The sequence below is a fragment of the Ischnura elegans genome, chromosome 1 (genome assembly GCF_921293095.1).
Source record: "Ischnura elegans chromosome 1, ioIscEleg1.1, whole genome shotgun sequence".
NCBI lineage: Eukaryota > Metazoa > Arthropoda > Insecta > Odonata > Coenagrionidae > Ischnura > Ischnura elegans.
In genome coordinates, this window is record NC_060246.1 from 71,136,695 (window position 1) to 71,280,873 (window position 144,179).

The following is a 144,179-nucleotide window of genomic DNA, read 5'->3' on the forward strand; positions in this document are numbered from 1 at the left end:
CCAGATTTGGCTCTCTTTCATCTCAACATGGAAATTTCATCTGGCCCTGCCAAAAAATGAGGAGCTTTAATTTAAGAGAAAATATTCTTAGAATTCCGAGAAGCGAGATAAGTCAAAATAGCCCTTGGGAACGGAATTAAGTCTTCGATATTAATTATATCTATACTTAAACTAAATTAGGTTCCCATGCTGTATGCGTTTGCTAGCACTCTCATTCCCTATTTTTCATTCATGATAAATTTTTTAAGGTACACCAATCGTGCACAGCTCTCATGATAACGGAAGAGTAAAATTTTGAATGCTCATGTATCGTGCTTTTCCTCTGTGCTATTAAGTGGCATGCCATCGCTGTATTTGTACTGTTCTTTTTTATTGTTTTGAAAGGAAATTTTCCGCATGATTTACCTGGGTAGGTATGCATGAAGTATTTTAATAAGCATTCCAGCTCAGCCCTACTTAACTTCCCTCTTATTTATCTTCATCGCCTCCAAAACAGTTCATTTTTCTATGGGGGGCTTCATCTCTATGGGGGCTTCGTTCAAAGCAATTCAAACTTGTCTTTTATATCGGGGGAAATAACGCGAAACAACGACGATTACACACAACCATGCCCTAAGACAACCAACGTACCCAGGCGGGACTCGAGCCATCGGTTTTGCAGGCGAGAACTTAACCCCGCCGCCACCTAGGACGGCAAATCTTCAATGGCAGTATGGCCTATTCCTTTTCATTATATCAATGAGCTCCGTTTCATTCCTCCCTCGTCCCCGTTTACAATACTCTTCTCTCTATCATGTTTTTAGCAACCCTTGCCTACTAAGTCCTTACTCCATACACACCCTCTCTCTATTACTTATCTCCTTTTATCTTTTGTTCTCCTCACCCACCCATAATATACATAATCATACCTTTAATCTCTGTAGCGATGTTTTGTCTTTAGTACTAGTTTTCTCTGCCTCTCTCGTATAAAGCATGAAGAGCTTGAAAATCCATTTGTAGGCGATGCTTTCAGTACAACCCTAATCTCTGTGGGGGGCTTCGTTCAAAGCAACTCAATCATAGTCCTCCATCAGTCGCATGGCACGCTATAGGATTCACCCCTGGTGGCGTCTTTCATTCTGAGAAAGCTTATTTCGACCCCAGGTATCTCTACGCCCTTGATTAAGTCCCAAGCCAAACATTCCCTCGCTTAGCCTCATCCTAACGCAGTCATCTCAATTTCTTTTGTATTCCAAAAAATCATTTTTTAAGCCACGGTGGGCTTTTGAGCACATTTGGCACGTCCTTCGAAAGTACCTGCAGTCGTGAAATCGTTCACCTACCCTTTCCGTACCTCATTAGCATTTAGTAGACTCGTTTGATGATTCGACTTATCGAGACCACCATTCACAAATTAAGCTACCGAAGAAGGGTATGAATTCCAATCACTTAACTCTAAACAGTGGAATCCTGATACCTCCTCAAGTGCAACGAAGAAATTGCGAATCTGGACGCCTCGAGAAAGGCCTCCAGCATTGTGCTCCATTCATGTATCTACATGTGAAATCTCGCATTTCCTACATTTTATCTCAGCTCATAAATTACGGATGAGGTGGCAACTTGCAAGATTAATTACTTGGATTCCAGACAACAGATTTTTCACCTCAAAATTACCTCACTATTCATTCAATTGAATTTTGCAAGCGTTTCGAAGGAGACGATAAAGACCGGACGAGAAAGACTTATTTATAGCGTTATCTTAAGTGAATCCATCAAATAATTTTATTCGTAGAAAGCCGATTCCGGAAAATCCTTGTTCTAGCCGGCTCGGCATGTGGTATAAGTCTATTTGTAATTCTTATTATTCGAAAACGGCACGATTGGTCTTTTGCATATGAGTTATTTAAACTTAACCAAACACACATGAACAGCCATGCACTGTATAGGAGCGACCTACCCAGGCGGGATTCGAACCCGCGACCTCTTGTGTGGTAGGCTATGAATTCACCTCGCAGCAACCGGGGCCGGTAGGGTTTAGAGGGTTAAGGGGAACGAGGGTCGGTGAGAGCGGGGAAAAAGTGCATACTTTTCTTCGGGGAGCGTGGTTTTTTGTCTGGGGCGTCGAGGCACGCGAGCTGCGGTCCTTCCGTGTCCGGGGTTGACTTTAAATGGTGCGTGCAGAGGGGGCGTCGTCTACTCCCAGGGTCGGGGAGGCGGGGGAAGGGTTGGCGGTGGTGCGGGTGGCTGGCTGTTGCCCTCGGTATCGACGTTTCTACCCCGCTTTCCGTTCACTCCTTCTCCCTGCCCCACCACCACGCCCCCAGCCTCCCATCGCCCCCGCGTACGCGTGCCTCCGCCCCCCACAGGCGCCTGTTCCCGTTCCCCACTTTGTACTCACTCTTTCCTATCCTCCTCGTCTCTGCTTTTCTCCCTCTTCTGTTTTTCACTCCAACGATCATTGCGCCTCGTCCACTTCTACGTAAGGATCGGGTTGGTTTGGTGGCTAGTATTTGCTTCCCATGCCCAAGGACTGTGTTCAGACTTGGGTGGCGATGGAGTTATTTATGGAAGGTCTGAAGTCTGAATACCTGAATGTGAAACACTGCTACAGAGACTTTTCTGCAACTCATTTATCGGCTTACTGAGTTACTGACCAACGCTAAACAGTTAATTTTTTTGGTTGGGACAAGAAAAAAGCTCGATTTAGAGAATGGAACAAAAAACAAACTCGTATCATGGTTACAAAATTTATTTTGAAATACGCAAATGTTCCTTTTTTTCATCATTTTTGTCGGGCAGCAGGAAATCCTAGTGCTGGAGCTGTTTCATTCGCCCACGATTTTGGGCGAGTTTAATCTTTTGCTCACTCATTAAAATAATCTAGCTTGGGCGCTTCGTGGTCGCCGGGTGGCCTCCGCTCTGGAAAGCGAGGAAATTTCATTGTGTCTGGAAAGTCACGGAGGTTCAGAGCAAATTAAAAATACATCGGGGATAATGATATTTTCTTTAAAAGTGAAAATATGAGCTTCTCCTTGCCCTATTATATACACAGGCTTAAAACATATTTTTTTCAGTATTCAATACAAGTAATGCTCGACTTACGTAAAAAATTTTATTTTGATAAATTTTGCTTAGTTTTCCCCAGGTTTAGTCCTTCACAAGGTTAGGAATAATTTACCATTATTAGATGAACGTTTCTTCGAAATAAATTTCATCAAACAGAATGAAAAATTGAAAGAAAATTAGAATGTCTGGAGAAGTTAGAATTAAAAAAATAACCTCACTGTCGAACAATTGCAAGGGTTCAAGTGGAGGAGAATCCTGTTTTAGTGCTCTGATCCTCTGGGAAAAATAATTTTTTTAATATCAATGCACTATGATATTACTATTATCATATACTATTATCCTATTACCATGATTATTTCATCATTACCAAATCGACCCTTTTTACTTGTCTTACTCAAAGCATCTTATCCGAGAATATTTCATTTCAACTCTTATTTACTAGATTCATAAGAACCTTCCCTCCATTCCTACGTTGCCTTGAATGAGTGTGGCTCAAAGCAGGGCTGGGCAGTATTTCTAATACAAGTATTTCAAAATACGTATTTGAAAATTTAATATAATTTTTGTATTTGATCAAATACACGAACTGAATGTATCATGTATTTCAAATACAGATTTTTTGTATATTCCCATTCTGAAATACAAAATACATTTGTAAAATACTTTCTAAGTAGCACTGATAACAATTTGGTAACATGGTTCTTCAGAGATTGCTTTTTTTCGTTAGAATCGTTTTCTTCGTGTTTACAACTATCCATAACGGGCCAATGCAGGTTGTACTTTTTTAAGATACCTTAGTTTCCATACAAATGTACGTTTTATTTTAAAAGGTAGTTAAAATACTACTTTGTAGTTTGTTTTTCAAATACCCAAGTCAACGGTATTTTGTATTTAAAAAACATTTGGAGCTGTATTTTGTATTTCAAAAACTCCTAGGCCTGTATTTTGCATAGTATAGTACGCCTGTACTCGAACACGAGCTCTTGTGCTGGCCTATATGTAGATTATTATAGATATATAGATTACTTATAGTGGGTGAGTGTTGGTCTTCGGACCAAACGGATTCAAGTTCAAAGTCGGCCTCAGTAAGTTAAGGCTCTTGATATTTAACTCGAATGTTGGACAAAAGATTTTTTTTTAAGATGAAGGTTATCACTTTCCAAATTATATCGGAATCGGGAGTAGGTAGATGAGCCATAAAATTGAACCCGAAGGGCCATCGCCTTCATTTTTAATCTGCCCATAAAACATTAATTGTTGTCAAATGATGGTCTTAAAGTTTTATTACTCAATACTTGAGGTTAAAATATTCAGCCGCATGCAAACTCCTAATAAATCAACGAGAATCCACTCGATTCTTCGAGCAGCAGCCCATGCATTTTGCGTATACCGGCGACCCTTACTCAGCGTATTTCCTTTAAATCTCCTTAGCAATCAAAGCAGTTAAACCAATATCCAGATTGCTAAAAGCTCCCTAATAAATTGAATAACCCTCGTAAAAATATTCTGTAATAACGAATGAAAATTAAATTGCACTCTCATGTCTTAACCCACGCATTTCTTATATTTTTCCACACAGAAGATCGCAGAAGCGAAAAGATTATGTTCAATACGGAGTGTTGCTTTTTTCTAATATTGTAATCGTAATATATGTCCCTTTCTCTCTGGCATCTGGTAGTAATAATGAAAAGTGTCATATTTTCACTTCGACAGCTTTAGTACTAATTCTAATGCCTGTCTCAGGACCGTTAAATATTAGTTTTGAAGCTCTAACTCAGTGAACATGGAGCATTCAAAATATTTGTTGTGAGCGATGCCAATAAAGAACCCCCAGGATATTTACTTGAGCACCTCCGTTCTATCTGACAAATTACCAGTGTAGCCGTGTGGCTTCAGAGAAAGATAAAACATTTATAAAGCCAACCTCGTGTAAATTGGCTCTCACTCAAACATTTCTTAAAAACTCTGCATAAACCCCAAGAAAATCTTTTAACTCTTCGCAAGAAATGGAATTATAATCCTCATTTGTTATTTATTCGAAATTTTATAGCCATTCAGCCTCTCTTCACACAGTTTCACTTTACTCGTGGCTGAATTTCAGTCGGAAACTATTTTTTCCTATTCACCTTATCAACTTCTCACTACTGTGTATTTCCTGATATTTTCATTTCCTTCCGGCATTACGCAACATATCGCGAGTGCGTGTTGATAAAAACCATGAATTCTTAAATTAGCCATTTTCCCGGAATTCTTATTTTTCGCGCTGGCTATTCATTGCATAATATTTTTTGTATTCACCCAGGATGTGCCTACAGATGAAAATAAAATTATTTTACAAGGGTAATAATTTTTCAGCTTGGACATCTACTATCACAATTAAAATCACAATGTATTTTGAAAACAGCTTTTGAAGCATTAACTTTTGAAAATGCAATGCATGCAACCAAAACGAAAACCTGTGTTTGGATTACAATCATCTGATACAAAAATGGGAGCTCCTGCGCTCTGTTCTTAATTCAAATCAATTTTTACTTACCAGTTGAAAACGAGCAACTAATTACTACTATGAAGGTAGCGAAACATGTCAAAAAGTGTAGCCTACGAGTATTTCGAGTGATGAATGTAAATTTCAAAAATTAAAAGTTCCAAGCCTTTTTAATTTTTGCAAACATAGTTGAAAATATAATTACCAGTATTAAAGGTCATAATGGTTTTTCCAAATAAATGTATATTAGGTTTTATTCTTTCGATATATATCTGTGCATTAACCCGCAGAGGCAGATCATAACATGTTTTTATAACCAGTTTTTTATCCATGAATTTCAGCCCGTTCTATCCTCTGATGATTGTCGGGGTGGAATATTATGAACATTCATGCACTGGGTGGCGAAAAACCCACCCTAATGGGACTAGAATTCAATCCTATTCACACATGCTAACAAAAATAATTGTAGAGAGGTCGCAAAGCTTCTAGAAACTTTTAAGTGTATCAAATAGAATAATCTATTCATACTACCCCTGATTTTGTATCCAAGAATTGCAACTATTACATTGAGGCAATTTTATAGTGAATCTGAATTAACAGGCCATGTATAAAAATGCAGACTTTGACGAATAATTATGAAACTATTTGAATACAGAAGACCAAATCGTAACCCTCTTCCATTCCTGGTATAATTATGCCCTAATAAGTTATGGACAAATTATTTGAGAATATCGTATGTTACTGTTCCGCACCTTTTTATCTAGCTGCATTTTACCTTTCGGTGGCTTCTCCATGCATCCTGTCTCCTATTCACTCTTCCCACATTGCTTTTTCCTCTCCATTCCAGTCAGGTGACGTAATAATCAAGCTCAGCCAATCATTTCTTTCCTCTCGGATTCAAAATCCTATCCATTCTAATATCGTGCGGATTTTGATAACGCCTTGCTGGACGGCAATGGAAAGGATAAAGATTCGATCATATACATTAACAACTCCCTCTCTACCATCGGTTTTTACATCAATCCGTGCCATTGAGTCTCTCTGTTTATATTTTCACCTGAGGAGCCTATTCATGGCATAGTTTTGAGCTGCATATTTTGGGTAGCCCATGCGCAGCACTAATTAGGGGTGTAACACTAGTGATCAAAAGCAAGACCTTCCTGACTCGTGAAAAAATGTTAATGTTTGGACCAATAGTTTTCCATAGCAACATTTCTACTGTTCATATGATCGAAGGCCTAGAAGAGCGTTAAATCGTTAGCGGAACGCATCAATCCTGCATATCTTTTTTTCCTCACATATTAAAGCTCACGTTATCATCCTATGTTTTTAGGATATTTAGTGCATGTGCTCGGAGGATTTGTGACTCATATATGGACATTTTATTTCAGAGAACATACTTAAGGAAAATTTTCATACTCCTTACAGGTCAATCTTGGCAAAGGTCTACTCTAGACTGAACATTGAAAAAATGAGGATGTTAACCAAGGTTTAAAATGGTTTATTGGGAGTTGAGCGTCCCCTGAACTCGTATGCAAGATGGCCTCTTACGGTAATGTCCCGTGCGTGATAGGGCCCGGCTCCTGCTTCCGTTGTGAGTGGGCTCCGCTCGTAATTGACACAACGGCCATCTGCTCAACCATTATTCCTTCAAGTACTTCATAACGCTCTCGCACGTGACCAACCTCAGAAGTTTCCCCATAGCACATTCGGTATGCGAAATGGTCCCTTTCCTCCATGTGACCGCCTCCGCCACAATGATGCACCTTCTGAGCAGTAGATGTCAACTGTTGAAAGAAACGTTCTATCATTCATTCATTATCCTTATCGTTTCCTCGGCTCCTCCCTTATGTAATTATTACACTTCATGCTTTCTCAGAGGATGTTTGCCACGATTTATATATGTAAATGATCATAACTGTCTCGTCTCATCGCATATTTGTAGGGAAGAGACGTTACAGCCATATCAATTCATCATCTCTTGTCGCGTCTAATTTCATTTTTAAAATTGAGAAATGTTACACCCTGAGTTTTAATAATTCTAGCTCAGTCAATATGTCTAAATTACGATTCCGATTAGGTACCACAACATAATTTGATACAGGGTTAGCTTTTCAGTACATTTTTATTGATTCAACAAATCAAAATTATAGTCGCTCTTGAATTACTCTTTGAGGTGGGATGGAATTGATGCTAACCATAAGATACCATTAATGCGTGTCAGATTAGAAGCATTGTCATTCTATTGAAAAATTCTTCACTGATATTACCCAATTTATTGTCAACTTTATTATCTCTGTAATCCACCAACTAACCAAATCTAACCAAAAAGAAATGGACGTCTCTTCTTTATAACAGTTAACGAAAAACATCAATATTTTTCCTTCGATGATTCTTTATTTTGACCTTGCTCATTTTAAATAGCTTACGAAAATTTGAACTGAAAATTCCGATTGATAAGGAAGTCTTTTCCGTTTCTCCTGTTCTGAAAAAATTATGAAAATGTAGTTTTACAATATTCCATGATGGCAGTGGAGTAATAAAACTACGCAAAACAAATTAATTACTACCAACACTGCTATATCCACCAAATAGTATCATATAATTCAGCAAATACGTATATTTCACCGTTCCTTTTCGCTGTCATGTATATGCCGAAAAGAAAAGAAACACGGTTTAATTTTTTTGTCATTTAAATTTGCTTGTCCGGCTACTTACGGCGTAAGATTGTCGATGAATTTAAAATCACGCAAACAATTATTTACAGTACGATCATTTTGATTTGTATATATTTCTTCAGAATCCTCTACGACGGCTTTGATTCTTCGCCTCCCGATTCGTCTAAGAATTAGTAGAACGAAAATAGGGAATCGACTTATTTCTCCTTTCTACATATTCTCACCACTTATTGCACTTTCCATCCCTCTCTCCATCACTGTAGGAAATCGTTCATACTAGAGAAAGAGGACGAGAAAAAGGCTGAAGGCGCTCATGATGTGAGTCTGGAGAAGAATGGAGAAGACAAAATGACCCGAGAGGAAGAAGAGTAGGTAGCGAATTGCTAGTCATGATGGGCGAGGAGAGGAAACCTAAGATCCGAAAGGGAGTAGATAAAAGGTTTAGATAGATCGAGTACTGAGATGGATGCTGTAACCTGCGTTAGCGGGTAAATTGCTATAGATAAGCTGGTGAGGGGGTGTAAGAGAGTAGGATTTGTAGGGAGAATGAAAGGGAAAAGGCCTTATTGTGAATTGAAAAAGGAATTCCAACTTCGCAAGGAAGATAGGCCACGGCAATTCTTACTCCATGTAAACCTACCTTAACCGGCACAGTGCTTCAACGATTGAATGTATGGTATGTACTTGTACATTGTACGCCCTAAAGAAAAGAAAAATGATTTTCCGTTCAATCTACAACAGATCACGATTCTGTTTTGTCGCCCGTGAAATAAAAAATCACGGAAGAATAAATTTCACGAAATTACCATTTTGAACCGTCTTCATTTCTTCAGAATCGTCTTTGAAGCCTTGGATTGTCGATTCCTCTAAAGTCGAGGTTCGGAATGGACCCATCCCTACTCCCCACGTATTCTCACCGCTTATTTCGCTTTCCATCCCCGCCCTTGTAATCGCACTTCGCTCTCATCTCCAGCCACACTCGACCCGCTTTCTTCTCCTCCTTTCCCTTTCCACCTTTCTCTTTCCCACTTCCCCTCCACCCTCCCCCACCCACCTCCATCGCGAGCTTTCGATCCCCCTCCCCTCCCACGGGTGTGGGCTCCCGTCGTCGGGTCAATGACCCATTGCTCCTTCTCCACTTCGGTGCATGCGACCTCGGCCCACTTGTACATACATATGTACCCCCATGCACCCAACAACTTCACCCATCCCCTCCCCTTGGGTAGGCTATTTTGAATAATATTTCGCCCAATTCTGTTTGTTAATATGAACATTTGTGTTACCACCATAGACGAAAGCGTGCGTGATATTTCCAGCAGTTGCGTTTATTTCTTTATTCTTTTCGGATTATGGAGATCCGAGTTCGAATCCCGGACAAAACAAATTTCGATTCCTCCGTGCAATATTTACACGCTGCGTACACTTGCCGGTGGCTCCGGAAATATATGTAACAGGCTAGTCCGCGGTTATTCCCTTGAATGATTGATTGTTTTAATTTTTTAAAGATATATTTCTTTACGGTTTATATTTGCATCTCCAGTTCCTTCGTCTCGGTTATTAAACTTAATACTTTCGTGGATGATGTCTCTCACGATTTACGCCTATCTTAATGAATGCAATTACGTTAGAATATATTCTCGCTCGCTCTACACAGTGCAAGAAATGAAGACTATCAGCGGAGGGGGTATCTGAAAAACTGGAAACGCGTTGCAGGAAATGACATTGAGGAATAGGGTTGATGGATGGGATGAAATGGAATCGACTTAATAGCGAATTAAAAGGGGAAATAAAATGTGAGACAGACAACAGACGTGCAAAACACCTTAGGGTGCATGCATTTATTAAAAGGATGCATTTATTAAATTATAAATGCATTTATTAAAAGGATGTAACTATGGGAAAAAATACATGATTAGAAAAAATATATTATCTCTTTGAATGAAAGACATTACTATTCTTGGTATCTTTAACGTATGTATTCATTCAAGATATAAAATATAAGGGTATAGAGTGGGAAGAGGGCAGGTTTTATGGGGATGATGAGGAGAGAGAATGTCCAGTCTGAGAGTGATGCCCTTCCAGTTTGAAGGGAAGACCATATTGGCCATCCGATATCCATTAAGACTATGATGAGCATTTGATTTTCAATAATAATAATTATTATTATTAAATTATAGCTTTGAACGTAGGTTTTCGCAGCGAGAGGCATCGTTACTAACGGCTTCCGGGTGCAGATGCGTGTTGCGCTTAGCACGACAAAGCGCAACACGCAGCTGCACCCGGAAGCCGTTAGTAACGATATTAAATTATAACTAATTAAACTTAATAATTCCATCTCCTGGTGAAGATTCAAACTATGCGCCTGCCCTTATTATACATCTACATCTACATAATACCCTGCGAGCCACATCTAGGGTGTTTGGCAGGGGGTGAAAAATCACCAACATGCAGCATGCAAGAGGACCGCCACATGCACACCACACGGTCATAGAAATATTACGCACACTAGAAATATATACATGCTTATTCATTAAAAAATTGCTAATGGTTAGTAATTCCTAGAGCAAATACATGCAAGGTTAGAACTATGAAAAAACATGCAATGAGTGATCCTAGCGAGCGATGCCATTAATCCCATCAATTGAGACAACGTTGCTATCCTTAATAGTACGAGGGAAGAATGACATTTTAAATCTCTCTGTTTTGCAGTCTATTTCTTTTATTTTATTCTCATGATCACGTCTACTATAGTACGATGGTTGACACATAAATGACATAACATATTCGATACCTCAAATTTGATACCTCCATCGCAAAAACGCTCTACAATCGCCCAGCGAATCATATCTGCTTATCTAGTATAAAAATCGGAGCTCCTGCACTGCTAATTCAAATCAATTTTTATTTACCTAGTCGGAAACGAGCAACTAATAAATATTATTAAGTTTACAAAACATGTCAAAAAGTGTAGCCTACGAGTATTTCGATTCATAAATACAAGTTTCAAAGATTAACACGTAGTTCCAAGCCATTTCAATTCTTGCAAACATAGTTGGAGAATTGGAGGTGAGCGGTTATGCTCCGGCTGCTGCCAGCTGAGTGGATTCGTATTGTTGGGCTACTACTAAAAAATACTAGTAGATGAGCGGATATGATTCGTTGAGCGATTGTTGAGCGTTTATGCAGTGGAGGTATTCTTACGTATAATATTAATTATGACTAATTATTAGTCCCTATTCCACTCTCGGTGTGGCTGGAGCAAACTGTGAAATGCATACAGTATTGTTTGTTCAGGTAAGGGAGGCTGAACACTAGGGCGGATCGCAAAAATCGATTTTTTTCAAATCCATCTGGCCCAATGAAAAAAAGTTGTGGGACCGATCAAAAATAAGGCCTGAAAAATTTGAGACCTGTACGTGAACCCCTGACCCTCGCTCAAATGCAATTTAGGGGGGGAGGGTCAAAATTCGAAAAATACAATATTTTATGGTCATTCCCTATAGAGTTTGCCGAGTTACTGCCCTTTAAGGGCAAACATTTCGTGCATTTTGACGTATCTGCCACCGTTTAGCCACAAAATGCCTAATTTGAGTCCGCGTCCGCGAAGAAAATATTCCAACGCCCACGCAGCGTCGCGGATACCAGTGCCGCAGGCCGATCCCTTCCCCTCCACGCTCGCTTCTCCCCCTCCCACGCCTCTAATACAGCAAAATTCATCCCGCGCATGCTGCTAGGAGGTCGTTTATCTTTGATAATATAAATAAGAATATGGTAGAAGGTAAAAAGCGATGCGTAGTGAGACGACTTGTCCCTTATTTGGCGCCTCGTCGGCGTTAAACAAATCGATGTTACCAACTTTTAGACATGTGATGAAATAATTTTAGACCTGCGCACGCAGGAAAGGAGACTACGGTCTATGAAGAAGCCTCTCGAGTGGCTATGAAGGTGTGCGAACTACGGTGACGCGCTTCTCTTCCATTATGAATGTGACTAAATGGATTTAGCGGTACCACAGGAAGTACTAAAACTTACGGAAAATCGTAATAGGCCAAAAGTGGGTTTTATTGAAGTATAAGACTCAAACAATTTTAAAGGAACATTTTAAATTATGCGATATTTTTGCGTGTAAGTGCATGGAGGAGCATAAGGTTCCCCCAATGAGAAGTATTTTGAGAGACAATCTGACGAAAAGAAAGATGATGGCTGCTGGATTGAACCCTAAAGAAACTCGGCAACTGAGGAAAAAAGGGAATCAAAGGAGAGTGTTGAGTCGACATCGTCAATTCTTGTTCGGGAAAATAGTATCAAAAATTTTCTTCATCAATTCATCCGAAGAAAATTAAACTGGCGAGAAATTAGCCGATTTGTATCTCTACTTTCCTCATGAAATAAACATTAAGGACAATAACCTCAAATGGGAACTTCTTCGGGGAAAATGCGTCTGCCAACTGAGATAGAGGTATATGCAAGAACCAAGCAACAGCAATGCTCGTTCCCGCAACTTTAGCTAACGCAAAAGTCATAACTTCGTAAGATACATCAAAGCCAGTGTACCAGAATTACTTACGTATACAGAAAAAGATGCTAATTCCTGTAAATAAGAAAAGAGGGGCGTCATCAAAGCGTTCCATTTAATTGGAATGAAAGACTATACTCTTGTCTGATGAAAAAAGGCAAGATGACTTATCAATACAAGTTTAGAGGGGAATGTGTGGTGTTAGTTGAAGAAACAGGGTCCCACTTTTGGAGGTTTGCCTCCCCGTCGGAGGATTAGCAAAAGTTATAAAATTTGCGATTATCGATTCCTTTCCGAGTGAAAATCAGATACACAGAATTAAAAAGGATTTGATTATGATGGTACCAAGCGAATACCGCCCAAAAAGGAGGCATCATCCCTTTGCTATAAGCATAATTCCAACATCCCTTGCAGTGCGGGTAAACTCTTCTCGGGATTCCCACCGGGTTAATTTTTCCATAATGGCCAACATTTCAAGCTCCGACTGGGGGCTCATCCTAAGGGATAAATTTTGTTGAACCCCGAAAAGAGTTTACCCACATCATTCGCCGGGAAAGCATCAAATCGTATTTCATCACTTACAGTGGTCTTATTGCTAATTGCACTATGTTGACTTGGATTTGCGACATGAACGTTGGGAGGGTAATCTAGGGACCGAATTTGCGTTTCTGCAAGGATGCGTTTGGCGACCAATCCGAAATTTTTTTAATTGCTGGATTTTAATATCGACATAAAGGCTGATGATATATTGGAGAGAGACTCCGGTTCCTTCAGCTATATCTAAGCTTAGCGCTGTGGAATTTAAAAATCTATTGATGAAAGTTCAAATTTAAATTTCAATATTCCTTTTATTATACATACGGACGAGAGATTCGCGAAATAATTTACCAAAACTTTGTTGACAGCAGCAAAAGACGAGGAATGACACTAACATAAGAAATACAGACTGGAAAGCAGGTAATTGAGTAATTCCTTCGTGATTGTTCCTCACTGGACGATGCTGATACATCAAATATTAGTAAGACTAACGAAGAAAGACGCACTTGGTCTGAATTTTGTTGCATCTGGGGCGTTCGAGAGGAGCGGGGAGGGTACGCCGGCGGCCTTCACCCATATTCATCAATTTAGTCACAGCTGTCGGACAATACCGGAATAGAAATGCATAACCTAAGTTCCCAAACCTTCATAGCCACTCGAGAGGCGTCTTCAAGACCGTAGTCTCCTTTCCTGCGTGCGCAGGTCTAAAATTATTTCATCACATGTCTAAAAGTTGGTAACATCGATTTGTTTAACGCCGACGAGGCGCCAAATAAGGGACAAGTCGTCTCACTACGCATCGCTTTTTACCTTCTACCATATTCTTATTTATATTATCAAAGATAAACGACCTCCTAGCAGCATGCGCGGGATGAATTTTGCTGTATTAGAGGCGTGGGAGGGGGAGAAGCGAGCGTGGAGGGGAAGGGATCGGCCTGCGGCACTGGTATCCGCGACGCTGCGTGGGCGTTGGAATATTTTCTTCGCGGACGCGGACTCAAATTAGGCATTTTGTGGCTAAACGGTGGCAGATACGTCAAAATGCACGAAATGTTTGCCCTTAAAGGGCAGTAACTCGGCAAACTCTGTAGGGAATGACCATAAAATATTGTATTTTTCGAATTTTGACCCTCCCCCCCTAAATTGCATTTGAGCGAGGGTCAGGGGTTCACGTACAGGTCTCAAATTTTTCAGGCCTTATTTTTGATCGGTCCCACAACTTTTTTTCATTGGGCCAGATGGATTTGAAAAAAATCGATTTTTGCGATCCGCCCTACTGAACACGCCTGGATTTCCGTTCGTGTTCCTCTCTTGGAATTGATTTTGGATCCACCTGCCGAATATTTTCTCCTTCCCCGTGAGTTACATGCGACAATATGTCGCCCGCGGGAGACGCTTCAGTGGGAAATTCTGTGGAAAAATTATCTCGTTCAATCGCCTGAAGCTCACATTTAAAGAACATTTAAACCACGGTACGTGTTACTCTTACTTTATTCATTGTAAAGACATGAAAAACCACTCGTCATATCTAATAGCTCATCAAATTCATGATAATACGATATTTTTCACTTCCAAAATTGTTTCGCAACAATTTACGGCGTAGTGTCTCTAAATAAGAGCGATACCCCATTAATACTTAACTATTAAAAATGATAATGTATCATTCTTATTGCTAAAACTCTCATTCCATATCGCCCTCGGATGATTGCGCATGTGTTCATACAATTGACTGCTATACAGTATACATTTTGAAATAAGCATTTTTGTGTTTGTAAGCAAACAACCATCAGTTTGTGTAATTTCAAGCTTTTATGAAATGGGTTTAATAGCCTAAATATATGAAATCCGCTGGGGAATTTTCACACTAGTGAAATATACAAGTAATACTTGTGGGTAACAAAAGTGAATTTTTTACGATTCTCGTTTGCCATATTCTCAATTTCTACATCGCGTCTAGTCTAGATTTACGCACACACACGCAGCAAGGCAAGTAGATAGCTAGATCTGCTATCTACTTGCCTTTGCTGCGTGTGTGTCGCATTGGTGAAAACGTAGGTTCTCCGCTGGCCATTGTCTCTGACGAGGTTGCAACCATGCCATTTTTAGGACTTGGCGGGAGAGACAAAAATAAAAAGAGGGAGCAATCCTAAAAAAAACACTGGCAGTTGGAAAAAAATGACGAGCGGAGAAATTGCCCGCATGCATTTGCATGCGTGAGTGAGGCACATTTGAAGCGAGACTGGCCCTAGGCGCGGACGCTTCCCAGAGTTCCCGGAAATTTTCATTCGAGAGACTCACGGACCCGCGAGTCCTCTGAAAACGGATGAAATGGGGCCCTCCCGAAGTCTGAGAACGGAAATATCGACTCAGAACTTAAATTCAAATGAACTTTAGGTTGTTAGAGCGAGATATTTTCGTAGTCAAAATGAAAATGATATTTGGGTTTTATTTTCATATTTCACCAGCGAGAGTATGCATGAAGTTAATTCAAAAATTAATATAACTTCCCTATTTTCATTGTTTTAATTCCTTATTCCAGCAGTAATTACAAATATTTTCAATATACTATATATTTTTATACCTAATTTGGCTCGTATTTAGTGCTACCAATGGTGATAATGCATGATTTTATTTCACGCTCGCGAAATATTTTGCCTTTGCATGTAGTGGGTAGCGTGTCCTTAAAATTGAACGATAAATTGCCGAAATAATGTGAGCACAGGGGCGGATCCAGGATTTCTTTCTGGGAGGGGCACAAGTAAGGCCGTATCCATGATTTTGTTCAGGGGGGGGCACAAGGATACCTCGTTATACAAAACGAACGAAATGATAATGGGACCGTATTAAAAATCTAGCATATTTTTAAGGGTCTGGGGGGGGCACGTGCCCCCGTGCCCCCCCCCCCTGGATCCGCCTATGTGTGAGTACATAAAGCATTAACACAGTAGGCGTCTACCAAGGTATCAACGAAATCCAATGTGAGATACGAAACATAGCGACGAATCTCAAATGAAGTTCATCAAGGGGAAAACCATAATCGCACATTTTGTCGATATGACTGGCAAAAGCCAATTCTTCTTCCTGCAAAAAAACTTAAGGGTGGCCAGGGGAACTTGAAAATGCATTCTTCAACTTATTTTGAATAGTGCCTCGGGGTATTTTGAAATGATCGGTACCTTGCCTTTGCATCATTTCACCGAATCTGATGGTTTCTAAACACCTTGGAAGGTGTTCGCTACTGTAGTCAGCATATTATCGGCTCCCAGGAAGACGTTTGTTGTTGTGGGGCATCCTGAAAAAGCTAAAAACAAACACGTGAAATAGAAATATACCCACTATACCCTTTTCTAGCTATTAACAGAAACCTATGAACTAAAGTTATTGGGTTAGTAAGAGTACGACCAAATTTGGCCAAAAAGCATCTGGGCCAAAGTAGGTCGCTCAACCACGAGAACTATACTGCCTCAACCTTTTCTACCCTTCAATTGTAATTCATTGTGATTTTAAACAAATCCGGTATATTTTTGAATACGTAACAATAAATAACCACCTTTCATGCATTTCTTCGTGTTTATCTCATGTCTTCAAAAAGCGTACAATATCACTTCTCCAGAGAAGTTTTGGCAAGAGAGAAACTCGAGTTGGTTATCGCTACATCTTGTAGCACTTCCTTCCGCCCACCCGAATCCCACGCTGATTAATTTTCTTCCTCGCTCGGTTGGTCCTAAGTTCAACTCAATACATCCTAATTTAAGATCTCGTCTTTTGGAGGGGTATGGGAAGGCCAGGCTTTGAGCGATTGAGTGGCCTCAACTCCTTCAGGCTATTAAAGAGGAGATCCCAGCCGTGCGAAGCTCAGTCGTCACCGTGTGGTTTCCACCCTTGAATGAGTAACGATTGACGAAAAGCCACGATCCTGCCAGCGGTAGGCCCTGCCTTGCTCCGAATGGAAACTTCACCAATCCAAGTATCGAACGTCTCATCAACGATTTTACAGGCGTATGGAACCAATGAAATTCAATCCCAATGGTTTAAGTGTTACTTGAATGCCCATATTCCGTGAATTGCGTGCATTAAGATAAATATGCATTCCATTAAACTCTCCAAGTTTGGATTAAATTTGGAAGCAAAATTAATAATTTCAGGTGGCTTTCCACTCTTTTTCGAATGAGAGGAAAGAAAATAATATTTCATACGCTTCCTCAGTTCAACACCTCACTCTCTACTCAAACGATTTAGGTGAATTTTCTATGCACTCGTGTTAAAATCATAAAGAACCAAACATCATTTCCAAAACATTTCTGAGTCAATCTATGAACTTACATTTAAGACATATTTTGACTTTCTCTTCCTCTCCAACGATTCCTAATGAAGGAAACTTAGGAATGTGTTTTTCCATTAAGAATGGCTCTAAAAATTTACTTCCTAATGACCTTCAACCTCTATGTTTGTAATTTTTGGGGTTTCGTCCCGATTCATATTAGAGAACGATGTTACATCACGGAGAATGAGAGAATCCACACTAATCTATTCATTTGGTCAGAGTCTTAATGTGACATTTTTGTAAGTTTTTAATAAGGTAATGAAGGAAAGGGTCTAGATCCATTACAAGTTGTAATCAAGTATATGAAGCGAGGGATTATTTCAAATGAATTGAATAAATATAGATAAGAGCAATGCCTTATGGGCAATATCGACCAAATTTGTAAAAACTAAAACCTATAGCCTGGTGGCATATTTTTCGTACTAGATTTACTAAAATATTTCTTTAAATTCATTTCTCCCACAGCTTTTCTTGAAATCACAGAATACCTATCACAAAGTAATTACTTTTAGAATGCTGCTGTAAAAACTATTTTTTGTTTCTTTATTACTGTATTAATTTTAAGTACTCTTTTTTCATGACTGCTTTCCGTGTTGGATAAGGCACGATGAATTGGAGTAAACATTTTCAATGACTTTCATGATTAAGGCCGTAACTATAGATTATTTTCAATCTTCAACGTAAAAGTTCCAGATCATCTCGAAGTTTCCCTTATGGCATGTAAGGACAGACATTCTTTATACGTCACTAAAACATATCGTATTCCATGTGTCTGAAAAATGAGAACTATATGTGCTAAAATCTAACCAAATCGTTCTGATTACGTATACATGTTACCGGATAGTTTTCGAAAATCTTATGCATAAAATTATCACGATTCATTTCCCTGGGGACTTAAATGGCTATGTTAATTTAATGCTGGTTATTGTTATACGTGAATTTTGAATGAATTCCGAAGACAGATGAATCTAATCTTCGTGTCCAATTGAGTCCACACCGGCGCCAGAGTTCATACTCAACATGGATTAGAGAGACCCGATTATTTCCTCTTTAACAGGTTTCGATGTTCCTTCTTTTATTCCGGCAACGCTTACTTTCGCTTCAATTACGCGAACTTATCCCGGGGTGAATAACATTTGCCCTTCCCCCACTGCTGCTCACTTTTTTCCCAATTAAAATTTCACATTTGTCATATTTGAAAACCTGCATGAATAAAGTGTAGTAGAAATTATCGCGACATATTTTATCCAAGCCACGAATGCAATATTTTTGAGAACCCTGGTATTTTGGATACAGCGGTTTATGTTCTGAGCTGCATTCATCATGCCTTCCAACGGAATTCCCGTTTTTTTACCAGCTATCGTAATAAAGCTTTTGCTCAGAAGTTCGAAACGATCTTTTTAAATTATGATGCATTAATTACTGAAAAACTGCGCTCTCATACACAGTCATTCATAATGAAAACAGAGGAGATATTGCACCTTTAATGGCATTCCACGATGCATTCACTTCACGAGAAAATTGATTCGCCCTCGTCTGGTAATGTGGAACGCTGGAGAATGACTGAAAACTTATGTTAGATCTATGATAAAAATCCATGATATAAACTACAAATGGTTATTTCCACACTTAAAGACAAAACTCAAATACCGACCATGGTTTCGACATTCTGTGTCATTTTCGTGTTGAAATTGAAAAGAAATCTTGAAAATGTCGAAATCATGATCGGTAGTTGAGTTTTGTCTTTAAGAGTGGAAATTGCCATTTGCACTTTTTATCACGGATATATCGAACTTCCACCAAGTCAAGCCTGAAACGATTTTATACGAAAACTTAGATCTCCTCCAAGCTACTTCATCTTTAGCTGGAGCCCTATGACGTACGCATACCCTTTCGTGAATTGATGGAATATCCCTGCCTCCTCATAACCTCCCGTCGACAGGATGTTTACGAAAGCGGACATTTCCGATTTAGATGTTTACAAACAAGAATCCCAAAAGACGAACTCTGAGGGAAACTAAAAGGGAAGTGGAACTATACCGAGCAAACAGATGATGGTTCACTCCGTTGCGTTGGCGGGTTTTTGGTCCACAGGTGCACATTCAACTAGTTATTTATGGACCCGATGATCGATAATGTGGATTGATCGTGGAAAAATACGACTAATCAGCCTTAAAGGACTTAATTAAAACGCGTCAGGTGCAAAATTCTCCCTTCAATTTTTTTATCGATCTCTATATCTCTACCTTCGTGACTGACATATCTCTGCCCTTTGATCAAATCCGTTTAAAAAGTGGAAAGCCTCTTCCTCCGCCTAACTACTAATTTATCTCATGTGACCTGCCGAACATTGGTACCTGTATCTGAAAACTTGCTCCATTCACCTGTTTTGCGTCTTTTTCTCCTCAGTCAGCCTCCTTTCCTCGAGTTTTCTCCGAAGAAAACTGGTTTAAAATGTATTTTTTTCATAAAAAAATATCGCTATGTTAACTATCGTGCATACCACATAATTAGACCTTACCACATTTCATGTAAGGTAGTTGCCTATTTCCCCTATTATGTTTAATAATTGATAGTTCAGACTAGATAAACCTACAATTAGCTCTAGTTTTAAAACCTGCATTTCAGTTGCGTTAAAATAGTAGAAATATGCTATTGATTAAAAAAATATCAGAAATATATCAAAAGTATTTGCATATTTCATGTTTCTCAAAACTTCAAAAATGCGACAATTTTTCTTTTCTAGTGGAGCTGCAGAGTACATAAATTAGTTTTAGTCGGTTTTAATAACATGCGGCGTATCACCCTTAGAGGTGCGGCGTCTCAGCCGCAACATACGGCATAGACGCCGCGAAGTAATAATGTTTTACAAAAATAATTCTTACAGCTAAGAGAATAATGATATAAGTATAAATTTTTGTGTGTACGTCAGAAACAAGACTAGTCACCACATTTACCACTCAGTTTAACCGAAAAAGTAAAGTAGGACAAAATATAGCTATTTTAGAAAACGTATGCGGTATCTCTCCCTAATTGACCCTACAAGGTTCTGCCCTGTAAAGAGAGAAGGAGAAAATATGTACAGTAACACTAGGTTCTGGTGGTCTTTTTCCGCATTTACGCGGATGAACCTCAGAAGGCACTGTCGCCTTTGCCCGGCATTCAGTCTCCCTCACCAAACTCCTCCGGGTCCACGGATTCCTTCTCGGTTGGGTCATCTCCAAATGCAGTGCTCCCTCCCGCAAATTAAGCGGAGCTCCTTCTTCAAAGAATTTTTTAGAAGAGCGGCCCATTTAATTGAAAAAATTGTGTCCGGGAAGTGCAGACGTAGGTTGTGACCATCTGAGAGCACTCAGACAGCCAAGAAACTCCACGGATGAGAATAGAAGAGTGACTTCGTTGATCATATTCTCCCACTCACGGAATTTGTGCCCTGTAAATGTGCATTTTTCCTTCCTTCAGCATTGGATTTGATCTTTCGCTAATTTCACGTTGTGACCTCGCCACAAGTCACTTAATATTGGTTGACAATGGTACTTCGTGTTGTATCCCGTTTCGACCGTTTTACACGAGGATTTGCAATACATGCTGTGGTGAATGCATTTTTGCGCGCAGCACTACGTGCCCCGTATGAAAATAGAGATTATTTTTCCTGCTGATTAACATACATTTGTGAATTATTTATCGAAATTTTTAATTTTTACGATACTACTACCGCAAATGCGCCTTAGCATTTAAGGCCTTCAACACCCTTTTATGATAAATACTGAATTGATTAAGATGCATCAAAGTCTTTAAAGATCTCCACCCAGTCAATTACTCTAACATCTGAGGCCGAAAAGAATTCTAGAAACTTTTCAAAGGATATTCCGAATAATATAGTAACTACAAAAACTTATTTAGTATAGAATAGATAACTTACAATAATTTTAAGCTTCATAAGGCATCTGTATTGGAAGTCTAATTTAATTTCTTTGTATCGATGCTGTTTACTTAAAATTAATGAGAATGAATTATGAAGCATTTGCATATTTATGCAGAGTTAATTTATGTAAAGATTCAAAGCTCATTGATTCCCCTTGTCTCAGAGCGTCACGTGGGTCACAGCGGGTGAAAAGTTAAAAAATGTGACCCTTGTTAACTTCTTTATGGCATCAGATCAAATACAAGTGCGTGCACAATAAGAGGCATCTTATCCCTTGATCCTGCATTGGTTCTTTTTCTTCTTGTTGAATCCTGAAGTCGTCGGGCGATTGGCTTTATAGTTTTAAACCTCATTGTCCTGCTCATCTTCACCGATAAGAGGACTAGGTTAAACGAAATAAGCCCAGTCCCTGAAATGGTTTCAAATAGGCACTAAACCCAGAAATAGAAGGTACTTCACACTTTCCAGCTGTGAAAAGAACATAAAGTACGGTAGAAGATGACTTCATCGCATGGAACAATCGCATCTATTGAAGCCAGATGTATGGCTTTCCTAATCATGCAGGCAGTATTCGGCTGGAGGCTCTTAGACATAGATAGTTCATTTCATTTTATTCTCCGATATCTATTACATTTTTTCCGCATCTATGCAGATTTATTTAAATTAATTATGAAAATTATGCAGTTGATGCTTATACTTGCAGTATTGAGTCTCCTTCAATATATACTAGCTGACCCGGCGAACTTCGTACCGCCTAACAATCAATGAACTTACAGTTTACTTACATCATTTATAAATCAAGAGCGGCTGTATCGTTTTTGATCATGTCTAATTTATTATAATAAAATAAGGATACAAATTCAATAAAACTACGTAAATGAGTACCAAAATTGCTTGTCAGAAAGACATTTTCTTTATTGAATCTACATAGGGTGAATCGGAGCACGTTTACGCGGATTTTTTTCAACAAATTTTCTTACGTTTTAGCTTAAGAAATTTTGGGCATTGTGGTTTAATAAAGCAGTTCATGAAATAAAAATTATACGCATTCAGTTGTTGGCTATTTGCGTTATTAGCTGTAAAAAAATGTTTTTAGGTCCAAGTCTGTTGCATACACTTGGCCCATTCAGGGGGCAGGTTGACACGACCCCAGACCGACGCTTGACTGATGCTCAAAATCGTGCAAGAAAAGCCCCTATGAAGCAGCATTCGCATTAAATGACCTAAGGCGCGCCAGTTTTAGTATCTCTGTTTGGAAAAAATGCACTGCGTAAACGTACTGCATGCGTAAACGCACCACGGTGAGCCCTACACATTCGGGTTTAATGTCTTGCGTCAAGCACCTTCTGAGAAACAACAGTTTTTGTTTTGTTATCAGGCGCAATATGAAGCGGATGAAGCTAAATAAATATAGCGAAGCAAAGCAGTGACGCAGCGAGGGGAGGTTTTGGGGGATAACCCCCCCCCCCCCCCCAAGAGCTTAGAGAATTTTTTTATGAAAGATTTTGTTATTAATATTTGGGGGACGGATGACTAACAAACAAAACATATTTAACTATTCACACAGCCGCAAAACCCACTATTTTGAACCATTTATCTTAAAAAATGTCTGGGGGAAGTGCCCCCACACTTCCCGCTTACCTTCGCGAGTTTTCTATACCCTACAGACCCGTGGTATTAGCTGCGCCCAAAACCCCCTATCCTAGCTACGCACTTGAAGCGAAGGAAGAAATAGAGAGGATGGTTTATCGACTCGTGAACATAGCACGCTAAATTGATCATGAGAAAATCATGGGTTTTCATTAGCACATGAGCACAAACAACACAAAAACTGAAAGAAAGACCATGCGAATTTTTAATCGTTATCACGAATGCAACACGAATTGTAAATTGAATACGTTTAATCTCAAAAGGGCATATGAGTTGAGATCATGGAATCTACGGAATGAGGACTTCCTAACCTTTGAATTTGCCTTTGAGTAAAGTTGCGTGTATCACATTCATCACCAATTTTTTTAATGATCAAACACGTTCCGTTGGATAGTTATGTTGGTTTAGGCTTCGAAAGATCATGAGCACAGAAACTACATTTTTCTGTAAATCGTGCCTTGGTAAGCCAGGTACGTCCAAGGACTTAAAATATTCAGATAGATAGTTGGTGATTTCGTCTTCGTTTGTTACACATTTAAAAGATTCGAATCCATGCAGAGTACGAACTATTTGAATTTACCTCGTTTTAGTCATCCACATCTTCGTTCTTGCTCGCTAAATCAACCATCTTTGATTATTTTGGTGATCAATCATATTCTGGAACTCTTTGTTGATGAGCTCACCGTCCGCTCACCTCAGGAACACGGACATTACCGTTTGTCAACAATTGCTTGGAGATTTGTTTACAAACACGGTAGTGAAGTGTCAACTCGAGCTGGGCCACGGCTGGGCTTACAATCAGCTCGAATTAAATTTTTTAAATGTAATTTCAATTTAATTAATATTTTGAATATATTTAGTAATTAAAATGTTATATTGTTACTAAACTCAGTTATTTAAGTGCTAAAAACAAAACAAATTATTTAAATTGTAGTTTTGACCGACTTATCAATTGTTGTGTTACTATAACTCCTAAAAGGAAAGAGATGAATTTTTTTGTGAAATTATCCTTTTTTTAATGGCCTATGTGTTAACCCCGCCTGATACGAATCCAAAGAACCAAATCTCATTGAAATCGGTGCAGCCGTTCTCGAGTTATAAGTGTTCTAACTAACACGATTTTCGACTTTCTTTTATATATATAGATTACTTGTTGCAGAAACTATCGTCCGCAATGGGTTATTATAATAGCAGTCAACTCATTAAGGTAGTTTTGTGTGGAGTGTTTACGTAGGATTCTATTTTCTGCCTGTATCCCTTTCCTTCAAGGACTTCTCTTTACAATTCACAATTATGCGTACTCCCTTTCATTATATCTAAAAATATCTTCCTATTATCTTCCTTTCCTCTTCTCTTCCTTCCTCTCCTTCGATTATCCAACGTTCTTCCCTCTTACATTATTTTCAACATCCTCTCTCCACTCGGTACTCGCTCCATCCAACCCTTCTGTCTCCTCCGTATCTCATCTAGACGCTGCCTCTCCTCACCCACCATGTCCAGCACTTCGTCTTTCCTCCTCCTTCTCACCTTCTCCATTCTTATCCATACCCACATCTCGAAGGCCTTCAGTCTAAGACTCGTCCTCCTTCTTAAGCGTCATAGTTAATTTAAGTTTTTCAGTAACTTTTTTATTTTCACCAACATTCTTCATCGTACCAATCTCCATCTCCATCGTACTCTTACTAAAAGAGATTTTGGATGGAGCGAGTACATAATGAGAAGGATATGAAAAAAACTTTGTCTGAGGGATGAATTTTTTTGCAATGGGAGGTAGAGAATAGGATTTATAGGTAGAATGAAAGGGATTTGGCCTTACTGGGAATTGAAGAAGGAAGCTCAATTTGGTGACTGGGGACAGTAGGGGTGATTCGTAGAATGCCCAATGTCAACCTACCTTTACCGGAAGAGTACATTAAAGAATTGAATTATATATGACGAAGAAGATAATAATCATATAAATGTAGTTTTAAACCTTCGTGCCCAGAAAGATGCTCCAATACGTGAATCTTTGGGATGAAAAGCTGGAAGCTCTACCAGTCTACGACGGTGACCGTGTTCAAACGGAGAAAAATGCTTGCGCCAGAAAAAGAGTTTGGTTTTGCGATCATCATAAGCAGCGGAATGGTGGCAGAGTCACGCCCGTCCACCTTGGATCAGCTCTGACCCCGGCGGCGGCGGGCGGCGTCGAGAACAGTGCAGAGACTGCTGGGGGTGGAGGGGGTGGATAGCTAGAGGGGTCGCTCCCCTTTCTTCCTCGCTGGTCAACTGGTTCTTTCGTGGGGAGGAGGCGGTCGGGGGAGGATCGCATATGCGAGGTCGAAAGGAAGGAGAGGAGATCTCCGCTCCCTTTCTCTCACTCGGTCATTGTCGTCGTGAAAGGGAACCGTGAATTTTTAATGGTCCTTTTCCGGGTCGGAAGGAGCCCCGCGCACACAAGTCCGCGGTGTCGCTTCCCAGCCGCCAGGAATCATGGGGAGGGGTCGGGGAGCGAAGAGGGACGGTCACTCACTTCTTGGGCAGAGCTGGTTCCTCGGACTCCTTTCTTGAGGAAGTTCTTCCCGAACTTCGCGATTCAGAACGAATTCATTTATTAAATAATTCCCACAGATTAAAAATACTGCTTCCCTAGATGACAAACTTCGATATAATGTAATAATTGTAATTTGCCGATTCCCATTATCATAGAATTGACTTAAATAAAAGATACTTTTCATGTTGGTGTGTTGATGATCATGGGCGTACCAAGTGAGGGGCAGGAAGGGGCAGCTGCCCCCTAGAAGCAAAAATTGCAAATGTCTTAAAGAAAAATAATATATTTTTCGAGCAAATAATTTTAAAAACTAATAAAGAGTTGTTACAGTTTCATTAAAATGTTCATTTCATTCACCTTTTCCATGCTTAAATCTTACCGACAACTTGAACAACCATGGCTTGCCCCCCCCCCTAGTTTCGATCCTGGGTACGCCCTTGTTGATGATAGCTATTAAAAACTCACAGCTTCTCCAGCCATCTTAGATAATAATGTGGTCATGTAAATTTGACAATCAAATTTTAACTTCGATGAAGGGCTTCCGTGAGCTTATAACTGAGAAATAAGCCGTGTTAGGAACGCACGTTTAGTTCCTAATAAGCTCGTGTATTTTTAGGCACCATATTCATTTTTCTGTCCGAAAAGCATAGTGTATGATTTTCTTCTGCGCATTGATAATATTTTAGAAATATGCAGAGGCCAATATAAGTTAGTGCAGCGTCCAGTCAGTGGAGCACATTATGACGGCTCACTCACTAACAATAAGTTTTTCAACCAAAAGGTTGGTTTTTATAGCTTAGGGTAGAGCTCACCTCAGACTGAGCCATAGACGTGTGAAATTAACACATTCAGGGTAGGGGAACCATTTACTTTCCCCGGGCCACCTCGCGCGTCGATTTTGATAGGGGAGCGAAGGCTTTCCCAGGATTCAAACCCAGGACCCCTCAGCAACGGTCAAGCGCTCTAACCACGCACGCATGAAAAACTCATCATATTTTGGAGATTTTCCAAAAATAATTTTCATGTTATTTGGGTCTTTCAGATGGCATATATATTCTCATCAGATGGCATTTAATTATAGATAGACACTATTGTTTGATATGGACTGTGATCTGTGGAACAAAGTTCATTCCTTTTGTAATGAATACGAGCAAGTTGACGCATTTAGAGATGATGTTCCTGATTGTTAAGGGTGAATAGTTCGGGATGGGAATCGGCAAATACCACAGATTCTATGATCAATTTCATAATTAAACGTTTAGAGGAAGTTTTATTGGAAATTCTGGCAATTGCTCTCACTGCCCTTTTCTGAATTCTAACGCCGTGACAAGATTTCCCCCAGAATTTTATACTATATCTAATGTTAGAATATATGCATAATAAATTAACAAAATATAGGGGGATACCGACCCCCTATATTTTGTTGATACCGTTTGAATAGGTAATGCGAAAATATGACTGCTTGGACAAAATTTCAATGTGATTTGACCTGGACAGGATTTCTGGCCTAAAGGCCTGTTTACACGATACATTAACACGTACGAGTTAATGTATCGTGTAATGTATACCTGTTTGCATGAATGATTTTTGTGGACCGGAACGGAACATGTACGAATACAAGTTGGGTGGTTACACGGTGCATTTTGGCGTTTATTTTCGCGTTCATACATTTAGACATTAACCCGTACATGTTAATGTACCGTGTAAACATGCCTTAATATACGCGTTATAAATATATATTCTTATTTCGGGTGGAGTCGTGGGTAGGTTAAAATTGGAGCATAGGCGATATTGCCCAACCCTTTCCCGCTCCCTCCTTATACTATTTCCTCCCTTTCCTCTCTGTCACCCAGTCGTCACCCCACCCACATCACACCCCCCTCCCCCTCGTCAGTTCCGCTCTCTTCCTTCCCTTTCGACCGTGAGGCAAGGTCGCACACTCTCCCCGTCTCACTTTTACACTCTCTCTTCATTTCCTCCTCAGATAGAGTCACCGTGTCTCTCTCTGTCACGGTCTCCCGCCGAGTGGACGCCCCTGGTCAGCGGAATGTGTGCGAATGGAAGATAATATTCTACCGCGTCGCGAAAGTTGGCGTCCAAAAGATGCGTGATGTCGAATCTCATTGCAATAGCGAGCGCTGGGGATTTTCTTGTGGAGCATTAGAGTTGGTTCTCATAAATTAATCGTTGTATGCAGGAAAAAGTAGAGTATCTTCAGATAACCAGGATTATTATTCGTCAAGGAAGTGGTGTATCTTGAGATAAACAGGATCCGTCAAGGAAGTGGAATATCATTCCTGCTGTCTTTCTCACTCTAAAAATTTCAAAATAACTGCTCATTTTCGTGATTATATCCGTATTTTTATACTAAATAGATACCTTTTCGTTGTCAGTAATTTTACGTACCTGTTGTTTAATTGTCTAATTAGCCCAATAAATTGTTTCATTTCCATGACAGCCATCAGCAAAATGTATGTATGTGGCGTGTAAGTATTCAATAGATATTCAGCTCTGAATACCATCTGCTGTATGATTTATGATATAAATCATACTTAGAATGTTTACATCCATCTTCAAAGCAAATATTCCGTCAAAATTAAACCAATTGTTCCAATAAAAGACGACCAGTGATGTAGCCAGGAATTTCGTTCGAGGGAGGGGGTCAAAAACAAGGTGGGCCCGCGTGAAAATATTTTTTTTAAACAGGGTTCTAAGTACATAGAGGATTTTAAACTAACTGTAACACATTTTCACAATCGAAAAAATTTCATTTTTCAAAGAAATCTTTTGTAAATTCATGATTTTTCAATATTTTGCTTTCATTCCGATGAAGCAAAGTAATTTTTTTTATATTTCCTCGCTATGCCACCGAATACGTCTACCGCGAGTTTTGACCAGATTTTCTTAAATGCACCCCACCCTACGTACTCTTTATCTCTTGGAAATGCCGTTGCGGTGTCGCGAATCGACGAGAATTTACCGTTTGCCGGATTCAGACCGTGCGCGTCCCCAACCACCGTGCAGGGATTGTTGTTTCTTCTGTATTCACCTTTCCAACTCCTCACCCGTCAGGCATAAAAGGAAAGCGGTAGGCCAGGGCGATATTGTTCATTCAGTCTCACGATATGATTATTATAATGTATCGGTTTAGGAGCAATGTAGATGATTTCTGTGGTGACAATGCGTATCGCTGCTGGTGAAGTATATTGATACCGCACGCGATTCATACTCTTCCCTAGAATTGTGCTGCAATTAAATTACTGAAAAAAGTATACAACTTCGCGTTTTTTTCCTCACCTTCCATCATTCGGATTGAGTTTCTTTTCAATCACTGGGATCCCGTTGTGTCAACTTCCATAAATGCTCGTGTAATAATAAAAACTTGTGATCCATGTCACCGCGTCAAGTTAAGGCGTTCCCCATGTTTTCCATCCGATACTGGTCGTATTTTTAAAAATTCAAATTCCATGCCAAATCCGCGAAAATGAATATACTGGTGAAACAGGGAGATCGGTGAAAACCCGTATTGAGGAGCATTCGAGACTTAAAGAATTTGAGTTTTTTCCGGTGAATGACTTCAATGCATTCTTCTCTGGTTTTCCAACCAGGTTAAGGCCTTCATGTTGTATGTCGAAGTTTCGTTGGGAGACTTTCCCAACATCTTCATGGCTGATGATGATTCGAGATTTGTTCGATTGGGACAGACGGCTAATCCGCGGTAGCCTAAATTTTAGCGCTTGGCAACGTAATCTAGTTCGAAAATACAAAAAAAGTGACGAAAGTCAACATATTTTAACCGAGACTCTTAAGGGAGCCTGCAGAAACCCAGAAGGAAGGCAACAATAATGTTAATAGGGACACCGGCCTCGTAAGCCATAAATGGTAACAAGTGATTCAAAAAACGGTCCACCTCACCAATTCACGTCTCCCCCTCCGTCTCCATTAGAAGATATATTAATTTTGAGCTCCCGAGCTATTTTCCTCGGCAAAGCTACCTGAATCGGTTGGGGAATATGAGGATCGCCCTGACATCGACGCGGGGACATAGCCCAAAAGTTTTTATTACCAGATACTGTGATCCTTACTAATGATATGAGCTCTTCAAAATCAACGATCACATTCGTATTCTCCATACCTACTCACCCATTTTAAATTCATTTTCTCTCACCATTTTGGGGAGGCCTGATTTTGCTTCAGCTGATCGAGTTTGTACGACGATCGTCATCCCATTTTGTCAAGATCAGTGCTGGAGGGAGGTGGCCATGGTCTTTTTCGCCTTTGGACTTCGCGTCCACGGTGTGTCTCTGCTCAATCCATAGAGATGGCAGCGTGGAAGTCCACGGTTGACGGGAGAAAACCTCGTACCTCGTGACCTCATCCCGCGGCCGTCGCTGCGGTCGGCCGAGGTAACAGGTTGCAGGGCGTTTATCCCACGAAGCCGCCGACGGATGGGAAGTCATCTATGCCGATGGAAGAGTTTCCTTCAGGACTCCACTCGTGCTGTGCGCGGCTGGCCGTCAAAGCAGTCTGAAGAACGTGTGAATCGTTTCAAGGCGAGGAGTGAAAGTTTTGGTTGTTCATTCTGGTTTTTTTGATGCTTATGATTTTCTACAGATAAAATAAGGTAGGCGTGCGAAGATCATATAGCAATCATTGCGAAATTGTCTAATTTCTTCGCTAACTTATGATTCATACTTTGTGCTTTTTTTCCTCGACTACCATTTTTCGGATTGAGTTTCGTTTCAGATGATCAGTCACTGGGATCCTGTTGTTAAAGATTTCGCGGATACTCATCATTGCCATGAAAAATGTGATCTATGTCGCCGCGTTTAAGGTGTTCCTCATTGTTTTCCAACCGATAATGGTCGTTTTTGTTTTCAATTTCAATTCCATGCCGTCAAGGGCGCAGCTAGATATTAAGTCTAGGGGGGGGGGGGCGGGGTAGGCGCAACTAATACTGGGGAGTTTGGGGGTGTGGAATACCTTCCAGGGGAAGTGGGAGGTGCGGGGGCCACCCCAGAAAAAGTTTAAGGTAAATGATTCAAAATGGTGAGTTTTACGCCCTTCTGAGGGATATTTTCTTATTTTTTTTGCATTATTCAGTAGTTAATATTAATTCAATTAAGTAAAATGAATTAAACTTAAAAATTTCTCTGAGCTCTGGGGGGGGGGGGAGTTTAATCCCCCAAAATCCCCCCTCGCTGCGCCACTGGGTGATGAAGCCTTCCCACCATGGCTTCACGATGGAAAAGTGATTCTATAAATCTTAGTGCGATAAGTTGGCTAGAATATTTATTCTTTGCTCCATATTCTCTATCCCTGCACCCTGAATCCTCATGATGAACGATTCCAAGGAAACAAATCTTTCCCTTAAATATGTGGCTGCTTTTTGATACGGAATTGGCTGTTAAACGAGGATGAAATGGATAATAAGTTCACCGTAAGGTATATATTTGCGCAATTTCACCAATAAGTCATCTTTTATGCCTGAATATTTAATGAAAAATTATAATAGTTCACGTTCTTGAAAATAATTTGTGAGCTGAATGAAACAAATCATCGAGATAGTATCCATAAAAGCTTCTTTTTCAAGAGTGAACATAAAGCACTCCGCTCATAATATTAGATAGTAAATCACACGATTATTGAGACAATGATTATTCATCTGAAACTCAAAGTACTCAACAGTGAATTTTTACTGGTATCCTCAATTCTCTTCCTCTACACTTCACTCTTCATCGATAAAATACGTTTTTTTTTAATCCTCTCGCAACTATTACTGCCTTGAGATCCCGTTCTTTCCTAGTCCTGATTAAACACGACTCATCACTTTAGAGTAATGTTAAGATTAAAAAGAATCATCACATCCCAAATTACATATCTTCTCCGTCCATAAAGTCTGAAAATGTCTCCGAAGAAATATCCCACTTTCCTGGTATTAAAAATGCGAGAATACCTCCGGCGCTCAATACGTTTCGAGCAGCGGAAAACGGTCGCAAGGGATGAAGACGCGAATCCTTGTGGCTCTCGCGCCGTACTGGATGGAAGAGGATAACGCTCTCAAGCGGGATTGCAGAAAGATTGCAAGCTGAGAGGGTTTATGCAGCTTTATATTCCTCCCCCATTCCAAGGATGCGTGAGTTGTGGGGTTTTCTAGGAGATGACTCAGACCACGGAACGAAACTTTCTCTTACTAAATGAATGTAGCGCAAATTATGTTCAGCAGATTTAAAATATTACATCGCGATTATGCTACCCTATTCAACACATAAAAAGACGTTCCTCGAGACTCGTACTTGACTCTTCATGGAAACCTTGCTTCATCAAGTCTTAAGGCCGTTTTACACGGGGCACGTACTTGCGCAATCTGACGTGTGTGTGACGGCGCAGTCAAAATTGCATCGTGTAAAGCGGTGAATTGCTAGGACACATGCGAGAATGCGTGGACGTGAGATGGCAAAATAGCCCCTGTTCTAATATTGTTCATACATTCGCGCAATTCCACGCCATTTTAGAAATTAAATCAGCTCTAATCTGCGCAATTCCGTGCCCCGTGTAAAACGGCCTTTAGATTTTATCCGCTTATGAAAGCGACGCCGATAACGTAGACATCTCAAGAACTTGGCGAAAAATAGGAAATAGTGAAAATCCGAACCATTGGAATTGCATCACTTTCATATAGATTATTTTTATGATCTGGAGATTCTACATTCTCCTTTAATGATCACTGATTATTTTATTTCTTGAAATCCTGGCACATGGCAACTGGTTTCTTGACTTATAATTCATTATTTAGTTTATCATTTTGCCCCCTACCCTCCATAATCCTTCTCTAATACCCGTCGACTTCTCTCCCCATCTTCATGTCCTCAGCATCCAAACAGGAATTTCGATCCCAGTTGGGCCCTCAGCCTTAGGGAGGGTATCTCAAGATCAGTGATCCATCTCTCGGTTACCACTTTTAAATGCACATTTGGTAAAGAGTAGACCAAAGCCGACACCGGATCCCTTTCCACCCCTTCTTCCATTCAAAATGTTTATTCAAAAATTCAGAATGTTTCGCATTCAGCTTCACAGAAGAAAAAGACTTTAATGGGTATGTCCGTTGATCCACGTGGCATTTGCAAAAACCCTCTGACTGTTGGAGAATTTTTCGTTCAATCCGGACGTTAATGTTATGATCAAGAAAATTATATAATGGTAAATGGGTGAAATATTCTAAGCAATGCGAGGACTGGCTTGTCGAAAACGTTTCCTTGATTTTGTCGGTGGCGTAACTAGGAATTTGTTTTGGGGGGACGGAATGGCCAAAGTGGCGAAGGGGGTAAGGGTGTGGAAGGGGTGAACGGCAGGTTTTTGAAAAATGGCATGCCTGGAGGTACATTTTCACGTAATTTTGACACTAAAGGTTTAACTTTACGCAAATGCAGTACTATATGTCAAAACTAGACAATATCTTTAAATATTTTGTTTAATTTCTCTGAGGCTCTGGGGGGGGGGATCTATCCCCTTATCCCCCAATAGTTACGCCACTGGATTTTGCCATGATTGTCGTTCAAAGCCCATGTATGTTCACAGAATCGCATCACAGAAAGGATTGAAGTTATTATAATTGCAAGTAAAATTGTCATGCAATATGATTTTATGCACGCCATTAAAATTTGAAGTCAATACATAAGGTTGCGGTGCTGAGATTTTTATTTGAAAATTACTCTCTACTTATCAAAGTCCACTTTTCAGCAGATAGAATTTTTAAAAAGTTTGAAATTCATCCAAAGTTATGTATAGCATTAGAAAAGTAAATATATAAAACCAGCAAAGCAAAGAAAAAAATCAAACCTGTGGATTCATCGTAAAAGATTCATAGCTACTTCTCGAAAGGGAAATCGGAATGTTGATAAATTAATAAACGGAAAAATGTTCAGTTTCCGTTGAAATTATTTTTCTTATCATAAATTCTTTGCCTCAAATTCAAATTAATGCAGAGATTCAAGTCTTATTGCCATCTAAATCTATGTGAAACAATTATTCTCCACCGTTGAATATTTGAACTATGTCAGGATCAAAACTGTACGACAGTCACATAAAATCAATACGTTAATTCCCTAATCGAGTGTACTTGTTATCCTTGTCAGCGAGTGATTTCCACGCCATGACAATGCCTCGACGAATATTTTTTGCAGTGGGGTGGAGCTGAGAGGACTTCCTCACGATGGAGTGCTCTTGCAACTCGAGGGGTTGACATCGAATCTGCACTGCGCCGATGGATCGCTCGCTCGCAACTGCAACTCTCACCCGCAGCTTTCCGGCGCGCACGGGTCGCGCGAGGAAATTCAGGTGAGATGGACCCGAGAGACGCGGACCGAAATAGCACTCCACTCCCACCATGAGGTCACGATTTGCGTCCGCGCTTCGGGACGTAACCTAGAGTGCAAGACTGGAACTCACGCCCCGGCGCAAATTGATGGCTTGTTCAAACGCCGCAAGATCATGCTGGCGCAGTGAGCGAGTACAGTCGGTTCAAGGATTCATAATTCTTCCCTAGTATCTATTGCCAGAGAAATTTTCTTGTTTCCTTTCGGGTTAAAGCAACGGTTATGTTACTCAGTCAATGATTCAAACCGAAGCTTGTTTTGGGCAGGTTTGGGTAAAGCTCACCTCAGATTAAGGCACAGGCGTATGCTTCCGAAGGCACAGGCACATGCTTCCGAATACGGGGAGGCATTTGCTTTCTGTGGGCCACCTCGCATTCCGAGGATTATTGTTTTGGGTTTTCCGATGGCTTCGGCTAGGATTTGAACTCGGAACCGATAGGACAGGCGGCTAGCCCAGACCCACCAGGCCAACGTGTTCCCCCCTAGCAGTGTGATGCAAGACACCGCAATTTCGAACAGGCGCGCAACTAGGAATTAAGGCTAGGGGGGGAGGGTTAGGAGAAACTAATACTGGAGGTATGGAATATGGGAGGTGAGAGTGCCCTCCCTTAGAAAATTTTTAAGATAAATAGTACAGAATGGTGAGTTTTACGGCTAACACTACTCTATAAATAAGATTTATCCAATTAAGTAAAATGGATTAAAATTTTAAAATTCTCTGACTTCTGGGGGGGGGGGGGGGTTATCCTTCAAATACCCCCTCGCTGCGCCACTGATTTCGAAGACTAGGTACGTACTATGACCTCTTCAAGGTGAAAGTAAGGAGTCGCTCACCCTGAAGTCGGTGACAGACTTCGTCATAGAAATGTCGCGCGTTGGTACCCTACATCATTGCAACCTGATGGAATATCCGCGAAATCCTCGCATTACCATTTATTTAGTACGCCGGCTTCGTATACCAGGTATAGAGATATTTTCCTCATATGAATTTATTCAACTGATCTCAGCAAGCCACCCCCAGGATGTTTGGGAGGGGTATGTATATGCTGATCTTTCAACGCTTTTCCTATGAAACCAAGTCATTGTTCCTTTTCCTGTTATTCGGAGGCATATTACCAAGATATCCGGATACTGATTTGAGGCATCATACCACGCAAAGGAAATGGATTAACGAAATCAATAAATAAAGACATGTTTTTATGTACTACACTGATGTACGTTTATGTATGGCATTGTGGTTATAAATCGTTTACATAATGGTTGTTTCTTATTTGCGCAGAGAAATATTTTTTCTTCTTATTGTCACCTTGTATTTGTCTTCCAAGCGGGAATTGCGTGAAGTTCCAGTGAAACACAATACGAGTCCTAATCGTAACTGTATAAATTTTTATTGATTCATGAATTCATTCCAACGAGTTCTGAGAGGTTACTGCCGTGCATATGTGTATTTTGTGTTATCTACCCAAAGATTTAATGTGAATGCTTGTTGCAAGATTAATAAAAAGCCTATTTTTAATCAGAATGATCGAACAGCACATGAAATTTTAAAAATCTTAATATTAGATTTTACACAGTAAACATTGCAATAATCCAGATTTTTCAGAAAATATTTGAATGACTTTAAATTTGATGAAGCTGACTAGGAAATTTGAGGGTATTTTTACTCTAAGTAGAGCGCACATACTTTTATATCTATTATGAAAAATAAATATGAATAAATTATGAGAGACAAGGGTATAATGAAAGCATTCGCCACTTTAAAAAGTTTTAAACGATTAGAATAATTACAAATTTTCAACAATATTTGGTTCCAATTATTTTGGCCGTAATGGAATAACTCTTCTTGGTAAACGAAGTGAATATATATAAGATTATGATTTCCTGAGATGTAAGCGGCCAAAGTTAATTGCTGCTTATAAAAAAGTAACAGGGTTTGTATGACGATTATTATTAATGATCAACTCTGAATTTCCCAGTAATTTCGTGTGAAGCTTTTAAATTCAGACATGATTTTACACTTTTCCCGTGAATTACCTCCGATAAGTTAACTTGGCCAAAATTTTTAAATCATGCTATTATAGAGCTTAGAACTGATATTTTTCGGAACTGAAAATTTTCTCCTGCGAATCGGCTATCCAATTTTTCGTTTTTTTTTTCGCTGGAAAATATTTCCAAATATCTCATTTCTGGATTCATGTTTCGTTTATTGGGAATACTTGCCCTACTTGGATTTTTTGGGGAGCCGCTCTGCTCCAGAGAGTAAAGCGAGCGATCCGAGATATTGGCCTCTCGTCTCAAGTACTTCACGTCGGCGGGCTGGGTGGTAAAGTGCCCAGGAATATTGAGTTCCTCGGAGGAGGCAATTCCTCTTCCGCATTTGTCGTCGCCGTTATGTATGCCAATGGAGCACCTTTCATTGAAGGAGAGCTTACGAAGCCATCGCCAGCTTAAGTGCGCATTAGTCAGCTTTCGGAGCCAAGCGAAACCGATAAAATTCAAATTACGACTCATGTAAGGAAAGAAAATACCGCAAATTATAAATTTTATTTAAAATATTCCTCTGTGCTTTCAGCTAACAAAAATGATCACTCTTATTGGTTTAGAATGAAGGCCATTTAAGGAAGGTGAATATGTGGGCAATTTGATTAGGGAAAAATCTTTTTAGGGCAAACTTTTTTTATGAGCAATAATGAGTAGGAATTAAGCCGTTAGAATTTTTTCTGGTACCAATGACGATTCATATTTCTGGGTGGGGGGGGGGGGGGGAAGGCAGAGTGTTAAAACTCTTAGACCACTGCTCCTTTGGCAACGGCTGCATAAAAGATAACTTTTTTTACTCATAAGCGATACCTTAGCCATTTCAATGACTTTTTACAAAATATTGGTTGAAAGTCAAATTGATAGAGTGGGAGATATTTTACTCTCCGGTAAATCATTGGGTTTGGTAATGATTTTTCATCGCAGTGTACGAATGACCAGGTCAGGTCGAGCGTAGTCGCAAAACTTGACTCAAATATAATAAATATTATTCATATAGGAAGTAAGGAAGGATTGTCGACAGATGGCTGAAAAGTTATGTACTGTTTGATCATTAGCACATTATGTTATTTGTTCCTTTACTGTCCTAGTTTGAGGGTTCTAGTCATAGAATGAAAGTCAAGTATTGACGGAGAGCCATTTAATTGAGCGGCAATTATAAACATCCAGGTTGGCTCACCTTCACTCTGGCTGAATTAAACTCGCCCTGAATTTTTAAGATTTTTTTCCGTTTTGCTAGAAATTTTGGAAGCAGAACTACTTCAGAAAGATGATAAAAGCTCATCGCAGGAATAACAAGTGGGCAGATCTTGCTCACTAGTATTGTTTTATTTTTTTCTTGATAGCATATTTAGATATATTGGGCATTTTTTGATAATCACGTAATGAATTGATTTGCCCTTTCTTCAACTTGATTAAAAACAAGATAATAATAAGGGTACGCATGCAAGCGTATGCCGAAATAGAGGCGCAGACGGGTCACAATGGACAGTTCTTATTTGGAAACAGCTCATCACAATGCAGCGCGGGACCGCACATGCCTAGTGCAGCTTCAGTCCGCCGCCGTCAACCCACGCCCTCGCGTTGAGTCCTGCGGTTGTTTTCGTTCAACTTCACATCGGTGAGGTATGGCGTCGTTTCGCTTCACGCACGCTGTTGTGTGCCGCATCCCTTTGTCATTTAGGACTCGTGGAGAAATTGAATTAGAAGAAGCACGACGTCAACATGAAGCATTTGTTCGTCTTTTAAGAGAAATAGGTTTAGATGTCATCGAACTCCCGCCGGACGAAGGTCTGCCCGAAAGTGTTTATGTAGAAGATACCGCGGTTGTCTGCAACGGTATCGCACTTATTACTCGCCCAGGTTCTCAAACGCGAGTGAAAGAGGTTAGTGTTTTTATTTTTATTTTGTTAAATCGAATATTTACGAAGGGAAGAGGTTTGCATTACAGGGCATATTCTCCTGAGTCTACTTCACCTTAAAAACGTTAAGGATGAATGCACTTCGATGTTGCTTACGTGTATGAGTGCTAATGAAGTCGTTTTGGGATTAAGTTCATTCAGAAAAGTGCGGCCGATTTTGGAAAACCTAATTTTCTTGCAATCATGCATGATGTCACCGGTGTAAATATACTGCGTGATGTCATACTCTGTTCGAACTCTTGAATTGAAAACTTTTATTTCATGGAGCGATTTTTCTCTTTATATCCAGGTAGAAACGGTTAGAGCAGTATTGAAGAAAGAACTTGATCTTCCAATTGTTGAAATTGCCGACGAGTCAGCCAAATTAGACGGTGGAGATGTGCTATTTACAGGTAAATATCGTAGATAACGGGATGATGAAAATGAATTCATTTCACTTATTTTCGTCAATCTTCTTGTGGCTTATTATCTTTTTCAGTTTAATGTCTTTTTTTGTTTTTCATGTTGCCCAGTTCAATCTATGTATTGGAATTTGTCAATTTTTCTGTTATTTACAATGATAATTGTGTCTTTTGTGGCGTGAAACGATAGGGGCGAAATTAACTTATGGCATGTTATGCTCAGACTGAGTACAGGTGTGAACCTTCCCTTAGATTTTGAATCTCAGTCATATATTTCAGGCAGCGTTCGCATGTAATCTTACATTTGGAACCCTACGAAGACTAATATGTTATATATTCACTTTAATTTGCTAATTTACGATTGGATATTTTATAGGCATGAACCAGGCCTCAGCCTTTGCATTTACTAATTTGTGTGTTATAATACCATCGATTGGATTTGGAACCGTAAGAAGGCTTGGTTACGTGGTTACATTATAAGGTCACTTTTTGCTCATTTACGAATGTATCCTGAAAGCATAGTATCCAGCCATCTGTGCTTGTATGGTTGCCTCAATGTGTTATTACAATGTAGAACGAGTCACAGTTACATTCCTCAAAAAAGCAATATTGAAATTTACTTGTGATTTTATATCAGCACCTGTGCAGTTTCAAATGAGGCTATACGTAATGGAGGAAAATTTTGTTTCAAGAAATACATCCATGACTGTACCATTTGTATGCACATTTGGCTTGTTATTTATTCTTATTTTTGGTGTCTGCATTTTTCTTTTTCAGGCAGGGAATTCTTTGTGGGCCTTTCTGAATGGACCAATGAAGCTGGGGCAAGGGCTGTGGCGGCAGCATTCCCGGAATTTCCTTGTACTCCCGTCAAGGTGAGACCTCCATCTCCAGTGTTTGACAACTCCTCTATGCCCATCCAGGTGAGAGTACTCGTGCTCATAATTACAGAAATCACTTTTGCTCTGATGCAAATTTGGCTCGTGTATGAATATCCCTTGCATCTATAATGGAATTGGCCAGACTGCACTTATTACTCTTATTTTTTTTATAAATACTTTTATGCCTGTTGAGCTATTAAGATACTGAAAGAGAGCTTGAAATTACTTTAGGATTCTGCAGTATCAAAAGAATGCCATTTTACTTATCCCATGCAAGAATGAATTTCCATTACATCTCATAAATCACCCTGAGCTCATTTTGATCACCGTTGTTAGGGAGCACTCTAACCTTTTGGGCACCTGTAGAGGTTTACTTCACTATGCAGTTAAATTTTATTATTTTAAGTGATGGAATGTTTTGGCATGGTATTTTTAAGGAAATATACGTAATATGAACCACTAACATCCTCGTATATAATTAGGTTAGAGGAGATGTATGAATATTGTTAGATTTTCTTCAGTATAGGTGTTTTCAGATGTATATTTTAACTCAAGTTTTTCTTTTTGCTGAATCAAAATGCTAGATAGCTTTAAAATCATGTGATAAAATACCTTACCCAGTTAGACTTTCCAATGCAGATGTCCTAGTTAAAATATGATATAGTTACCTTTTTACTATTAAACCAGATCTTGAATGAAATCCCTTTAGCTCTTAAAGTTTTCTTTGGCTTTCCCCTAAGTTAGAGAGTGATTTACTACCAATATTATAGTTGCTAACCTATAAGATGTCAGGGTATGTACTGATATGTTTTAAAATTTAGATTTGTTTGAAAAATTTTTGCACCTACCTTTATTATGGTGGCAGAATTAGCTGGGGAACTATTGACAGTTAAACGCTATTTAACATGGTGAAAAGCCCAAGAAAACTGGGCAGAAATGTTATGGCGGAGAAATACCAAGCCTTAAATTATCCTCATTCCAGTTTGTAGGAGTGTTTTTGAATAAACACCCAACCTTTGTATCTAAATGTTTCATGACTGTACTGTTCTTGTTCTACATATAATTTGAGCTCCTCTGAGTATCGAGTTTATTTTCTCCTGGGTTCATTTCACACTGTAACTGTTTGAACATTAACACACTATGTTATTTGTTCCTTTACTGTCCTAGTTTGAGGGTTCTAGTCATAGTATGAAACAAAAATATTTTCGACTCCAGTCCAGGCATCAGGACATCATGTGTCTAATTCAGCTATTACCGTTGGAGCAAGCACAAGGTAGCTATGTTCATGGCAAAAGGCTTATTGTATTTGCTAAATATATTTATGATAATGCTAAATCACACTTGAGCTCATTTTGAGTAGTTAGAGATTGTGACATGCCCACCTACTGTACAGTGTGCAGTTGTTCTTTGCATTAAAAACTATTTCTAAAGTTAGTAGTTGAATTTGATTGTAGTTCATTTAATCATGATATTACATGTATTAGAACATTTGAAACATTTTTCTGAATGAGCTTGAATGATATCATCCCTGAGCTAATGAGCTGTATCTTCAGCCAGTTGTAGTTTTCTAAATTGTGCATCGTAGCAGAACATGCATAAAGAAAATTGCATGGTGGAACTTTCCGTCAAGATTATCCTGAAAGTGACTTCAAAATTTGGCATGTCTATTGGGGGCTTCATCCCTTCTCTTTCTTTATTTGAACAAAATGCATGTTTTGGTAAAGGCTTAGATTGGAATAACTTGTACTTAAAGGTCAAAATATCTAAGTCTCTTTGGTGAATACAATTGCACAGGTGACCCAGTCTAAGCATCTGAAAGCAATGGTTTCAATGGCTGGTCCTGATGTTATTTGTGTTGGTGCTGGAAAAGCTTCCCAAGAGGTGCTCAAGGTGAGTGCCGTATTAGTAATGAACGTAGAACATAAGCTGACTAAATGCTGCACACCTAACTTTTTCCTTTTTTCTTATAGCGTATAGAACGAGAAGCAACTTTTACATACCAAACTATAACTGTTCCTGAAGATGAGGCTGCCAATGTATTGTATATAAACAATTGTTTGATTCACCGATCAAAAGAAGAAATCTCTGAATCTTTTAAGGTAAGGAACTTTATTTTTACAGTCTTTATATCAACTCACCAACCTGTCTGTTTGTTTGTCTGTTTGTCTGGTACAAATCTTGTAACTGAAATTTGACTCACTTCCTGTGAAGCAAAAACGCTGAAATTTTGCACACTTCTTCATTTCCGATGACAATACATGAAAATATAACTTTTTCTCTCCAACCCCCCTTTAACCACCCCCCAGTCAACCTATAGCCCCCCAAAACATGTTTTTGATCAAAGAAGTTCCAAATGGTCGATTTTCGTGTTTTGCGACCACAGTAAAAGTTATCCACCATAAAATTTCCCATCGACTCAGCCCTAGCTTGGGGGATTCGTCTTGCTTTACTCGGCGAGACCCCCGCTTTCGAAAATTTTTCAAAGTCCCTCCGTCGTCTCGGGTCCGGCTTCGGACTTGGAAAAATTTCGTCCGAATTCCGTCGTCCCAGGTCCGGACTCTGGACTTGGAAATTTTTCGGCACTTAGATTTTTTTCGAAAATCGTCAAAAAAATTTTCTTCCCTTCGAGCGCCTGCAGATTCGTAGTAATAAATATAGTGACTTTTTTAATACGTCACTTTTGGTTTTTCGGAGTTTTTTTGCTTTGTGTCATATATAAACGTTGCTCATCCCCTGTAATCTAAATATAAATAAAGGCTGGTTTTTAAAAAAATTTTTTTTATAAGAGCTTATTCTTAATTATTTGACCTCCTGCTAATTTCTGGTTTTCAGATAAGCACTAATATATTGTCTTGTTACCTCTTTTATACCTTTAAATGGTATTAATATTAATGGAAATTCCGTTTATATGGTGTATTAAATTACAAAAAGAAAGTGTAAATACTGGTGTGTATGTGCCTTAAAGCCAGTGGAAATGGATCATTATCAATTTTCGTAAAATACCATGAGGGCCTATTTTTTTCTTTTAGTTTTTTAGATTTTAGTAAATAAATGTTTTTTTGTTGTGGTCCAAGAGCAGTCCCAATAACATATAATATTTCATTCACATTGAAATATTTATTTGAGTTGAGCCATGTTTTACTCCCTTGAGTAATTGTCTTTTGCTTTCTATGAATAAGCTATATACTTTCATTCAAGAGTACCATCTCCTTATTTTAAGATATTGTATCGTTTTTGCCTTCTAACACTATATCAAATCCTTATCACTCATAATGGCAGAAATTAATAGCAGCCAGACTTTTAATAAAAATATGGAATGTATAGTTTTTCCATTGGTTAATGATATTATAAATGCGGAAAAAGCACAAGCCTACATTTTTTAGCCACGGTGAGAAAAGTTCACATGATTTGTCAGGCAAGTTTTCCAGACATGGATTTTTACCAGAAGTAACTTTGAATTGCTATCAAATAATATGCCTTTAAGAACAAGGGCTGTGATTGTTCAATAGGCATAAAAATAATTCATACAAAAATATAATCACAATTGTTTTCTGAGCAAGTCTGTTACCTCCCTCTAATGGCAAAGTATTATGAGGTCTTACTACCTAAGAGGGTGGGGGAGGAATTCAAAATCTTCCTTAATTTTTTTGTCAAGAAACTCAGTGGTGGAGTGTCAGCATCTTGCCTTCCTCCCTCAAACATAAATTCTACCATTAAGTAGAATATTGGCACTTAAGATAATGTTGAGTTAGCAAAATGAAAGCTAAGGTGCTGCACCCAAAAATCTATGGCATCCCAACCCACGTTGGAATGCCATAGAGCCTTGATTTTGTGGACAAGTTCTCAATTTTGGCTCTGAATTGACTTTCTCAAATATATTATGAAATTATATTGGTAAACAACTAATTTATATCGCAGTATATCTATGTACTATATTTCAGTTTAAATTTATACCAAGAATTCTCGCTGTGATGAAAGAATAGTAGTATACAGATTTGGCAATAAAGTGGCGCTTCTCAGAACTGAGTCCTCATGAGTCATCACTTATAAGTAGGGATGTGCAAGTACTTAATAATATGAGTCGAGTAGAGTAGTTCGTAATCGATTTGAATGTTTCAAGTAGCATTACAAATCGATACCTTCACTGCACAAACGCTCAACAATCGCCCACCGAATCAAATCCGCTCATTTAGTAGCCCAACAATACGAGTCCGCTCAGCTGGCAGCGTCCAGTGCATAAACGCTCACCTCCAAGCTTGGAGAATAGGAGATGAGCGTTTATGCTCCGGGCACTGCCAGCTGAGCGGATTCATATTGTTGGGCTACTAGATGAGTGGGTTTGATTCAGTGGTCGATTGTTGAGCGTTTTTGCAGTGGAGGTATCGAAATGTTAAGTCGAGTAGTTTCGGTTACAGAGCTGTCGAGACCAGTATGTCTAGCAATCTGCCAACCGGAAGCACTTATCATGAAACTCACGTGATATATAATATTGTTTTAAAGTCAATAAGCTATTCTAATGCCTTGGCATGGAAGTTTCAGCTTGCTGTATACACAATAGATGTTGACGTGGGTGCCGAATACCTTTTCGACAGCCGCGGTGGCCGATCATCTTCTGACCCAGAGGCATATTCGGAGTAATCTGAGTGGACCGCTGCATAGCTCATACTTTCTTATGCGGTATTTTTGTACCCTTTCCAACTGTCTTTACTCAAACACTAAGAGAATATGCAAAAAATGTTAAGATTTCTGAAAGATAAATATGTAACTAAGATTTTAGCGGACAATGTCAGTTTTTCCCGGTGTTTGGCGTCACAATCTTTTAGCCTTTTTGATTATCGTGTACGTCTGATGTTAATTTTTGTTTATTCCTTTGTTGTGTTTAGTTTCTTTCATGAACTCGGAAAAAACAAGAGTTTCTAAGGTTGATTAAACGGCCTAAGGAATATAATTTTTTTATATATAAAGCTATAGCTAAGTTCTATAGTTCACTTGCTTTGTCCACTTAAATTCCATTAAGATTCAAGATCCATATAAATCGTTGATATAATTATTAATAAGAATACCCAAGGTTCCCAAATCTTGCAATTTTGGCAAGAAAGTATGTACTTGTACAGCCATGTAAGTGTGCAGTGAAAGGCAATTTTCTGTAGGGAGTAATACTGCAATATGAAGGCGTCAAAACTTGCTGCCTGAGCATGTAGATCAATTGGTTTGTGTGCATGAGAATTATAAAGCGTCCAATAAAAATGATTCATTTACGTAGTATGTAATTTTTATTATAGCTGTGCAAATGCCTTTACTGAGGGCTCTTCCTAGCAGTTAGGACAAATATATTATGTAAATTGTCGACATATTACTAGGAGGTTAATTCATTTCAATTGTGCCTATGGAATTGTGTAAGACACATTAATTTTCATTCATTCTCTAATTCTGACTCAATTACCATCAGTGTTACGCATTTTCTTTTCCTTTTTACATCAAGCTAAGCATTTAGAATAGAAAATTCATAATGGGATTGGAAAAATGAGGATATGTTGAAGCATGCATTGTTGTATTGCCTGATCCAGAAATAATCATATTCGACTTTATACTCTCGAGTAGTTTTCAACTCAACTCAAGATCATAAAGTGCTGCTAACAGATCCCTACTTATAAACCAATTATCCTCGTTTTGAGTCGAAGCAGATTTAGTAACCCTAACTCCAGGGCCTTAATTGGCTTTTTTTTTAGCAGTCCATAAGGACTGCTGTGGCACTTAACCATTTACCCTCAAGAATGTTATCGGTGAGTTGCACTCTATGCGATGACACCAAAATGATTGCCAAAGTTAATAATCAGCATATGCTAATTTGTAATATTTTTTCATTTCACTTCAGCTTATATTTTCTTTTATTGTATTTTCAGGTGTTTGAAGATGTTGTTAAGTTTCAACGCCGCTCATTGAGCATGTCTGAGCTGTCAAAGGCAGGCAGTGGCCTTAGCTCATGTTGTCTTTTATTCAGACGGACCAAGCACATTCGTAACCTTTGAGGTTTCAATGTGGTATCAATTCAAAATAAGCTTCCACTTAAAAATATGACTGTAGCAGGCAATATCTTCAACTATGTTTTTGCTGGCATGCTCTTGTGCCACTAGCCTTGTTGCTATTATATGGGTGAGGATTTTTGGGAGTAGCAGTTTGAGTTTGAATGTTCAAGCTGTCTAATCAGCCCTGAGTCCCTCCACATGTTTTTTATAAGATTTTTTTGATGTAGCTTTGATACCCAGTTCAACTTTTTTATTGAAGTTTTTAGCCTTTTACCTCTAGTAGGCATTCAGCTATTTTTTATTGATGTTACGTGATGCTAGGCTATCGCAATCTGATATCACTTTTGTTTAAAGTGGTTTTTTTTTTCCTTTTAAGTTTCCTTTATACTTCAGTTTGTTTTATGTCAAATGGTCTGTCGTTATTTTTATTTGTCTTGGCCTGACCAAATAGAGATTTTATTTTTGTATCTTATCAAAGTGTTATAAACACATTACATGAATCATTCCTTCACGTAGGAAGTCTTTTTAAATTTCTTACTTGAGGCATTTGAGTTGTGAAATACCTGAATCTTTTAGGATGTAAAAACCTAATGCTAAAATCCCAGTATGATTGTATGAAGAAATATTGTTCCACTGCCTTCTATCGTTTTCATATTGAACTTTTGGATGTAATTTTTCAGGAGAGCAAAATCTTTCTCAGAACCTCAAACTGAGGCATCTTTTGATTTATTCTCAGGTATAGGAAGTGGAACTTAAGGAATATTATCATCTAGTTAGGTGTATTATTATTTCAAGAAGTGGCTAATGCAGTATTCTTATTCCATTGTCAGATATGCAACTCTTCTGGGATTGATTTTATCAGTCTTTGCTCTGGTTGGTTTTGGGTTGTGAAGAAACAGTGATTTCTTTATTTCATAAAAAATTTTAGTTTTCTTTTATAGCCTTCTAAAAATATGGTAATGATCACAATATTTACATTTCTCACACTTCAGTGCAGTTGTTGAATTCAATATTGTTGCAGTGGAGTATGTCGGTTTGTTGTTAAAAAGCTACTAATCTGAAGAAATGGCCAAATATCCTTCCAGTTTATGATAATCTATTTAATATGCACAGCTGTCTGAAAGAAATGTAAAATATAACTTAGGTGTTGGAGTCAGTTGATGGAAATAGTATCGTAGCCAATGAAAAAGTCAATGTGTTTCTTATTAGAGTGGTTGTGATACTGGCTAAAGTTTAATTTGTGGAAGTATATTGGAACAAAAGCCTAATCTATGCTATTTTTACTGAGCAATATATACATTTACCAATTAGTTCTTCTGATCTGAGCATGACTAATGGGCAAACATATTGTAATTCCATATGTTGTTCATTTTCTTATGATACATGTGTACTCATTACATCTGTTTTAGGCAAATTGGCATTGTAATTACATTCAGCATATTCTGTTTACTCAGTCACATATGTTTGTAGCTCTGATTTCTAATTGTGTAAAAATATTCTGCCAAGCAATGCTATCAGGCGTGCTTTGTGGATGCAAAAGCAGGAATCTCATTTACATTTGGCTATTCAAGGGCATGCTTCTGTATATTTTGTATTAGAAATCATGTAGGATATGTCTAAAAAGTTGAGTAGAATTTTCCTGTTGAACAATATGTATGTTGTTTGACTGGAGTTTCATTGTGGTATCATTCAGGTTGATCAAATCATCCTGGTAGAGTGAACTCAATTGTACATTTCTCTGCAGTGATATCTTGAGTTTGAAATTGTATACCTCTGTGAATCAATATTTTCATTTCCTCATACTGCCATTTCAAGGAAATGATGTCCATTTCCATATGGGTAGCTATTGCTGTCTACTTTATAAGTGACTTTTCTTTGTGTTGTAGATAAGCTGACCGTGCTTACTCTTTTTCTTTGGAATAGTAAAGCGTATTAGATTCCTGTAATTGTTTTTCTATCAGGTTTCTGTATTTTCTCTTTATTTTAACGATCTATGAAGACTTCATGTGGCAGACATATGGGCAGTGGGTAATTTTCTTTCCCCAAAAATACTGTGTTTACAGGAATTCCAGTTTTTGTGGGCATTAAGTAATTTTATCTTTACTTACAAATTTCATTTCATTGCATCATTTACCTTGCTAATGTTACCCACCAAAATGTAATGCATTATTTTTTTAAACATACTGAGTGTGTTATTTATGTATTTGGTTGTTCATCAGATCTGAAATCCTATTGTTATGGTTGGATTTTAGAGGGACTTTTATACTTTGAAAGCACTTATCTGTAATTAGCATACACCTGTGTAAATAAGCTTTGTGAGGCTAAGTAAATTCTTTTTTCTGTGCATTCTATGACAGCACAGTTTGTTGATAACTTTAATTGCCTCATAGCTGTACATTGTTTCATAAATATATTTATACTGACCATTTTACCTATGCAGTTAATTGGCTTACCTATTCCTCTACATCAGGGGTCTCCAAACTACGGCCCGCGGGCCGGATCCGGCCTGAGGAGGGTTTTCGTCCGGCCCGGAGGGTTTCAAGTAGCGCGCGATTCTCGCTCGTATAACTCTGTGAGACGCCGCTAGGAGCATTGCAGCACTGTACTACACGTCAAAGTCGCCTTCAATTGCTCGTAAATAAGAAATACGCCACCGTATACTTCAGTAGGCGTTACAATCGAAAACTTCAGTCATCGGCAAATTTGCTATCCGGCCCGTGGGGCGATTCGGAACTTGGAATGTGGCCCTCGTGGCCTTGTAAATTGGAGACCCCTGCTCTACATGATGTAGAATTCGAAAATGTGAAGGCTCTTTTTTTTTCACAATTATTAGCTGTCACAATAATGTGCTCTTACAATCACTGTTCAATCCAAATTAAATTAAATGCTATAGGTTAATTTGAAATATGTACCCCTACCATTTTGGCACATTTCCATCCCCATTTGGTGAAAATACTGTGTAAACATGTGTAAGAGGTGCACCATTTTTCCCAGAAATTGCACCCAAAACTGGTGTACATCTCTTACACGAATTTCTTATCTCCCCCCTTTCCCGGTCGCAAGTCCAAGAGGAATTGAGTGGCCTTGGTTTTTAGCATGTGTCAGTCATCTGAAACCCTAGGTCAAAAACATGCGGCAAGCAGGGGAGTTCCTCCGTTTGTGACATATTTTTACTATGCTCTTGTTTGCGTTTCTTCTTACTCGTAAGAATCGTGCTGTCACTTTGGTACGTCAGTGGTGAAAATGGAGACGATCACATATGGTTTTTCACTCTGGAGGGTGCGCTACAGTTACAGCTACGTATGGCCATCCCACAGTATTTATACGCATAGTTTTGATGGACAATGCCTGGTTAATAGTCAACATCTGGCTTGCCGAGTAATTTCCATTACACCAAGTGCCTGATTTTTCAAAAATCATCTTCAGATGCTATAATGAGGACTATTGCAATTGAAAATTATATTAATGTTAAAACCAAGTTAAAAAATTTAAAGGAATGTGCACATTGTTGGGCCAAATGGCAGATAGAAGAAGTCTGAAATGCTTGTATGTGAAGAGTACTGAAGGAAAGGTAAAGGGGAAGGAGTGCACTCCCTCCATCTTTCAAGCTACGAGCGAAGGAGTAAGGGACAAACACATCCAATCTTGCATGTGACCTCGCTGCCTTCAAAGCAAAGGGGTAGAGGTGCAGCAATGTGATACCTGCCGTTTGCGTTGCAGTTTCCAGTGCGTCCGGTCTTGTATGAATGTGCTCATGCTACGCTTGTTTCTTCGGAAATTGTGCTGTTTGGGCTATGCTGTATAGTAGTAGCCTTGTTGTAACTATAAAACATATGAGTCACCTTAGGTATCATTCTTTTTTGAACCTCATGCGTGTCATACAATTGCAGAAAGCTATCGAGATATCTTCGGGCTCTTATCAGTAGGTGACTCACCTAGCATTAGTCCTCCATAAACTGGGAAAATTGAAGCTGGTTATGTTACGGCACTGAGATTCCCCTGATTGTTGTTTAATCTCTTGGGAAGATTCACTCCATGTGCCTATCATGTTTTCCTTAAAATTTTGCATGGCTGAAATTATATTGCAACACTCCTATGCTGTGGTTCAGTGAGTGTTTTGGGAAAAAAAAACCAGAACGGTGAGAATTTTAAAAATTCAATCCATTTTACTTAATGGGATAACTATTACTTATAGAAGTTTACGTATTAATAAGATTACCCAGAAAGCGGTACAACTCACCATTTTGAACCATTTATCTTAAAAAAATATTTGGGAGAGGGTACCCGCACCTCCACACCCACCAGCATTAGTTGCTCCTGAAACCCCCCTAGCCGTAATTCCTAGCTGCGTGCCTGCTCCGAAGAGAGAAGATAATACAACAATTGAGGTAAGATTTACTAATTTCTTCCCTAACTCAAGTTAAGCAACCACCTATAATAACTGGAATTAATGCCAAATGTTGCCCTGGGTGTACCCGTGCCTGTAATGATGCCTGAATCGTGTGTTTGGTGCTACTTAGTTTTTTCTGTCAAAATTTGGTTTTTTCCCCCTCCCTGGTCATTCCAAAGTCATATTCCCAATATCACCTCCATTCCTAACTTCCGGTGCTGCACCATTGTCTGTTTGCAGAGCTCTTACACTCAACCTCTTAGCCCTTCAGGCTTTTCCCACACCTATGAACTTAATGTTGCATCTCATTATCACACGGCTGTCATTGGAACCTGCAGCCACTACTGGTAAGCTGCTCAAATTTTACAATCTCTCAGTCTTTGTTGCCAAGAATCAATCTATGTACTTGTTATTTCCCTGTATCCCAAGGATTCTTCCAAAATGCCTCAAGTCATTATTATGTCTGTACCAGTGTGTGTCATTGATTTCTAGTATCTCCTGCAAAATTTGACCTCTTCCCCTCCCCCCACCAGTCATATCTCATACCTTCCCCATTTTATACATATCAAGTCATATCCACATTTCCCAATTTTGTATCCATTGCTACCTTTCCATAGTGTTTCTATCCCCCAATCACTTCCCCTTTCTTATGATTGCATGCATTCACTCACCATCACGAGATACATGGTTATTGGGATATTCTTCAATTGTCACCACTGATATCTCTTCATTTATCTCACCTATGCCTTCTACCGTGCTGGACATTGTAGATGGGTGAGGAGAGGCAGCCTCTAGATGAGATACTGAGACAGAAGGTATGGATAGAGGGAGTACATAGTGAAGAGGTTGTGTTGAAAAATGATTGGGTAAACAAGGGAGAGGAAGGAAGAGAATGGGATTTTTAGATGTAATGAAAGGGAGAAGGACTTATTGTGAATGGAAGAGGGAAGTACATGAAGGAAGGGCAGGCTGTCAGAATGCTTCTTAAGTACTTCATGGAAACCTACCTTAATTGGTAGAGTACTTTAATAATAATTATGCCTTCTACCCTCTTCCAGTTTCCTATTTAAAACCAATGCTACACCTCACTGATGCAGGTCTACACTGTGAAACATCACCATGTACAATCACTCAATTAGCACCCAATCTCATTCCACCTGATCTTGCGCAGTGCCAACACTTCTATTCTACCCTCCATTTCCTGTTTGATTAATTTAAGCTGCCCTGCCCTCATCATCCACGTTTCTACATTTATTTCTATATGATTCACTAATTTCCTGGTGTCCTACTCTTCATTTTCATTACTTATTAAATGAGTGGGTTAATTTTAGATTTAATAAATAATTTAATTTTGAGAAATTATGCATGTGTACAAGGAAAATCCAAAAATAAAGGGTAGGAAATGCCCTCCATTTCTAACCCCAAAAAAACAACTTTCACCGTGAAAAATAAAAGCCAAATGCACCAAAGCAAGGTGCCAAATATTTACATTATTTTTCAAAAAATTATCACATATTACATGTCAACTAACTAAACTCTGCAACTGACAAACAATCTCTTGTATTTCTGTTTTCACATAATTTGGCAAAGTTTCTTTTTTGTGCTCGTTCATTATGTATGCTAGGTCATCTTTCATCCTCTTCATCACTGTAACAAGAGAGTCATCTACTTTGCGTTTTTTTGACTTAAAATCTATTTCCATTTCATTGCTGAAACTCGAACTTGCACCATCATCATCACAAGCTCTAAGGAGCTTAGCCTCCTTATGTCTTTGGTCTCCGTGCTGGTCATTAACCTGACCTGTGACCTGAAAACTCTTGATTGGTAGTTCACAAACAACAGAGCTTTTTACCTCACACAGCCCACAAATGTGTGAAGGTTCGACTCTACTTTGCTTTCTTAAGAAATCTTCAAATGAAACTTTTTCTCCCGAGAATATTTGGTGAGGTACCTTCCTCAAACAATCAGCTACTTCATCTTTCACTTTCTGATTGCTTCCCACAGACATAGGAACTATTTGCTCATGCTTAGTAACTTGGGAAAAATATGTGAAAGCTTCCAAAGAAAGCTGTCTTATAATAGCATTTCTGTCTTGCAGAAGCAAAGAAAATGCTTTGGCAATCTGTTGGAAAACTTTGGCTTGATATGGATCACAATCAAGAAATAAGACTGCCAAATCCCTCAGAAATTTGAGGGTGGCAAGTTTCACTGAATGCAATGTTTGAAGTTTTTCGTGTAGTAATACATGTAACACCTGTAAATGTATTAAGAAAAAGTGTGGTCAGGTTAAAATATCAATGCAAAAAATACAAGGTAACAAACAAGAGCTCAGAAAAATACCCAACCTGTAAAATGTGTGCATTACTCAAGATGGAAGCAATGCAACTGGTGGCAGAGGTCAAATCGCTGAAAAATCTGTTCAACCATGCTTGAGAATTACTGCTTTCTAATGGAATTCGGGATGGACATATTGAGGCCCAAACCTTTACTATTTCAGATGCATACTGGCAACCTAAATCATCATTCTTTTCCAGTGGAGAACAGTTAAAGCCAACAGCAGCACCAACAACTGCATCCATCTGAAAAACATAATTTATACACATTCCTTGAGCGAAAAATCCACAGAGAAATAATCATTCCCCTTGACCGGGATTCGAACCCGATTTCCAATGAAGTGCTTTAGCCAACTACCAAGACGTCATTGTTCCATGTGAAAATTTGAGGAATATACCCGACAAGGTGGTATGGACTGCTGAGCAAATGATACGACAAGCAGTCCAAATCATGTGGACAGCGTCACAGCCGGAGAGCGAAGCCCGAACTTTGAACACAAAGAGGTGTTCGCTCTCGACTAATTTAAGTACATATACCAGTACTAGCCATGGTGATAACTTTAGGGAGTCACCCGTAATACAAAATTGTGCGAAAAATCCACAGAGGAAAAATCATTTGCATTGACCACGACTAGTGCCAGTATACTTAAATTAATCAAAGAGCGACCGCCTCTATGTTGTCAAAGTTCAGGCTTCACTTTCTGGCTGTGGCGCTGTGTGCATCATTTGGACTGCTTGTTGCAACATATGCTCAGCAGTCCATACCACCTTTATAGTCCTCAAATTTCCATATGGAAGAATGACGCTTCGGTAGCTTAACTGGCTAAAGCACTCGACCAGAAATTGCGGGATCCAGGTTTGAATCCTGGTCAAGGCAAATGATTTTTTCTCTAAGGATTTTTTGCACAATTTTGTGCATAGCAGGTGACTCCGTAAAGTTATCACCATGGCTAGTCCAGGTATAATTAAATTATTCACATTTCTTGAATAAATTAAGGATGGATCATTTATTTCTTTTTGTTATGATTCTGGTTTGGTTCCCAGTTCTGATTTGTAATCAAGTGTTTCATTTTCATTGCAGAATTTGGAAAGCTATAAATGATTTTTGCCAAGGCATTATGAAAAATGCCGGAAATGACAAATGCAGTTATGTTATTGACATTTGATTCATAGTGCCACTATATTAAAAGTGTGCAACAAAAATTATGCCCTAGGAAAGTTCTCAAATGGGGTTTGCACAAATTATTGTGGTAAAGATACCTTTCTATTTCAATTTTGAGTCTGGTTTTAGGGTCAACAACTAGCAATACCAAGAACTGAAGTGACCCATCTATAGAATAAATTATTTTTTTATTTAACTCTTAATGAGGATATATGTAACAAGGTTAGAATAACAAAAAACGATGAAGTAATGTAAAGAAGATCATAGCAGCTAAAAAAATTTGCAAGTCAAACTCACCATTTTATGATACAGATGAATGTTTGATGGGTTGGAGATAAAATTTTCTATTTCTCTCATTGATTGGGTTATTAGTTCAAATCGAACTCTCAACCTCAATTGCTCTGGTAGTTTCTTAATGTCAAAAATATGCCACAACCTTGGATTTGTGACAGGAGGGTACCTCTCACAAATTTGTACCATCCCCTTGTTTGATAAGAGAGAGAAAAGACGACGGAGTACCATTCTTAGATACATAGTTTCAGGACCCCCTCTATCCTGCAGTAAACTCTTGCTTATGTTTGTCAGTTGACCCACATGTTTGAAGCAAAGTTCAGCCGAACCACATCTGAAAATCATCGAAGAAAGTTCTATTAGAACACTTAGAAATCATAAGAGAAAAAATGAATGCATGTATCTAAAAATATTTCAGGCCATTGGGGTTAAACACAATTCAAAAACATGCTATTCGACACCTTTCCTTAAGCAATGAATACTTGACACTGATTTGACTCAAACCACAGCGAATGTCCACGCAAAAACATGATTTCATTTTTATGTCTATTATTAAATGAAGAGAAGAAATTACTTTTATTAGGATCACTCAACAATTCAAACTGAAGGTTGGTTTGGATGGATGAGTGAAGAGCTCATGCAAGCCTTGGCCACAGACGTGAGAATATAATAAATACAGGGTAGGGAGGCCAGTTCCTTTCCCTGCATCAAACTGTGTTTCAAGGATTTTATTTAGGCCATGTCCAAAGGCTTCATCAGATTGGAACCCACGACACGTATGTCAGCAACCAAGCGCTATACCCACTTGGCTATCATGCTCCCTGCCTAAGCGTTAAAGCATATAAAATGCAAGCGGAGAATCTTTTTACAATACATATTTCAAATTAAAATGTATAAAAAGTGCATAGTAACAATTAAATAGTAATAACCTGAATCATATTAAAAATGAACATTTGAGCATGCTTTCCTCATGTACTCTATTTGTTGAGCATATCTATTTTTGCTGGTGTTTCAATCATCACTTCATTAATTATGATCAGAGCTTTAAAATGTTTCTGTCTATAACTTGTCCGCTTGATAGACTGAAAAATGTATCCTCCTTTTTCATCTGCCATCCTCATTGTTACTTCAAGTTAGTTAATTCCTAAGATTTTACCTATAAATCACAGCATGTGTAATCCACAATATACAAAATCCCTTCTTTTATCTTTCCCATGAGCTTGGCCAGGGTTTTGATCTAGCCTTTCACACAGTACTCTTCGGTGGTCACCTTAAATACGTAGTCATAGACTGAAAGGTTTTGCCATAAGAAGTTGCCACTCCTTAAATCGATTTGATACCCCAATAGTTGCAATTGACTGGCTTGTTAAGTGTGAGCTGGTCATGACACCCTATAGAGAACTGGTATTTTGAATGCAAAATAATAGGAAGATTGAAGCCTTATGTCATAAAATGTTTCCAGCAAGTTAACGTAACATATTAACTCCAATATTATAGCAAATCCTCCTTTATCTCCATAAGTAAGGACACAACCCCACAAAAAGAAGCTGCATACCATTCAGTAACTTTCAGAGGAAATAACAACAAAAATTGAAAATTATAAAATTCGCTGCATTTTTTAATTGAAATTGTAAAATTGAGCAGGATACTCCTCAGAGCATCAATGTTTTTGCAGTTTATAGAGACAGTATGTGCCAACTAGGATTTTTCTTAACAGGCAAACCATCCTCTTCCAAGTGGTGAATCTATGCCATATTTTTGTGTGGAGAAGGAATCTGACTGTGGGTTAGACACTCATATTCGTTTCATGTAGCTGCAACACAGTGGGCAGCATTCTCCTGAGGCAACCACACCATTTCTCCATCAAAACAAATTCCCTAACACTATTCAACAATTAAGCACATTTGCACCACTTATTTGCCGGGATGCCTAAAACTAATGCAAAACATCCCATCTCTATACACTCTGTACTTCATGAGCTGAAGTGCCTAAACATGAGATCCACATCAAGTCAATGCAAACGGCCCTGTCCAGGTTTCACTTCCTTTGTGAGATTTCAATAGTGGGAATCTAGCAAAAATCTAAGAATCCATTACAAGTTTTCAATCTGCCAAAATGATCTGATTGTTTCCAGGAAGCTCTTTGACTGAGCTCCTCCTCTAATTCCTTGACTAAGGAAATAACAGATGCAACAGCTTAACTGATAGCTTGTCATGCCATAGAAAGGCATAATATCATTAGTGTGCCATTGAGTATAAAGCAAATTGAGTTGATTGCAGCCATGGCTTGGAACCATCTGCATACCTGGTGTATTTTGCAGAGTGCCACACAAAAAATACACTAATAATTGCCATTACTAACCTGGCAATCATACACCATACATCTGCAGCTATTAGGGCAGGCCAAAAACTTCCATTCCTACACAAGATATTATCCAAAAGTGTCTTCTCCACGAGAGGCATGGATTCTGTTGGAACTGTTGTAATCAGTGCAGACAGGTGGACAATCAATGATTCATACACACCATGATAGACACCACTTCCACCAGATGTTGGACCTTTGCAACTACCTTTTATCAGTAAATCCTGACTTAATTCTAAGTGACCTGAAATGGGATGCAGAATCATCAGAACAGTCACAACAAAGTGGGCGTGTTAACTTAATAAAATAAGTAAATGAAGGAAACATATGCACATCAGGGGTGGATTCAGCATCAATTTTGGGAGTGGGATCATGACCTGGGTTCAGGTAGATAGTAAGGAATACCCCCAGGAGAGAGGGGCATTTTTACAGTGGGGAGTGCCGTGCTCTATGATAAATACAACCCTAACTTCTCTCACGTTTGGGACTTGTACCATGCATTCCCATATAAGCTTCATTTATTCCTTTACGAGGATACCAAAACTAAAAAATTAAATAAAAATTAATGTTTTTGATAAGGTTTGGTCTGATCACGACCCCTGTACCCCCAACCCCTCCCCTAAATACACCTCTGATTCATATTATGAAGTAGAATGTGCATACAGTTATTTACAAGGGTAAATGAAAGAATTTATATTGCCTGAAGCACAAGATAAAATGTACAGTGAGAACTTCTGTAAGACCTGAAATTCATTTTTATCAAAATAGATTGATTAAAAATTGATGCAATCATCAAATTGACTGTATTTCAGTTACAGAGTGAAAGACTTTATAAAATACAAATGTGGTTCTTATAAAACAGGTGTGATGTCATCTCCAAATACACTGCTTTTGAGCATGCACTTTGGCATACTTACAGCAGCCAACTGCCTGGAACACAGCAGAAATGATGTTTTCACCTGAATCATTTTTAAGCCATGCTTCCCTGATTTTATTGTCACAGGATAAAATATTTTTTATAAGCATCACTGAAAACAACAAGAAACCCAGTTTCATGCTTTCTTTTTCATTAACTGACTGATGAAAACGGAAGTATTCCTGCAAGAAGACAGGAAGAATCACTAACATGTAATAATTCAAACCAATAGAAATATCATTTATTTCATGTTCACCCACTTCAGCCAAACCCCTTTCCTCTACCAGCCGCATGACTAGGGGTTCAACCCCAACTATCACATAGCTTTCGACAGCATCAATAATGGTCTTTGGAAACTGCATTACCCTCAAGTAAGGGTGAGAGTTACTGAAAAATAAATTTATTACGTGGAATGCATGCATACACTTCCAAGAACGATATTTTATACGCATTGTGATACATTTGCTGATAAGACAGCTTAAAAATTTGGGCACTGAATCAAGAGTGTACATTTGAATACCTTGTATATAATGGCCTCAAATAATATATTTCGATGGCCGCGTATGGTTTCTTACCTAAGTAAATATAATATTAAATGCACCAGCTCCTTATGACAGTCTCCAAGGTAGCCAACATAGGTTTCACAAATCAGCATTAATATTTTCAAAGTGAAGTTTAATAGCTTGAGATCCCGTACAACAGATTTGCTGTCCGAAGTATCCTATGATTTAAAAAACTGTGAGTATAGGCTTGAATGTAAAACGGCATATACATTTCTAATGCTATAATAAAAATACCAATTCCAGTATAGCTTGCAATCCAGTTCTTAAGTCAGACGAGAGGAATTTTATAGGACGGCACACTTCAATCCTCTGCTTCAAATTCGCCACGTTTTCTTGCAAAACCTTAGCATAGAACTTCCACTGACTTGCCATCGCTTTTATACCCAAACCGGTCACCACTTCAGCAATTTCTTCCATAACCTCAAGAACTGGAAAATATAAGGAGACATCAATGACATGTATGTAATAGGCCAGTGCCGATTTTTATTTGTCAAACATATTAAAATAAAAAATAATACCATTGATTCAACAATAAACATCATCTACTTTTTTCATAATAAACTAAATGATATCTCCATACCATTTACGAGATCATCAAGGTCTTCCTCGTACGAACAGTCATATTTAATATTAGATGTTAAGGCTGTAATAAACCGCCCTTGAATTGCATGACTGGTTTTGAAAAGTAAACCTAAAGTTTCACTCAACGGTTGAAAGAAGCTTCCATACATGTTTGTGCTGAAAAGTCAAAATTCATCATTTTAACCTAAGTCATTGCATTGACGAGATATCTACTATACACAGCGCTACGTATCCATTTTACCTTTCTTTACAATGCTTGAAAGAATACAGAAGAATATCAGCCACATTTTTTGACACACTAGGAATATCACCAGCTCTTATTTGGCTACTTGATACAATATACTGTAGTGCGCTATCAACGCACTCCAACAAAATGAGGCAGACCTGGCGAAAAAGAAAATATTCGCAATTACTGCGTCACATGATAGTGATTGGGAAGACGAATAATTTAAACAATCACCTTTAATAATCCATCTAGGTCGTCAGTTACTTCCTCGGGTTGAACAACATCCTCGCTTTTGAGTTTGAACTGTATGCCATTCAGCGTCTACAATGTAAGAGATAAATATACTCTAAATTATAATCATTTTACAGCAAAACGTAACCCAAACAATGGAACATACCTCATGAAACAGATGTTTCAAGGCTGGAAAGGCATGCTGGAAAATTTTCTTCTCTGCGTGCTCAATTCTTATAACTGGTAAACAAGAATTTAAAAGCACTCTAAGAACCTTAATTGCTCGGCAACTATCATCTTCCACGCCCAGGGAGTTGTAAAACATTGCTAAGGATGCAGCTTTTCAATTACAAAATTAAGAAGACAAATGATGATGATAATCATAATAATAATAAAAAAGGGAAATGTTCAAGAAAGGATATTATTAAATCCGGTAAAAATTCTGCCGTTTTTTCTTTCAAACTGCAATAGTCCAGAGTTTCGAAAATTTCTAACAGCTCTTCAGGAGACTTCTGTGATGCCATTTCAGATTATGAAGCCGATGTATTTTACCAAAGAGTACTTACTCAAATACATACCACGAACATTAATAACAGACCATGCTATTCTAAAAGTTCAAAAATTTTATCTTAAACCAGCAAAGAAAGTCAACATTGTAAACTTTTCGGTATAGTTACTAAACTTTGCTACGTTTTCCTTGGAAAATCGCGCGCTACCGTAGTACTAACGCTGAATGATGTTAGCTTGTTTTCAGGTTGACTATCGAACTGCGTACACAACGTGACCTCTTTCTACGTGGTTGCATGTGAGAACATCAGTCATTAGGCGTTCTGCATTTTGTTGTTGCAATTTAAGGTTAATTGCATAAGTCATGGCCCCACCGACTTTTGGAGATTTAGGAAAGTCGTGCCGTGATGTTTTCGGTAAAGGATATCACTTTGGATTGATCAAGCTTGAACTGAAAACGAAAACTAAAGATGCTGTCGATATAACCGCTGGCGGTTCCTTAAACCAGGACTCCGGGAAAGTTTTTGGAGCTTTGGAAACCAAGTATAAGGTCAAGGATTATGGATTAGTTTTTACGGAGAAATGGAATACGGACAATTCACTATGTACTGAAGTATCTGTTGAAGACCGACTAGCCAAAGGACTGAAACTCTCCTTCGATTCCACGTTCTCTCCCCAAAGCGGAAAGAAGACCGGACGAGTGAAAACTCAGTTTAAGCATGACTGCATGGCCATGAATATGGATGTGGATCTTGATCTTGCTGGTCCTTTAATCAAGGGAAGTTCTGTTTTTTGCTACAACGGATGGCTTGCGGGATACCAGATGACTTTCGATTCAGCTAAGTCGAAATTCACCAAAAATAACTTCGCTGTGGGATACTCAGCAGGGGATTTTGTCTTGCACACCAGTGTCAACGATGGACAAGAATACTTAGGTTCGCTGTACCAGAAAGTCAACCCTAAGTTGGAGACCGGAATTCAATTAGCATGGTCTGCTGGTTCTACTGCCACTCGTTTTGAAATGGGATGCAAGTACTCATTGGCTAAAAATGCTGCTGTTCGAGCCAAGGTGGATAACTCAAGTTGCGTGGGATTAGGCTATCAGCAGGAGCTGCGAGATGGTGTCACGCTGACTTTATCCGCATTGATTGACGGCAAAAACTTGAATCAAGGAGGTCACAAAATTGGGTTGGCCTTGGATTTGGAGGCTTAAACAACACAATTACTTGGCCATAAGTAAGCAATTCCCGGAAAGATGATATGGGCTTCTTGATATCCATCCACACCTTCAGGAATGAATGTTAGCTTAACCTCATCTCATGGTGCCCATTACTGTAAGGTATGGTTCACTTCTTGGTCTTTGATGATATCTTGGAAATTTTTGTCATTCATTAAGCCTGTGCTGTAGGAATATTTGTTTAGAAATTCCCTTATTCTTAATTTCCAGCAGAGTGGATGGATTAGGAGAGGACTGTGTGAAGCCCATATTTTAGTGATACCCTGCCTTCACCAATGGATCCAGTGGCAAATGGAGATGCCTGAAAGTGTAAAATGCGCCATGGGAACCAAATTCGGCAAAAACCATTCTTAGAACAGTGTCAAGTGTCCCATATTAGCTTGTGGTAGTAAAAACTAACCTAGCTATGTTGTATTAGTTCGTTGTTTATGGGGGGTGATTGGACTGAAAAGAGACTCTGTATGGCCAATAACAATAAAACTGTAATGTTTATGGTTTAGTATCTCATTCATAGCGTCTCTTGACACGTTGGTACCGTGTGTGTAAATGCATGTTTCTTAGAGTAAAATCCGTTTTATTTTAGACTTCTTGTTATTATGAGGTGTTTATGTAGACAACAGTTTTCTGCGAAAATGCCGCACGTTTTGCCCTTCTCCCTGTGTACTAGTTACCTAGCGGTCCTAATGGGAATCCGATTAGTGTAAGTTGTTCTGGGGATGTCTGGTTTAGTCCGAAGTGTCTATACTTCTCGATTCGTAACTAAAATGTGTTTCTCTTGTGAATCTTTTGCCTGATACTGTGCTTGGTTAACTTAATGCTAATAATTAGTGGTGTGGAAAGAGGCAGTCTTTAATGTTTAATTGAATGGAAATGGCCTAGGACAAGTATTGCTTTGATAGTTGTTGCATTCATGTGGTATTTTCCCTTAGCTTCATAGGCAAGAGATCGTTCTCCGTTTTTTATGGTGAATTCGGCTCATCCTCACTCAAATTTCATATGGAAGTATTCAGCATATTATCACGGTATGTTAGGTCTAAAGATTGGGCATAAAGTTGCTTTTGAGATCATTATTCGTCTCTATTTGGAAAATGCGGGGAACAATTTTAACTCAGCTTTTAAATAATTTCTATTCTAAAATGTGTATTTATGTTCAAACATAAGGAGCACTTATCCTTCTTTTCATTAATTTAATTGGGTCTGTGCAAAATCTTAATGCTACATTGAGCTGAATATTGTTCATCTTTGAGGTCGCTTAATTTCCCATTTATAAGCGAACGTCCCACTCTTGCTGATCTGAAAAGAGAGATAAGAAAATGCACGCATAAGAATTAGTGCATCAACTTGCATACATTAACATACTGATGATATCTTTTAGTATGCTTACTTTCTCTGTAATCTAGGATTCCTGTGCACTAGGGACTTGGTCTTTTTTATAAAAGACGGGACATACAGAAGTTTATTGCAGCATTTATGTTAACAGCAGTAACAGCGTTTGGCGTCATTATCTGTAGTCCTTAAAGATTTTCTAGTTAAAATTTTCCGAAGCATGCTTAATAATGAATTTTGGCGTTTAACATTCTGCCGTGCCCTTGGTGTGGGTATATCTGTTGGCAAAATTCGTTCTTGACATTGATCAATCAAAAAACCACTATTACTTGGGTGAAACTTAATGTAAGTGTTCTTTAATTGTTCAAAAAATGTTCATCGCCCTCTTAGGTAACCTTTGAACTAATGAGGACCTCCAGTGCAGTTTAAAATGTAGGGTAATGTTCCTTCAAGATTAGGTTGATAATGCTTTTCTCCATAATGTTTTAATTATCACTCCATTCTTGGCAAGTAAATATTTATTACTGGCTTATTATTGTACAAGCAAATTTTTCCTGTTTTGGCATGAATACTGTGAATGAGTGATTTATAGATGAGATACCCTACTTTGATGATAGATAAGGTCAAGTATGTATGTTACCAGGAAGGGAATAGCATCTTCAAAGGCGGTCATTAAGTAAGAAGAAAAGTTGGTTACTGGGTCATTGTGTAATACTATATGATATGTAGCATAGAGGTAAGCTGGATGGCAACACTGGTATTGAGGAAGGTGACTGGGGGGTGTTTTAGGGTGGAGATTGGGAATGAAGGCCTGTGAGCAGGTGCAAAGTTGCTTTTTTCTCACCTGCAATCCAAGCTCGCCTTGCTAAGGCCCAGTGTGACAAGGTGCTTGTGTGCTGAGTTCTTGATTGACCAGCCAAGCAGCAGCCTACCTGCCTTTACAGGGAGGCCGCTTGAGTAGAAAGTTATGGAATTCCGCTGCCTGGAAAGTAGCAAAATAAGGTTTACATAAATAAATTATAAGCAATATTCAAAAGGAGACATTTAGTCATCTTTTAAACGAAAAGAAAATATTTTATATTTTAGTTTCTCATCCCAAGTGCTGCACAATCATCATAATGTTATTTTTTTTTAATTTTGCATTTAAATTATTTTTAAAGTGGTATCATTATTACGTTCTTAATATCAACTATCCCCCATGAAGATGAAAGGTCCATAAAATACATTATTCTTATTTTATTTTGATTGATCGAATGCAAATAACCACCATGCTTTGCAAATGTCAACTGCTCCATCTGAAAGGTGGCAGGGAGGGTTCCACTCCATTAGTGGAATTTCTGTATCTCTCTTGGCATTCTCTTTGGATGCTGCCATGTTGCTGTGGAATGATTACAACAGGGAAGAATGAGTAGAGAATAGGTGGCTGGGGTTAAAGGTTGATATGGGTTTCTGTTCTTGCTCATCCATTGGGCGGATGTTGAACTTTCTCAGGAATAACATGAGGCTGAATTAAGTTTTTTTCCATCCCTACTGAGCCACCCCTCTCAGCTTTAGCAGTTACGCAGCCTGTGCCTAAAGATTGCTTGCAGTAAGACAGCTCTCAGTGTGGAAGTGAGATATTGGCATACCAGTTGGAAAATTTGGGAAATATTGCATCCAGTGGTGAAGTTTTTCTCTTTATCTTATCTCTAGCTCACTCTCACCGAAATCAGAATGCTATGCACTCGGTTGTTGGCCTCCAGTGTGTAGGTGAGGTGAAAAACTTTGACCTGGAGGGCAAAGAATGGAAAGTGTTGGAGATTTGAAGACTATGGGATGGGTGTAACTGAAGGGATGCAATGCTTAAAGGGAGAAGGAATACTGAAATCCTAGATGGAGGTAAGCAAGGAACGGAACAGGAATAGTGAAAAGAGTGAACAGCACTTGTCTTTCTGTCGAACTGAATAATGCTATTCAATCACATTCATTAGCTTCTTTTTCCATGAAAAACTGTCACAACTGTTCATTACATTCGGATATAAGAGAGGGTGAAAACATTTTACAATTGAAAGGCTGTTAAGCGTTGAAAATGTGAGCAAAGTCTTCTCTTTTTTTTTATCTTTATGTGCCCTATATCTTGATTTCTTGGCAAATTAGAGTACAATACTTAGTAACTTAGTGGTAGATTTTTTGTCCCCCCCACAGTGATGGTACAAAAGACTCACACCTCTTCAAAACCATTTATCCTCTTGCTTCTGTCTCCATCCTATTTTTCCTTTGTACAACTGGTAGCTATTTAAGCCATGGAAATCACAAATAAAATAAAAATCTGTAAAACAGTTTCCTTTAGTATATGTATTAGATGCTGTCCCTTGACTACCAACCAATCATCTTGAAATTTTAAGTTAAGTAGACTAGACCTTATGAACATTTGACTGTCTAAAACTAAAATAAAATTACATCTGAGGCATACTGCAAGGTAAAATTTGAGATGCAGGAAAATGTTATTAAGGTTCCACTCTATTTGCCCCAAAAATTTTAAGATTGTTGAGTAAGTTTTAAGTGAGTCATCTCTCACCGAAGGAGACTCATCAAGCAGGAGGTATATGCATCTTCTTGAGATAGCTATAAGGCTTCTTATCCTTCATTTTGTCGATGAATGTCTGTCCTCTCCTCTTCGTCTCCACTCTCCGCTTTGTACTTGTTCCATTTGTACCATCTCCCTTTCCAATACTGTCCCTCCATTGTCTTCTATAGCAATTTCCTCAATTATCTACCTGCCTGCTTAGTTTATACTATGTTCACTTGTTGATCAATTGAGAGGTATGTGGTACATAGTATTGCCAATAAATGATGGCCATGAGAAGTGAAATAATATACATACATCAAATTTCTGTTCAAGAATGTGGTATGCATCGCATGCCATACAAATCTGTGACTGCATGGACATTCTGAATAAATTAGGTTATTAAAATTATTATTTATTTTTATGTTTTAACTAGAGTGGATTTCAAAACTTATATTTTCCAACGTTAGATATGTACTCCCCTCACTGTCAGTGCTTCAACCTGAAGTTTGGCTTTGGATTAGTGCAGCAGCTCATGCTAGATGTGCATAGCTTCTTTATTTTGGTCTTTTCCTTCATTTGTCTTTTTATTAATTATTTTAACATTTGTTCACAAAACCTAATTGTATATCCATGCCAATAAGCATAGAAATTTTTGTTAATCAAAGACAAATGGCTGTATGTAAAATGAAATCGTAAATAATCAAAAATTATTGTAATATTCAGAAAAAAGAGTTTATCTGTGGACCCATAGGCAGGGGCGGTCTGGGATGAATAGGGTCCCTTGGCTGGGGCTCATGATGGGGCCCTCCCCCAGAAAATTTTAGGAAATTGCATGCCTGGATATGGATTTTACGCTAATCTGGCTCTTAAAAATTAGGTAGAAGTTAATAATATAGCAATTTTGTCAGAAAAAATGTAGTAAAAAGTGAGAATTCCACGGCTTATGTGGCGTAACATGTTTAAATCTTGGAGATTCGTAACATAAGACCCCTTTTTATTCTTCCTAAAACTTTATTCTTATCCCTTCTCTTGAATAGTTTCTCAGGGTGATCTAAAGAGCTGTAACATGGTTTTAACCATGAACTTCGGGGCCACATTCGAAACTAGAGCCTGTACACTAGGGCGGATCGCAAAAATCGATTTTTTTCAAATCCATCTGGCCCATTGAAAAAAAGTTGTGGGACCGATCAAAAATAAGGCCTGAAAAATTTGAGACCTGTAGGTGAACCCCTGACCCTCGCTCAAATGCAATTTAGGGGGGGAAGGTCGAAATTCGAAAAATATAGTATTTTATGGTCATTTCCTATAGATTTTGCCGAGTTACTGCCCTTTAGGGCTAAAATTTCGTGCATTTTGATGTATCTGCCACCGTTTAGCCACAAAATGCCTAATTTGAGTCCGCGCCCGCGGAGATAATATTCCAACGCCCACGCAGCGTCGCGGATACAAGAGCCGCAGGCCGATCCCCTCCCCTCCCCGCTCACTTCTACCCCTCCCACGCCTCCAATACAGCAAAATGCATCCCGCGTATACTGCTAGGAGGTCATTTATCTTTGATAATATAAATCGGAATATGGTAGAAGGTAATAAAGGAAGCTTAGTGAGACGACTTGTCCCTTATTAGGCGCCTCGTCGGGGTTAAACAAATCGATGTTACCAACTTTTAGAGAAGTGATGAAATATTTTTAGATCCGAGAACGCAGGAGAGGAGCCTACGGTCCATGAAAAGGCCTCTCGAGTGGCTATAAAGGTGTGCGAACTATGGTGACCCTTCCCTTCCATTATGTGTGTGACTAAATGATTTTGCGGTACAAAAGGAAGTACTAAAACTTACGGAAAATGCGAATAGGCCAAACGTAGGGTTTTTGCTTAAGTACAAACCTGAAGCACTTTGGAAAGAACATTTGAAATTATGCGATATTTTTGCGTGTAAGTGCAAGAAGGAGCATAATGTTCCCCCCAATGAATAAGTATGTTGAGAGACCAGCGGACGAAACTAAAGATGATGGCTGCAGAATTGAGTCCTAAAGAAACTCGACAACTGAGGAAAAAAAAGAGAATCGCCGGAGAGTGTTGAGTCAACATCGTCAATTCTTGTATGGGAAAATAGTATCAAAAATATTCTTCATCAATTCATCCGAAGAAAATTAAACTGAAGAGATATCATCCGATTTTTATCTCTACTTTCCTCATCAAATAAAAATTCAGGACTAAACTCAAACTGGAACTTCTGCGAGGAAAATGCGTCTGCCAAATGTGATAGAGGTATATGCAAGAACCAAGAAACAGCAATGATCGTCCCCGCAACTTTAGTTGACGCAAAAATCATAACTTCGTAAGAAACATCCAAGGTAGTTTGCAAGAATTATTTACGTAGACAGAAAAAGATGCTAATTATTGTGAATACGAAAAGAGAGGTATCAAAGGGTGTCATCAAAGGGCTACATTTTTATGGAGTGAAAGACTATACTTTTGTCTGATGAAAAAAGGCAAGAGCACTTATCAATCCAAGTTTAGAGGGGAATGTGTGATGTTAGTTGAAGAAACAGGGTCCCACTTTTGGGTTCGCCTCCCCAGTCGTAGGATTAGCAAAAGTTATAAAATCTGCCATTCTCGATTCCTTTCCGAGTGAATATTAGATACACGAAAATAAAAAGGATTTGAATGCGATGGTGAATACCGCCCAAAAAGGAGGCATCATCCCTATGCTACAAGCATAATTCCAACATCCCTTGCTATGTGAGAAAAATCTTCTCGGGATTCCCACCGGGTTAATTTTTCCATAATGGCAAACGTTTCAAGCTCCGACTCGGGACTCATCATCAGGGATAAATTTCGTTGAATCCCGAGAAGAGTTTACCCACATCATTCGCCGGGAAAGTATCAAATCATATTTCATCCCTTACAGAGGTCTATTTGCTAATTGCACTAATTTGACTTAGATTTGCGGCATAAATATTGGGAGGGCAATCTAAGGACCGAATTTGCGTTGTTGCAAGTATTTGTTTGGCGGCCGATCCGAGATTTTTTAAAGTGCTGGATTTTAATATCAACTTTAAGGACTACTCGCTGATGACATATTGGAGAGAGACCACAGTACCTCCGGCTACATCTGACCTTAGGGCTGTGGATTTTCAAAAATCTGTTGATGAACTTTCAGATTTGAAGTTAAATATTTCTTTTTGTTATAGATACGGACGAGAGATTCGTGAAGATATTCACAAAAACTTTGTTGACAACAGCAAAAGACGAGGAATGACACTGATATAAGAAATACAGATTGGAAAGCAGGTAATTGAAAAATTCTTTCGTGATTGTTCATCCACAGACGATACTGAAACATTAAATATTTAGACTAACGAAGTAAGACGCACTTGGTGTGAATTTTGGTGCATTTGGCGCGTGGGAGAAGCTTGCGGGGAGGGGACGCGAGCGGCTTTCGCCCAAAATCCATTTAATCATATCTGTCGGACAAAACCGAAATTGGAGCGCAAGGAAGCACACCTTTATAGCCTCTCGAGAGGCCTTTTCATGGACCGTAGGCTCCTTTCCTGCGTTCTCGGATCTAAAAATATTTCATCACTTCTCTAAAAGTTGGTAACATCGATTTGTTTAACCCCGACGAGGCGCCTAATAAGGGACAAGTCGTCTCACTAAGCTTCCTTTATTACCTTCTACCATATTCCGATTTATATTATCAAAGATAAATGACCTCCTAGCAGTATACGCGGGATGCATTTTGCTGTATTGGAGGCGTGGGAGGGGTAGAAGTGAGCGGGGAGGGGAGGGGATCGGCCTGCGGCTCTTGTATCCGCGACGCTGCGTGGGCGTTGGAATATTATCTCCGCGGGCGCGGACTCAAATTAGGCATTTTGTGGCTAAACGGTGGCAGATACATCAAAATGCACGAAATTTTAGCCCTAAAGGGCAGTAACTCGGCAAAATCTATAGGAAATGACCATAAAATACTATATTTTTCGAATTTCGACCTTCCCCCCCTAAATTGCATTTGAGCGAGGGTCAGGGGTTCACCTACAGGTCTCAAATTTTTCAGGCCTTATTTTTGATCGGTCCCACAACTTTTTTTCAATGGGCCAGATGGATTTGAAAAAAATCGATTTTTCCGATCCGCCCTACTGTACACTCTTGCTTTTGGGGAGCTTCGGTGGTATGTGGGTTGCCTGTACTGATATTTTGTCGTCAATTCGAACACATCATAAAGTCATCCATTTCATTTAATCACTTATACATTTCGCATGCATAATGCTGAAAGTTCAATACATCATGGGCTATCATAGTAGATGGTATGAAATGTAGCCGTATAAAAAAATGAAGCATCAAAGGATAGGTGCCTCTTGGCTTGTGGTCTTCTCTGCAGATATGTATATGGCGGGTAGTTACCACAAGGGAAAACATTTCAGGGGGAGGAGCTGAAATCCGTAAAACCCCTTAGATATATGGACTCCCCATGTATTTTGTCATTTTTATATCCTAGAGAAAAAAATTTATTGTGGAATTTTTTGTAGTTTGCAACAGCTGAAAATTGGGCTTTATAAAATGTGATTTTTCTCTATGCTTTTCATGCAAGTCAAAAATCATAGTAAAATGCCCTGTGTGTATTGACTTCAGAGACAGTCACCTTAAAATTATTATTAATGGCTATATGTTGAAAATATACTTGATACTTTCTGAACTCTTCTGCCAGTTTTCTTTACATAACCTACCACTCACTGTTTCAATCCGAAGGTCGTTTTGTATCATTGAGGGTAGAGCTCACCCAATATTAAGGTTCTGGCATAAGAATGTAACACATTAAGGGCAGGTGGACTAGTTCCTTCCCTATGCCACCCTGCATTTTGAGGATCTTTATTTTGAGATGTCCGAAAGCTTCACAATGGGATTTGAACCAATATCAGTTGTTTGGAAGGCAGGACTTAAACCCACTATGCCACCACACTCCACTTATGCATTAGACGCAACTCTGAACCTAATTCTTCAATCAGCTAATCTTTAAACCCCTACATAATTCTTTTGCTTTACATCTTTCGTTACCGCTGCTCTATATGAATCTTGTCAGTTGCCTAACTCTAGCATTCTTCCCTTTCACCTGTCCTTCCACAATATTTTTTGTTAGAACATCATGTTGACGGATGTGACTGATTTTACTGTCCTATCTTTTACCCACAGTTTTCTAAAGACTTCTCTCCAACTCATCTTAGAATTTTTGCTTTATGTACTCATGCGATCTATCTATTTGATCTTCTTCTACACTATGTTTCGAAAGTTTCCAACCTTTTTTTTCTACTGGTATTACCTGTCATCGTCCATGCCTAATTACCATAAAGAAGCATATGTACTCCAAATTTAAGTCTTAATAAATTGCTTCGTACCTTCAACACGTATGTTCTTACCGGTAAGGAGACTTCTCTTTTTGAGGAATGCTCTCTTCATTTGGGCTATTCTATTTCCTTATAGCATAGTCCATTACTGGTCATTCATATACAAAAGTAGTAGAACTCCTCTCCTCTTCAAGTTTATGGTTTCCTAATGTCAGGTTGGCCTTCACCTCTTCTCTTCTACTGAAGACCAATATTTTTGTTCTACATATTTGTGTGGCGCATTAACTGCCACAACATGGAGTTGGACCTGTGGATAGGTGTTCGACTCCCAATCAGACAGCCTGCATTCGATTCTCGGCGCAGGCCAGAATTTTTACTGTCTTTTTCCAGAGAAATTACAGAATGTTCACAGAAGTCCCAGCACATCATTCGAGAGAGTTCACCGCCAATATATAAGCAAGCCATCTCGGCTACCGCAGCAGTCTGTATTTTGAAGTGGCAATAAATGCTCCTCTACAGCAACCTCATAAGAGTATTATTCAGCGTAGCAATCGCTACAGTGGTGACCCCAACGTAATGACTGCCAACCAGATATTTCGTACACGTACACAATGACATCGTGGGACCTCTCCTGTCTTGCGCCGGCTACCTACTTGGTACCTCCTCACAATAATCGACAGGTTCTCCCACTGGCCAGTCGCAGAACCACTAGTAGACATCACTGCAGACAGCATCTCCCATGCCTTTCTTCTTGGATGGCTTGCTCACTACAGCTGTCCTCAACACATCACCTGCGACCATGGACGGCATGGCGTTTGTTAAAATTATTTGCTTGAAAAAAATTATTTTGTTATATGTTTAAAATAATATCAATTTTTTTGGATTTAAAGAAAATTTGTTCAAAACTTTCATTTTGAACTAAATTAACTTTTGCTTCTACAGGGAGCAGCTGCAGCTCATGGGTATGCCCATGTGTATATGTAGGTACCTACTATATTATAACATATGCCTAAATTTTAAGTGTCTTCAGTATCAATTGTTAAGAGGCCACATAGGGATAATGGTTGGATGAAATCAGAAAAAATAATTCTTTGGGTCCTGCACAAATATACACTTTCAAGGTAGGTGGGGTGCCAATTTCCCTCACTCATTCTTATTTCTGTCATGTGGTCATCAGATTAAGGCCAGTGTCAGGCAGAAGGAACTGGGATAAACCACCCAGATATTGGCAATCTCATTTATTTCCAACTTTCTTAGTCAAATGCCATTCTATAGTGAAATCAGTTGGTCATGTAGCACACTGATGTATGGATTGCATACTTACTATCAGGTGATAATTTTCCTCCAATAATAAAGAGGTGTACTGAGTTTTAGATCATGGTGCCATCCAAGAGTGTGGTTGGACACATCTTATTCCCGGCTGTACCACATGTTTTACTGTCTATGAATATAGTAATATGGCTAAAATTCAAAGCACCAAAATTTTTGACTTTAAAGTCTATTTGTGCCAAATAGTGACACAATTCTTGTCATCACCATATGGTACCCAGCACCCAGGTTACTATCTTTTTTAAAGGCAAAGTTAGGATTTAACACACATAGGCAGGGGCGCAGCTAGGAATTAAGGCTAGGGGGGTTGGGTTTAGGCACAACCAATACTTACGGGTGTGAGGGTATTGCATACCTACCAGGGTAAGCAGGAGTTGCGGGAGCCCTCCTCCAGAAAAAAATTGAAGAATAATGGTTCAAAATTGTGAGTTTTACGGATTTCTGAGGGATATTTGATAAACCCTAACACTATTCCATAAGTACCTAATACTGATCCAAATAAGTAAAATGGATTAAACTTAAAAATTTCTCTGAGCTCTGGGGGGGGGGGGGGGGGGTTTTATTAAATTTTCACTATGAAGATAAAAGAAAGAATAACTTTTTGACTGTGCCTTGGCATTGAAGTGAGGTATGTTCGAAATAAGAAAATGTGGGCATATGGCAACCCCAATGACTGGATTATGAAAGGGGGGATGAGAGGATAGATCCCCCAAGCCTCAAAGGAATAAAAGCATAGTATACCAATGTTTTTCCTATTGTGATTATTTCCCGCGGCATTACGAGTGAAACACAAAAGTGTAAGTGTCCAAACGATGTAATCCAGGCATGTCATTTTTCAAAAATTTTCCAGGGTTGCCTGGGGGGGGTGGGGGTAGCCCGCCCTTATATCCCCCTATCCCCCCCAAAGCATTCTCCTAGTTATGCCACTGGGTGACCCCATTTAGCGAACCTGTTCTGTCCCTCTCCTTCCCGGCCCCAGAATAATCCTACAGATGCTCATGATTGTTATTGAATGATTCAACCCACGCCACAGCATATGTTTTCCGAGAAATTTTATTAAAACGATTTTCAGATGTCACGAAGGAAGAGCATAAAGAAACGTATAATTGAGGAGTTAGATGTTGATTAATTTAAGAATAAAAATTTATTTATATTGCGACATCATGAAACGTCGCTATTAACGGAGGGAAACGAACCGAGTACGTCCTTTTCATGACCGTATAAGTACAGTTAAAATTGGACGTAAACGTCGGATAACCGAAAGTATGGTATGACCAACAACAACTATAAATTAAAACACTCATTTAGTTTGACATCAGTTCAAACATCACTTAACATGCTCATGACGTAAAGTTAACAGAATAGGCAAATTGCTTATAGTTAACAACCATATCCTCGGAAAAGAACAATATTCAACATTCGCGCCATTTGTTTTCCTTGCGTTTATAATTTTCAATTGAAGATCGTGATTCGTCTCCGGACATAACGCGGTAAAAGCAAAAACTGGAGTAAATGACGCCAACGTGCAGGTTTTTATAGCGTATTCGCGATGTGTGGAAGATTAGCTTGGTAAGCATATCATCATTAGCCTTAATGGAAATTAATTTGCTTACAAAGGTATTTATAACATTTGAATTTAATCCTCTTCTTCTTTCAGTACTCTGTCACCTGACAGCATTTGCAAAGCTTGTAGTTTGAAAGACACTAAAGGAAAAGAGTACTATGCCCCCGAGTGGGTAAATTCTAACGATCAATGGTCTTATCGACCTTCGCATAATGTTGCTCCAACGGATGTTACACCTGTTCTTGTATCAGGGAAGCATTTTCCAGGTCTTGCGTCTGATGTTGAGAAAGCCGTTGTTCATCCAATGATTTGGGGAATGATACCACCATGGCACAAAGTAAATATAGGGGATGCAAATTATTATCTACTGGTAGTAGTATATATGCTATTTTCGTTCAGTACAACGAAGAGCAACGAACGGCAGGGCTTCTCTCGAACCAAATGTTCAAAAAGGGACATCTGATATGAGCATGTTGTTAGATATTTTACTTGCATTACTTGAATGACCCTCGAACCTATTTTAGGGTGCCTACAACAACCATAAGATGTCAACCAATAATTGTAGACTGGAAAACGTTTTGGAGTCTCGTCTGTATAGCGTCCCGTTGTATAAAGGACAAAGATGTGTCGTGATTTGTGATGGTTTTTATGAATGGCAGACGACTAAAGGATCTCAGAAGCAGCCATACTTCATCTACGCTCCACAAGTTGAAGGTGTGAGTATGCTCGAGGAATTGTAATTATACACACCTCTGTTACAATTATATCATTGTTTTCCCACTAACGCATGTATTTCTCCACCAGGAAGTGAATGCGAGTAGAATACACTGATACAATACCACGAGTCTGACTGGCTAGCGGCCTTCTCATGTTTGAAATTAAAAACAACTTACAACAATTATTGTGTGAAATATTATCTTCATTTTAAATGAAAGTAATTAATAATTGATGATATGAAAATATTAATAAGTTGCATGTACTATAAAGACAGTTTTTGAGCCCCTTTCCTACTTCGGTGATGCTTTTTTTTTAATACAGAGTAATGAATGACCAACGACCAACAAATCTGTCTTCTTGGCTTGAGATCAAGGCTTAAATGATTGAGGCCTCATGATGCACTAATCAAAACGGGCATAATAATGACTGTATGCAAATTCTTGTCTATTTTTTAAGTGTTTTGGCATGTGCCCTTGTGCCAACCCCTAAATCCACGTATGATTTTCAATCCTTTTATTTTTAGGTACGAATTGAAAATAAATCAACCTGGGATGAATCATGGAGTGAGGAAACTGGTTGGCATGGACCACAACTATTGAAGTTAGCAGCTCTGTTTGACATATGGGTAACTAATGTGTGGTATTTAGATTGGGGGATAAATTGCTTCTCAAGTAAAAATTTTTCCCTTGAAACAGAGCTGATTCTGAGCTGAAACTCCACTGAATGTGTGGAAACTGCCTTGAAACAACCTTGTCACTGCACTGCACTGCCTTGTCCTCAACAAGAAAAAGGGCACTCAAATGAAACTCTGATGCCATCCTCCCTTGCAAGTCCATTGCTTTTGAACTGCTTCTCCCTTGCTGCATGTGTGCTCCACTGATACTGAACTGGATAGTCGCCTCAGGCCAGGCCGAATTTATGGCTCCACTGCATCTCTCTTGCCGAATGTCTTTACTGCCCTGCCACAGAGCTGCTGCAGCATTTGGGTATCCCCTCTCCCTCAGAATTTGAACTGCTTCTCCCTTGCTGCACATGAGCTCTACTGACACTGAACTGGACGGTAGGCTCATAGGCCAGGCCAACTTAATAACTCCACTGAATCTCTCTTGCCGAATGCCTTTACTGCCCTGCCACAGAGCTGCTGCAGCATTTGGGTATCCCCTCTCCCTCATGAATTTGAACTGCCACTCCCTTGCTGCACGTGTGCTACCCTTCGTAAGTTTTGCCAACGTACGGAACCCATCTACCGGACATATAAGCGACCCCGGTTTTCAGCGGCAATGTATTTTTTAAATTTAGCTTTTGGCAACACGTATATCTTTCCCCGCGCGTAAAGCTGTCGGTTGCCGTTATTTCTCTCAAGTAGCTAGGAGCGATAGACGAGTGGTGAGCGTGGGTTAAGTTTATTCCTTCCATGTTTAGCCATGAGAACGTTGACATTGAATTCGTGTTTTAATCCAGGCAGGCGTAAGGATTTCGAGCTCCTTTTTCGGGGTTCTTGCCGCCAATAACGAATTCTTCTTTCAACGCCTTGGCGACTGCCATCCACTTTTCCTGCCTCATGGATACCCCGGACGAGGAGGATAATACACCGACCGGTCATCAATGCCGCGGATGCCGTGCCGTCCGTTAGTCATCCTGCGGAGGATCAGACTCAGTGAGCTCGAGCGGGCTTTCGAAGAAATAAGGAATGCGGGTGGGTTTCGCTATAGTGCAATGTATATTTACTGCTTATTAGTTACTGCTGAATGTTTTGGAATCTTGCGTGGTTTTCGTTTGGAGTTCACACGTAGCCTAAGTAACGAGTAATCGCTTCGTTTTTCATTGAACTATGATGCAAAGCGCATGCTTCCCCAGTGATAATTTAAGTTTTGCTTTCTATAATTTGAATGCTTCACACTAATGCACCATATAACTAATAAGCCAAGTAAAGGAGATTTTTATGTGCAATTTTGCTAATTTGATTTTGAGTTAAGTCGTTTGTGATTCTCATCAGTCATGTTTCTTCTTTATTGCAGGAGCATCTAACTTCCATGACTTCTTTCATTTGGAATATTTTTGTATGTGCTTTTAACAGTTATTAATTTATTGATGTATTTTCATGTTCTAATCAATTGTGTCTTGAAAAATGTTGTGGTCATTGCAGTTACAACTATTGTTGATCGCAATCACCTGTCCACCCTTAATCTTTTATCATGCATGCAAAGTTGTGGGAGAAATCTGTTATGTGATCATCCACTGTTGGCTGGGTAGCGCAAGTTGTTAATTTACTGTGTTACATATGATTTGACAAGGGAATTTAAATGGATTGGGTAGGGGAAATGTATTCAGCCAAACAAGGGAGTTTCAGCCTGGTATACAAGGGGGTTTCAGCCCAGCTATCCAATGGAGTTTGTCTAGCTAGCCAAGGGAGTTTCAGTGAAGCTGGTGGCCAAGGGAGTTTCAGTCTAGTTAGTGGCCAAGGGAGTTTCAGTGTAGCTAGCCAAGGGAGTCTCAGTTTAGTCGGCCAAGGGAGTTTCATAGGAGTAGCTGGAGTTCTTTATTGCACTGCTACTGCACTGCCATCCCTCTTCCAAACTCCACTGATTTGTTTCAATTTCAATGCAGTTTCTGCAAAGAAGCAAGACAGTGAGTTTCAAGGTAGTTTCAGCCCAGTTTCAGTCAAGTTGCAAGGGAGAAATTTTTACCTGAGTTTGTAAATGGCCTGGTTATTCCTCTGAAATTTCAAGGATTTTCTCAGTTTAGGAATGCAGTTCCTTGATATGCATTCTGAATTTTTGTAGGAAGGCAACACGTACAGCTACTCAGTTATAACGATGGAATCAAATGATACCTTGAATTGGCTTCATCACAGGATGCCTGCTGTGTTGAATGACGAGGAAGCTGTGCTAGTATGTGTTTGGTTGAAGTGGTAATTCAATGTTTAGTAAAGCTCTGGCCCCATTCTTTATTACCTGATTTATCTTTCTTTCCAGAACTGGCTAAACTTTGGAAACCTTCCTGCCAAGGCAGCTCTTGAACTACTCCAACCAACTAAGCAGTTGATTTGGCATCCTGTGGATACCCTGGTAAACAACTCCAGGAACAAGGATCCACGTTGCAATAATCCTAAGTAAGAGCTTAGTATTGCTGGTTCTTTTCTGTCAGCTGATAAACCCCTCAATATTTTTCACTATTGAGGTAACTGGTGTCAAAAACTCACACCACTGATGTCATACAATGTATATTTTGTCGAGGAACACATTCATGACATATTCTTTTTTGGGAAATATCTGTAGTAATATTGAGCGTATACCGTTTGAAGAACTTTATGGCCTCGCTATATCTGATACATGTAAAACATAGGCCGATTGGTGATACAAAGACTATCACTCGCTATATGCCGTACTCGCTATACCGGGCTTCCACTGTATTTCAAAATTATGGTTGGTCCATATCTGCTGGTAATGTGAACCTGCTGGATTACTTATTGTCATTCTTGAACATGAACGATTATATTGAAGCTATTTGAATCTAACTACATGATACTTTTTGCCATTACTTAACTTTTTTTACATTTCAGAGAGTCAAAGCCAAAGTCAGCAAGTAGTTCTCTGATGGAATCATGGCTTAAGCGTAGCAGAGTAAAACAGGAAGACAGTGGAAGTAATGATGGTGATGTGAATTCACCATGCCTTGATCAATTTCCTTCTAAACGGAAAAAGGAAGATTAAATGTGAGGATTATTCAATAAAAAGTTTCTTATTAGTTTATAACAAATATAAGCAAAAAATTTATTTGTATGAAAGTTGGTCCGTCACATGAGATTCTTGTAGGAATATGTATTGGAAATGTATTTACATGTGTACCCGGATATTCTCAGGGATATTTTTCTGTTTTTGTTGTGGTATTTTTTATTGTGATTAGTACAAACAAGTGAATCTGACATTCAATTCATTATAATTAATCTAAGCTGCATTTCAGTATTTGAGAAATCAACTTTTTGTCCGCCAACTCTCTTCATTCTCCTTGATGTTTACCAGGCTAATAGATACTACATCTCATTTTTAGTCTTTTGGATTGTTACTTGTTGAATTTTTTTCTTTTGAAATACATCATTTATTACAAGCTGTAAGTTTCTGTTCTGGTTGTTTTTGTAGTTCTGTCTAATCTTAAATTGTATTAATATTTTAAATAAATTTTATTCTTTATAATACGTCTGTAAGAATGTTTAAGTTTGGAAATGTATTTTGATTTCCAAGCATGTTTATAGCGATAATTGTCACAGATTTTTTGTCTCAAGCTATGTGTACTTGAATTACTTGTCTTTTTATCAAACTTCTTGACCTTGAAATACTGCCCTAACAATGGGAATATTTTGGAGGCTACTGTTTACAACGGAACCTCCTGCATCTAGAAGTTCTTTGGCTGTGTTGAACCAGGACAAGATGAACCACAGAAGGAGTCCATAAAATAGTACGGAGAAAGCTTTGTCAACCCAGTACATCCTAAAAAATAAATAAAAAATTTAATTATAACCAGGAGATGGTACCTTATCTAAAATTAGCTGTTTTCAATTGGTTAAATTGTGCACTTGAAGTGAAAAGCTAAGTGGTGATAAAACTGTAGTACATCATCATAAGTTAGTACATCGTCACAGGTAAAACAAAACACTGTGTTGGTATGTTGGAACGGGAAGATTCGCAGCAGTGACCAACCCCAGCCTCTCAACCGGAAACCCTTCTCTAACACATGTTCAACAGTGAAGAAACCTTAGCGAGGGTTTTGGGGGAACTTGCTAAGGCTGCTTCTGTTGAATCCAATCGTTCGCTTAACTCCGAAGGAACCTTTGCGATGGTTTTGGGGGCCTCGCTAAGGTTGCTTCAGTTAAGGAAACACATACACAATCAATCACACACTCAACACTTACTCCGTGGGTTATACTCCGGGAGAATTTGCTCGAAAACGAGCGATGGAACTGCCCCCTGGACGGGAGAAGCGTACCGGTTTTGGAATCAGAGATTCCCTTCTCAATGCCACAAATGTTTATATTTGATCAGAATTCACAGTAAAAGGGAAGATTATTCCATTTTCTCTGAATTTTTTTTTTTCCGCCTGGCCTGCCTCCAAAGTCAATACAGTTTTGTATTTTCTTTCTTACTCTCCCCAAATTATCCTTCCCTTGCCAGCATGTCTGTTCTGGTGCATTAGACCTAGGATGCTGTTTACCTCTCAATTTAACTAATCTGCAAATTTTGAATCATGGGCATTGAATTTTTGGCTCTTTGATAAGCGATAGGGTATCTTACCTCCTCATGTGCCTCCTTGCACTTGGAAGTGTTGACAAATCCTCTTTCATACAGTATTGCCTTGCTCCAAGTAGTGTGGTTTTCAAATACTCCTCCTCATCGAGTGGGGCATAATCCATGTAAAACTTATTTTGGTCTTCCACGCTTAACGACTTGGCTAGAGAAACAAAATTTTGGTTGTCGAATTTCCATTCACGTGTTGTAAAGTACTGGAGTACTTCCAGTCCATCTTGTATTCTTCTTTGAATTCTAACCATGCTGTTGAAGTCATAAGAAATGCCATTAGATGTTTGGTTCCTCAGCTTCATTTTTACCTCATCATAATATGTACTCACAATCGTTTTTGGCGGCAAAGGAGCATGATGAAATCTATGAAGTATGCCGGTAAAAAGTGAAGAAATATAACACATATATTGTGGGCCAGGCGTGTGCTTCGCATATTGCCATCTGGGTACCAAACCACGCCTTCAAAGGGATATTCATTTATGTGCTTCCGAGCAATATTCAAAACTTCTGTCCAAGTGATGGGCTTTAACCCTGCCTGAGCAAGGTTGTAAACAGGAATGTCCTTATTTCTGAAAGAAGAATATAAATTTTTACAGTTTAAAACTTGATACTCGAAGTACATTACTTGAAAAAAATGTTAATTTTTTTCAATAAGAGCTTGGAAAAAATTACTGGTTTGCATCAATTAAAGCTTATGTGTTTCGACAATAATTTCATCTAATGCAAAAAAATCATATTAATTTATGCAGATATGTATTTATTAAGGTTGTAGTAAAGCATCAATTTTTGAACATAGTAATTTTGTAGTAATTGTTTCAATATTTTTACACATTAATACTAGTTTCAGTTATAAGTTGGCTAAAGATTCATGTCGTGCTCCAAGTAGCAACTTTATTTCTCTGATGGATAAAAATTCATGATTTGATTACGTTGTGATTCATGCAGTATTAGATGACCAGTAAAATTTTTCAAAATTGCTAAAGCAGTCATTCCTTGAAAAATTTAAATGAAGCGTTTAAAAATATCTTTATGCCATTTTTAGATTTTAAATTTTTGCTGTGAGGAAAAAATTGTCGCTAGTTATTAGTTTTGGAGTATCTCACTTGTTGATTGCAACTTTCCAGGCAGAAGCAATCATGGCATTAATGGCCATGTCGACGGGAATAACTTCAGCATGGTATTCGCCCTTGCAATGCATGCTCCTTATCACTCCTTTTCCTGCACCCACCATTAATCCGACAGGCCCATTGAGATTGTCCACCCAACCTGGTACAGGTTCTTGCCACACTGGTGTGACTGAAATTGAAACAAGCTGAAGGTAAATTTTTTTCTATTTTTGTAAAGAATCAACTGTTATACATGTGGACTATAGGGAAATATTTTGAATAGATACCTACTGATAAGTGAGTAATACCCACTAGGGATAAAGACAGTTGGCATTCTCTTGAAAGGTTGAAATGTATTATTGGAGGAGCTGTTACGTGGAGAATGCCAAGTTGACTTTTGGCTCAAAGTCACGATTTCTTTTATTTTATCCCAGATGGGATGACAAGGAATTAAGTGCGATGAGTTGTGAGTAATTTGGAGTTAACTCAATTCATTTTTTTCCCCCTTTCGGTAGCCATTAAATTGTATTATAATTGATTTTCATGTGCAATTTCTCATGAAAATGTGTTCAATATAAAAGTAACTTGGTATATGCCATTACTTTAGTGCTTCTACATCAATATTCTTTGCTTGAATCTTGCTCTCTGGACATCTGAGATGCAGTAATTTCAACATAGCTGATGAATATTCTATGTATTTGTATGAATACCTGCAGTTGGCAGTTTCCCTTCAGCCAAAAGTACATTTCATGTGTGTTCTGAAAGTAGATCTTACCAATTGAAGGTCTCACGATAGCCACTGGCATGTGCTTCCGTTCATGTTCAACTAATGTCTCTGCCAATCGCTTGGAAAAAGTGTAGGTGTTGGGATGTGGATGAAGCAGCCTAAAAGTAAAACCATAGCTGAGATTAATTCATGATGTCCACGTAAAAGGCACTGGAGCTATTGGCTCTAGCAACTGTACAAGTATCAATCATTTTTTTTGTGTTTGAACCCGAGTACTTACTAGTATAGTAGTATTACTACCTTACCACTGTGTATCAGTTATGCCCATTGATAAAATGGTTATCTTTTTGCTTCATTTGAATAAAAAGATTTCATTTATGCTGTCATTTGAGCAGTTATAGCCATAAGTATTGCTAGGGATCATTCAGTCTAATTAATTGATGGAATGAGTCATGAAAACTAATAATTGATTTTAGTGATTTGAATGCTCTTATTTATTTTGATATTTTTGGAGTGCGTAGGAATCACCTTAGTGTTAGAGCTATAAGTAATTATTTTGTTCAACCCATCAGCTGAAATATAATTTCAATGAGGGTACATAAGTGATTATGTACTTCCATTTTCATTCCCTAGGAAAATAAATTATTTTCCACCATTTGCATGTTCATCAGGATAGAGAGATATTTTTATTTGACTTTTTTTTAAGCCTTTGGTTTGCTGAACTCATGCACCTTTGCTAGCTAGGCAAAGATTCAAGGGCAAATGATTCTGTTCTAAATAGAATATGCAGTATATAATATCCTCATTACTCTTCGATCTGTTCGCTATCAGTGATACCTTTTCTGCTATCTGCTAAAGCAGAATAACAAGCAATGGCATAACATAGCTGTTGAACAAAATGATAGAAGGTTTGCTTTAGTATCACCTGTTGCAGAAACATAAGATTCATTCTACTGTAGAATTCTCATTCTCACAAACCAACTCAATGATTCGATATGTACCTTTTGTGATCATTAATAATTATGGTCATTGGAGTACATACATATATGTATTTGTTTTGTCAGACCTTAGTAATATTCTAGGCAAAGCTAAGGCCATAGCAAGCAGGGGAGTCTTAGAGTTTCGGGTGCCCCTGAAATCTTTGGAAGGTACAGTCAGAAGTTCAGTAAGGCTAAGGTCGAAACACACTCGGCTGATAAAATCAAAATTTTTGGAGGTTGCCGCTTTGTACAAAAGTATTTAGTTATATTTTCTGATATATTACCTATTCAAACGAATTGAAAAACAAATTACATAGCTCTAAAATTTACTCGGGGCCTATTTTACATGCTTTTGGTATATTTAATCCAGTGGCAGATCCAGAGAGGGGTTAGGAGGGGCTAAAGTCCCTTGGGTATCCAATTTATACTGGATAGAATGTTAATTTTGTTTGCTGGGATGTTACCCCACATCAGTGGCGGCTCGTGAGTCAAATGCTGGGGGGCACACTCCACCGAGGGGTCAAATTTATAAAATATTTTGTGTATTTTAGTGAGTTTTTAAGGCAATTAGAAATTTGTGATGCCTTATGTTCGTTTTTTTTCAACAAAAATACCTTGTTTCCTAATGAAGCTTGATTGAAAAATACTATTAGATATACTGAAGCTTAAATATTCTATGGGCATCTATGTATCAATTTACTAAATTTGTAATGGTTTTTTGACATTTCTTCTATTATTTTTTGAATTCATAATCTGTATGCACTATCTAATGGACTGTCACGTCAACTTCGCCTAACACGGCATAATCCATGCAAGCATTAATATGTTTTTCACTCAATTTATGTTTTTTGACTTTATCATTTAAATGTTTTAAATCCGAGACACCATCCATGCACGGTCTGCAACTCCCATTACCAAACAAGGATGAAAAAAAAGAATGTTTAACTTAGCACCCACATAACCAATCAGCATAGTTGTAAATATTATTGGAAAATTTCCTGAAGAAACTGTTTCGTGCTTTGGAGGCCTTTTGTTGCTGCTTTATATTATCTATAGGCCTAGGGGGGCCTAAATTCTCAATCCTATGTTTCAGGTCCCTAATTCCATTACTAATAATAAAATTCACATCGTTGGAAACAGACGAGACCATTATGACTCACTTACACTAACAATCACTAACTCGATTAACTCAGCTACAACTAGACCTATTTACATACCAATCACTCATTCGATGAAATAACTTACACATAATAAGTCAACTGGTCACCAAAGCAAGGTATTCTGCAACACTGCAGCACCAAGATTATATGGCCGCCGGCCGGTATGCGATGTCAATTCCCTAGATACGTCACTCTGCACATGCCTGGGCGGCATCCCAAGACTTCCATAAGGCACAAGCTTAGACGCGTCATAGCACCAGCAGCCCCCACTACGACTCACTCTTCATATAACTGCATGGTGATGGATTGGGACGTTCTGGCCAGTGCCCCACGTGTACCAATACGAACTTCTCGCACAATTTTTGCGTGTTTTTCCTACGTTTCGATGTATGCGATGGCAAAAACACTTTGGTTAATTAGATGTATAATTATAATTGAATGGGTATTTAATTTTTTTCCTTTTGCAAATATTTGGGAGGGGCGGCATCCGAGAGTCCTTATGGGCAAGCCGCCACTGCCCCACACTAAGCTCCCCACTTGTCCCTATCCTGAATCCACTACTGAGTCCAAGTGCAGGGTTTATACCAGTCATGGAAATTAGAATTAGGACTGGAAATCATGAAAATGTCGAGGATATTAGTTCATGGTCAGGGAAAGCTCCAGAGGCGAAGGCAAAGAAGAGACATGGTTGAAAATTTGTAGCGTGGGTGCATCTGAGCGGCGAGGTGGAAGTCTTGTTGCTCTCCTGGACTGGTGGTGGTGCTGTTTTAGCACTGCTTGGCTATATTTCTGCTACTGCAACTCCACCTTGACTTTATTTCACAATATACGTGGCTGCATTGTCTCATAAAAATCCCAACACATTGTTAATTGCTTTGGAATTGGTATAAAGAGAAATTTTAAAAATTCAGACAAGAAATCAGGGAAAAGTCAAGGAAATTGAAAAAGGAAAGTTGGTGTGAACCATGAATCGTTATTGGGATAGTTGGTAATATTCCCCTTGTAAATCTAATAAAAAGCCTCCACTGGCTGGATGAGAGGCCCTTTCAAGCTGCATCCAACCCATGGGACATTGGCTGGAGACCCATTGTGTACACTTCAGAGAATGGAGCATAGAAGGGCATATATGTTTACATGTCAAGGTTGGCCTCTCTTTTTGTTTGGAAAATCATGGAGTATATGGGAAAATTACAAAACATAAATGTGTTTTAAATTTTATTAGTGGTTTTTCTTCTTAGGTGTAGGTATACCTACGATATTTGAATGTACTATTGTCAACATTTGATTCAAAAGGTGCTCCATAAGATTTAACATGCATTTTACTGTTGTAATTTTACTGAAATTTTTAGGCTTAATATTTCTCTATGCTCATAAGTTCACTGAAGGGTAACCCTCCATTAGTTCACACCAAACTTCCTCCCTGCATGACACCACATTAATTGGTTTTTATTCATTTTGTCATTGTTTCCATGTTGTGAAATGAGTAGTTAAAAAGATATAACTCATGGTGTATCTACACTATGCATGTATGAGGTGCCACCTTACCACCGCTACGGAGTGGCTACAAGATGAACCTAGGCATGACTTACTCTTACTTACTTAGGGTCACACCATGCAGAATGAAGTACATACATCTGTGACCTAACAGTTGGTCTCACTGTAGTCTGAACAAGGGAAGGGAGATTGAGCTATGCAGCGAACGTATTAAGTACATTTTTTCACCTATAAAGATGAATATTAGGTAAGGTATATGCTATGAAACTGCCAGGAAAATTTTAAATATAGTCTGGAAAAGTCAGGGAAAATCATTTTGTTATTTGAGTGGCTATCCTGGTCAGGGGAGGACAGGCCAGGGTAGGAGGGTGGGAATGCCTGCTAGGGCCCCCTGCCCAGTGAGGACTCAGGGCCTACAACTGTGTAATGCATTTGTGCATGCTGTCCCGTGCACCCAAGAATGTGAACGTCCTACCCTATGAGCGAGAAGTCTCTAAAGTGGAATGTTTAATTTGAATCATTAAAAAAAACGCTCGCGTTGTGTTCTTTCAAATTTTTAAGGGGGAAACTTGCAGTTTGGGATCCCTGGGTTTAGTCACCGCAAGCAGGGGCGCAGCTAGGAATTAAGGCTGGGGGGGTTTAGGTGCAACTAATACCAGGGTGTGTGGGGGTATGGAATACCCCCCAGGATAAGCGCTAGGTGCGAGATTAATAAATTGCGGAATTTTAAGAAAAACGGTTCAAAATGGTGAGTTTTACGGCTTTCTGAGGGATATTTTATTAATACTTACACTATTCTATTAGTAATATCAATCCAATTAAGTAAAATGGATTAAAATTAAAAATTTCTCTGAGCTCTGGGGGGGGGGGGGCTTTAACCCCCAAAACCCCCCCCTCGCTGCGCCACTGGCCGCAAGGACCCTTGGGTTACCACTTCGCCTCTGACCCAGGTATATGATCGAAGGCTCCCTTTTGATTTTTCCCAGACCCCCGTACCTGGGTGTGATTGCATCCAACATGGCGTCGTCCATCCACTTGACGCACCGAATGATCTCGTCGGGGTCGACGGGCGTGGGGTAAGTCTTCTCCTCCAGCAGCTCGTGGTCCACGTGACAGAAGGCCGTAGAGAGATGAATGAAGGCCTTTACGGGCGACATGGAACAAAGAAGAAAACATCCCGGTGATTGATCTCTCCTCGACTCGAGAGGCACTCGGCTTTTGTTTGCTATTGCATCCGCGTTTGTTTGGCTTGTGAGGTCGAGCGAGACACCTGACCGGCAGGGGACGGTACGAACCGCAGGAAAATGCCATTACGGGTAATAATATGTGTCTGGTCGTTCAGGACTGGAGAGCGTAGAGTATTAGTCGATGATGAGGAATTACGCAAAGGAGTGCGTAATTATTCGTCGTTCGGAAATAACATCGTGCGAGTCCGTTTCCCGTTGACGCCCTTTTAAAAGCACATTTGTTTACCATTTTTGGCGGCCACTATGAATTGATTAAATCGTGTCTCTTGCCTTGATATGGGAAGCGTGTTAGCCTAGTGAGTAGATCATTTGGGTAAAATCTTTAAAAACTTTGTGAAGACTTCGGAAATCCCGAAAAAACGTCGATGTGCGAGGTGGCCCAAAGAAAGGAATTGGACCATTTCCCTGAATGTATGAAACGCACGCGGTTACTTCTGGGGTGAGCTCTATCCTCCTATCCAAACCACTTTAAGTCTGAGAGATTTTTTAACTTGGATCAATAAAAATATGCCTAGTTTGCGTTAATTAAACCTTTAACGTGAGCTAAACAGGGGCAGCGCAAGAGTGGAGGTGGTTGCTGGATTTTCTGATACTTTTAAAGCCAAATCCGTTCATTTTCCGCTTTTCGGGAAGGGTAGGCCGTGGGACGAAAAGTGAAATCCTGGCCCCGCCCATGGCCTTTATGAGAACTAGATACGCCCATTCATTCTTTGTATGAATATGCTACTGGCCTTGTGATTAGTCGGTTACATAGACTTTACGTCAACGTCATTAAGAGTTATGCTTATGACTTCAGCATTTTACTATCGTTTTCGTCGTGATGGTTATCATTAGTGTGACTATTTTTCAAATAATGAAATAGTTAAACCAGACACTATTAGAGATATCTATGTGCAGTCCTTGGTTTTTGCTTGGAAAAACGGTTTGTCATTTCTTTTCAATGGCAGGTGGTCATTTTATTAATATCTATCTTTCTAGCATAATCTTTTCGCAAATTGAAGTAATCCCGGATTCTATTTCTTTAAAAACGAACTACACCGCCCCGCCCCCTCTGCTACAGTACTCATAGTAAATCATTCTATGGAATATTCAGTTCAAAAATGGTTTGCTGTGTGTTTTGTGTATTTTTTCTGGCCGCGCATTATTTCCTTTTATAGCCGGACTACTTTTCGTTTATTTCCTTAAGTCCTAAAATCGGCGAAACTTCCTTTCGTCTTTAATGAACCGCGCGGATCGGACTCTTTGGTAGCTGTTGTATGTATAAGCGTGAATCAAGAAGCCATTGATGAGGAGAAGTTACCCTTGCACGGCGCGCAGTGGATCAATCCAGCGTCATGGGAAGACTAATTCAACCATTTTACTCCATTGAACTCCTCTCTTTCCCATTTTAATTCCGCTTCGTTGAGTGTAGTCCAGTAAATGATTGTGCATTACACTCCCTGTATCAGCATAAACTCGAGATACACGAGGTTGAAGTATTATTTCTCGGTTACTACAGGGTGGGTTGAATGAATGTTTCTGTTGAATGTCCTGGAGTAAACCGAAGATCATAATAGAAATAGCATTTTTACCCTGCTCAGACACGAAGAAATCGCTTTTAAAAAGAAGATTATATAGTAGGAATGTAAAAAATGTAAGTAAAAAAGTTTTAAAGTAATCGTAGCGAGTGCTGTCACAAGAAGACAACAACAAAATATTGTACCTATAAATGCGGTTCTTCGAATGAGACTATTATTTTTCTTTAAACGGCTGTAGGGTTGGTGATGATTTGATGTTAACCGATATAGCATTCCAATTTTGACGCGGTAATTTGGTTGGAGTTTCTATAAATATTGAAGGAGTTGAGGTAAATAAATGGTGCGCGCTTGAGGAATTTGAAGGTCAGGATTAGATGGAAGAATATCGGGGTAACTTTTTTTCGGGGGATAAATGGTTCGCATGGGAATGGAGGAGCCTGGTTTAGGAATATGTAGAAAAATGATCGTAGGAAGTATGAATTAGTTATGAATAAGTAGTTTATGAATTATTCTAATGAAGGGATCTTTCTAATCAACCTACTAGTTATGCAATTATACACATTTTTGTGGCCCACAGGAGTGTCTACTTCACTCACGCGTTGCGGCTTATTGACGGTTGGCTTAGTCGTTCACGATGGTATTCCATTTTGAACCTCTTTCTTAAGATACCTAGATTGAAACACGTTCATGTTACGCTAATTATACCGACTTTTACCCACTCATATTCAAGAAATGATTGCCCCTTGCCCTAAAAATTGTTCTGGGAACCGTTGCGATTAATTTTCGCCTCCCATGCCGACCTTAAGCTGAGCTATCTAAGCCAAGGGAACGGTCGAAGTAATCGGTGAAGTAACATCTGGGAGAGCCCCAGTTCTTGTTTTGTGCCCTCGCCGTACTCAGGCACATTCCTAGCGACTCCTCAAACAGTGCGATGGGAAGGTCACCCTTGAGTCTTTAAGCAAGCATGAGGTCTAGCTGGAGGAGCGGCAGAGGGAAAAATTTAAGGAGCTCTCTTCCAGCCTCATGGCGAGGACCAATTTATTGACAAACGAGATATTTTTGTCCTGCAGACTTTTCTCGCCCTAGTCCCCATTCCCTTGTCCTCCCTCGTTACCAGCCACCACTTTGTGCATCGGGTTTTCACTTGCGCTATGGGACTTGAAGTTTTTGGTTTTCGCTCGAAGTAGAAAAAGTCTGAAGATACCGAAAAACATCTCCAATTTATTTGTTTTGGGCGATCTTCTTAATGAAGGAACTAGGCAATATGGCACATATTCCCTTTCTTCCCCCTATTGGGAAGTGGACAACCATAGAAATTCCTCCTGGAACTTGATGATGTGAATGTCAATTGGGTTTTTGCGGAAAGAATTTGGACCAAGAAGTGGTCGTACACGATCGTTGTCATTATTTCTCAAGAGTTATGCGGAGAGCTCTCCGAGGACATTGTCCCCGAACATATGGAAGAAATTCCGACGCATGTTACCTGTGGGCATGATTTTTCGTTCACTCTCGGTACCAAAATTGCTATGATCACAAAAGAAGATATTTCTCTGTTCAGTGACTGGCCCCACCAGTGTTTGGTACGCTGATGTTCTCGACTGCCGATAATAGAGAGTGATCATCTATTAGATAACCGTGGGTAATGAAGGAGACCTTGAAATGTGTATTTGTTTTTATGTACCTACTTATGGCTCGAATTATTTTCCTGTTTCGCATCTTGAAGAAGATTGAATGAAATTAGTTTCAGTACTCGAGACTATTTTTCACTGAGCAGGGGTAGGAGTTCTTGCTTATCCTTGCGGTTGGATGAAATCATCTATAATGCAGAGGCAGTAAAGTCATATCCTATCGAAGAAGACTAACAATTTCACTTTATTCCCACTTATTTAACATATTACCGCTTGTATTTTGAGTTTTATTACAGAAATTGAAGAAGAACATTTATTTCGCAAAGTTAGTTGACCGTGACCATTTGGATAATAGTAAAGACTTAATGACGCTAATGATAATATGAGTTATTTGAACGTTGATCTCTCAGGAATTTTTATGTTAAGGCGTAGCTTTTGGATCCAAAAAGTGATTCTTTATTTTACTCGGGTTCTGTCGAGTTCAATGCACTGTGGATTGTATTGTGACGAAACTATTGTCAATAATTATAATATTGAAGCGAACCCTGCGGGGGAACTTGTCTCCGATTAGTCAAATTAGTATGGTCTCTGAAGCGACTCCTCTCGTTCGTTAAACATTTTTTCTCGCGGCTCGTAAACTCTTGAGACATTTTGTCTTTAGTGAGAATTGTAAGGTTGCGCAAAATCTCTCAAGGCTCTTTTCCCTGAAGTGAGTCTTGCATCCATTAAAGCGAGAAAATGCTTTCTGAAGTTTTTTGCACCCTTTTAATCAATATTGTTGCCTTGTTTATTTCCAAACGGGCCGAATTGCTACTGAAAAATGACCCACATTGGTGAGTTCTCTCCTTCGTTGAGTGACTTATGAAGACGCATTACTCTCGCTCTACAGTCGTATTTCATCATTTTTCGTGGCGTATTACTCCTTTGAAACTTTTTATATCAAGTTGACGTGTTCACGGTATTAATTTAAATACTTTATCGGCATTTGACCGTTGTATTTTATCATATGTGTTATTATCACCTCTGATAAATTACTTGGGAAATGTTCATATTTCAGAGAAAGACATATTAAGAAGAGTACAATCTATTTTTTTTAATCTCCCAGAGAAAAACTTAAGGTTTGGATGAAATAATGCGTAACTTAAAATGTACGGCCGATGGGGGAGTGTTGCGTCTCTTACAAATATTTAAACCTTTGCAATCTTCCAATCGTCATCAGCCATCAATAGTAAAGTATTGGCGGTATAAGTAGGAATGCCATAGTGAAAGTATGAAAAAAAAATGGCAGTGTTGGGACATCTGCATAAGAAAAAGGCTCCTTGATGGACCTGTTGCCTGTGATGCGAATCAGAAACTTCCATGGAGAGTGGCTTGGAATGGTGAAAGTAGGGTGCAAATGCTCTCCTGCCAGTTTTGCAGTTAAATTTGCATTGCGTTTCTAAAAAATGTGCGGAAATGCGAGTCTGACTTTGAGAAATTGTGAGCAACGCCACTGTAAAATTCTTTCAATGTCGAGTTTAGAGAAAAAAACTAAAATAAAAATTTGATTGGATACCGTGCCAAACAAGAAATAAGTGTAAAAAAATGTAAGTCGGTTGCTTCCGTAAGAAGACTTTCATTAGCAATTTTAAACACTGTTATTGCCCAAATTCAGACTGTAACGTCGCTCACGAGACGTTATCGCGCCTGTCAGGACACTTCAGGAATATTCGTCAAATTCAGTTAGTCGATTTCAGCCCTTCGAGTTTGTCTCTCTCTCTCTCTCTCTCTCTGTACCTCTCGCTCGCACTTTAGCTGATAGTGCTCAGCAATAATTAATTTAAGATGAATAATGGCAGAAAGGGGGCAAACTTAACCTAATGATGGGTTAACTCATTTTTAATTAGGGCACTAAATGACATTTAATATTTATGTATTCAAAAAGTATGTAACACCTGACGGAATGTAACTGATATGCCATGCCTAAGCGCATTGTCCATTAAACTAATTCATACCGCAGTACTCATGTTATTCTTAATTCTCCTCATTTCGGGGGAGGCCCTTCTGAAGAAATTATATTTCTCGAAGTTTTACTCTTGCTTACTCTTCTTTTTTGGGAGAGATCTTATTACGGTGTTGTAGAGGTAAACATTGACCAGTGTACGACCTTGATAAGGGCTAATATAATGTTTTAAAGCTCAAAGTTGTTTGATGAGAGCGGTGAATGCAAGCAATCGCAAATGGCATTCGAAATCTTTCCCGGATATCCTCTGCACAAGGAGATGAAAGTACCAGGAATGACTTTCTAGGAAAGTTGCAAAATAGGTTTGGAAACATTTCCCCGCATTTTTACGTATGCTAGACTTGTGCGTAGGTTGCCTCGAATTCACGCACATTCGGATTCTGAATTTTCTCTGTGATAACCGGTTTCCACCGCGTAGCCCTTTACTTTCCTTCGCAATGATGCCCTAGTTCACGGTGGAAAGTTCTTGACCTAACTGCGCCAATCGACCCGTCCCTGTCTTGGCGTACTTCGGTTCCAGTTTTGCTTCGACTCTTCTTCTCTCTTTATCTTCTTCCCTCTCTCTCTCAGCATCAGCGGAAGAAATTTCTTCGCACGATTGCAAGAGCAAGGAAAGTAGAACTAGAAATAACGACGGTTGCGCGTGACGCACAGACAGTGGTCGTGGTAACGCCCGTTAAGGCTGACGAGGAAATGTACTCGCGGTCGAGTTACCACCGTTAACGACCTCCGATTCGTCGTCGAGAAACTACGATTCGCAAGTGAACATAAACACTCGCCCATGGTATGCGTGCATACCTAGCAACCGAATAGAGAGAGGTCTTTGGCCGTGTTCCTTTTTACTTGAAAATGATACTGTGTGGTGCATATTTAAAAAATAAAACCGGAGGAGATAAATTTCGACCCTTTTTTGTGTTCGGTGAAGGAGAATTTGGGTCATTTCTCAGGTAAATAATGTGAACAGTATACTCTGCGGTTTTTATTGTATCTGCTATAATTTGTGGAGCATTTTAATCATGGTAGTTGCGGTGTTAAATAGTTTTCTTTAGTATTTTGACAGGAATAATTTGCCTCCAATTTCTCACCTGTTTGATTACTAAATTGGATCCTTTTTAGCAAATGAGGGAAGAAATATTTTATAATGATCAACGAAGATATCGTATTGCCCACAAATTTTATTGTTATAGCTTACTACACGTATTTCGATCGTTACGCAATATTCATCAGGTACTATTGTAATATTACTGTAACAAGCTATTATAATGAAATTTGTGGGCTATACCTACGATATCTGCGTAGATCATTAGATAAGTTGTTCCACAACATCTCTCCGCAAAAAGTTGACTTTATTTCAAAAATATTTTATTGGAAAATAAAAACAGAGTACGACATATTACATGTCGTTTTATCATATTGACGATACAATTATTCTAAGAAATGATGAAGACGCTTAATAAGGATGTAATCTGCTGGTAGTAGGTCGCTTCTCCGGATTCCTAGCTTATTGCCTTCTGTCTTTTATATTAATCCCTCTATGATCGAGAGGTAAGCGAAAACATCAGATGTTGGCTAGATTTTCTCATTTATAAACTAGTGCTCTACTATGTAATTTACTTTTAATGTATATCAAAGGCTATTGAGTATTAATTCATTGCATTCGCTAAAAAAATTAACGTGTTTCCTACAATTTCTTTCCGTAAACCGAGAAATATTGACAGAAAATTTAAATACTCAAATATTCCCTGACATGTTCCTCGGACACGGAATAGCATGCTTCGAGTGTTTGAATCAGTAGCGTAACCAGGTATATCGTTCGGGGGGAGGGGGGATCCAAAAACAAGGTTTTTTGAAAAACAAGGTACTAATTAGAGGGTTTAAACTAATATGAACACTTTTCATGATCGAAAAAACTTCATTTGCAAAATAAATATTTTGTAAATTTATGAGTCAAGCATTCATTTTAATATTTTGTTTTCTTTAATGAAGGAAAATAATTTTGTTTTTATATTTGTGGGGAGGCCCGGACCCCCCGGACACCTCCCTGGCTACGCCACTGGTTTGAATGCATTGTTATCTTTCTGTAGAGTGACCGTTTGGTTGGAGTAATTTTTTGTACTTAAAATGTGGCCTTATTTGAGATTTTACTCCTAAAATACGAGACAATGTTCAAACTAGTTCAAAGCCACTCACTTTTACTATTCTTCATCCTTAATTAATGGCTTCCACTGTCTTGTAAGATTTCGAATGATCGTAATATTTATGATATTAATCTATCATAAAAATAGATTTGGGAATGCTTCAGGTTATCAGTTTGTGTATAATCGTATTTCACTTCGCACTTGCCAGGTATATTTTTCCCTCATATATTTTTGAATGCTTTTGGCTGCTGATCGAAGGGTCCTGAGTTTCAATCCTGGGTGTAGCATTTGGGCCCCCAAAATTAAATCCTCAGAAGTGTGAGGTGATCCAGGGAAAGGGACTGGCCCCTGTGTGATAATGGCACGCCTGTAGTTAAGTTGGGCGAGCTCTACCCCCACCCATCCAAACAAAAATTCGGGTTGAATCGCTGAGTGAGAGTGAGTGATTATCTGGACTGAGCTTTTTTAACTCCAAAATGTATGCTTTAAAATCGATATTTACCCTTTGTATTCATTCATTTCATTCTTTACTGTCAATACTGACCTTCACCCCTTGGATGTCATTTCAGTAAATCAGGCTTTTAAACTGATTTTAATATATATGTCTTTTTTCGCCTGTCTTACCTTTATTTCTTATTGTTGATGAACACTATTGCTGGCACTTCCGTTCACGTAATTTTAGTTCCTGATCAAGAGAATCGCATTCATCCTACATTAAGAAATACAAGTTTGTATTTTTATTCATTTCTGTTGTTCATTCTTAATAGTACACTGCACACCTCATTATTAACATCTAGTCATTTTATTACCGACTACGAAAGAATGATAAGGTTATAATATTCAATGGACAGTAATTATTTAAAAAAATAATAAACATTTATAATTTTGTAGGACGGATGATGTATTTACGGATCCCTAATGGTAATTTTGATCCACAGGTCGGTTAATGCGTATTCCCTTGCCCGCAGTTTATTAGCTTGTAAGGTTATGCTTGTCTTTAGCGCTCCATAAAGGAGGTAGTATGCATAATAGAAAGTGCGGAAGTCTCTATTAGTGAGCTGGAGAATAGGGTGATTAGTTACCAAGGCCTCTTTGTTATCAAATATTTAGTCTAAATTATATTAGACTAACAAAAACATAGTATACTATTACGAAGTCACTTATGATTTTGCATTCACTGATTGCCTCTAAATATTTCCACTTTAATTCTAATTAGGTGATATAATAAATATTTGATTTTTCTATTAAGGAACGAAAAACTCTATGCAGGAAATATCTTTTGTCTGGTAGGGAAATAGTTTGAGTACATAATCAGTATATGAAAATCTTGTTCGCTGTCGGCATTTTACGTTGCGTCGACGTCACAGGTCACCAATAATTGTCATAGGCTGTTATACCAGTGAAAAAGCATTGAGCTATCCCTAACAGTTGTCGCATGGGAAGGTTAAATCTGCCATCGCGGGATTGATGTGATGCATAAAACTTGTCCTTGAAGGTTTGCAAAAAAGAGCCTGATCGCAGTGACGTAGCGAGAAACGTTTTCTTCGGCGTGGCTCAACATACATGCGTATCGAACCTTGAGAATATTGTTCACGGTTGGTTTTGATTGAGTGAAAAAATGCTTACCCAAAGTCACTATCGAAAAAAAAATATCTTTGAAACAATTAAAGCTACCCTACAGTGGTTTATTATTTTTATTCATGACCATAATTAAATGATTGGTAGACATTATCTTTTGAGGAAAGTGGCCGTAATGATCTTCGTAAATCATTGCAAATAGAAACTTACTTGCAATTTTTCAATTAAAATTTTATTTACTCTAATTTGCGATTGTTTGTGGAGCATTGATTGTAAGGATTAATTTGTAATATGTTAAATTCCACCAGATTAGGCCTGAATCAACTTTCTTTGTACGTAATGATCTCCTTTGTAACTGTGATTGATGGATAGCGAATGGAAATTACGCGAACGGTACGATTATTATCAAGAAGAGTATAGAAAACGCCGACATAAATATATGTACACTCATCCCACAAACTCATTACCCCGTGGTTTGTTCATATTTTCATGAAATTGAACTCGTCATATCCTTAAGTTTTTGCTCATAAACATTGTTTAAGCTTTCCCTTAGGCTCCAGATTAACTCATGTAGTTCCTCTTAAAATCTATATGGATTGCGGTCATATAGTGGGTTGGGCGCTTGGCCATTTACCGAAGAGTACTGAGTATCAAATCCCTGCTGAAGACTAATTATAAGTACACTTATTGAAATTAACGCAACGAACGGAGGCGACCCTCTTTCCCTGAATGTGTGAAATTCGCCCCCCTGTGGCTTAGGTCGGGGTGAGCTCTATTTTACCCTATTCAAACCAGCCTTCGGGTTGAAGCTTTAGTGGATGCGGCTCCAAATAAATCTCACTCCCCGGTTGAAAGATTAAGGAACGCTCACAAACGGTGAAGCCGCAAAATTGATTATCTTTAATTCTTGCTTCCGTAAACAGGCGCAAACACGTTTTTAGTAGAAAATTCAGCTTTGGGGTCACACTTGACGTTGACGGCCGCCAGCAATCATCCCCCACTAATTGGAGTTTCTCATGAAAAATATTTTGCAAAATGTAAATGTCCCAAAATTTGTCGTCAGAACACCAATAGAGTGAATTGTTTCAGGCTTAATCTGGTGGAATTCAAGCATATTAGAGAATTTGATATTTTCTGGCAAATTTCCATCGGTACTAAAATTTTACTTCACGACCAGTTTCAGTGTATTTTGTACTTAATGCAGAAATATTAAAATGGTGGCGAAGTAAAATGAAGTATTTGTGGAAAATTGCCAGCAACTTTTAATTTACTAGCATAGTGGTACCAGTTCAGAATCGAGACTCGATAGCGTATGAATATAGATCGGCCCATCCAAGGGGACTGCATAGAATAGGCCCAATTCCATCCCATAGAAGGCTGGTTTCTGTAGCCACTTCGGTCGAATTTTAATCTGTTTGCAAAAAAGTCAGCAGCGCGTTGATGAGGGCAATGCGATCCATTTTTATCCTATATTTTGCAATATAATGTTCATAATTGCGAGGAATGGTATTGAAAAGTAATGACTTGGATAGATCACGTCAACTTGTATATGAATTTCGGTTGGCACCCCAAAATATACCTTATTTCCCCGCGAAACTCGGATCCATTTGTCTGTCAGCGGCACGAGTGGCGACTTTTGTAAACCCATTTTAATGCGCGGTGGTTGACAACACATTTAGCGGCCGACTTGAGGATCCTCTTTTGTAATGCTCAAGGACCCATCCTTACAATTAGTGAAATTGGAGGATTTTTGGCTTAGAGTCTGTTAGTGAAAAAAATGTTGAACGAGGTCATAGATGAAGGGAGCGTGTCCTCACCACCAGCTTGGGCATCCGTCTGCACAGCTGCAGGATCCTCCATGTGCCCGCGGTGTTTGTGTCGATGGCGTCCTTGAGTTTGGCCTCGAGCCGGAGCGTGGCGGCGCAGTGAAAGACCACGGAGGTGTTGGCCAGAAGGGTCCGCTCCTCATCCTCTGCGATGCCCAGCCCGTTGGCGCCGCCCTCGCCCTCCGGCGGGTTGATGTCGCCCGAGATGGCCGACACCTTCGCCTCCGACCCCGGTCTCTCCTTGCGCACGCGCTCGAACAGCTGTGCCGTAAAGACAATGGGGCGAAAGTTTAGTAATACTGAAAAAAAGAAACGGTCGTTGAGTTTCATAACCACTTAAAAACCGCGATGACATGTGCTTTTTTTCATCGAGGGCGACTTCGGCGGGTTCAACGGAAATGGGTGAAAGTGAAGCGGATTCGGAGGTGGGGAGTAAAAATAGCGCAATTTTTTGGGAGAGATGGTTTTTTTCTTTTTGCAGCTATTTGGTAGATATTTTTTAAATTACTAATACCTCATAATAAAACGCATAATTTGGCTTTGAGAACCCATTCCTACGCCAGAAACTCAGGGATTCCGAGAATAACATGTTGCTCTATCACGGAGGATGAAAATACCTGTGAAAATTTTAACTCGTAGTAATTTCCGCAATTTTCACGGAAATTAGTTTCACCCCAAGTCCTCTTCAAATAAACCAACCATCTGCTACCGCCTTGGTTTTACCTCTTTAGCTCTAGTGTCTGCGTACAATAGCTAGTGCGCCAAGGCTATTGTACTCAATCCATGTGTTGCGTATTGTCCAAGGGTATTCGCCTGATCAAGCGAATGAAATTCTTGCCTTGAGTAGAAGTGAGCGATGAGGGATTAGATTAGAACAATTGTGCCCCTCAAGTATGCGTAAGGGTGTCTTACGACATTACGTCATAAGCATAGTGTGTTAGTAACCAGACTATATACAGTGTAAAATGTAATGTTGACAGGTCGAATGTAGGTTGTTATTATGAAATTTATTGACAAACGGAATGTGTAAACCACACGTAGGTGAGTATGATCACTTAATTCTGAAGATGCGCCGCGCCGTCAGAAGGTATCCCAGTTTCCGATGGGGAGCCATGGGTTGGCGAGAGTTGTTGAAGTTATTGGGGTGTTAAACGAGAAGGCAAAAAGTGTAAAATCTGTTGGGGATTTTAGAAATAAGTTAGAAGAAATTGATTTTCTTTGAAAAGGGGAGATATTTGATCTTCGACTACAGGTTGAAGGTCCGAAGGAAAAAGTGACAACGACATTTTCATATCATTGAAGGAAAATAGTGGTGGGAGATATTTTTAGCGATGATTACTTGGGGAAATAAGTAGGTAAATGTTTAAACTAAGCCACAGAATACCCTGTGCGCGATTTTGGTGACTTTCACTCATTTTAGCTTTGACTTACGGATTATAAAATAATAATTCTATCCACAATAATAATAATCATGATAATAATAAAACTCACGATTATTACAAGAAACGGGAAAATGAACACTGTATAGTCCTATAGGGTAGGCAAACGATTTTTAGACACCAACAACGCGCCCACAGAAGTAAATCTGGTTGAAAACCGTCCCAGTGAGTCGCACAGTCACAGAAAAGTCAGAATATTTGGCAGTACTTCAATGGAGTACTCTGTGGCCTGCCGCTAAAGTGTGTGGGGCTGTATGTTTGAACATCATCTATCAGGATACATGGAGTGTGGGAGTAGAGAGTAATTATGAGATATGGGAGATGCGGTTCACATTTTATATTTCCGAAACACATTACCTCTGAATTCACTTGCTTCTACCATAGTAAATAATTTCAAGCTATTTGTTGCATGCGTATTGTAACATCAGTCGGCATATTCTAAATCATGCGAAAAGGATCGAGGCGATTTAATTTTCAGTGTGAAATGAGTGTTCAGAATCACGGTATTCACTTTCAATTTCGAAGCAGTCGTGCCTAACCGTCACCTCGTGACTTTTGAATCAGCCAATCGAACCCATTGGTGGCTAGCGAAAGGAATTGGATGACGGGATTGTGATTTTTGTCTCTGAAATTCCGGATGTTTCCAAATCTACTTCCTTGAACTAGGAAATGCCTGAAGATTTGGGATTAATTTTCTGTCTTAATCCGTAGTATAATTATTTGACCATATAAAATCGGTATAGGTTAATGCAACATTTTTGTGCCCAGTGATTAAGGTGTTTAACGATTTAATCATCAGAATTTCATCAAGACCATGGTCTTGAACTTAAGATTGATGCAGCTATTAGCATAAATTACGAGTATCCAGAGTTGCTGGAACATAGTTTGTGCCAACTATGTGACCTTGATGTAAACACGACAGGATAATGTGTGTGATCATTTCTGTCGGAGAAACCCCTTGAGTGAGAATTAAATGTTGAGAATCAAATGTTGTTTTACTTCGTGTACCTACTGTTGGCAATGCCCACTGAGTTAATTTTTTTCAAAACCTTTAGTCTCCATTACGCATGTATCTACAATTGATCGTCTGAGGTAAGGAATACTTTATGTTCAAAGTTACGAAGAGAATAAAACACAGAGACTAGCTAACGAACATTAATTGATTATTAAGCATCATTAACCATGAAGCCTCATTATTTTCATCTCTTACGCAATTAGCGATGACAGAAATGCTTGTACCGGTTGAAAATCGCACGGTCATTCCTATTGATATCGCTGCCGATGTGGTGTTTATTTTTCCGTCCAAAATTTGCATTTAGTGATGAGAGTTAATGACTATGTTGCAGATTCCGCACGTTGTACATGATATTTTTTTTAGAAAAACTTTGCCCTTAAAAATTTAGGTGAATCGTTATTGGACAGCATTAGGTATCGTTGTAGACGCCTCTCCTTGCTAATTGTATATATTTTATATATATTTATTTATACAATTAGCAAGGTATATCCATGCGCTATGAGAAGAATACTATCGCGATGATCAGGCGCACAGGTGGAATGGGATGATCTTTTAGCGTTCTCCATTTTCCTTAACATTCTCAATCAGTGTACCAAAAATTATAGTGAGTGAATTAGTTTGACAAATTGCGGGAAAGTCTTTACCCTTCTTGCATGTGTGCTACTACTTTACTCTGTGCTCGGGAATATTTATGAAATTAAACGCTTTCATGTTCTGAGGCATTGTAAGTATCCATTATCAATCTCAATTTGCAAATTGCTCAGAACTTGTGAACATTACATTTCTCGAATTCATTCCCGACTAATGGCCGATTTCGTTGGTTTTTATGTCACTGGCGTTGCTGTTTCCTTCATCTATTATGGGCAATATACCGCTCAAGGTTGGTCTTTATAATTTTTTTAAACAAATATTGGATTTTGTACCATATCAGTGGAAGATCAATCCGTAGGCTGCTAGTGTTCTCATCTCATAACGTACGGAGTCATTTACAATATATTTGGCCGAGTCTATTCTTATGGTTTCGATCAGATCCCAAATCATATTATATCGTTACAAATAATTGACGGATTCACGAATATTTTGATATAGCACGTTGTTCTTTATGCGATAAAAGAATAACTATAGAATTCCGTGGTACTTGGAAAGTGTCAATAAAAAACTTCGACTCAAGTCCAAGATTAACATGTGAGATAGTTGCAAGATAACCTATGATTGGTGATTATGTGGCGATATTTGCCTGAGAAGTTAGTTTACTATGGAACAATTATACATGCCACAATGCCTCATCCGTTGGTAAGGCATGACATTAATTTCTTGTTATCATTTTTGAGAATCGATGTTATAAAATAGATTCTTTATTGGATTATTCATGCAATTTTCTGCTAAAAAAGAAATGGTTCAATAGATCGCCGACATGTACACTGTATTGTTTCTAGAAGGCAGTTCGCTTCCGGAAGTTCTAGTCGCTCTTGGTCATTCACCCCGCGTGGGTTTGGAAAATTGGGAGCCATCCAATTGTGTTGGTAATTTTCAGTGATAAAATAATATTTTTGAATGGCGAATAAGAGAGAATCGTTTAAGAGATGCCCACCTACTGAAATACGTTCAGTGTTGCCTGTCTAATGGGAGCACTAAGCTCGATTAAGTCACGGGCGCATTAGAAAGTCCTCCCAGGCGTTTACTGTTGACAGTTCGGCATGAAGTGATCTTTACATTCACTTTCTTCCACATTTCATGAGTGCACATTCTTTGCTATTGCTTAAGAAATATAGACCGTGTGTTTTTGCCTCAGTGGATTAGATTGACAAATTGCGGAAAAGTCTTTACTTTTTATGCATGCGCGCGAATTATTGTGGAGGATGCATGGAAACGCTACACGGGAAATGAATACGCATAATGAAAACTTAGTAAAAAATAGGATTTCCACGGTTAGGCACACCAATGCTTGAAATTAGAGTTATCTGTGAAAAGCAAAAAATGTCTGTTTTGTTTGCGTTCCATGCCTTGTATTGTGAGACCTTGCAAAACATAATTTTTGGCTATTTATCTTCCTTAGATTTATAAATACTTCATAATTATAACATTCATTTATTCACGTCATGCAAGTGCTATCCATCTCTAATTAATAGTTCAAACATCAAGCGCCAAGTTGTTTGAGAGATTATAACTTGTGCTTGTGAGTGCTTTATTTGTTTGAAACTTGTTTCTAATACTATCCCTGCCTTGCATGGCTTCATTATTTCACGGAGAATCCGTTTTCCCATTAACGTTACCTGGCTGACTGTGATGATTTACCATTCTCTCAATCTTTTTCTAGCTCCTAATATTTATCTATAAGAATCACGACATATCTATGATAATTACTAAACCACTTTGCCCCTGATTCTATATTTTTATTTTTTCATCAAATAGTTTTCACTGAAACATTGAATTATTTCAAGTGATATATTCGTTTCAGTGGATTCGTTATATTCGCAATGTTTCGTTGCGTACGGAGGTCCTAAGGGAAGAATGCATAATTTGTATTTGATACGCCTACTACGTCGAAAGCCGCTCACAGCCAAGTTCCGGCGTAGTGGTCATTCTATTTAAAAATTAGTAGGTCACCAAGATATTCATCTTGCTTTTAACGGTGGCGCAACTCTCCCAAAGGCACCGGGAAGTTATTGTCTGAGATTTTACTCTGTAATTGTATCAGTTCCTTTCCGTAGTAATTTAAGTGGTCAAAGAGTGAGAGTTGTGTGGGACATTGTTGGTCGAAATTCGCTGTGACTGGCATCTTTTTTACAGCTAGAAGGGCAATCCGATATTTTTCATCAAACATGCATTGTTCATGTTTCTTAATTGATGGAGTGGAGGATGCTCGACAACCAGTCCTCTATATTCAGATTCGAATTATGTTGCTAAATATACCCATTAAGCACACAGTAATGACAATCAAAATAAAATGTAAGAAGATGATAATATTTCTGAGAGTTTCAAATCTTACCCAATATATCCACCAAAATATTTTCGCAGGATACATTCAGTTTCCACCACATGGTTTTGAATCTTATGATAATTTTTTTCGTATTCACAATTATTGAATACCTTACATTTATTAGTTTGGGTACGTACGTCCCAGAAAATGCGACTAGGTTTTTGAACTTGCAACATTCCATCACAGCATTATGGGTTGAATTATAGTTAATGGTATTTTATACTAATTATAACTCTCCCCTTGCGCTACAAAATGTAGTTGTGTTAATCTAGTTCCCAACCGACGATCTGCAGGACAAATGAGAAAGTTGCTAATTGAAGGGATTTTTAGAAGCGATTTGCGTTGAACAGGATAGGGTAAATATGAGTCTTAGATCATTCAAAATGAACTCTAAAAATGGTTGCTCTCCAATAGTCTTTGCCATATAGTGAAAGGCGCGTTACTGAAGAATTTATAAAACGTTAGTGGGTGGGGATGAAAGTACTCCATATATGAGTTATTTTCAGACTGACAATGTGAGTGGTCCTGGACCATTGGTTGCATAATGTAATTAGTAACCGAGTAATAGTAACTACAGTAATCTGTAGAAGTCTGGTGACCACAAGTGACCACGGTAACCTGTAGAAATTGGGGAGCTATTCCATCATCATCAACAATCATCACATGGGAGTACCCAGCGAGGGGCAGGGGAGGGGGCAGCTGCCCCCCTAAGAAGCAAACATTGCAAATGTCTTTAAGGAAAATAATATTTTTTCAAGCAAATAATTTTAAAAACTAATAAAGAGCTGTTACAGTTTCCTTAAAACGTTGATTTCATTCACCATTTCCATGCTTAAATCTTACCTACAACTTGAACAACCATGGCTTGACCCCACTAGTTTTGATCCTGGGTACGCCCTTGAATCATCAAATTTCCAATTGGAGGGTAAAACGGCGGAAAATTTTGGAAAATGTTGTATGGAGAATTTATTTTGACGCTGATATCCACTCAATTGTCCTAAATTATGTAATTATTTTGTTTTGCGTCCTGTATCGCCTTCTCTATGTATTTCATCAGAGGCCGTTTGCCTGCCGTTTCTTCCTCCTATTCCATTTTCATACTTCCTTTCATTCCATTTTCATCTGACCATTTTGTCTCATAATTGGGAGTTATCCCAACCATGCCAAAACAGGTGGAGGGGTAGGAGATTTTCCACGCATTTAATTTATCACTGAAGAGAGTGGATTTAAGAGTTCTCGAACTATGTTTTTTCTCTCTAATCATACGCAACAATGTCATTAGATCGACACAGGTCTCACCATCTTCTTAAGAGTATCATTTGATTAAACCATGTATAACTATATTGACAGTGGTAATTATTATTGTTTGCAAAGTTTTTTACGTAGTAACGCTATCTCTGTCCTTGAAAATTATGGAAGTTCCCATGTTACCTAGTATTTATTGGTTACTTTTTCTGATCCATTATTATTTCTGATTGAGATATCTGGTCCATTATGGATGCGTATCGTCCCCAAAAAGGGAGAAGGTAAGGGGCGATCCCTGTCTTTATCTCAGGGAAGTCTTATACCGCCAGGTTTGGTGCTTTGATTGTTGGGTTTAAAATTTCCAAATGGAGGATAAAACGACGGAAAATATTGGAAAATAATTCAATTTGATTGTTGTGATGGCGGGAAAGGCGAGAATCTTCTCAGCTACCCAGTGATAAATAATGAAATCTTGAAACAGAATTATGACCGTTGATTATGAAAAAATCTATCGTTAGTGCTCCTATTACTATTTGTATGACTGGTGGATCACTGATAATTCTTTTGGGTGTAAACTCATGTGTAATCGTTGCCTTCTATTTCACTGCGTCCGTCGGATGGGACGTTAAGCCGTGGTCCCCTTGGCGCCATTCGTTAAGAGCAGGCTAATGCCGACGCCAGGTTTCTCTCCACCCTCCTTCAATTGTTCATATTATTGAGGAATATTTTTTTTACATGAGGGTATTTTTCACTGAGTAAAAAGGCATTTTATCAACTACTATGACCAGGGGCGCAGCCAGGAATTAGGGCTGGGGGGAGGGGTTTAGGTGCAACTAATACAGGGGTGTGTGGAGGTATGGAATACCCACCAGGATAAGCGGTAGGTGTGAGATTAATAAATTGCGGAATTTGAAGATAAACGGTTCAAAATGGTGAGTTTTACGGCTTTCTGAGGGATATTTTATTTATCCTTACACTATTATATTAGTAATATCTATAAAATTAAGTAAAATGGGTTAAACTTCAATATTTCTCTGAGCTCTTGGGGAGGGGGGGGGGGGTTTAGCCCCAAACCCCCCCCCCTCGCTGCGCCACTGACTATGACAGCAATTACACAATACATTTACTACGCAATCATGCTTCGTTTCATCTTCGTAAATTCGCGGAGGGATAGGAAAAAAATAGCTGAGAAAAAAACAAGCCATGCAATATTTATTTTTGAAAGAATGTCTGCCATTGCATTTCCACACCTTTCTTTTTATTCTTACTCATCCATGAATTTAAAGAGAAAGTGTCTTACTTAGCATAAAAGCGAGCAATTACAACTAAGTTTTCTACTGGCGCGCCATTGTTATCCTTACGATTGCTACATTTTCATTTTAAGTCCTTTAACTGAAGGGAAATTTCTGAGTTGGAAATAAGGGGGTATTTTAAATGAATGTCTTGCTGCGATGACTTTGATCAAGGAAGACGAGCTTTTGACTGAGTGCACCCGATACTTCCTCGGACGGAGAGTATCCAGTTCAATGAACTCGTTGCGCGCCAGGCTCCTGTCTACTTTTGAAATGCGGATGAAAATTGAGTTAAAAGTATCTCCATCGAAAAGGTATTCACCCTGTGATTGTGTTTCCTTCATAGTTCTTTCTGTTACTTACTTGTCTGCATTAATGCCGGAGTATTTTTATCTACATCTAACTTGTCGTTACTTAACATAATTACTCGTCTAAATGACAACGTGCGATAATGATAATTAAAGATAAATGTCACGGAAAGGGAGAACTCGATGATTATCCAGCGATGGCTGAAAAAATGGCCTTTCCACTCGATCACTTTCCGCAATGGCTCCAGGGATGAGAATCCCATCCATTTTTCCATTACTTGACTCGTCCTTTTTTCCGTCGCTGAAACTATTGTTGATATCGTCTTTCAGCCAATCAGAACGCACGGCCGCTAACGGTGATTGGGTGATTGTAACGTCAGGCTTGCGTTTTTATGCAATGATAGTTTTAAATACGGAAAGCGATACGACGGAATGACCGTGTGATTCAGAAAATAATTGGTAATTACTTTTTTGATCCCTGAAAAGCTATCGCTGGGGTTATCACTTTGAGGGACGGAAGATATGATCGTATGATCCAGGATTTAGCTATGAGTTTGAGATAAAATGTTAAGGTAACACAGAATTTCTAAAATTCGGTGTGTTGTCGATCGATCTTTCATTATCGGACTCACTAGCATTTTCCACTTTAAGGCCCAGTTTCACCAACACGGATAATATTCTCTATTATCTCAGTTTTCAAAAACTCGGTTAAAATCATTATCTCAGAAATGTGAGGGCCGTGTTTCACCAACGAAGTTTTATCCTAGTTTTCAAAAACCGAGATAATCAGAATAAATGATTTGGCTTGTACGTTTTTCATAACTCTGACGTGGGAAAAACAAATGACGGTAAGCAACCGTATGACATGGAATCAGCTTTAATAAGCCGGTAAGTGTACAATCAAGTACAGAGTGATAAAATGAACAGCAACAGTATTAATATAGACAATGAGAGTTCGAAAAGCTCAAATATTAAGTTTTCGTGTAAGGATTTATTAATTTGCCTTACGAAATACCACGCACGGGTAGTAAAAAATAAATAAAAAACAAATAGGGGAACCGCGTTTAGCAAGAGCAAGGAATGCGAGAAAATTGCGGTAAAAAAACTTGTAAGCACCTTTGTTTAATGCATCGTTATTTAAAAATGAAAATTTTTGATTTACCGAGACTCCCACATATAAACAAACACAGTTCTTGGTTATTTTGTGCTACAATAATTAATTACGTCTCACATTGGTAAAATTGCTATTTCGAAGATAACGATGCTGTTACATAGGTATTAATTCAGGAAGAGGACAGAGATAAAAGATTTTTGTACATATATGTAAGAAAATTCAAAGAAAGGCTTATGACATTTATGAATACGAACATATTTTGGCAAGAGTTGTCGGAAATATTGGCTCAAGGGGAGCATAGGCATGGGAAAGCTCAAGTTTAAGAGAAAGAAACGTGAAATTTCTTTGACAAGGGGAGATCACGTACCCCATTATGATGATAAAAAATTTTCCTCATGTCTATGCTTGCTACAATTAAAATTATTCATATACTTGTCGCCGTATGATCAAAACGAAGACGAAAAAAAAAGCTATGCAAAAGTTTCCACGGCGAAGGATCGAACCCTGGTCCCCTGAGTGAGAGTCGCCGACGGTACCACTACACCAACTACCCGAGATATGAGTTACCGCGCTATTTTAGCATTATAAATCATTATTGAATAAGGCTTGTTAAAAGTACCGCATGAAAATTAATTAATTACAGCCAAACAAAGGCCCATTCATTAGAATCACCACCAGTTTATACATGTGTTCGCCATTCCGAATGCTATAAAATATACGGCATTGGAAACCTCCACTTCCCCTTGTTAGTAAAATTCGTCTTCTTCAATGAGAGCGAGAACTGCCTTTGCAGTTTCATATGCCATTTTGGGATGAGTAAATAAATGTACTTTACCATATATATTAAAATAATCTGCACGCTCATTTATCCATAATGAACGTGGTCTCCGAATAGAATGTCGATATTCTTCATCGCTGTCATTCGTATTTTCCGAGAGCTGATGAAGCTGCATGCGCGCCATGCCATCTGCCCTCAGATTAACTCGGATAATAAGCTTTGAACTGCGGAATATCGTCAGTAAAAGTATAAACCGAGATAACAGCGCAAAACCGAGTTAATGCATCTGGTGAAACACGATTGTTGTAATATCTCGGTTTTTGAGAATATTATCCGAGTTAATTCAATTATCCTCGTTGGTGAAACTGGCCCTAAAGGACGCATATCTCCCCCTCGGCTGGGCGTATCTCGTCATTGTTTGGTGACGCATTACTCATTTCCAAACTTACACTATCATCTTGAAATCTCCAGGATAAGTTTTTGCCCTTTATTAACATTTTCCTGTACGTCAACTGTAGAGGAATGACTCTTAATCTACCGAGAAAATATTTAAGTAAAACTTTCCAATTTGAGATTCAGGAAAATTTTACCCAGGTTGTACTAATTATAACCTGTACATTTTAAGATGGTAGTACACATTTTAAGCGAGAAATGTGTCTTCAAAAAAGACCTGTGGAGCGGGAGAATGCATCCTCTCAACTACCGCCTAGGGTTGTAAGCTCTTGATCCGTGATATGCCATATTCGAGTGAATTTTGAACATTCGAGGGAAGGGTACTAACTATGGGCCATTTGTTATCTTTAATTTAAAAAAATCGCGTCGCAACCGTGAAAGGGTGACATTTATGGAGGTTTCATCTGGATTTATAGATTTATTTCATGATGAGGAATTCCTATGTTGTATTTTTTCACTATCTGAAGCAATATTTTCTGCCTGATATATTTATAATACTCAGCCATCGAGCACTATGATTGCATGATGTTATTTTCCATACCTTATTACACTGAATTATAGCCAGCAGATCCAAATTTCATGCTTATAAAAGTTATAAGTGCTTTGATGCTTTTACGCTTTGATCAGTAATTCTTAGGACCAAAGGTGGTCCACATGGGCCATAGGAGTGGCCTGAGGGATAAAATACTAAATAATGATGGTAATAAATGTGATTAAAACGATGTTAGTTGAATATTATGAAAGGTATTCTACCGGTGAAGATTGATTTACATTAAGAATTTTTCAAATAACCATAGCCCGGCTCCCCTCCCTCATTGGAAATTACTCTCCAATTTACAATAAGGCCAATAGGGTCAACGTGGAATGAGATGCATTGAAATAAAATGCAGTCGCACTTTCCCACAATTAATAAAATGCATACGAGTAGGGGCGGATCCAGGACATTTCTTCTGGGGGGGGTGGGGGGGTGGGCACAATGGTCTAACAGGTCTTCTCACATTTGAGATTAAAAACAAAACACAACAATTACTCTAGAAAATATTCTCATTTTGATACGAAAGTTATTAACATTAAATTAAATGATTGAGGCTCCATAATACACAAATTAAAACGAATTTAATGATGACCGTATTGAAAATCTTGTATATTTTTAAGCGTCTGGAAGGGGGAGGGGGCATGCCCCCCCCTGAATCCGCCTACGCGTATGATGCGTTTCGGCTCACAGAGCAACCATCTGGTACCAAAAGATGGCTATTGTACCAGATGATGGCTCTGTGAACCGAAACAGGGTCGTACGCTTCAAAATAATTGTGGAAAAGTGCAACTACCTTTTATATCAATATTGAGTAAATCATGAGTCTTAAATGTAATTTTTTCTAAAAATTGTATTCCTGAATCAACTTTTATATCTAGTTGACTTGTACTGGTTAAGAACCTCTATCATATACAAATTTCTCGGTAAAAGGTGACTTAACGAATTCTGTTTGGGAAGTGAAGGAGGAGAAATCCTCGTTATATGCTAACTGAATTTTTAAAAGGAGTATTTTTTACTATTAATAAAGAGAGTAGCTCTAAAAATTTTTAGTTTGAATTTTTCATGACCACTCTCGCTCCTTATTTCGGCAACCTATACTGCCGTACTTCAAATACCACAAAAACTTAAATTATTAAACATGAACCGTTTAAGTATTGAATATAATGCAACGATTAAAAATCTTCTGAAATGGCTCTTGACAGGAACATTGGGAGTATTTTCGAATTCGACTCGTTCCCAGTCAGCATCATCACCTATTGAAATATCTTGGTGTGGCTTTCTACAACTACTGTGAGTCATAATGATTTCTAATTATGCCCCCTCGGTCAACATCACTCACATTATGATATCCGTCTATGAAAGCTGCATTTAACTCATGAACCAATTGAGAAAGGATTCTTCTATCAACACCACATGTGGAGAAAGTAGCCTTCTCCCTTACCAAGGTCATTGCTTTCTAAAGTCATGGTGGGTTACGAGAAGAAATAACACGGATAACGATGGGATTGGTCTCTTCGTGGAGAATATGTTGATATATCTAGATCAGTCATCAGTTACATGGCATTGATTGAGGTCAGGTAACCGCCTCCGCTTCGGTAATTTACGATCCTCACCATTTCAGTGTGGAAATAATGAAGACGGAGGATGTTTAGTGGTTGACATTTTCATAGATATATTTCATCTTTATCAGTTGCAAAATCTTATAGATCGCTTTATAGTACAATCTGAATTTATTTTTCCTCACAGTCTTTATGCGTCGCATAAGAGATGCACTGTGGTCAGTAATGATGGGGCAATAAATTTGCTTTGAACATGGGGCAATAGATGGTTCTCATCAAAACATCGCCTCATTGGTTGGACAAGATTGTATCTTTAGTCGGGTTAATTTCGAGAAAAATGAGTTTGACCTCACACTTATGTTTTATTAAAGACATAATTACATAAAATAGAAATCAATAGACAACTAGTTAATTAAAAATTGATGACCTCAGGGCTTAATTTGCGTAAATGTTGTTCATTCATGATGAATGAGCGAAGTTTTTATTTTCCTCAGAAATCAATATTGAAGTCGCTAAATGCGTTTCACCACACTTTGACATATTCATGTACCTAAATATGAAAATACACTTTGGTGAAAGGCGTGATGCTGTTTAAATTGAAATTTCTGTGGAAGTGCACAAACTGTGTTCTTTCGTCATGATTATTTCCTCAGTTTTCGGTTATATACAGTAAATAATTTTATTTGGATCACAGTACAAATAGAATTTTTGCCGCATGGCATCTTATGCGACCAAAATGTCATTTTAACCATTGCCAAACCAATTCAGCAAAATACATTCCTTTGGTGTTGACTCGATTTACTGTCGATTTATAGTCACAAATGGTGACCCGTTTGCCTAAAAAACCTAAGGTGGATACATACCCAACCAAGCTAGAAAAAAAAGACGGGATAAGTGCTTCGTATAATTAGTGGTAAGAGATAAAAAAAACTTAAAAATGGTTTGGTGAGGTGTGAGTGACGTGAATACATAACATCCGTGCAGACTGAATTCAATCCTAGCCGAAGGTGAAACGGAATAATAAAGTTGTAATATGAGTATGTAAGGTAATATATGCTTTTCAAGGTATAAATATCTTATGAATTTATTCCTTGAGAATATGCTTTCGAAATATTTGCTCTTTCTAGATCGAATTCGTATACCGATAATTTTTAATTGTCTTCCATATTCTGTGATTCTTACTTGCTATAAGGCTAAGTAATACCGGCCATACTTACCAATACATGCATGTATGACATAAAATCAATGACAATGCATGAAGTACAGTCTTCTTGGCCCTGGTACGCTAAAAACTGCATAATAGTAATTTGTAGTGCACATGGAGATGACTCTTTATCAATGTACTTTGTGCTACATGCGATTTAAGCTAGTGTTGACGATTGCAAAATGATATACCTATATTTCAAGACAACGAATCCGCCTTGGAGCTGCTATTTAATATTCCAGATGAGTTTTGGCTGGATTCACTGATTGCTGCTACTTTGCTTTTATTTATAAATATTCTGACTTCGAAGACAATGGAAAATTTGATTCTTACCTTTTATCAAGGCAAGTTTTTATAATGAAAGGTATTTTTTTACTAAGAGGCCTTACTTTACCAATGAAGGACTAAGAAACAGTTTTAATTAGGTCATATCGAACACCGTATTGAGACAATTGCGTCTAAAAAATGACATTAAAGAGCGTGATATATAATAGATTGCTCACTAAATTATTGGGCACCATTAAAAAATGTCTTTGGTTTTGCTTGCGCTTATAGTGTATTGTAGACGTTGTCTAGGGTGGAGAATTTCCAGTGGAGATGACTGTTGCATATTTTCAATTTTGCAGGATTTTGAATGATTTTCAATTTCACTGTTAATATTTAATATTGTTTGATAAAACTTCAGATGGTAGCATTTTTCATTTCCCAAGAGATCTTCGCATTCATTCCTCCCAGATATGGGATTTAGGGTTGAATTTTGTACATTAACGATATAAGTTTCACTTGTCCCTCTTCCGATCGTATTCTACCCATTGACTTACATCGCCCACACTAACCACGAATGCACTTATGAGTTGTGTGTACGAGGTATCCCCCCAGTGCACTTACCGGCAACTTAAACATCTCCTCCATCCTCGTTTCGGGGCTCTTCCCTCTTTTGGAGCGCATCAATATGTAGATGTGGTCCAGCTCGGGGCAGGACCTCAGCAGCTTCTCCACCAACACCTTGCCCATGAGCCCGGAACCTCCGGTGATGAAGATGCTCCTGCCCCGGTAGAAGTCGCCCACGCCGCATATCGTTTGCGCCGAGGCCTCGGCCATCTGCACCGGCTTCTTAGACGCCATATCCGTTATCGAGACTTACCACTTACAAAATTAAGTGTTCTGGAGCCCACACCCTCCGGTTTCCCACGCACAAGAAGTTCTCGTAACCCTATCCGGACTGTGAAGTATCGTGCTCTAGTGGTAGTTAAGTCGTGCCGACCTTTGGTTGGTCATCGGACGCGTCCTCTGCGCTTCCGCCGGGATCCTCCTCTCCTTTGCCGCCGCCGTGACCTATCAGGGAAGGGGTTCCCGCAGGTGCGTCGTACCGTCCGCCTCCCGGAGATACCAGCGGAGCACTGTGTCCGGCACCTCGGGCCTCCTCGCATTAATTCCCTTCGCCGAAGACAAGGCGCCGCCGACCGCCCCCCTCGCTTTTCCCGCTCGCTTTCCGCGCCGCTCTCGCGTGAGGCGGGGGAGAGTGCCTCCGGAGTTGGCGGGAAGGGTTAAGCCCGTTGGGATGGGGGGTTTGTTTTCCCCCTTCTGCGATATACGGCTAGACTCGAAGGCCTCAGCGGCTGAGACGTGGGGAAGGTTCGTGTCGTAAGAGGAGGTTGCGGTGCGGTGGAACTGGAGTGTAAGGAGAATGGCGTGAAAGAGTTGTGGTGTAAGGGGGGGTTGGATGGCTTCGAAGATTTTAACGCACCGCCCTCCCAAAAAGTGCTGTCTCATGCTCTGCATGGATGAGTGGTACTCAATGCTGTCACTTAAATAGAACCAGTGAAAATCGGTGGTCAAGCTTGGAAACAGTGGGCTATAAACGGAATTAGGTGGTAGCAGAGTGAAATGACTGATAGTTGAAAGTGGAACCTTTCGTCCGCATTAAAATACGCGAAGGCTTTCCAAAATAGTAAGTTCATTCAGGTTTCCAACTACTCACCGGCAGAGATGTCCAGGTATACAATTATGTATAAGTTACCCCTTTTCACTACTCATTAACAATCACATACCTCATTATCTTTCCTTTTCTCGTGCAGAGAAGACAACCTCCTGCTTACTTATTCGTGGGAACGCCCAGAGAGAAATTCGGTGCCTGAGTTAGCCTTGTTTTGACCGAAAGATCAAATGGAACCATATCTTAAAATCCCTTCCAGCGGACTTAGAGGAGTAAAAGCCGATTATAACGCGGTTCTAGAAAGACAGAATTTCTACCGGCGTTATCGGTAACCAGCGTTATTTTGGGAACTTATAGGGAAAAAAGAAAAAATCTCTTGAACTAAATTTTATCTCTAATTTATTTGATGATAACTTACATAGTGGTGTGCTTGCGTTGTTAGTAGCGCCGTTGCGTCGCTTGGGGATTCAAAATTTCTCAAGGGATGCCTTTCGCTAAACAATGAAAGCAGAGGGTTGAATAAAATTCGCGGACTTGGTGACATAAGATTATGTTACCAACCACGTTTATCGCTTGAAGATGCGGTGTTGCTATACCGGATAAGTTTCGCAAAAAAATTTAACAACCAAAGCAATCAAAATCATAATATTATGACCTCGGGGGACGAGGTGAGACCCGCGGTGTATCCGATACCGTGGTTTAGTGGGGAGCGTTATAAGCGGTTTTTATTTTATTGTTCTAGAATTTTTTCTGGCATCAACCCTAGGGTTTGGGAAACCTCTAAAAATCTTCACTCATCATCATAATTAGTCAACAGTCCTAAGATTGGTTTGACGCAGCTCTTTATTCCTCTCTCGTATTGGCTAGACTTTTTATTGCGACGAATTTATTCTCTTTTATATACTTTCTAGCCTGTCCAATGTAACTCATTCGGGGCCTTCCCTTGCCCTTCTTCCCTTCCACCTGTCCTTCTACGATTATTTCCATCAGGCCATCGTGTCTCATAATGTGGCCAACTAAGTTGTCCCGTCTTCTGCTTAATCTTCACTGCCGCAGGGATTTGAACAAGGGCCATCTGGGAAACTCCGTGCTATCAAACTTTTCCGATCCCCGGAGCCTCCTCTCCTTCTCTTTAAAATGATCATTCACGAGAGGTTCAAGCTTCCAGGCCAGAGATTAAATCGGAGAGAATAATTTGCCGTGAGCCATTGATATAAGTGATTTTTAATTTATTCGGCTAGTTACCAGGGCAACATTTTTCGCGAAATCATCTCTCCTACTCGTCCTCTTTCTCTTTAGGAACGTATCTCAAGGCTGTCTTGCGACAAAAATATTCTCATAGAGTCCTCTTATTTCATTTTAATGGAAATAAATCGTAATTAAGGGGTAGTATCTTTTCAATAGAGAGGAAAATGCGTTGCTCCGTCTTGAACATGCGTCAAAGACGTCCCGCCGAGGATAGAGACGAGTTTCATATTTTGTCGATTTTCTGGTGAAAACATTGACCCATTCCTTGTTTTCTGCCTCGTCAAAGTATGACCATTTTTTATTTTAATTGGAAAAATGCTTGCGATGAAAAGGGAAAGTTGGAGAGAATTTCGTAAAAATCAAATTTTTCCTTGATGTTCTCTGATCATATTTTTGGAAACGCGGCCTAAGGTGTTGCATCAATTGTCCAAGACATCGAAATTAACGAATTGAAGTCATGCTTTATTTAACATACTGAAATGCACATTAATTAGTTTAAAGTATACCGGGACTAGCCGCGGTGATAACTTTTACGGGAGTCACCCGCAATGCTTTCGCACGATTGCACATTAATTTCCTAGTTATCGACAAATTATTGCCATTGATTATATTTAATTATGACAGTAGACAGTATGCCATGACAGTAGTTAGCAGATAGAAGCTATCTTTTAGGTTTCAATATCCTGTAAATACAAATTGTTTTTAGCTCTTTTCAAATGGAGTGAATAGGGTAGTTTCCTATTATTTTTTTATTGCTTTAATCGAAAGATTATTACTCCTGGAGTGCGTATTTTACGCTTTTAGATTTTTAAATGACAACATCTATTTTTCGCGATTAAATGAAAAGTGAAAATTTTCAAGCGCGCGAAAACGCGACGCTTAGGTATGAATGCCGGGAAATATCTCCGTACGTCGTATTTCTGGTTCCCCCTCCCGCCCGGTGAGGTGACCTTGAGGCGAGGCTTAGCGCTGATACGTCGCAGGATGCTAGCGGATAGCTGAGTACCTTGCTGGATGGTAGCGCTTGACTTAAAAAAGGTTTATTAATACCTTATCAAACGAAGAAAACTTTCCGAACTTAGCCAGTTTTAATAGGTGATTATTAAGACATGTTTCCCTGAGCTCTGTGCCTCATGCATGCATTGGTAACCTCAGACGATGTATAACTCCTATCCTCTCGTGTAGAAACTAGGTTCCTGTGACGTCATGCGGAGTGGAATCGCATGGGCGCCAATCTGGCCTTTTTCAAATGAGGATAAAAAATCACCCTTGCCATTCGTCTAAACCGGTATTTCAAAAACCAAATAATTTGTGTATTATGAATATACTAATGGTGGGTAACGAATCGCAATCAATGCCTTTCGTTTTCTTTGATGAAGGAAACTACCCTATTATTAAAAATTTATTTAGAATATACCATCAGGGTATTAGGGTTCCATATCCTGTAAACCTCAAAAATGTTTTACTCTTTTTAACTGATGTTATTCAAAATCCATATAGAAATTCCATTATTTATTACTATTAAATATTCCTCCCGGGAAAATTTATCTTTCAAAAGGAAGACGTGCTATTTTTTGTGTGTGATACATGCGAGCAAATAGTTATGTCAATGAACTTTTTTTATGGATAAAGATTAATTTTAGGGAGAAAATAGGTTTTGGAAGTGAAAATATGCGTCTAAAATTAGGTTAATTCCTTTCATTCTCCTTCATCCATTTTAGGTAACCAAGTCATAGAAAGCAAATGCCACTCAAAAAGCAAATATTTCATGAATTATTAGAAGGCTCACTACCGCACTATCGAGGACAGGCCATGATGTTCCTTGCCTCAAATGAAATATAATCTACACTGTCAGCACAACATATACCTTCGTGTGATGCCTGTAATAAGCAGGTATTCGTCCAGCTGAATTATCAGTTTCGCTGTCTATTTTATTTGTGTAACTACTAACAAGCGCGGAAAATGCAGACATTATGAAAAACTGAGGAAACCTTCGTATGCTTTCGTATTTGGTAATGAATGTATCATAAAAATAATAGTTTTTTTTTATTAGATCATTTTCATTCCATTTATTCTCCCAATATGTTCTTCAAACATATAAATTACGCCTTTTACATTCTGTACATTTTAAGTAAGGAATTAGAGACATGGTTCTATATTCTAATTTAAAAGTGATATTTCCACTAAAAATTGCTTAAATTAACCGAATTCTGAAATACTTTGGAATATAAACAACTCTAATGCGTCTAGCAGATCTACGTTTTTATATTATTTAATTATTTTAAACTATATTTATTCAATAAATGCTGTTACAAGTAGGGTATCGCCTGGTGGTAGCATGAGAATAAAAATTAATGAATGGCCTACCCACCTGAGAGCAAAGGAATGGAAAAAATACAATTTTTTTTGATATAATGGTATAAACAAATAAAATTTCGAACCAAATCATTCTTTAAATCATTATCGGCAAATAAAATATTTTATTAATGTCTCGGTAGGTACATAAGTCTGGAAATAGTGTTAATTTACAAATGTACCCATTCATTAAATTGCATCGTAATTGTTCTAAATTTGATGAAGGTCTTCAAAGTAAACAGTATATAAATCAAATAACACACGCGAAATGTTGTAATAAGCCCCCTGAATACAGTTTTCTCGGCGGAACCACCATTATGAATTGACTTTAAAGGAAAGCGGTGGGGTACTTCTACCTACCGTTTCGGTGCAGCGAAGTCGATCTCTTTCTTGTGCGGAAGCCGCAGCCCCTTGCAAAAGCCCCGTGCCGATTTTAGAAAGGTTTGGTTAAAAAATTGTTGCTCAAAGGCCAACGGAAGATTGCGAGAAATATATTTACAAAATAACGGGTCTCCACGAAGGATAACCACTCAGTGCCTGCAATTTTATCGGGCCAAACCGTTCTCCTGCGATTTTTTCTGCAATTTACCCACCAAAAGTCCAATGGACATTTTTATAGAAAGAACGATAAGCAGATTTGTTATCTTTTACGAGATTCCAAGCATTGTTAATTTTCGCGGTTTAAGTTTTTCGTAATCATATCGTCCACCTTCTGCGTATGAGGTATAATTATTATAACTTGTTTCTTACTCCTAACGTTGCCATTTTGTCTTCATAGAGTCACTAGCATTGACTAAAGTTAAAAGGTTGAAAAACTAAATCCTACACTTCCCTTGTTTTTTTTGTAATTCTCAAATTTCCACCTCTTTGTGATAACATTGAAAATTTTATATTAAACCTCGAAATATACCCTAGATCATATTTTTTCCCCGTATGTGATTCTAAACCCTGATATTTGTTTGCGCGTTTCCCATCAACTCTCTTGCGTATTTGCCATCAGTAGGTACTTTGCACTGATAATATTTTTTGTATTAATTTTAACTTATATGTGCCCTCTTTTACTTTTTTTTGTATCTATCTTCTCAAATAATCCTGTCCAAAACTTGCTTTGAACATAGCCACAAGATTTGAGGAATCAAATAATCCTTAGATGTTCTATTCACAATTACTTACATATAATTAAAAACTTTATTATTTTAGAGAATGACTTCATTTTTGGATTTTTTTGTTTTGTCTGAAAAACGTAGTTTGATATGTTCGATCTTCTGATTATCGAGTTGGTTTGATTTCTTGTCTACTGTCATCAGAGGTAAAATTCAGAATTTGGAAGTAGCTCAAGTTTTTATGAGGAATTTTTGTTTTAATTTACTAGTTAATGATACATTGACACCCCTTTTATGTTATTTAGTGAGATGGGACGAAAAACTGTTAACTTAATAACAATTTTCCGCGAGAATATCCCCGTGACATGACCAAATATCTTTATCAAATCTTCCTTTATTTGCAGTACTTATCAACTACCACGCTTAAATTTCGCGTACTGAGTAATACACTCACGACATTCATGCTTTGATTCTCGGAAGAGCCATCACTGGACTGCAAGCATTCGCATAAAATGAAATATGATGCTGTGGTGGTGAGTTGGGTGACTCTATTTTGCTCACGTGTAGGTGGTGTGTGGGTCCAATTTTTTTTGCTTTGGAAGTGCTAACCATCTCTTAATACATCTTGAAACTACGCAAATGACCATGCATCCGATGACTTTTGGCTTAAACACTAGTTTACCTAATTTTAATTATTCAGGAATCATTTCGTTGAGTCCTGAAAGTGCTCATGTTTTTCTCGTTGAATCCAACTCGTAGAGATTATGTATTGCATCAACAAATTGGTCCCTCACATGATTACAGTGTTGATTCTCTGATGAATGCTTTGATTGATCATTAGTTTCAATAGCGCTAACCGGACGACTCACTACGAAAAGAACGTCCTTAGAAGACTCATCACTCCCGCTCGACGTTTTTTTGATGGAAAATTATTTTTTTTACAACCCAAGATGTCGTCTGGAAATTTAGAGTTTATATTAAGCAAACCTATTTATAAATTTTCCTGAACCTCAAATTTGAAAATTGTTCCTCAGTATTTTCTCCGATGATAAATTGTCATGTTACAGTTAAAATTCAACGTTGACAAAGGTCTACTAAGTGTACTCTAAAATTTTGAAGATGTTAAAATAAGTTTTAAGCAAGTTACACGTGGCGATAAATGAAGAAAATGAGGACCAGAGGAAGTGATGCGTCCTCTTAAACCTTAAGGATGTAATTGCATCAATTAAGGGTTCGGATGGATGCACCTTCGCCTCGACGTGTCGGACGTGTTACTGATAGATCATTTCCCCCAGCTGTAAGATTGGTTTTGACTACTTAGTTGCTTTCTCGCTCGATATCTGCACCACTTGGGCAATTTCTGTTCTGTACTTCCAAAATCCACGGAAAAGGTTAAATGGAGCACGAGCTCCGTAAATGGCTTCTGGGCGTGGACTGCGAATTGGTTGTTTACTCGGAATAACAAAATCGTTCGTGGGGAAAAACACGTGACTTGTCAGAGGATGGGTTCCCGTAAAATTGCTGGGTTACTTCTGCGTAAAAACATCGGCCAAATGATGATAACGTGTGGAAAATAGTTGGCCGGATAATATGGTGGTGCTAGTTTGCACAATCAGTGCCCTTTCCTTTATGTATTTTTTTCTTTTCATGGAGTACAACCCTTCGAGGTGAAACGTTCGAGGATTCTGCGTTGTAGATTCGTTGAATGATTGGCCAAAGTTCTCTTCTACTGTCAAAGTTGTGACGTTTAGTTGCAAGCCAAGTAGGTACGCCTCAAAGTCACGGCTAAATGATGATTTGGATGAATGTTTGTGGATTTATTGTCATTTTGAATGCCAGTGGCTATCACAGTTTATTTTGACACAAATTATCTTAAGCTGATCGTTTCGTTTAGATTTCGGTTATATGCCAATTTTGTTCCAAATTTTGATCCTTTTTTTCATCCCTCACCCAACTTGCACCCTCACTATCGTAATTTTCCCCCTATTCCTCGCACCACTCGATGACTATTCTTTGTTATTTATTTGTAAATGCTGTTGAATATTTTTCGTTATTGTTGGTTACGTTGCTTAATATTATGAAATTGTTTCTCCAGTCCTCTGTAATTGGCCTCGTGCTGTTTTTGGATTAACTAAATAAATAAATAAATAAATTTAGTCTTGTATTGTTATCTACTGCATAAAAGTTCATATGACCTATGCATTTTTAGTTGACGCTTGCTCACATCTTTTTCGCCTGTTCTCGCTGCATTTTTCTTGTATTTTAAGAGAAGTGGTTAGGATGTGATCTCATCTTTCGAACTCAAAACCTTTGTTGGGCCCTATTATATCATATTCATTGCCTGATTGATTAACTATTAATTTTTAAGGCCGTATAATAACCGAGTTAAAAGATGGGTTTCTCTCCACCCTTCCTTCCACAACCTTCCCTCGTGGCGCAAATGACCTAAGCTGTCGGTCGCCTCCTCCAAATACCATACCAGCTATACAGCCTCCAATAGGTTATAAGGTATTCCTTCTCGTTCCCGTAACTGCTTACTATTCCCACACAGCTGACTACACATCTTCCTTCGAACATAACAGATGAATTGGTAAAAAATTACATGAAACAACGATATCTTCACCCCTGACAAAAAGTTTTTGCGAAACCACGAAAATTTTTAGGTGGATATTTGAAGCAAGAAAATCGGAATTACATCGATGTGCTAACAAATTTCGTTGTGATCATCACTAAAACTGCATGTCATTGAGACACATCTTTTAACTCGGTTATTATACGGCTTCAAAAATTAATAGTTAATCAATCAGGTAATGAATATGATATAATAGGGCCCAACAAAGGTTCTTTCTCTTTACAAAGGTATTTTCTCTTTTCGCGCGTGTTTCATGTCGCTTATTTTTTAATCGGTATTTTAGAGGTGCAGTTAGTTATGTTTGGAGCATTTTATGAATCACACTGGCCTCCCCCTCTATAAAATACCCAATTCAAATCACGACGAGACCTCTTGTTCTAATTATAATAACAGTTCTTTTCCTTCTCTTCATGCCTTACATTCTTCTCTGTTACACGGTTTTAAGCATCCTCAATCCACTTGGCACTCGCTCCAACCAGAGACTCTGTCTCCTCCGCACCTCCGCTAGAAGTTCCCACCCCTCGCCATCCCGCACTACTCATTCTTCCTCTCTATACATCTCACTTTCTCCATTTTCTTCCATACCTGCAACGCCCTCAAGTCTTATCTAGGTCTCTTTTCTTAGATTATGCGTGTCCGCGCCGTGAAGCACTTCACTCCTGATCAGAATCTTCTTTGGCCTTTTACCTTAACACTTACATTATTATCCTTATATCTCTGCATTATGATTAAGCAAATAATGGCAGTTGATATAGTGGTTTTGGTAGGTATAACATAAACTTGACGGTTAGTCTAATAATATATGTATATGGCGTTTAATATTCCAGAAACAGCGACTTTGGAGGAGTAGGGTATGAACTGAACTCGCTGATGCAGTGTTTTAAGCGTGGTGGTAAGAAAAACTGCATGAGGGGATATAGGTATATAGCTTCGCAGTAGAATGAGGATGTGATTGAAGAAAATAATGAGGAGGTTAGAATACTGTTGGCCCGTGGCAGTTTAATCGATGTTGATTGATCCGTGTGGGATGTTAGGCAAGCGTGGAAGACGAAAAAGAACTTCACTAAAGAATCACATTTTGTTGAAAAATGTGGAACTTAATTGTAAATAATGATGTTAATTTTCTGCATGGTACTTCAAGGGCGTACTTAGGATAAAAAATAGGGGGGGGGGCAAGCCGTGGTCGTTCAAGTTCATTCTAGCGCATCAAAGGCTTATGAAACCAAACTTTTAAGAAAATTATAACAGCTGCAAATTAGTTTTTATAATTATTTGCTTGAAAAAATAATGATTTCTATTTTAGTTCCCAGTCTTATACTAATAATATTCTTCTTCAAAAGAAAATTTTTTCAAAGATTTCGCTTTGAACTAAATTTATTTTCGCTTCTATAGGCGGACAGCTGCCCCCTCCTGCCCCCGCTAGTTACGCCCATGTGGCACTTCCCTAACGTTTAAAAATACTCTAAAGGGCAACATTTAATCTTAAAGATTTGTATCTCTTATATTTAATTGACAGAGTACAGAGTATCGAAACATTAAATGTGGTGGGAGTTGCATGGGTGATTTTCTTACACATTTATTAGAAGCCTTATCTGACGCTTTAATGTTTTTAGACAATATCATACATTCTGTAAAATTATGATTTCACCTTTGGAGAGGCTCGTAAATAGTAACCGGACGGACTTACACAGTTTTAGGATTTTGGTATGCTGTGAGCTGGACAAAGACTTGATAAGCATTACATCTTTGCTCTCTGTGTTCAGGAAATCTCATTTTAGGCAGGCGGTAGTCCCAATTCCAAGGACACACGCTATAACGAAGGCTGCCGCAATATGACGCCACAGAGGAATTTCCGAGACTCGCTTTGGACCGTAATTCCTCCCAATTTATTATTTAATGGCGTCGCCGTCAAAGCATCTACGCTGCTTGAAGGCAGTCTCGCCCACTCACTGCTGTGCGATCCATTCGCGAGGAGACAGCGTAATTCATAGGTTTTCCTTCTCCGCTATATTTCAAATAAACTGAAATGAGTGAATACCAAATAACCCACACCATTTCCTGCTAAGGGAATAAATGGTGAATTTAAATTGCTTTAATTAATACGATTTGTAAATATTTTCCATATTTCTAAGTGTAAATCCAATCCATGGCACTTCACATGAACAAATGACATTTTATTATTGATTATAACCATTAAAATTGGCACAGATACTCAGAGAAATATAATATTTTTATGCATCCAAATTATTGCGGTATGCAACACTGGTAGAAAAAAGATGAATGTACCAATAAGTGTTCATGTGTTGCTTTTACTTAATTGGAGTTGTCGAGCATGATCAAAAGAGGGGTTATAAAACCTAGCATTGGCGAAAGAGGAGATAAAGGTTTTCTGTAAGGAATGCCACGTGTTGTCATTGTATGTGTAGATGTTTAATTGCCTTTTGTTGGTAGAAGGGATAGGCTTAGGAATAACTACTCTGTGAAAGTCGGGCGAGGGCTAAGCGAAAGGACTCGCGCTCTGCACATCGTCTTGTAGACCAGGTGCCATGACCTCAATCGCCATGGCTACCTCTTCAAATAGGGACTCTCAAATCCTCTTTCCTTTGCACTTAGGTGATCCTTGAGTCAAGCTTCGACTCTTTGAGAAAATGAAATCTCTTCCCGATTTTAGCCTACACTGGTCAAGCGGTTCGTCTAAGTACCTACGTTGCACCTCCGGACGAGTGTCCTGAGTTGAAATAACCTGCATATTTGTGAACTCTTTGGCTCTTCAAAGATGGTTTCTTTAGTAACTAGATATGGTATGTATGAAAAAAAGATAAATCGTAATGAACGTAGTCATGAAATTCTCTGCTGAGACAAAGAAAATAGGGGTTTCGCACAATTTACGGGAATGCGGAACTGGTGGAAGAATTTCAATACTGTACAAGGGCGGAAATAGGAGTTTTGGCATGGGGGGGGCAAAAATCAGTTTCCCCCCCCCCCCCCGAGATCCCTCCCCTCACTTGTTCCCCCTTCCTCCCTCACCACTAAAGAATGATAAATCTGTAAACTATTTTTTTGAGATGCGGTTGTTGAAATGACACACTGGATGTTTGCTATTATGAGTTTTATTATTATGTTTAAGAATTAATTAATTAATGATTATTCGTAAATAATGTAATTAGAAAAATAAAATAACTTTTTAATAAACTTTGCAAATGTTTCCGTCCCCTGAAATCTGCCGCCCGGGGCACTTTCTCCCTCTGCTCCGCCCAAGTTCCTTGCCTGCTACTTGGTTGGAGAGATCTCACTGTCATAAAGTCATTCCCATTATATGAACGTTTACCAAAGATTCTTGAATCAAATTCGACACATGACTTGATAATGTGAAACCAGCATAAACAGAGTATGCCTTCTATTACAGCAGAGATAGAAAGAGCGCTGTGTTGTAATATAAAGACGATGATCTCATAGTGTTTATTTAATGCGACGTGGTCTGGCGCGAAATATGGACCTTGACAAAGAAGGATGAGGTTGAGCTTCAGGAGAATGCCTGACATGGTTGGGAAGGAGAGGAAATTGTTGGATGAAGTATGGATGAGGATGGAGGTACGAGAAGATACGAGGTCCACGGGGATGCTGACGTCCCCGATGGAGATGGATGGCTTGCAGGATGGTGGGATATTAGCGAACTAACCCGCATGAGATAATAAGTGTCAGCGGCTATGAGTCTCTTTAATAGGTGTTCCTGCTCCCGTCAAAACTACTGCGACGAGAAAAAATTGCCTCTATTAGTAATAGTATTATTCCTCGTCATACCTTTCAAAAAAATGGTTTCTCTATAATTTTCTTTAACACATGTCCCATATTTCTGCACCAACCTACTACGTGTCTTGCAGGTCCCCTAAAATATCTTTGGCTGAGGTTAAGGTTTCCCCAATATCAAATGTTCTAATGTTTTATAATTCTGTGGAAACTAATATGCTTACGCGTGCAAGTTTGCGGCAGTTTTTATATCCCCCTGTTACCTCTGTTCAATCGATTCCATGCCTTCAAATGAATAGTGCGGTGTTCTACACATATTTTCTCGACGTCTACTTTTTCAATGAGTGGGTTATATGCATTCTTGTATCCTCTTTTGAATAGGTACAGCAATGCACATCGCCGCCTTGTTTTATACTTTAGTTTCAATGATGTCATTAAGCAATTGTATCCGCATAAATTTGCAAATAGTAAATGATATTTTATACGTTTTCAATATTCGTGATAATGTTTGTGCGGTAACGATAAGCAGATGGAAATAGGTTTCTGAGAGATTTTTGTGTATTTTTGGTATATTTCGCAAAAATATTTAGTAATTTTGGAAGTACCATTAATATCCATTTTTTAAATCGTTTATCGATTACTTTCTTTAGCCTAAGTCTTTATTCCAGTCGATTCTGAAATATAATATGATTTTAGTTTTATAAATGCGATACTTTAACTTGACTTGAAATGCTGTGTAATACAATGAGATAAAATGTGAGAAAAATATCATTTCTGTTCATTGTTATCACGAATTCTATTTTCTAAATAAAAACTATTTAGCAGAACCATATTCTGGCGTGCAATGAATTTAAAACGATAATGATGTATTTACCTTGCCGTAAAATTTTCTACAATGAGGAAGTTCATATTCGTGTCAAAGTGAATTGATTAATGAAAACTGTGCGGTCATTTATTCAACCTGCTGGGAAATGCGTATTTTAAATCCTTAATCTGATTTATTCGCCTAATTTGATTTTGCATCAATCAGATTTTTAAGCCACTGTGTACAGAATTTTGTAATAAACTAGCATAATTAAGTACTTTATTTAAATATACTTTTGGAGTAGCATAGTCGCGGAACTTTCTTAAGGTTATCATGCTCTTATGAGATCATCCGCCTCCTCGACAAAGAAGATAATTGTTCAGAGAGGTGAAATCGTCAGTTTCTACCATAAATACGAACAAAAATCATCTTTTTCTAACGACCTCTCTAGATTTCATTGTATTTCTTACGAGGGTTATCTTTAATCTATCGGAACTATGGACGCGACTCCGGCCTTTCGAAAACCCATACCGGTGAGAGAGGTTAATCGGCGTATCGAGATTAATTGCACGGCGGGAAAGCGGTTTGCCACGCCCCGGCCACTCGATCGGATTTTCACCGTATGCATCTGCTCCACAGCTAGGAGGGATAAGGGGCACGGGCTCTAGTGGTTGAAAGGGGTTAAACTCTTAATTTGTGGAAAAAATAAGCAGTGAATGATCCGCAGGCAGCCCTTAGTTATTATTGCAGCACCCTTGTGTGAATGAGTGTTCATAGAAAAAAATGGCGCGGAAATTAGCGTGGAACTGGTCTATCAATGGGAAAATTAGCGCAAAATTTTATGAACGCTGAACGTCGCAGTCATTGATTTGAGTGTTTCATGCGTTTTTTTACCTGTGCTTTGTTAATTCAATGAATGTATCTTGAGAGAAGGCATCTTGAAGAATGTGGAAAATGACGAATGCAATATTTAGTTGTGAGGTAAACCCCGGAAAAGACACAGAGGCGCCTAAGAACCTCTCAACACATTTTCAATGCAATGTGCACGGCAGTTTTCGATTAGTTCCTTTGAAATAATATGATGATATAAAAATAATTTTGATAAAAAACAAACGTTTTTCTCGTGACAATTTTTTTAACAAATTTAATCTAAACGAATTATGATTTTCTATAAATTTCCTCCCCTTTCATGATCGTTGCGCCGCTATCCGATTTTTGTCACTATTTTTTTTAAAACTAATCTCCATTTTTAACTTTAAATTCTGAATAAAAATCGAGGTGAAGCTTCAATCTTAGTACAATGTTCTCTTGAAATTTTCATCTTGGTCGCTATTTGGTAATTGGGTTGAAATTGAGTTGTAAGATTTGACCTGGAGAAGACGACAAACAACAATGCGAATTTTACAAAACGTTGTAAAAATGATAGATTGCGTACAGTTTGCGTTATTTTTCAATGAAATACCCATAGCCCATAATAATCATAATAATCATAATAATAGCCCATCATTTTTCGTTAAGCGCTAAAATAAAATTTCTGCTGATTTATTTTTTGTAAACTGGCTCTGTAACCCGGCCAGTATGGGACGAGGAGTTCGTCGGAGGGAAACATTTTCTTCTCCTCTCCCGATCCGTTAGGGATCTCGCGGGGCACCTGATTTCTTTTTTTTAACTGGTCGTTGAAGGGTGAAACAGCTCATGATGTAGTCCGATTGGTTTTGCTCTGCAATTGCCACCGGCGCGACGACAGAGGAGAAGTGCCGTTACGTGGGGGAGATTTTTCTGTTGAAGACACACAGGAGCGCTTTCTGAGAATATCTTTTTTCAAATCAGAGAATCAGACCTCAGTTTTGGTTTTCACTGCCCTTTTGAAAAAGTTTGTAGGTATTGAAACTTGAGAGCGTTACGTGAGGCCTGGTTTTGAAAGTAATAAAGAAATTAACATTAAAGAATGCATGAAAATGAATTTTGATTTTAAATTACTCCTCACATCTCCATTGCCTTTTTTCCTTACTCTGGAGAAGATTGGTGGGAGGCTTCCTTTTAATTTAAACTCCCGAGAGACCTGTTTTTGTTGTAAATTATATTATTAAAAATATAGGTGGTGGAAGTACAGAACAATTTGTGAGAGAGACTATCCCAGATGAAGGTCCTAAAATTTGGTTACCTAAAAAAAGTAATATTTTTGATTGAAATTTCGTTGTGTTTTTAGATGCTTTTTCTGGTTTAATAAATATCAATGCTTCCGTCAGTGGCGATGGTAGGAAAAAATATCTCGACCTGACTTATTTAGTGGATGCATTTCATTGAGAAAGCTATGTTCGATCTTCGCATTTCAGTTAAAGTAGTATACTGCTTTTTTCTCGCTAATACTTTCCTTAAAGCAGCATTTTCTCAATGCTCTTCAATGTGGGGCTCTAGATGTAATATTTTCTGCCATTATGGACTGTTATTTTGAGATGTCAGATGAATAAATAGACATGACAAGAATGCCCAAAGAGTTAATAACTTTCAATTATCTTACATTATTGTGCCTATGGCTTTAATAGGATCAGAACGTATGTGGTTAGTTCTTAACCGTTTATCATGGTAAAATACATAAACTTGCCTATTTGCCCCCCTAAGATCCTTGGGGATATAGACATCACTAGTTGTTAACTATTACTATAAAGGAAATGTAAACCTGAAATTCCTGTAAATGGTTAACAGAAATGGGTTCGCTAGAGTATGCCACTATATATGTATAACGGTTTAGTCATTTTTTCTTTTTATAATTTTTGTGAACTTTACCCATTTTATTTTTCTCGAATCCCATTCTGCTCCAGAAAAACACTATTGCTTGTTTCAGGTCGAGTTATTTATAGAGTGGAAGTTGTTGCAATATGGAAGGTACCTACTATTTACTTTTGTTAAAGTTAATTTGTCTGTTGAATTTCTTCGGAATTCATTAATATTTCTTACTGTCTTCAAATTGTAAAAACAAGCAAAATTTTTATTTCTGTAAATTATTTAGGACTATAAGGCTTCGCGACAATAAAATTTAATTATTATTATATAGTATAAACCTATCAAGAGCCAAATCCAAAAGCCGATGATATTATTGATATCAGTGGACCAGATTACCCTCTTTGGCAGGAATCTGAAGCAGTAAATGTCGCTACTGACGGAGTGATCTAGAATTATTTACAATTCAACTTTCAAATATTGAGGGTTGCATTGAATTTATAATAATTAGTATTAGTCAACGGTTTTATTCCATTTCCACCTGATGTTGTCTAGCTTCGATTGCTTAAATACGTAATTACTGCACCGTCATACATATAGCATACACTATAGACACCATGTCTGTTTACCATTTACAGGAATTCCAGGTTTACATTTAATTTATAGTAATTATTAATAACTAGAGGTTCCTGCAACCCCAAGGATAGTGTGGGGGCAAATAGACAGCCTTAAGAATTTTCTCATCATAAAGGGTTAAGAACTAATCAAATGCGTTATGATTATATTTAAGCCATGAGCACAACAATGTTAGATGAGTGAAAGTTATTAACTCTTAAGCAATGCACTTTTAAGGGATCGGATGTATTTTTTAAATCGTGAATTATGAACAACAATAGTCCGTTTCAGGAGGGATCGAGGCTAATAAGGAGTGATTCGAGAGGGCTCGGCCCAGAATGCACTCTGACAATGAGAAGGCGCCTCCTCCCACGCACCGGCTGGAGTGGCCGCGTCGCGACGCTAGTTACGGGGGTTGCAGTCGGGGGTGCATAGGAGGGGGGGGGGGGGGAAGAGGCAGGTTGGCGCCGCCCGTGACATTTATCGATCGAGCCGAAGGGTTCCTGCTCTTCCTCCATCGAAAACGCATCAGCGGGGCTAGTCGGCCGACGCGATGCAATTAACTGCATTCGCACTCCCCCGCTGCGAGTGGCGTCGTGCGCAGTAGTACTACCTACTTATCCTTCGCAGTATTCTAATCTCCTTGCTCCAGGCCGTATTTCGAGTTAAAAACAAAATTATAATAGGATTACGGAGGCTGGAGGGTTTAAAGATAAAATTGGCGTCAATGGTCGTGCCCGCTTTAGTGCAAATCAAATGAGAAACGAAATTTTCCGGATTATGATATCCGGAGGGCCAAGACTAAGAGCATTGAGGCAACGCTGCTTTAAGGAGTGTTTACGAGGAAAAAGTAGTACACTATTTTAATTAAAATGCGCCTTAATGTAAATTGTATGGAATTTTATGTAGTATTTTAGATGTATGGTATTTCTATGTCTATAATATTGGTATATAATATATTTATATAATTGGTATAGAGTATATAGTAGGGTTGTAATTCAATAATATACACAGTATTACGATTGTTTTCTGAAGGTGATCACAATGCAAAAGCCTCTGTGGTCGCCTAAAGCCATCTTCAAGTTTTAAAATGTGAGCTTAATACTGTGTTGTTTGGGTATCTAGAAAAAATCTTTGGAATATTCTTCCTCATATAATATTCTTCCATTTCTCTAGGAACAAGAAAACGTTCTCTAGGTTTCGCTAGAGAGCACGCCCTCTTTGGCTCGTCATCCATTTAGAGTAAGTATGTACCTTCCCCCTCCTACTCCCATTTTTATCCCTCCATCCGTTAGAGTGCAGCGGATAGAATCCCTCAGGGATAGGCGCCGTTGCTCAAAGGGTTCCTGACGAAGAGCATTTAACTGTGCTCCATGGGCAGTTGCTAATAAATGGGATTTCTATGCGATATTTTTGAGAAATAACAATTTTGAGCGAGAGACCATGTGAGAGATGCAGTAATGATTATATAAATTATTTTAACCGTGTTACTTCAGAGTCAGTTGATAATCGGGTTTTGTAAAATTGCTCTGTCTCCAATTGTAAAAAACATACGATACTTCAATAAAAACATTTATAGTTAGCTTAATTTTACAGATCAAATTGTTAATTTTGCTGTATTTATGAAATTTAATAAGCTAATCCGCAGTGCACCGAATAATATGAGCCATCGAATCAATTTTATTCAACTTAATGTAACAAGTATTAAAATGAAATAGAGATGGCACTTACTTTTCCACAGGTTTATTTAAAGTACGACGCGTTTCAACCGTTAGGTAATTATCAAGTACAATGAGGATTGGTTGGTCGCGGAGCTGTATTTATACCTACAGAACGGAGGGGTGAAACATTCATTTGATTTTGACCCGGAGATCGTTCACGTGGAGATAAAATGCCGAAGACTGGACACTTTGGAAAAACTGGAAATTGTGCAAGAAGGAGCCATTTATCTCATGAACGAACAAATATTTTTTGGACATTCTCCACTCCTTACCATACCTTTCCCAAAGCGCACCACGCAATGACGCATACCTCTCCTAAACTTCCCCTTCCACCTGCCACCCATCCGTTCTGTATAAATACAGATCCGCGACCAACTAATCCTCATTGTACTTAATAATAACCTGACGGTTGAAACGCGTCGCACTTAAAATAAGCCTGTGGAAAAGTGCCATTTCTATTTTCTTTTAATAGTTATAGAAAGTCATGCCACTACATTTCGCCTGCTTGTGTTACTTTTATTAATGTAACAAAATGTTGTTTAAGTTCAATTTAAATTTTACTGTTCTTTAAATTTATCTGTATTTTAGATGTAGATTAACTTACTACATTTGTCGGTACTAGCAACCTGCCTGCATTACTTGGCATGTTACAATTCATGCATGAATCACTTACTGAGGTTAGTTCTAGATAGCTAAAGTTCAGATACAGCACAGAAAGGTCATATCTGCTGAAGTGCTATTATTCCCTCATTATTCATTTTGTATATTAATGACATCATTACCATTTTATCTAGTAAAATTCGACTTTTTGCGGACTAAACACGATGCTTTCAGTTTGTCGTTGGTGAAAGGGAGGACATTAACTCGCGATGTTTTAGCTCTAGGATAGCTTGACTCGGACTCGGTAACATGGGTTCTGCGCTTATAGTTAATAACTTACTACACTTGTCAGTACAAGTCATCTGCATGCATTACTTGGAATATTATAATTCATGCATAAATCACTTACTACGCTAACTTTTCGTTTTCTGTTATACTGGCTTATAGTTTTGTTTGTATTGGTAGCGTGTCTGTGTCCTCAGCACTCACCCAGTTTCTGGTGTGACCGCGTGTCGGGCAAGCGAGCACGTTTCTGATTTAGGCTAGGATGAGTGCTGCATGCCTGGTGGGGCATCACCCCGTGCCATGCCCTGGGTGTGGGTAGCGCGGAACCTAGCAGATGTTTCAACATCTACCTGTGAATACCAGTTATGGAGGGACGGCGCGAACGCAGTCCCTACTACCAAAAATTACGCGCCCGAGTTACCCACATTTGGGGCAATCGCAGGAGTCAGCACGCCCGGAGTGCAATGGGCTAGCCTCATCCTGGAGGAACGGCCTTTCAGATCACCGTTGACCTCTACGCCAGGTAAGTATGCTGAAAAGGGTAACTACTGAGCCACCAGCCAATACTCGCCTTTAACTGAATTGTGACAAGCAAGCTAAAGTTTTCAAAATTTAGAAGATTCGCGTAAATTGTAGCAAATTATTATTCAGTCAAACTCATTTTAAATTATTTTTTCCTAGTTATAGTTACAACACATAAATCAGTTAAGGTGTATGCAATCGCTTGTCCCCAATTTTCATTCTTCCGCCAAGTGCTAACGCGCCAATTTCGAAGCCCATGACACGCCTGGTCCGGACGATGTTAAGCTTGCGGGTGCGGACTTTTGATTTCCAGTCACCTTCCGTCAAATAAGCTACGCCATTTTGTCGCCCATGATGGTCATAGCCAAGAAATTTCCGTTAAATTTACCGTCGCATACATTAGCCAAGATTCTGCCTCTTGACATTGGTGCTCAAGGAACGGAAAATTTATTCAAATCGCGCATTCGAAATAAGTCACCTGGTCCTGACGAAATCCCTTCTCGCGCGTAAAAAAACTAGCCTCACCAATTATCCCATACTTGCAGGTAATATTCAGAAAATTCATCAAGCGACTCGAAGCTAATGACTGGAAAATAGCCAATATAACGCTTTAAATCAAAATTGGAGACAAGGAACAGGTACCTAATTACAGAACGATATCTGTAACGTCCATCTCATGCAAAGTCCTTGAACAAATTGTGGTCAGATCAGTAATGGAATGTCGTCGGTACCGCACCGATCGGTTTCCCTTTCAAGCCCACCGACAGGACATCATTCCGTACCGACAACGGTTTCCGTACCGACGACGCACAGTGGTCCCAAATCGAAAAAAGCTGGCCAAAAGTCGTTTTTTCGAATTTTTTCAAGGAATTTTTGGACCTTATATTCGGATTCCACAGGATATGGTCTACAAAGTACACTACTAAGTTAGTATTTTTGTTCATCAGAGCGGCTGCAGTGATCCGTCAAACATGGAGCATTCACCGTAAAAATCACAGTTGTGTGAAATCGGTCGATTTTGATGGAGTTCAGCGTCATGCAGGACAACCTTTACGCGATATATTTGGCCAAAAAACATTTTTAACTACAAATATAAACATTATTACATAGTGGGACATAAATTTTATTCGGATTTTACTATGTTTACTATTTTATATATATTTTGTAACTTTTAGTGTTTTTTACCCGAATTTTCAAATAAAATGTACAATATCGTTTAGAGAAGCACGTTCATGCACGGTGTCTTTTGCACCAATACAAAGGGAAAAGTATATGCAACGCAGTAGTGAAGAAAATTTTTGTTACTAGTTGCTACTCCGACCTCAGCATTGATTTAACTATAATGATGCAATGCGCTGACGCGGGCGGCGGCCTGGCTGGCGCGTGGTAGGGCTCGAGGAAATCCAGTGTTTATGGGTGTTATTCAACATTGTTGGATATTTTATTTCTACAAAAAATATTTACCCTATGAATAAACATCTCTTGCCATACGTAGAACATTTTATCATTAATAGTTTCCACTTGACCTTACCTTTTATTTACGCGTGCCCATGCTCTCATAAAAATTGCTTAAGGACTCGAGCGGAAGGATATATATATGGAACGAAAGTTCGCAGCTGTGCTTATAGTAATCCTCAAAAACTTTAATGCATTCAAAACAAAAAAGAATCCCTCAAATGCTACTCCACCCTTTCCTTCCGTTAGACGGATAAGTTTTCGCCCTCACGCGGCACATTGTCCCTCTGTCGCCTCCTTAGCGGCCTCCTCAACCGCATGCAGGGCAAGCGACTGCCGAAAAGGCCTCCCGTCAGGCAGGGAGAAGGCGACAACAAGAGCTAAAAACAAAAATAAATATAAAAAGATATTGAATATACTGCTGACCATTAACGTGTATGATCTACGTATATACATTACTAACATTCTACGGAAGACAACAGTACCAATCAATTTTCAATTCACTGGTCTCGAAGTTAGCAGAGGTTTGCGTTGTTTACAACAACTCCGTTAATTTTTGTAGTATAAACAATTTGTTTTCGGAAAACTACTAGTAATAGATGTGGCTTCTTTATATCAAAATTGCAAGTTATAGGAACGAAAACTACAGGAATGCCAAGCGCTCAAAGTTAGGCACCTTGATTTTACGCGCAAAAAACGGGTACTTTTTCGAGAAAAAATTAAGTACAGGAAATACTATTGAGCCGAAGAATTTTTAAAGTACATGATATAACGTAGAACTAAATCCTCTTTCGTATGCTTTTTATTTCATTGAAATCGATTGCTTCATATAGACGCTAGAGCTCCTCAAACTCGAGTATCTTGCTTTTTTTTACAGACAGTAGGCTATTTATTGCGCCCATTGGGAAAACACAACCACCGCTCTCTGTACACTTGTTATGCATTGCACTTTGCCCACCGGGGATGAACGGAGTAAGCCTTTTCACCCTTCAAATGTGATATTTCCTAGAAAATGGAGATAATAGCATCGCGAACCTCACACTGTGGAACCCTCAAATTACTACCACCACTGTGGAACCACCATATAATGATTTTCTCTCATTTATGTTACCACTTTCACTTGCTTGTAATAGGATTTATTTCACTCTATCATCATTTATTTGCTCCTTTGACATAAAAAATATATTTTTGATTAATATGAGTTTTGTCGCAATGTTATCACTTTATCTCACTTTGAATAGGCCACTATTATTTCACTCAATCATCATTTGGCGTTTCTCTCGACATAGAAATAAAATCTTTTTATTTAAATATGAAGTTTGCCGCAACGGTATCAGTTTCTTTCATTTGTAATAGGCAACTAAGTTTCATTTTATCGTCAGCCATTGATTCCCTTTACGGTAAAAGAAGATATTTGTTAATTAGTATGAGATTTGCCGCTATATTATCATTTTCTCTCACTTGGATTGCACAACTTATACATACATGTATTTCACCCAATCACAATTTCTTTACTTCCTCGTCATTACACTTATTTTAATTACACCCAGCTCCATATTTTTATGACAATTTCCATACTTGTTCCTCTAATATAACATTTACATTTGCTTTTGAATCCTACGTTCACGTTCCATGGTATGTGATTTTCGTCTGCTACGGTGCCAATGGCATAACCTTCCGTTGATAACATTTAGACGGAACTTACTTAATGACAACTATATTACCAAATCATGAATAAATAGTAATATACGGAACCAATATTTAAAAAAGAAACTACGATCTCTAGGATAGTTCAGTGGCGCAGACTCCATGGGGCCTGAGGGGGCCCGAGCCCCCCCAAAAATTCGTTACAGATGTGAGGAAAAAATGTGCAAGACTTGTCGATTTTCCCCGGAGTGTCCAGATATCGAGATTCGAGTGATCAGGGTTCTAATGTCGATCGTATGACTCTTCTAAAATGCTTAAAAACTTAAAATTCACTACATATAAAATTTACTGGGGCAATGTCTCCGGTTTGGGCCCCCCCAATATTTTTTGTAAGTCGGCACCACTGGGATAGTTTCAATAATTCATTCCAGCAACAACAATCTCCATCACATTCAAACTTTATTGTAATGTTGTAATATTGTTTCCTACGATTCTGTAGGTACAGCATTACTACCACACATTATATAAGCATTGTTAACAACTGATCCAATATCGATTATCTTAATCTAGCAATAAGTCGTGATTTCCGCAAATAAAAAGATTGAGAATGACGACAACAAACTGTGCCAATGAGTCTTCACTTGTTTTACCCTTCTTTCACTGGTGGTAACACGTTAGATGACTTCTAACTTCGGATATATTCGGATTTTCCCTGTTTGGGAGGGAAGGGGAACCGTACCGACTGGTTTGAAACCGACGACCTCACAGAATCGCTGAAAGTGCCGTCGCACAGTGGTCCCAAATCGAAAAAAGGTGGCCAAAATTAATTACGCTATTGTTATTATGTATATATTTGACTATTCTTATTGTTTTTGACCCGCTTATTCTGAATTTATAACTATTTTTTATGTATTTGCAATAATTTTATTGTTATTTCACATTTTGTTTAAACAATTAATGTTTTTAACATTGGAATTTGAGATTATACTGGTGATAAATAAAAATTATACATATCATAAAACTGAATTAGTTATTTAAAACATACATAAATACATATAAAATGACTGCATTGTTAATTTTTGGACAAATTTTGAGCAACTGATTTTGAATGAACCAAGGGAACATTTTCTACTTTCTCATATGTTTGATCGTATTTGATACAAAAATAAGTTAATATTAATTGGAAATTTATATTATAAGTATATTATTAGTATTATTGTACTGCATTAATTGTTTAAAAATTATAATATCTAATTCTAATTAAGTAGACAATTTTATAGTTCCTTGTAACGTGCCAATGGATTTGGAAGCAATTTTAAACGGGGTTCCTTATTACACAAGTTTCAACGGAGGCATTATTACAATCATTGAAATGTTTTAAACAATATTTCATAACTCCTATAACTCAAGGTAAACGCCAAATTTGCGCTTACGCATGCAATAAGCTCTTTACGCAGCAATTTTACGGTGAATGCTCCATGTTTGACGGATCACTGCAGCCGCTCTGATGAACAAAAATACTAACTTAGTAGTGTACTTTGTAGACCATATCCTGTGGAATCCGAATATAAGGTCCAAAAATTCCTTGAAAAAATTCGAAAAAACGACTTTTGGCCAGCTTTTTTCGATTTGGGACCACTGTGCGTCGTCGGTACGGAAACCGTTGTCGGTACGGAATGATGTCCTGTCGGTGGGCTTGAAAGGGAAACCGATCGGTGCGGTACCGACGACATTCCATTACTGATCTGACCACAATTTGTTCAAGGACTTTGCATGAGATGGACGTTACAGATATCGTTCTGTAATTAGGTACCTGTTCCTTGTCTCCAATTTTGATTTAAAGCGTTATATTGGCTATTTTCCAGTCATTAGCTTCGAGTCGCTTGATGAATTTTCTGAATATTACCTGCAAGTATGGGATAATTGGTGAGGCTAGTTTTTTTACGCGCGAGAAGGGATTTCGTCAGGACCAGGTGACTTATTTCGAATGCGCGATTTGAATAAATTTTCCGTTCCTTGAGCACCAATGTCAAGAGGCAGAATCTTGGCTAATGTATGCGACGGTAAATTTAACGGAAATTTCTTGGCTATGACCATCATGGGCGACAAAATGGCGTAGCTTATTTGACGGAAGGTGACTGGAAATCAAAAGTCCGCACCCGCAAGCTTAACATCGTCCGGACCAGGCGTGTCATGGGCTTCGAAATTGGCGCGTTAGCACTTGGCGGAAGAATGAAAATTGGGGACAAGCGATTGCATACACCTTAACCCTACACTGCATGATTTTTTCAAAATTGATGAAATAAATCATAGGTACGTACATTAAGCTTATGTTCATGGAAAAAATAATGAAAAAATTTTTTCCAAAATTTTGAGTACTAAAGTTGCAAAATAGTAGCCGTTCCATATATGGCACACCATGCAGTGGTCACCCTATTTTATTAGTGCTTTCAAAAACCTATGTAAAGCACAGATTACCTCTTTAAAAGACTAAATGATATCATATATGCCCGGTGATGGCTTTCATGGGCTCCTGGGTTACTGATGCATGCGGGCCACTAAATCCTATCCTAAATCCCCCCACCCCCTACTCACTTTAGACGAGATATAGGCACTTTCAGGTTATTTCATACGTACCTTATATAAGTTTTTTAATACTTGCTTTCAGTCAAATTTATAATTAAATCGATTTTTGATCCAGGCCACCAGGCGAATACCCCCACCTGTCTCTCATTGCCGCCGGCCCTGATCACTCAGTAATTGTGAGTAAAGGAGAGAAATTATACAAATAGTGTACGACTTGACTTGCAAAGGAAGTCATTCAAGTGTCACCACCAAATCTCGTTCAAATTTGGGTAGGTGATAGGAAATGGTTACCCATGAGATGCAGTTTTTGTTCCGCCACCAACGCTCAATAATTTTCGAGATATTAGTAACGGGAAGTACCAGAAAACTCCTGCATATTATGCACCCCGCAATCCAAATAATGGGCCCTTCTACACCCTCGCTATGATGAAGAGCACTGATGGCGTATTGTTGTGCTGCGGATTGCATAACTTCAGCATTTTTTTTCCATCTTTGGATGGAGGATTACTGCCTTTTCCCTCTTGCTTTTCTGTGCAAGCAATGTCAGGAATGGTGACCTAGGGAGGACCCCGGCAAAAAGTTATTTTCTTTCCCCTTTGCACAGAGTAATCCTCAGCTCAGTTCTGAAGTCTGCTAGAGATGTGTATTTTGCGATATGCTTATGAATGAACATTCATCCATATAATAGCCGTGAGTTGATCACAATGACATCAAGAAGGTGGTAGAATAGGCGAAATTACCACTTTTTTATTACATTTTAATCTCCCTATTATGCTGTCTAGGAGATCTACCCCTCCCATGTAATGGTTATATATCATAACCATTTGTGGGCAGTATGTTTTCTTTTTCTCGTGTCTTTTTGTTTTTTTTTTGGTTGTTTTCTTTTGTTTTGACTTGATTGAGTGACAGCTGGCCAATGAATTTGAGGGCAGAGTGAAATCTATTGCACAGCTGACACATCTACACCCTCTTCTGTCGTGGTACATTTTTCTAAAGTTCCACGTCCCTTTTTCTCAAATCTATTTCCAAAGAGAGCTTCCGACATTGTACTCTGTTTCTTCGTAATGTCCCCAGTGATTCAATTCCTCATTTGTTTACGTAAACCACCAAGGGCAATGATATGTGCTGGTTGTCAAAGAACACCTTATGGTATTTATGTTGTGGAATATAACTCCAGAGACGCACTACTACATTCGCACTTGCACCCAAATAAAGCTCTTCAGCACGCCGATTGGTTTCGTCCCTTTTTTTACAGTATATTACGGTATTTGGAAAGACCGCTTCTTTTAGTCAAAGGACTTGATGATGTTGATGGTATATTTATCAGCACCTCTTTATGCCTCACATCCGGTTCATCTGTCACATCTGGTTCAGATTCAGGACAAAACGTTTTCTCATCATTAGAGAAATATAAACCATCCTCGCTATCTTTAGGGATTGCTAAATCATCAACAATAGCTGCTGTATCAATTTGTAATTGATTCTGTAAAAAATATTTGCATCAGCAGTATTATCAAATAACCTTGAAGGCATTGGATACAAACTTGGGGGAGGACGTCATCTAAAAACCTATGGAGAGATGGGATCAACTAAAAGTTACATAGCATTTACAATGCACCTGTTTACGTTTTTTGCTCGCCAAGCGTAATAAATACTGTAAAATTGAACACAAAAAGGTGCAAGGAGTGTTTCATGTTGGCCAATCTTCTATTTTAATTCAATGTAACTGAACCACTGCATCTACAATGTTACGATTAATTATGCCACAAAATTTACTTCTTTTTATCCATCTCGCAGATGAAATAGCTATCTAGTGACGTCGCAGGGGTCATCGATGTAATGGGAATGTCGTTCAAAGATATTTGAACTGATTTAATTTGTAGAGGCAGCGTTACACATTGAAGGGGTAGGATAGGAAAAATTAGTACTGTTATCCATAATGGAGTTTGAAGAGTAACATAATATAGGTATAGCCCACAGGTACCATGAAAAAAACCAACTTTGGCAGGTCCATGTAGTCCTCGCCCGTCCGAAAAATTGTCAACATTAAATGGCAACAAATATGTGCACTCACTGTTATAATAATTGCCCATGCATAAAAAAATTACTTTTGAATAATTCAAATCAACATTATTTCAGTATTCACTGAGGTACCTCACTTATATGCTTCGGCTACTTGTACCACGGGAAGTACTCTTCAATGGGAAAATAAAGCAAAAACTATGCGGAACAAATATTTCACAGCTATGCAACGAAGTGCACTAAATCACGGTGCTGGGATCAGACCGTCACTATCGAACAAAAAGGTAGCATACATATCATTAGGCCAGTGACGAAGAAATCACTCGAAAACAAAAAGGACCACCACTGCATGGTGTGCCATATCAGGCACAGATACTTATAACAACTTTTACGCATCAAACAAATACTTTTGTGCTATTCAAACTACCAGAAATATAGTATACACATATCTTATCAATAATTAAATTATTTTGGCTGCCTGTGTGCACTAAATCATGGGTTCCGCTCCGTTCCGCTGTATCTGAACTTTAGCTATCTAGAACTAACCTCAGTAACTATATTATACTATTAACTATAAGATAAGGATAATAAACTATGCTAGAACTACAATTTATAAGGAAGTAAAAATATTAAAAAATTGCAAAAAAAATTTTGACGCATTCACATGGATATGAGTACATGAAACAATGGTGCTGCAAAGTAGCGGTAGCCATTGGACTTCATGGTTTTCAGCAGACTACAGGCAATAGGGCTTGAAAATTTCAAGCCGGTATCTAGAATAATACCCGCAGTGCAAGCCATCAAATAAGCTGTGCCATATATGGCACACCATGCAGTGTAGGGTTAACTGATTTATGTGTTGTAACTATAACTAGGAAAAAATAATTTAAAATGAGTTTGACTGAATAATAATTTGCTACAATTTACGCGAATCTTCTAAATTTTGAAAACTTTAGCTTGCTTGTCACAATTCAGTTAAAGGCGAGTATTGGCTGGTGGCTCAGTAGTTACCCTTTTCAGCATACTTACCTGGCGTAGAGGTCAACGGTGATCTGAAAGGCCGTTCCTCCAGGATGAGGCTAGCCCATTGCACTCCGGGCGTGCTGACTCCTGCGATTGCCCCAAATGTGGGTAACTCGGGCGCGTAATTTTTGGTAGTAGGGACTGCGTTCGCGCCGTCCCTCCATAACTGGTATTCACAGGTAGATGTTGAAACATCTGCTAGGTTCCGCGCTACCCACACCCAGGGCATGGCACGGGGTGATGCCCCACCAGGCATGCAGCACTCATCCTAGCCTAAATCAGAAACGTGCTCGCTTGCCCGACACGCGGTCACACCAGAAACTGGGAGAGTGCTGAGGACACAGACACGCTACCAATACAAACAAAACTATAAGCCAGTATAACAGAAAACGAAAAGTTAGCGTAGTAAGTGATTTATGCATGAATTATAATATTCCAAGTAATGCATGCAGATGACTTGTACTGACAAGTGTAGTAAGTTATTAACTATAAGCGCAGAACCCATGTTACCGAGTCCGAGTCAAGCTATCCTAGAGCTAAAACATCGCGAGTTAATGTCCTCCCTTTCACCAACGACAAACTGAAAGCATCGTGTTTAGTCCGCAAAAAGTCGAATTTTACTAGATAAAATGGTAATGATGTCATTAATATACAAAATGAATAATGAGGGAATAATAGCACTTCAGCAGATATGACCTTTCTGTGCTGTATCTGAACTTTAGCTATCTAGAACTAACCTCAGTAAGTGATTCATGCATGAATTGTAACATGCCAAGTAATGCAGGCAGGTTGCTAGTACCGACAAATGTAGTAAGTTAATCTACATCTAAAATACAGATAAATTTAAAGAACAGTAAAATTTAAATTGAACTTAAACAACATTTTGTTACATTAATAAAAGTAACACAAGCAGGCGAAATGTAGTGGCATGACTTTCTATAACTATTAAAAGAAAATAGAAATGGCACTTTTCCACAGGCTTATTTTAAGTGCGACGCGTTTCAACCGTCAGGTTATTATTAAGTACAATGAGGATTAGTTGGTCGCGGATCTGTATTTATACAGAACGGATGGGTGGCAGGTGGAAGGGGAAGTTTAGGAGAGGTATGCGTCATTGCGTGGTGCGCTTTGGGAAAGGTATGGTAAGGAGTGGAGAATGTCCAAAAAATATTTGTTCGTTCATGAGATAAATGGCTCCTTCTTGCACAATTTCCAGTTTTTCCAAAGTGTCCAGTCTTCGGCCTTTTACAAGGTCGTTCGTAAGATCTTCCCTTATTTACTGGAACGGATTTCCCTGTAAACTACAGCGTCGTCTGCAAATAATTAATGCTCACTATGTACTATTTCACCAATGTCGTTTATATAAAGACGGAATATGAGTGGGCCTATTACACTATCCTGAGGGACCCCAGAAGTGGCTCTAACCTCGCTGGAGATTCCACTGTCTAATACTACTCTTTGGACGCGGTCGCTCAAAAGTTCTCTTGTCCAGGAAATGACATCTTCATCTAGACCGTAAGATTTCAGTTTTGTTATTTACTTTTCGTGGGGTAGTTTATCATAACTGTACATGTCGAGACAATGTTACCCAGTCCGAGTCGAGCTACCCTAGAGCTAAACCATCGCGAGTATTAAGGTTATCCGTTTCACCAACGACAAAATTAAAGCAATAGAATTCGACACTCTCCCTAAATTGAACCTGTGTCATTGCTAATTCATCAAAAGCTTGAGAATTTTGAATTTATTATCGTGTTCGGGATTTTATGTTTTAGAGGCTTACTGTTGTAGTCATTCATTACATTTCTGCTTCGTTCGATTCTGTCATGTGCATTTCTTCTGCTAAGTGTCGATATTCGAATGCTGGGCTACCATGATTCGCGTCAACTATTGCATGAATGTAAAGTGACTTTAAAGTGGAGATTACAGACATTGCCAGCCTCCGAGTTGGTATGAAAAGCCTTCATCGTCTCTGATATCATGTACCTGGCTCCCGGGATGAGAAGGAAGTATCCCAGCTTCCTCACCGACCCTATTTTACGATATCTGCTGGCTCGCATAAGGTCTCCTAGGCCTCCGTGATAACCACGAGCCCTGTGGAACAATAGGTTTCTGGAATCGAGGCCGAAGTCGTGCCCCTGCCTCAGTAGTTTTTACGATCCAGCTTTCCCTCAAACGTCCTTTCACAAATATTTATCCGCGCGGGTTAACTTATCTGAAGCGGATCGGTGTCTCGATGAAGTGCTTTCATTCCATTATCACTCATCCTCTCATGAATCACGATGTTCGTCAATGTATGCTTGATGTATGGTACATACATCAGATTTTTTTTCGGAAAAGTTTTTATTTCGATGTTCCCATTGCATCGCAAAATTCCAAATCAATGATGCTCTTTCCGTTGGGTGTGTTGTGTATTCCATGCAAATATTTGCTTTGTGAATAAAATAAATCTCGCCAAAACCAGTTTCTTAGTCGTAGTCTACGATATTAAAATATATATACTATGTGACCATTATACTTGTTCTTTGACGGTAGCGTTTGTTAACCAGTTTAAAGATTTTGTTTTGTACAGCGTTAATAACGCATTGTTTCGTTCGTTATATTCGTAAGGGTTTAATTATGTCACGAAATTGTTTTTGATTTATCTTAAAAAGTAGAATTTTTCTTCGGTTAATGTAATTCAAAGTTTTAAGTGTGAATTAAAATAAGTTTTAATGTTTCTCCTCGTCATTGCGATGCGAAGGTAACTAATATAATCCTCTTAATGCCTTAAATAATTAGCAAGTACTGCTTGAATGAACAAATAAAAATAAAAATTGGGCAACGTGAGTCGAGCTTAGGTGTATGCAGTGGCGGATCTATGCAGGTGCTATAGCCACCCCCTCACCTTAGATATCCAATTTACATTGGATAGAATGGTAATTTTTTTCGGACCCCAACTATTGCTGGGAGGTTACCTCCCAACTTAGCCTCCCCCTTGTCCCTGTTCTGGATCCGTTTATGTTTTTACCGGCTACGTGAGTTCAGACCGGGTGTACCCCTCTTGTAAGTATTTTTGAAGTTATTTCAATGTCACGGTGACGCCTTCAAGCGGAAGGAATCATTAAGTTTTGACTAAATTATTTGACACAAGTGTGTTTATACTCAATGGTTAAGTATTTAAAAACATAATGCTGATAACCATATTACTAAGGCCGATCATAAAATGATGTAGGCATTGTAAAAACCTGCTAGTCGATCCTTGGCGTTGTAGCAATGCCAACATGATATCAGGTGGTTGAGAAATTTATAAAGGTAGCTCTAAATTCAATTTCATAATTGGAAGTATGAATTTTTAAGAATCAATAATAATTATCGGCTTACCAAAAAATGCGAAAACAGCCTTCAAAGAGGATCTTGGTAATGTAAATTGAAGGTAGGAAACAGCTACTAGCCTGAATTTTCTCAGTTCAGTGGGGAAATTTTTCAGGTAACTTAAAAGTAGTTGCGAATACAAGATCTTAATTAATTAGTAAATCCTAATTGATATTTTTCTTTTTTCGCGCTTGCAAATTATTAAGATATTTTAAGGAATGGCTTTGTTCCTTTGTAATTGAAATGAAGATGAGAAGCATGAAAAATACTTTTAATTCAGTAGATCAAATAAAATTTATTTTAAAATAAATTTGCTAATCACTTTTCCTTGGTGCCTTTTTTCGAGACGATGAATTGTTTTGAATTAACGTTATCAGCTTGAAATATTTATGATCTATAGAGTAGGTTTTTATCAACTACTTGACCATCAAATGTAAAAATTTTACATTTGATTAACCACTGGAGTAAAATTCTAAAATTTTAGATCTGCCAAATTTTGTTGAGGGGCTACTACATACACCCTGTAGTGCAAATATGATCACTATCTTCCGTTTCCACCTTAAATTTTCTCTTCGAAGCTCCTCCTTGAAGGTTGTTTTCGCATTTTTGGGGACCTCGGTGAATATTATTTATTCTTAAAAATACCATACATTCTGATCATGAAATAGAATTTAGAACTATCTTCATGAATTTTGCACCCACCTGACTCTATGTGTGCATTGCTACTACGTCATCGATCGACTAGCAGGTTTTTGTAGTGCCTGCATCATTTTACGACCCGCGAATGAAGAGTGGTCGGCCGGGAAATATAGTTCGTCTTAAGGGAGAGAATGCATTGTATTTACTAATCTATTTTTACCGATGACATGGATTTTAGTAATGGAGACTGAACCGACGCTAGTCATTTTCCGAAGGCTGCGCCTTCCTACAGCGACGAATCTGTTCATTTCCGCTTGATTGCGTTTGGCTTTGTGAGCTCGTGGTGATTATTCACGACGTCATTACCTCTACGTTGTTTCTTTAAAAAATCACTCTACTCCATGTTGCCAGACATTCGATGAATGAACTATGGGTTTCGGGGAGACCTCGACGGGGCCTCGTTCATGAAAGCATAAGTTAGGTGGCCGCGCTGACCAAACAACAGTAAAAACTTGGTCATTGCTTTTCTCATCCAAGCGTGTCTCGGATTGGCGCGATTTATGGCATTTCAAAGATGGAGATTATCTATAGAATGCAAAAACCGTACTCGTGCGATACAATATGCATGCTATACTTTTATGCTACCAGATCAAAGTCAGTTTAAAGACAAATTCTGAAAGTTTCAAAAAGGTATAATTTCATGAAATTTTATTTTCTCCGTGCTCTATGGGATCCATATGGTGAAGGATACTCCTTGCCCCTTTAATTAGTGATGTATGTTGTGTATAAGATAATTTTGCATGAAATTTGTTTAAACCCTAAAACGGTTGTTACCACAAGTAATTTCATATATGGACCCTTTAATATACTAAACATACTTTTTAGTTTTATAATAACAAAATATTTAAATACAGGAATACTAGTGACAGCACTAAGTTTTTGGTGCAAATCCGCGCTGTTGCTTACTTTCCACCTTGAAATATATTTCAATAATTTCATCACGCTGGTAATAAAAATAATCCTTTTCTGGTAAATTGCTTTTTTTAAATGAAACGCCGACTTTGATAACCCATTACTCTCGGTAGTAACTTGTGAGAATGAGGCGTTTTAAGTGCGTGTCGAGAGTCTCCCCTCGACCCAGTCAGCTGAGAAAGCGAATCCGTTGGTCACATTTCCGCCTTCGCGGAGGAGGAGGCCGCCGTGGACGAAAGGAGACGGCAGCGGATGGCTGGAATGCCATCCACCGCGAGAGGTCTACCTTCCCGTTTTCGCTCGCTGAAAACCTCGCCTCCGCCGAAGAGGGTCTGCTGCTGCTGCGCGCTCGGTGCGTTGACCGCTTCGCTCCCGAGTCCAGCTCCGCCACCGACCTACCCCAAAGAGGATTCGCATGGCTGCTCTCCGCCCCACCCCTTTCCCGTTTCACGCCGAGTGGCGGGAAAGCCGAATCCGTGACTGTGAGTTAACCGTGCGGAGAAAAGTTTGAACGAGCGTAAACGTGAGATCTCGAGCGAGGGAAATGATTCGTTATGCGCTTTTAAAATGACGAAAGCCTTACGAGGTATCTCTCGACGCGCCATGTTTATGCTTGAACCT

At 38.7% G+C, this 144,179-nt stretch overlaps 5 protein-coding genes and 2 non-coding genes across 11 annotated transcripts; 4 read left to right on the top strand and 3 right to left on the bottom strand.

Moving 5' to 3' along the window:
- Positions 1–37,656: 37,656 nt before the first annotated feature.
- On the top strand, positions 37,657–47,763 carry LOC124163007 (N(G),N(G)-dimethylarginine dimethylaminohydrolase 1). Of its 2 annotated transcripts, none has more exons than XM_046539789.1 (6): positions 37,657–37,988; positions 38,314–38,416; positions 39,203–39,348; positions 41,101–41,196; positions 41,277–41,405; positions 45,210–47,763. In XM_046539789.1, the coding sequence occupies exons 1-6, from the start codon at positions 37,731–37,733 to the stop codon at positions 45,333–45,335; spliced, it is 858 nt and encodes a 285-aa protein (XP_046395745.1). In that variant the 5' UTR covers positions 37,657–37,730; the 3' UTR covers positions 45,336–47,763. The 2 variants fall into 2 exon arrangements, with proteins under 2 accessions (XP_046395745.1, XP_046395747.1); XM_046539791.1 differs by having other exon boundaries at positions 37,658–37,988; positions 39,203–39,300.
- Positions 47,764–51,051: 3,288 nt separating this feature from the next.
- On the bottom strand, positions 51,052–59,093 carry LOC124163016 (uncharacterized protein C1orf112 homolog). The gene is made up of 13 exons (XM_046539802.1): positions 58,810–59,093; positions 58,554–58,703; positions 58,391–58,477; positions 58,172–58,314; positions 57,929–58,086; positions 57,583–57,776; positions 57,361–57,506; positions 57,046–57,172; positions 56,787–56,967; positions 55,870–56,113; positions 53,515–53,842; positions 52,068–52,301; positions 51,052–51,976 (listed from the first exon to the last, which is right to left on the bottom strand). The coding sequence occupies exons 1-13, from the start codon at positions 58,909–58,911 to the stop codon at positions 51,245–51,247; spliced, it is 2,826 nt and encodes a 941-aa protein (XP_046395758.1). The 5' UTR covers positions 58,912–59,093; the 3' UTR covers positions 51,052–51,244.
- Positions 59,094–59,159: 66 nt separating this feature from the next.
- LOC124163024 (voltage-dependent anion-selective channel protein 2-like) lies at positions 59,160–60,623 on the top strand. Of its 3 annotated transcripts, none has more exons than XM_046539825.1 (2): positions 59,160–60,233; positions 60,317–60,623. In XM_046539825.1, exon 1 carries the CDS (start codon positions 59,259–59,261, stop codon positions 60,105–60,107), a length of 849 nt encoding a protein of 282 aa, XP_046395781.1. In that variant the 5' UTR covers positions 59,160–59,258; the 3' UTR covers positions 60,108–60,233; positions 60,317–60,623. The 3 variants fall into 3 exon arrangements, with proteins under 3 accessions (XP_046395781.1, XP_046395766.1, XP_046395774.1); XM_046539810.1 differs by having other exon boundaries at positions 60,342–60,623; XM_046539818.1 differs by having other exon boundaries at positions 60,345–60,623.
- Positions 60,624–71,261: 10,638 nt separating this feature from the next.
- LOC124163052 (abasic site processing protein HMCES) lies at positions 71,262–77,147 on the top strand. 2 transcript variants are annotated; one of them, XM_046539839.1, is made up of 7 exons: positions 71,266–72,242; positions 72,331–72,574; positions 72,762–72,953; positions 73,478–73,579; positions 75,738–75,845; positions 75,930–76,066; positions 76,517–77,147. In XM_046539839.1, the coding sequence occupies exons 1-7, from the start codon at positions 72,223–72,225 to the stop codon at positions 76,665–76,667; spliced, it is 954 nt and encodes a 317-aa protein (XP_046395795.1). In that variant the 5' UTR covers positions 71,266–72,222; the 3' UTR covers positions 76,668–77,147. The 2 variants fall into 2 exon arrangements, with proteins under 2 accessions (XP_046395802.1, XP_046395795.1); XM_046539846.1 differs by lacking the exon at positions 75,738–75,845 and having other exon boundaries at positions 71,262–72,242.
- On the bottom strand, positions 76,699–111,132 carry LOC124163046 (putative fatty acyl-CoA reductase CG5065). The gene is made up of 8 exons (XM_046539831.1): positions 110,462–111,132; positions 95,643–95,912; positions 84,712–84,857; positions 80,130–80,239; positions 79,352–79,544; positions 78,578–78,817; positions 78,243–78,500; positions 76,699–77,441 (listed from the first exon to the last, which is right to left on the bottom strand). The coding sequence occupies exons 1-8, from the start codon at positions 110,696–110,698 to the stop codon at positions 77,267–77,269; spliced, it is 1,629 nt and encodes a 542-aa protein (XP_046395787.1). The 5' UTR covers positions 110,699–111,132; the 3' UTR covers positions 76,699–77,266.
- Positions 111,133–129,709: 18,577 nt separating this feature from the next.
- LOC124173843 lies at positions 129,710–129,872 on the bottom strand. The gene has a single exon (XR_006868800.1). It is a non-coding gene; the product is annotated as a U1 spliceosomal RNA (small nuclear RNA).
- Positions 129,873–138,594: 8,722 nt separating this feature from the next.
- On the top strand, positions 138,595–138,757 carry LOC124173716. The gene has a single exon (XR_006868712.1). It is a non-coding gene; the product is annotated as a U1 spliceosomal RNA (small nuclear RNA).
- Positions 138,758–144,179: the final 5,422 nt, after the last annotated feature.

What these genes read in the sequence shown, in the direction of transcription:
- LOC124163007 (XM_046539789.1), top strand. Translation starts at nt 37,731, where the DNA reads ATGGCGTCGTTTCGCTTCACGCACGCTGTTGTGTGCCGCATCCCTTTG. An exon ending in CTTCCCAAGAGGTGCTCAAG is followed by an intron (nt 41,197 to 41,276) that starts GTGAGTGCCGTA and finishes TTTTTCTTATAG; the next exon opens with CGTATAGAACGAGAAGCAAC. An exon ending in AAATCTCTGAATCTTTTAAG is followed by an intron (nt 41,406 to 45,209) that starts GTAAGGAACTTT and finishes TTGTATTTTCAG; the next exon opens with GTGTTTGAAGATGTTGTTAA.
- LOC124163016 (XM_046539802.1), bottom strand. Translation starts at nt 58,911, where the DNA reads ATGGCATCACAGAAGTCTCCTGAAGAGCTGTTAGAAATTTTCGAAACT. An exon ending in AATTTTTACCGGATTTAATA is followed by an intron (nt 58,704 to 58,809) that starts ATATCCTTTCTT and finishes GCAATGTTTTAC; the next exon opens with AACTCCCTGGGCGTGGAAGA. An exon ending in AGGAAAGGGGTTTGGCTGAA is followed by an intron (nt 56,968 to 57,045) that starts GTGGGTGAACAT and finishes GTCTTCTTGCAG; the next exon opens with GAATACTTCCGTTTTCATCA.
- LOC124163024 (XM_046539825.1), top strand. Translation starts at nt 59,259, where the DNA reads ATGGCCCCACCGACTTTTGGAGATTTAGGAAAGTCGTGCCGTGATGTT.
- LOC124163052 (XM_046539839.1), top strand. Translation starts at nt 72,223, where the DNA reads ATGTGTGGAAGATTAGCTTG. An exon ending in TGATACCACCATGGCACAAA is followed by an intron (nt 72,575 to 72,761) that starts GTAAATATAGGG and finishes AACCTATTTTAG; the next exon opens with GGTGCCTACAACAACCATAA. An exon ending in CCACGTTGCAATAATCCTAA is followed by an intron (nt 76,067 to 76,516) that starts GTAAGAGCTTAG and finishes TTTACATTTCAG; the next exon opens with AGAGTCAAAGCCAAAGTCAG.
- LOC124163046 (XM_046539831.1), bottom strand. Translation starts at nt 110,698, where the DNA reads ATGGCGTCTAAGAAGCCGGTGCAGATGGCCGAGGCCTCGGCGCAAACG. An exon ending in AGGAGATGTTTAAGTTGCCG is followed by an intron (nt 95,913 to 110,461) that starts GTAAGTGCACTG and finishes TTTACGGCACAG; the next exon opens with CTGTTCGAGCGCGTGCGCAA. An exon ending in GCAAGGAGGCACATGAGGAG is followed by an intron (nt 77,442 to 78,242) that starts GTAAGATACCCT and finishes TTTATTTTTTAG; the next exon opens with GATGTACTGGGTTGACAAAG.